Source organism: Sciurus vulgaris (genome assembly GCF_902686455.1).
Source record: "Sciurus vulgaris genome assembly, chromosome: 5".
NCBI lineage: Eukaryota > Metazoa > Chordata > Mammalia > Rodentia > Sciuridae > Sciurus > Sciurus vulgaris.
The window spans coordinates 113,360,947-113,482,140 of record NC_136465.1 but is presented as its reverse complement, the minus strand read 5'-3'; the positions used below and the strand labels follow the sequence as shown (position 1 = coordinate 113,482,140).

Below are 121,194 nucleotides of genomic sequence, written 5' to 3'. Positions count from 1 at the left end.
ATATTAGAAGACACATAAATTCAACTTGTCTCGTGGTAGTCTTTGATTCAGCGTTGTGTTTTAAAACGTTAAACAACTAGCAGACTTTTCAGGGGAGGAGGAAAAGCTCTTATTTGTAGCATTTGCCAAGTCCGTGGTGTGTATGCTCCCGCCCTCGCCCGTTTCAAGTTGTGTCTGTCATCACTGAAGATGAAGTTGAGAAATGTTCCTTTCCTGAGTTGGTATGAATCAGCTCTGGCACCCTCCTTAGATCATGTGGATTAAGGTTGTGGCTCCCAACTTCTCAGTGGTAAAGTTACTAATTTTTCCCTTTATTATTAATAAATACTATGAATAGATAATTTAATGTTATACACGTTTTTATTTATCAGACTTTAACCCATTAATTTTATATCCATTCATAATTGCCTGAATCAGTTAATTTTGTCAGCCAAATGGTGATTTTTCTATATTCATCATTCTTTTTTTAAGTTTTTTTAATTTATTTAATTCTTTTAGATGTTGATAGACTTTTACTTTATTCATTTATTTATATGTGGTGCTGAGAATCGAACCCAGTGCTTTACACATGCTAGGCCAGCGCTCTACCATTAAGCCACAACCCCAGTCCCGATATTCATCATTCTTATTAGTTGACGTTCTAAAAGGACTAGCTTTCCCTTCTCTGTTTATTATTTAATTATATCAATTTGGATTCTTGGATTCCTATTTTATTAATGGTGTATAATCCATTATTTCAGTTACTTAGTTTGTTGGTCTAATTGTCCCAGGTTTGGTTTGTGGGAGCCCTTTGAAGCCAGCTCCTGGGTCTTACTGACATGTCCCCTTTGTTTTTTGAGTACCTCAAGTTGTTTCAAACTGAACTTCTACTTTTTCTGCTCTGTCCTTGAAACCAGCCATTTCTTCAAGGAGTATTGATTCATTTTAGTGGAGGATGGTATTTATAAACCAAATTCTGGGCACTAAAGGTACTCATTGTTACTAGAGTACCATGACTTTTAAGCCTACCAGTAGACAGGATTTATATTTATGTCTACATCTGTTCCTCTACATACCTGTATTAAAAGCATGAGTTCATAGTAATATCTCCAATTTCAATCTGATTCACAGCATTTATTCTAGGCTTCCTCTTTTTCAGAGTGTGATTCCCTTTTCTGAATGCAAGTGACCTGGTTCCTATTCTCAGTATGTTTATTTGCTTAATCCAGCATACACAAAAAGTAGTTTCAGAATTTCTGACCCACACCAATGTGAAAAATCCTATAAGAAGAAGTCACATACTATTTACACATCTTTTTGTCAAAGGGTATAAAATCAAAATACTGTGTTCAAACATTACTTGGAAAGAAAACATAGGTGTACACAAATGTTTATAATAGCATTATTCATAATAGCCAATAAATTGAAACAATCTAAATATCCATCCGTTGGTGAATGGATAACCAAAATATGGCATATAAAGCATTATGTTAAGTGAAAGAAGTGCATCACAAAAGCCCATATGTTTTATGATTCCATTTATATGAAATGTCCTGAACATGCAATGTGTAGAGACTGAAAGCTTAATCACTGCGTAGGGCTGAGAGATAGGGAGAAATAGGGAACAACTGATAACAGGTACCAGTCATTTTAAGGAGTGATGAAAAATGATTTAAAATAGATTGTGATGATGATTGTTCAACTCTGAATATACTGAAACTATTAGTTTCTGGCTTATTTTTCTGGTTTCTTTTGCAAAAATAAAAATGCAAATGTGTTTTTTTATTTACTGGGTTTTTTTTTTTTTTTAAGAAAAAAGGGGTATCTCACAGATTTTTTAAAACTTAACATAGCCTTTTTAAAAACAAAACAAAACAAAAACCCTGATAAAACTGGAAATCACTTCATAGAGATCTTTCTCCTTCTGTTTACAACTGCATAGGCCTCCACTGTATAGTGCATCATAATTTATGTAGGTGAACATCTAGGTTGGAAACATAGTCAACAATGCTAAAGTGAATACACTTGTGCATATATATTTTCATCTAGTTGGAGGCACATCTTCAGTAAATTTAGGTATAGTTTTGTTAGATACTGCCTGATTTTGCCACTAGGGTTGTCAGAGTTGGCATTCCTGCTAACAATATGTAATACCCTGTTACAAAGGCTTAGAGGGAAGTAGGGGCGAGAGATGAGTCATCCAACGACTAGAGCACATTGGAAAGGTGAGCAGGTAGAAGTAGGAGCCTGCAGAAACATAGATAAAGCCCCTTAAAGTCACACTGAGAATTCAGGAAAGATTTTGGAGATTAACATGGGATGTTTTAGGAAATGAGTAAATTGTAGATGAAGAGATAATACAGGTATTCCCGACACAGGGCACAAATGTTGTAGAATGGCAGAGGCAAACATACAAATGGTACAATGTATGGAATCAGGGATGAGTGTCACCTGTGGAGTGGCTTTTAGAGGATAGAACTTGGAGCCATTGGGGCCAGATCATGAGAGCCTTCCATCTATTTTTTTCTTTTTTTTTTTTCTGGTGCTGGGGATTGAACCCAGGAACTTGTGCTTGTGAGGCGAGCACTCTACCAGCTGAGCTATATCCCCAGCCCTGCATCTTATTATTTTAAAATTTTTTATTTTTTTGCTGGGGATTGAACCCAGGGCCTTGAATGTGTTCAGTGCACAGTCTACCACTGAGCTACACCCCCTAGTTTACATTTATTTATTTATTTATTTAATACTGCCAGACATCAAATCTAGAGTCTTAGGAATGCTGAGCACCATCTCTGTCACTGAGGTGTGCACCCGGTCCATAGCTCTGTATTTTAACTAAGAATTAATTTCTTTCTTTCTTTTTTTGATTCATTGTACACAAATGGGGTACAACTTTTCATTTCTCTGGTTGTACTTAAACTAAGAATTTCAAACTTTTAATCTGAAAGCTATGAGAAGCCATCAAAGGATTTTGAGCAGAAAGTGATATATATATATTTTTAATTTAGGTTCTGTTTGCGGCATAGAGGCTAGAGTTGAGGGGTTCAGGCTGGATGCCAATTAATCCAGGTAAGGAGCAGTGGGTGCAGAAGCAGTAGAGGAAGAGAGGAATGAACTGGATCTGGCTGGTTGTAGGAGGTGAGAGAGAGAGAAATAGGATGATCTGGTTTCCAGCTTGAGTGATGGTGACAAAAATGACTTTACCATTTGCTAAGCTAAGATTTAAAAAAATACAAAATAAAGAGGGAATTGAGGCTGGGGTTGTAACTCAGCGGTAGAGTACTTGTCTGGCATGTGCAAAGCCTTGGGTTCAATCCCCAGTATTGAAAGAAAGAGAGAGGGAGAGAAAGAGAGGGAGAGAGAGAGAGAGGGAGAGAGAGAGAGGGAGGAGAGAGAGAGAGAGGGAGAGAGAGAGAGGGGAGAGAGAGAGAGAGGGAGAGAGAGAGAGGGAGAGAGAGAGAGAGGGAGAGAGAGAGAGAGGGAGGGAGGGAGGGAGAGAGAGAGAGGGAGAGAGAAAAGAAAAATGGCAGAAGATTGGGGTAAACCCCAAAGTCAGAAATTGACAGATTTGTATAGTAATAGGACAAGAGGGCATGAATAGGGAGTAATGATGAGTTTGTTTACTCTGCTGTTCAGGGAAAGAAGGGGAACAGTGCAAGTTGGTATCCCAAGATAGACTAAGGCAGGTAGCGGTACTAAATGTCTCTACATTGAGGAGCAGGTTCAGTGGGAATGGTAGACTAGGAGGCTGCATTTAGGGATGGGGACTTCTGAGTTTAAAATTCACACGTGGCACTTTGGATGCTTAGACAAGTGTTTGGCTCCTGAAATATTTGTTTTCCTCCTGAAATGATGTTTATTTGTAAAGACATTTTTTAGAAAGGGCACCTCTCTGTTCCATCAGATTCTCAAGGTTGTCTCTGATGCCCCCATGAAAGTTAAAAATCAGTTCTGACTGGGCGCGGTGGTACATGCCTGTAATCCTGGTGGCTTGGGAGGCTGAAACAGGAGGCTCACTCATTAAAAGCCAGCCTCAGCAATGCTGAGGCCCTAAGCAACTCAGTGAGATCCTGTCTCTAAATAAAATACAAAATAGGGCTAGGGATGTGACTCAGTGGTTGAGTGCCCCTGAGTTCAATCCTCAGTACCAAAATAAAAGAATTGGTTGTGATTGGCACAGTTTTTACCTAATTTCCCTTTTCCAGCATATCTGTCATCCAAGTACTATGTGAACATATGGCAAATACTTGTCTATAAAAATTCACTTGAGTCTAGAATCCTCTAACTACTACTCAGAATGTGAAAGGGAGGAAATGAAGGCACCATAGCAAAAAGTGTGTGCTGATGGTTTAACAGTTTATTAGTAATTCACTTTATTCAGTGTTTTTTCCCATTTAAAAAATTGGAGCAGTTGAGTTTGTATGTATTGGCAAGAAACTTGACATAGAGCATCATTTATATTTATAAACATATATGTTTTTAATACTACAACCTTTGCTTTTTAAATAAGTTTTTAGATGTCTTTATTTCTTTTTCATTGGTGTATTATAACTATACATAGTAGTGTGATTCATTATGCCCCATTCATACATGCACACCACATAATTTAATAAATCCCATTCCCTAGTACCTTCCCTCTCCCTCTCCTCCTTCCTTCCCTGATCCACTTGCACTACTCTGCCAATTCCCCTATTATTGTTATTGTTATTTTAATTAGTGTGTTTCATATATGTGTTTGCATATATCTTATCATAGATGTGATTCCTTGTGGTATATTTGTGTGTGAGCCCCATCCCCCACCCTATTTTGTATTTTATTTAGAGAGAGGGTCTCACTGAGTTCTTAGTGCCTCGCTTTTGCTGAGACTGACTTTGAACTCGCCATCTCCTGTGTCAGCCTCCAAAGCCACCTGGGATAACTACTGGGCTTGTTCCACCATGCCCAACCCTTGTGGTATATTTGTAATATGGATTTAAAATAATTTGGTAAATTTCATTCCCATACTTCTCCATGTCTTCCCTTCCTCCCTCCCTCCCTCTCAATCTCCTTCTACTCTGTTGGTCTGCCTTCTATTTTCGTGAGATTTCCCCTTGTTTTTTTTTTTAAATTCCTTTATCTTCCCTCTCTCTATAGCTTCCACATATGAGATAAAACACTGGATCCCTCTGAGTCTGGCTTATTTCACTTAGCTGATGTTAGATTTCTTTATTTCTAAAGTTTGATGAACAATAAAATTGAAAGCTCTTCCTCTGGGATTGGAGTTGATAATCTCTTCCCATAACCTGAGACGTGAGATCAGATTTGAACTGGGTGCTGCTGCTGTTACAGCCCTAATACGCGTTACTTAGCTTGACAAGTAAAATGAAAATGAAGATCAGAGGGATTTAGAAAACCACATCTACCTCTATAAGCACTCTGTGGAAGTTATTTGTAGCTAAAGAAGCAAACTCATCTCATGAGAGTGCCTACTCTTTTTGTTAAGACAAAACAAGGTATTTTCTGGACTATTTTTTATGGGAGATTCTTTTTTAAAACCTAACAACATTACATATTGTGTACATTTATTGAAATGTCACACTGGACTGCATAAATATGTACAATTACTGTACACTCATATATTGCTGGTAAGGTACACTCATACATTGCTGGTGAGGTTGCAAATTAGTGCAACCACTCTGGAAAGCAGTGTGGAGATTCCTAGAAAACTTGGAATGGAACCACCATTTGACCCAGCTATCCCACTCCTTGGCCTATATCCAAAGGACTTAAAATCAGCATACTACAGAGATACAGCCACATCAATGTTCATTGCTGCTCAATTCACCATAGCCAGACTATGGAACCAACATAGATGTCCTTCAATTGATGAATGGATAAAGAAACTGTGGCATATATACACAATGGAATATTACTCTGCCATAAAGAATGATGAAATTATGGCATTTGCAGGCAAATGGATGAAATTGGAGAATACCATGCTAAGTGAAATAAGCCAATCTCAAAAAACCAAAGGACGAATGATCTCGCTGATAAGTGGATGATGACACATAATAGGGGGTGGGAGGGAGGCAAGAATGGAGGAAGGAGGGACTGTATAGAGGGAAAAGAGGGGTGGGAGGGGTGGGGGGGAGGAAAAAATAACAGAATGAATCAAACATCATTACCCTATGTAAATGTATGATTACGCAAATGGTATGCTGTTACTCGATGTACAAACAGAAACAACATGTATCCCATTTGTTTACAATAAAAATAAATTTAAAAAAAAAGAACGGTAAATTTTGAACGATAATTTTCCTAGTTCATATGCATGTTCCAGGGTAGTTCTCTACAGGCTCACAATTTCTTTAAAAACAAAATAATACCTTACTTGATGATCATGATGTTGTTTTTAAAAACTGAATTAGAAATTAGGAAGACTGGCCACTCTGTGTTATTTCCTTCATACTCAGTCAACATGATCTGACACTGGGACTAATCAGTGGTTTCACAGTCCAACAGGGAATTCTTGTGATTTTTAAAAACATAACCTGAATACTTATGATCTCAAATATTGGGATTAAATGATATTTACTTAATCTTTTTTTTCTTGATATTAGACTACTACAGTTGAGAGGCATTGGAATGTTGATTGCCATAACAAACAAATTAAATTTCAGTTAAGTTCTGTGTTTTTCATAGCAGCATCAAAGGGAAAGGCTTAAGTTAGGGTCAAGAATACAAAAGGAGCTATTAAGCAATGTTTGCTTCTCTTTCAAGTATGAAATATGTAGGAATTCAGAGGAAACAGACTATTAAAACAGGAATGTTTTAAAATAGAAAGAAATTTTAATATTTTTTGTGGTTGAGAGGGTGTTATTCACTAAAATAAGTATTGTACTCATCTTTGCAAGATTTAGGAAGAGGTTGATGGAAGTAGTAGCCATCTCACAACCTGCCCTTTAGGCTCTGTGCCTAGCCTGTTTGTTTTCTTTCAGTTTCTTGAACACAGCATTTCCTCCTTTTATTCAGCCCTGGTACAAGCTGTTCCATTTGGCTGAAACACTCTTTAGCTACCCTTTGAAATTTATCTCAGAAGTCGCTTCCACATGGAAGCCTCGAATCTTCTATCCACCCTGGGTAGCTGGGATGACATTCTCCTGGCACTTTGAGTTTTTTCTTCAGAGATAGCATTTTTTTAAAAATCTTTTTTAGTTGTTGATAGACACAATACCTTTATTTTATTTATTTATGTGGCACTGAGGATCAAACCCAGTGCCCCACACATGCAAGACCAGCGCTCTACCACTGAGCCACAACCCGGCCCCTCAGAGAGTATTTATTTTTGATTGCTTCATGAGTGCAGGCACTGTGTCTAGCTTATTCAGAGCTCTTTTCCAAGTGCCAAGAGCAGAGCACAAGTAGGCACTCAATAAACATTGTGTGTCAGTTAAATTGGAAGTGGGAGGCTGGAGTACAGCTCATTGGTACTGCTTGCCTAACATGCATGAGGCCCTGGGTTCCATTCCAACATCACACTCACACACACACACTCACACACACACACACACACACACACACACACACACACAGAAGAAAAAAATTTATTGAATAAAATCAACATTTATCAAGTGCCAGGTGCATCATTACTTCTTTACTTCTCACCATTTAAGTACATTTTATCCCCTTTTTCGGATGAGGAAACAGAATAGCAAGTAAGTAACTTGCTCAAGGTCAGAGTCAACAGGTGACACTGCAGGGGCTGAAAAATTCCATCCCCATCTTCCTAGGTTGAGAATTAAACTGATATAACATAGATTAGTAAGAGAAAGGTGTAATACAAGTTTTATATGGTAAGGGAGGGAAAGAAATGGAGCCCCAAAGAAGCAGTTAGCATCAGTTACTTTCTACTGAATTGGACAGAGTAAAAACTGTGCAAATGTGGTGATATTGGGCTAGGGTATTTAATTGGGTAGGGAAATAGCTAGAAATATAAGGTTTAGTTTAAGAGTGCTTATTTACACAAGTACAGAATTCCTCTGGCCTCAGCTCTCTGTCTTTGTACTAGAAGGGATGCATCTTTGTACTGACGGGGAGGCATCTTTCAAATGTGAATGTCATCTTCTGCTTTTAAGAAACAGCATGTGGTCCAAGTGATTCTCTTGCACCTGCTGGGTTTTTTTTAATTTTTTTTTTTACTACTTTTAAATAATCAATATGCCAGAATAGTGTATTTTAACCCCTTCAATACAGGGAGGGTTTGGCCTAGATCACTTTGATTCAGAGCCACTGTTCCCTTTAGTCTTTTATCTTCCTTGTGGCATGCGGTTGTGCCACTGAAAACCCACCTTTCTCAGCATTGTATTATGTGATCTCCCATCAGAGGGGTCTTATCAAAATCCAGCAATGGATTTGTTACCACTTACTGAAGGTCGTTTTGCTTAGTTTAGACAGAAATCATGAATCAGCAAAGTGCAGCTCACTGAGAATTAGCAGCAATGAATGTGGCTCTTGGCTCTTAGTGTTACAGTCCCAAGCTTTAAGTGCCAGTGGTTCTCAGCTCTTACAGCTTTGAACTTAGAGTACTGGGGTTCTCCCAGCTGTTGGTGAGCTCACCGCCCTGGGTGCCAGTGATTCCCAGCAGCTGATGTCAGTAGCTCTCCCAACTATTTGGGGGCAGCTCTTTAGCAGCAGGGGCTAGCAGCTATTTTTCCAACAACTGGAGCTAGAGTTCCTGTGTAGTTCTCCACTTTCCGCTGCTCTTGAACTGTTTAGTGTCCTTAGGGCTAGTGGCCCTTAGTATTACCAACTCCTGGTTCAACCAGCTCAGCCCACTCTATCAGAGATAAAGATCATGAGTGGGCAGCAAAACCACGTGAACAAGCCTTTATTGGGGCCTTTGCTGCAGCATAAGAGGGCAGTACATAGGACAGAGGTCCCATTATGAAAATCACATTCAGCAAGAGACCAAGCACCACGCGGAGGGTTGGAGTGAATTCAGGTTTATTTATAAGACCCACATAAGCTAGTGCACTGAAGTTCTGAGCCCCGAACTGAGATTATAAGGGACTTTTATAGGAAAATTGACATCATTTCTTAACCATTACAACATTGGTGGGCTTGAATTCTTGGCCTATGTGGCCAAAGACCATGCACGAGGAATTTATGATAAGTAGTTCACAGGAGTAGAACAAAGACAATAAAACACCTGAGAGTGTTATTGTGAAGTAGCCTTCACCACAAGCAGCAGTAACTCAAGATGACTTGAGTTTATCTCCCTAAGAGCTATATTTCTAAGAACTAAATCTGGGAGGTTAGTTTAGACAGCAGTTAATTGGCATAGTAACCTACAGTTTTTTAAAAAAAAAACATTTTTGTAGTTGTACATGGATACAATACCTTTTATTTATTTATGTGGTGCTGAGGATCAAACCCTATGCCTCACACTTGCTAGGCAAGTACTCTACCACTGAGCTACAACCCCAGCCTCAAGTAACCCCCAATTTATACTAGCAATTAAGTGCTGTAACTACATTCCTACAGGGTTCAGAAAGTCCCAACATATAGAAAAATTAATCCTTTCACCAGGCATTGGTTCTTCATCATCATGTTCATTATAAAATTTCATTGTATAATCAGAACTGATAACTGTCACAGTTCCAGACTAAAAGATTAATGTTCTTTTCTGTCAAAGTTAAATTTGTAGTTCAAGTTTCCTAAGATGTAACAAAAATGTGTTTGCTGTAATCTAAAACCTAAAATGCATAGTGTGTAGTTAGATGAAGCTATTTTTAAGTTATAAAACCATGGGGTTAAAATGTAGCTATTTTGAGCCCCCCACACATCTCCCTTTGTCCTCAGTCTTCTGTTCATAGTGTCCATGGTGTAGTGGGTGATCCAGTCATAATTATAGCCCTTCACCTTGTACGCCCCAATTTTAAGTTAGTTAATCGCATAGATGGTGACCCCAAACGTCCCTTGTCAGAGCAAGGGACACTGCTGCATTAGGGATAAAAACCTGAGCAGGATTCCCACCCAGTTTGCTTGCCTGCCACATTTGTTTGGTAGCACACCCTTTTGCAGAAGTAAAATTTGCCTTGCTGAGTAACTTTTGAGCATGTGTCTGCTTTCTTGAGGCGCCCTGATATTTCTAACTGATCCCATGAGAGCAGGAGGCGGGCTGTTTGTATAGCTAAGGAATTGTGGGGATACGCATGGGACAGCCCCTTGCAGACTTTCTGCTGAGTCATGCCTGTCTGTGTAGACAGCCTGGGCACAGCTGTCCTAGTCATCATGGGCAGGAAAGGTACATCTCCTCCACCAAATTGAGAAGATGGGTGGAGACATCTGCAGCAGCTGCAAGGTGAGTCCTCGCGTGACTATAGGTCACTGAAAGCTGCCACCATTAAGTGAAGCTCCTTGGAAGTGGAGCCATTACTATTGCCCGGAGTGGCCATGGCTGAAGCAGAGTCTTAAGAAACAGCAGTGAGACAGCTGCATGGCTGTCATGATGACAGTAGGGACCAAGCAACTGCCTGAATGACAGCCTTTTCAGTTTCTACAAGAGCGGTTGGGCTGAAATCGCAGATTCCACTGCCTCCAGTGGGACCCCAGGAACAGCATCAATTGTAGTCCAGTTGGGATAGGAACCACGGAAATGACAGCAGCTGGCACCCCAACTCCTCCCTGCCAAGCACAGCCAGGGCAGCTGATGTTGGTTGGGCTGCTGTTCGGCAAGAGCTGTCAGTGAAGCAGATGGGAGTGTGGAAGCCCCTGACTTTCCCTCCTGATTGCCGTGAAGAGGTGGGGTCTGGCACCCCGTGTTGCACATGGTGCGGGCCCAGCCTGATTCCAGCCATATACTTACTGGAATAAGTAAGTTGTGTAGGCCCAGGGTGCTGCCTTGCTGCACTCTAGGGTAGTGGTGGCAACAAAGCAGCTGAGTATGGGGAGTGGGATTGCAGTTGTTACCCATGCAACTGGGCATGGCAACCCTGCTCTCAAAAGCCTTGGGCAGTCTAGGCTGTTGAAAAAAATAGTAAAAATAGAGTATCATTTTGGAAGTCGGGCCTCCTTTTCTATCTCAGGCTTATACTGGACCTTTGTTGTGTGCCTTTCCAGCATGCATTCCAATCTCTTGACCCAGCAGCGTGCCCTATTTTCATTAAGAGGATATACAACTTTCATTGTCTCAGTTCACATGCTTAGGATGTGCTGAGCCCCAAGGAGAAGCTCTATGACATGTACAGGAGCCAGTCAGCATAATCATTCCTGCCATCTTACTATAAGGATAGGTTCAAGAATGGATCTATGATAGTATTGTCAGTGAGAACCAATTTAGACTCATTTCAGGACTTCAGTTGGAGGTTTTAGAGACACGAACTTGCTCTTTCCACCTGGCCTTGGGCTCCAGAAGGATGAAGGTTGGAACTCATCTTTCAGGTGACTACCTAATGTTTCCAGTTGGCTGAGGGTTCTTTTTCTCAATTCAGATAGAAGTCATGCCCAAAGTGCAGCTCCCTTAGTGTTAAACAGCTGTGAATTCTGAGTGCCAGTGGTTCTCAACTCTTAGCAGCTCTCAGCCACTCTCAGCAGCTGGAGCTAGCAACTCTCCTGTAGCTCTTAGCCATTCTCTGGGACTTTTCAGAAGATATCTGACTGCTAGGTGTTCACAGGCCAGCAGCCCTTGGTGTTAACAGCTCTTAGAGGACCAGTTCAACCTGTTCTACTCAAGGTAGAAATCCCAAATGGGCGAAAGTATTAAGTGACTATACAAATTTTCTTAAAAAAAAAAAAAAAGAAAATGAATAAAAATGAAATCATCTGCAAGAGGCTGTATTGGGAACATATGCTGCAGCATAATGGAGAACAGTATGTGAGAAGATGACTTACCCAGACTGACCCAGTGAGGGTAAGAGAATGCTGCTTATATACATGGGCCCATTCGTGTGTACAGAGCATGCTAACCACAGAGTTTTTGCATGGAGATGCCAGTCTGTGCCAGGTGAACTGTGCCCTCCTGTCCTGGCTGTCACAGGTGGGTAAGACTAGAACATCTGAAGCAGCTTCAGGTTGGATGGAGCCATCCAGAGAGGCTGCTAAGTGGAGTCATCTGGAAGTGCTGTGGCCAGAGCAAAGGTCTTTCATGGCAATCTTGATAGCTCCTGTGGTTGCCCCTGTAATTTCAGAAGCAGTGGAGACATGCCAGGGTCTGTCACTATCTTCCTTGACCATCCCAGGGTAGCTGAGGCCAATTCTGACCTTGCAGATGGTGTGGTACCAGCTATAATACCTTCCCTGCCTTCTGCTGGTCCCACAGACCTGGTTCAGCTGTGTGGCTACACCCCAGGGCAGCCATAACTATAGCCAGTTGGCCCGGCTTGGGGGACAGGCACAGTCATGTCTATGGTCAGCTGAGAAACCACAATTTTTTAACACCCACTTCTGCAAGGTGTAGGTGGCTTTGGTTATCCATTAAAAATTTCCAATAATTTACATGTAAATAGTAAGGACACAAAAAGCAGAAAAGACTCTTTTAGGGAAGATCAAGCCCTTTTATTATATCCCAATAGGACAAATAGAAAAAGAGTGTAGACATGACCCTAAAGTCTGTCTGGCTCCCAATAGCATTACCTGAGCCCTGCTCAAGCTGTGCTTGAGGCTTGCTGCTCCTGTACTTTTCACTAATTTGAGGCACTAAAGTCCTTTTTTGAGCTTAACCCTATTTGGGTCATGAATTTTATCATTTGGAATCATTTGAAAATGTTGGGATCCTAACCAACATTTTCAAGGACTTGAAAGACATTTGCCTTTATTTTTTATTTTATTTTTTTTTTCTCTTACACATTCTTAAATCACTTTATGGGACCTTTAGAGATTTTAAGTATGTGTGGTCTGGGTGGGAGAAGGGAAGCCATAGGAAAATAACATTGCAGCAATGATTGTCACAGCAGGTTTTGTGGTTTGGGGAATCAGGGCTTCTAAACTTGCCAAGTAACATGTGTAAGAAATTTAATTATTTCTCTACCCCTTAATTTTTTAATAAAAAGTGAGAATTTATTTGCCACACTCCTTAGACAAGAGGGATTTACTAAGACAGTGAGTAGTACTTAGTACTTGGGTATTTCTCCCAGTGTGACAGCATATCACCAAGTACACCTGGGTGTTTTCATGTCTCCTGGTCACTAGAACAGCCTAACCATTAGTGAGGTGGGTAGATAGAGAAGGTTCCTACTTTGGGGAGACTGCGGAGGAAGGAGACTCACGTTCCAGAGCTTAGGAAGCTTCAGGTCAACATCCCACCTCCCTCGCACCAGAACTCTTCCTGTTCAAGAGGCAGAACAGTGAGCTTCCTTTTTTCTGCTTGGTGCATTTCAGAAATGGGATCTTTTGGCTGAGGATACAGCTCAGTCGGTAGAGTGCTTAGCATGAAAAAGGCCCTGGTTCAATCCCCAGCACCACCAAAAAAAAAAAACGAAGTGGGATCTTTGGACGTGAACCTTTCAGAGCCCACTCTGATCCGAGCAAGATTGCTTTTCCTAAAATCTACTGTCCGTGTTTCCACTTCCCTAGCTGTGGAAAGAAAAATCTCTAAGTTCAAATACTTAGTTTTCCACAATGAAGACAAGACCTCATAGAGACATGAGGAAAAATGAAACCAAGCTGGCAAAGAGATCAACTCTCTTTATTTCTGTTCCTAAAATGAATGTGAATTTATTGGTTGATTTGGTATTTAAAATAGTACTTTTACAAAATCATCTCAGAAAGTACACATTTGTTAAAATATATACAGACTGTTGCTGATCATCCTATGAAATCCTCTGCCTAACCAGCCTAACGCTTATTTTCAAAGCACTTGTGATGGTGTGCATGGTTCCTGTAGGTGCAGAGAACAAAGAAATCATCTTGGACAGGAGTGGATTTTGATCAGAATAATCAAAAAAACACTTGCCTACTTATTCACAGCCTCATGGGTTGCTTGATTTTGAGGGGTTCTTACATAGTCTGCTAATTCTGCAAGCTTTTCCTATTCGCAGTTTCTTTCCTTGCCTGTAATCTTCTATATTGAGCAAAGTATGTGCTGGATTATAAGGAAACTGAGCCCCAGAATCCGAACTGCCTTATCTAGTTTTCTGCTCATACTAATGTATGAAGTGTAATCTTTGTCTTAAGAAATGAGGACTGGAATGCAGGAAAACAAACTTTGGTGGAACAGTGGGATAAGGACAGAGCTGGACAGAACGACCTGTGGCAGCTTGAGAGGCAAACCAGTGATACCAAGAACACACAGGTTCCACTTTCTTTTACAGAAAATCTGTGCTGTTTGTACTTGGATTTTCAGTGAGCTCATATTTCTCTGTTCGGTTTGTGACTTGTTAATGTCTTTTCACTGCTCCCTGTGAAAGCCTTGTTTTGAAGTGATTTGTTTTCAAGCTCTCCTGGGAGGGGTGGAATTAAAATATGTGGGGAACAATTTAGTTTACTTTTTTTTTTTTTTTCTTTTTTTATGGTGGTGCTGGGGATTGAACGCAGGGCCTTGTACAAGTAAGGCAAGCACTCTACCAACTGAGCTGTTCCCAGCCCTGTGGGTAACAATTTAAACAAGACAAATGAAAAGATTTCCAAGTCCCTGAAGAAAGTAAGGGTTGCACATAATGGTGGACTTCAATTATGAAAGCCCCGATTCCTTTGAAGGGAGAGTTCCAAGTTGGGTTTCTTTGGGTGGGTTTGATTCTTTGGGAGATGATCAAAAATGGCTAAGTAGGATATAACAGAGGCTTTATAAGGATGAATTCAACTTTACATAAAATTAAGTGTCCCTTCTCCTAATTAGTATTTTAGATAAAAATCTTAAAAAACAAAAGTTTTAAAACATTCAAGTCATTCAGTTCTACCACCACCCCATGCTATTTCACAGCATAGCCATAGATATGGGGGCGCACCAACACCCAGGACAGTGGGGCCTGTATGTGCTGCAGCTTCAGCTTAGAGAAGCTGGCCCGCTCCAAGGTCTTCCAGCTCTCTCTGGTCAGGTTGCATCCGTCAAACACAAGGTACCAGGCAGGCTCCAGGACCTGTTGCCAGAAGTAATTCCAGGTTGAATGCTCGTCTGCCACATGTTCTATGAAAAAAAAAGCCCCTCCCTGAGAAAGAAAAAATAATAGTTTTACAAATTTTGGTTTGGAGAGAACAAAGTTAAAATATGATTAGTTTCAGATTTCAGTGGCCTCAGAAGGCAACTCCATAAAAACTCATGGCTAAATTAAAACTTAATAAGACACTATTTTTGATAGTAGTTTCATCTTCTGTCAATTTTTGCCCAGAACTGCCAGTATAAAGCATGCATCATGTATTTTCTGGCTGTAAAAGGAATGCATGAGGCTGGGGTTGTAGCTCAGTGGTGGACCACTTGCCTAGCATATGTGAGGCACTGGGTTCCATCCTCAGCACCACATAAAAATAAATAATAGTAGGGCTGAGGAGATAGCTCAGCTGGTAGAGTGCTTGCCTCACAAGCACAAGGCCCTGAGTTCGATCCCCAGTACCGCAAAAAAAAAAAAAAAAAAAAGGTAATAATAAATAAATAAATAATAAAGGTAGTGTGTCTGTCTACAACTAAAAAATATATTTTAAAAAAAGGAATTCAAGATAGCTAATACTTAAACCACAGACTGCATGCCAGGCGCTGCCCTTTGTGCTTGCCACATTAACTCACGTAACAATGTTATTTGGTGAATAATAGTATCCCTATTTTTACCTCTGAAGAAACTGCATCACAAAAAAATAACTTGCCCAAGGTGACACAGCTTGTAATTTTGAGAATCAGACTTTGAGCCTAGGCAGTGTGGCTTTAGAAGCTGGCAGTGTTGCCTCAGCAACATGTTTATTCTAGGGAGTTTAGAATATACAGAAAAGTTACTGGGATAGGTGGCACAAACACATAATCCCAGCTGCTTGGGTGACCAAGGCAGGAGGTTCACAAGTTATAAGGCTAGCCCAAGCCAGTTAGTGAGAAAATAAAATAAAATGGGAAAAGAAAAGAAAAGAAAAAAAAAGATTGTGGCTGGGTAGGGGGTGAGGGTGCTGGAGGGGCCGCAGGTGTCAGTGCCTAGAATGGATGTAGACCTTGGTTCAACCCCCAGCACATTACAAAAAAAGTGTAAGAAGAAAATCAATCTGTCACCATTCCACCATCTAGAGAAAAGCACTGTTAAGATTTTTAAAAAATATTTTTAGGGGCTGGGGAGATAGGTCAGTCGGTAGAGTGCTTGTCTTGTAAGTACAAGGCCCTGAGTTCGATCCCCAGCACCCAAAAAAAAAAAATTTTTAGTTGTTGATGGCCCTTTATTTTATTCATTTATTTATATGTGGTGCTGAGAATCGAACTCAGTGCTTCACACATGCGAGGCAAGCGCTGTATCACTGGGCCACAACCCCAGCCCCCACTGTTAAGATTTTGTGTGTACAATGCACATAGCCTTTATATATAATAATGCACTACTTAAAATAACAATAAAGGGGTCTGGGGATATAGCTTGGTTGGTAGAGTGCTTGCCTTGCAAGCACAAGGCCCTGGGTTCAATCCCCAACACTGCAAAAAAAAAAAAAAAGAAAAGAAAACAATAAAGGGGGAGTCAATGTAGCAGAGCAAACGGATTGGGGTTATGAGGATGGAGGATAAGGGGAGGTGCAGGGCAGTAGGTGGATCACGGTATGCTATGTGCATGCACAAATGTGGCATAATGACCTCAATATTATGTATAATAATACACCAATTTAAAAAACTAAAAAAAAGATGTTATGTTCATGTAAATTTGTACTTTTTCCTAAAAGTAGGCCTGTGCTAAAAATATCACTTTATAGTTTTCTTTACTTTTCTTATTTATTTGAATATTATTGTAAAACATGACTTAAAGATTTTTATCTTTACACACTATTTCACACTACAGAAGGTACCATCACTTATTCAAAGTTCTTTCTGATTTCACTATTGTAGATACTGTTACAATGAACATTCTTATTCACAAATCTTTGTGACATCTCTAATTACTGCCAAATAACTTGTTAAAAGTGGTGAGGCAAGGGTCTGTGTGTTTGTTGTTGTTTTGTATTTTCCTCACTGGAGATTGAACTCAGGGCCTGGCACATGCTACTACTGAGCTTCATCCCAGCTGGAGAGTACCTGTGTTAAACTGCTGGTATAAGTTTTCAGATTGTTCTTTGGAAACCTGTATCACGTTTATACTCCAACCATCAGTGGATGTGTCTATTTCCAATAAATTCTTTTTTTTGGGGGGGGGGGGGCTGGGGATCGAACCCAGGGCCTTGTGCTTACAAGGCAAGAACTCTACCGACTGAGCTATCTCCCCAGCCCCTCCAATAAATTCTTATCAACACTTTATTTTTTTCTCTTTGCCAGTCTAATGGACAAGATGGCATTTGGTTTACAAAGTATGAATATCATTAATATTCTTAATTGGTATAAGACTTTGTACTAAAACTTACTGGTTATTTGGATTTCTTCTTTTCTGATATATGTTAATATTCTGTTATTTTTCTGATAGACGTGTTTGTTTTTCCTTTACTATGTATAAGGGCTTGCTTTTATTAGAGAAGATTTATATAAGCTATAAATCTTTCTTCTAGTTTGTGTTTGCCTTTTAATTACTTTTTTTGTTATTACTTCTTCTATCTTTTTAAACCTTATAATTCACCTGTAAATTGTTCTCCCAAATCTCTGGGCGCACCATTGGGAATATCATGGATTTCCAGCAGGAGAGACAGAATCTACACCAATCAATCACTCCCTGGGCTGAATAGCCATTTTTTAACTTGGGTAATGTTTCATAAACATGTCAGTGATATGATTAAGGAAAATGTCCGTTCATCTGAATGCACTGCTGAATTCATGGCAATATTTTGTCATCAGGTTTCTTATTCAACAGTGGAAGCTAAGTGTCAATTACTGCCCGTGTAGGAATGAGCACGAACTCCTTTCATCTAGGATAGTCCATGGAGGTCCAGTGTGGGCACCATGGACATTATTACATACAATAATGAAGACCAGAGGGCCTTCATCCATTTTCTACCTGTCTACCTTTGTGGGGAGGAAGGAAAAAGGGGAACCATAGTCATCTCTGAAAATTGTGGTGACTCCCACTCCTTTCAGCCTCTTTTAACTACACCAGTCTTGGTCACCTGAGGTAGATCATTGAGAGATTGAATTCAGAGTTTAGAGATGAAGTTTCTTCAAATTATGTGGGTAAGTGTAGGTAAGATCTACGTTCAGGAACAGAAAATTTGAATTTCCCAAGTAAAACAAATCATTTCCTTAGGATAGGACTGGAGACAGAGGAGGAGAGGCACGTTAGGAGTGGTCACTTGCCCTCTGGACACATACGTTAGTCATACATATGTTAAGATGCCTGTGAGACTTCCAGGTGATTGACAGGTTTGGGGTGAGAGGAGGGATCTGGGGTAGATACTTAGATTTGGAAACCATCCATGTGTATGTGGTAATTGACAACACTGGGGGTGCCTGAGATAGACTGGGAGTATATATAAGCAAAAGGAGAGTCAAGAGAGGAGCCCTGGTGTGTAGGGGACAGATAAAGAACAGCCAGCAAAAGTGGTACAAATGTGGAAGTTGGAGAGACAAAAAGCCCCAATGAGGAACACTGTGGTAGAGCAATAAGGAATTTTTTATTCAAGAGTCAGGCCTACCAGCTGTGTAACTTTGGGCTAGTTTCTTAACTTAGTTTCTTTGCCCCAACAGGAAGATTGTAAATGTTTGCCTCCAAGGATTGTTGTGAGGGCTAAATGAGGATGTAACAGCACTCCTGGTCTTATCCAGCAGAGAATGGGTGCTTTGCAGTGCTAAGGCACACTACCGAGATTATGATCCCTAAAGATCATGACTTCTATCAGTGTTAAGACATAAGAATCCAGCATGTGGTTTTAAAAATCAGACTGTGGTTCTTTTCCCCCTAGGAATCGAACCAAGGGGTACCTTACCACGTTACCATGAGCTACAACATACATCTCCATTTTTTTTTTTTTTTTTTTTTTTTTTTTTGGAGACAGGATCTCTGTAAGTTGCCTAGGCTAGCCTGGAACTTGTGATCCTCCTACTACAGCCTCCCAAGTGGCTGAGATTACAGACGTGAACCAAGCCCAGCCAAGAATACGCCCTCCTCATTTACTGCTTTGATATCCATCTACCTTGAGCCAAAGACAGGATCATGTTATGCATCTAAACCCTACCTGTAAGTTTTTTTTTCTTCCTCTATTAGAAAATAAAACCAGGGATCACAGAACATCACTTTCTCCTAGAATACTAAATGAAATTGTTAACATATCCATGTTTTGCATTTAATTTTGTTCAAAACAAAACCATTTTAAACTAGTTTTTTAAAAAAGGTAACAACTGAAATTCACATACAAGTATAAAAGTTCTTAACTTTACAAAAGGGTATAAAGTGAAATGTTGCTGGGTGGGGTGGCTCATACTTGTAATCCCAGATACTTAGGGCCAAGGCAGGGGGATCAAGAGTCGAGGGCAGCCTGGGCTCAGCAGACCCCATATCAGAAAAAAAAGAAAGAAAGAAAGAGGGAAAAGTTTTTCTTTCCTTGCATCCAATCCCATTCCCAGTGGGTGACTACTGTTAATTTTTCTTATCTATCATGCATATTAATACATATACATTTATGGATATCCTTTGATACAGTGGGCTTTTTGCTTTACATTCTGTGTTTTGATTGCTTTTTCTCAATTAATAGTAGTTTCTGGGGATTTTTTTCTTCATATTAGCTTAGACTTCTTGTACTTTTACTTTTCATTTAATTATTATTATTATCAATTTATTTATTTATTTTGGCAGTGCTGGGCATTGAACGCAGGACCTCACGTATGCTAGGCAAGCACTTTACCACTGAGCCATATCCCAGTTCTCTTCTTATACTTTTAAATAACTGCTCAATATTCCTTTACACTGTGTGACGATATACTTAAACAGTTTCCTTTCCGTACACTCAGGTTATTTATAGTTTCTGCTATCATAAATACTACTATAATGGACATCCTTGCGTAGAGATAAGTTTTTGCAAGTTTGTGGTTTAGGATAAATTCCTACTGGATAACTGAGTATGTATACTTTGAGTTTTCATATTATTAAACGAACCTTCAGAGGATCTTCCTGCAGCATAAATAGTGTCTGATTCCCAAACCCACAGCAACACTACACTGAACTGACTATAAAAGTCCTTGATATATAACAGGTAAAAATGACCACTTAGGGCCTGTGTAACTCAGTGGTAGAGCTCTTGCCTAGCATGTGTGAGGCACTGCATTTGATCCTCAGTACCACATAAAATAAGTAAATAAAAATAAAGGTATTATGTCCATATAAAAGTAAAAAAAAATATTTTAAAAAATGATACTTAAGGGCTGGGAATATAGCTCAGTTGGTAGAGTGCTTGCCTCATAAGCATGAGGCCCTGGGTTCAATCCCCAGCACTGCAAAAAATAAAATAAAATAAAATACACTTAAACCGAGCACAGTGGTGCACACCTGTAATCCCAGCGGTTTGGTAGACTGAGACAGTCAGCCTCCACAACAGGGAGATGCTAAACAACTCAGTGAGACGCTGTCTCTAAATAAAATACAAAATAGGGCTAGGGATGTGGCTCAGTGCCCCTAGTTCAATCCCCAATAAGCACCCCTCCCCCAAATGATATCTTACTTTAGTAAGCCCTTTAAATTAATTTGAGCATTTTGGTCATGTAATTGGCTATTTTAATGTATATTTCTGTTGCTGCTCATTGCTCATTTCTCTCTTTTCTACAATTAAATAAGCATACTGATCTTATTGATTTGTAATGTCTTTTAACATAATGGACATTAATTCTTTGTCTATCCTTCTTGGCAAATGCTTTTTTTCAAGTTTGTTTTCATATTTGAAATTTGTATATAGGATCTTTTTTCTCTGCAGCAATTTTAGAAGTATTTTTCGTATTTAGATTTATAAACTCTTCCCTTTATAGTTTCCCTCTACGACTTAAAAAATTCAAACATGTCTTCTCTAGTCGTTTACTTATTACATTAGAATCCACCTGAAATTAATAGGACTGCCCTTGGGGACTATGGCTGCTGCTAACTCCTCTGTCTCTCCCCCACATCACTCACCGGCCTCAGCACTCTGCACACCTCACGCAGGATCTGTTCCTGGTTCTTCACAGAGCACAGCACCAAGGTGCAGACCACCACGTCCACAGAACTGTCAGCCACCTGGTGCATGTTCTCCCCGGCAGCCACAAAGAAGCGCTCGAACTGCAGGTGGCGGTTCTCTGCAAGGCTCTTGAATAAGAACTTCTCAAAGTTGGGGTTGGGATCAACACAGGTCACCCTGCACCCAGGCGGGTAGAACTTGAAGTTGGTCCCAGTGCCACAGCCCACCTCCAGCAGGGAGAGCTTCCCTGAGGGGCCCACGAAGTCCTGCAGGTTGCTGAAGAGCTCCCGCTTCTTGCCTGCCATTTGTTCATTGTATGTCACAGAGAACCTTACCAAGAAGTAGGGAAACCATTTTTTGCATATCCAGTCCCATAAGCCCAGAAATTTCAGCAGATACATGGGAAATGACAGAATGCGGACGGCCAGCTGGAGGATAAAGACAATGAACGCCATCTCTCAGGAGAGAGAGAAAACAGTGCAACAGTTGGAGACCTGACTGCTTTAATTGTAGGACGCGGGCTCTGGCAATGGTCCAGAGCCAATCAGCCGCAGAGGAGGAACTGGGTGTGCTGGAAAAATGCAGCTCAAGTCAAATCACTGGCAAGAGGCCCTTTTTGCTGAAGGTGACAGAAGTTGATGTGTAGCTGCGTTTTCCTGAAGTGAAATGAGAACGTTCCCAGCTTTTCTGTAGAAGGAAAGTTGATCACAATCCTTTATTCCAAATCTGTTCCTGCTTCCTCTTCGCTGGATTTGGAGACTCCTGCTAGTGTGTTGCAAGTGTACTTTCACCCCACTCTGTGCTCCAGTGTCCTTTACAAAGAAAATAGAACCTGTTGGTGGAGCCTGGTTTAAGCACAACAAAAGAACTCTGCCATTCCCCCTTCCTCCTCCTCTCTACCCGCTAAAACTGTTTTTTTGTTTTGTTTTGTTTTGTTTTGCTTAGGTTTGTGTTTTATTTGTTGTTTTTGTTTTTTTTTTTTCAGTGAACCCAACTAAGTATTTTCCTTTTTTTTTGAATACAGGGTCTCACTATTTGCCAATTTGTCTCAAACTTACATCCTCCTGCCTCTGCTTTCAGGTTAGCTAGAACTATAGGCATAAACCACTACACCCGTCTTCAAGCCCTAGATTTGAAAAGGACTTGAGAAGCCATGCTTGCCTGGTCAGTCAACAAGCATTTCCCATTTTATATGCTGGGCTGAGGCTCTACAATGTTAATAAATTAACTCAAGCAGAATTATTGTTACAGTTTTGGGCTGCCCACGTTTTGAAATACAAATATCATTCTTCAAATTGTGCTTGACTATTCTGCATTATCCTACTAATTTAGATAAAAATTGTCTTCAGAATATTCATATTAGGGAGTGTAAGCACAAAAGGACAGGAGGATTCAGAGTAGCCTTTATTCCTTCTTGGACTTGGGGGGCCACTGGGACCCATTTTCCAGATGGAAAAATGGCCCCCAGTTACAGAGGGGATTTTGGTTTTATAAGGTTCAATGATGCAATCATTGGAAGCCGTGTACGTGCAGTTTTGACCATCAGGGGTAGTTGAACAGGTTAAAACTTTAACTTAGGGGGGCGGTTGTAAAAAGGTTTAAACTCATTGCTCATACTCTGGGATCTGTTGTTTCCCAGAGTTTCAGTATTTGCTGTGCCTCCACTTAGGGCTACTTTGCGATGGGGGAAGGTCTAAGTTTAGGGCCCATTGTTATTAGGAAACGGTGTGCTGAGAGGTTTAATGTTAATTTTCCCCTCCCTCCTCCCAAGCCACATTGTCCCTGTGTTTTTCTTGGGGAGCTGTCTTTTAGGAATATTATTTTCCATAACCCTTCAGGGAGCCTATAGGATTTAGAAAATTGTTGAAAGCAACAATATTTATCAAGAAAGCCTGGACAAGGGTGATTATGGAACACAGAAATTTTTTTTAAAAAGTAGTAACATTTACTCTTTTATTTAAAAAAATTTTAATTTTTAAATATTTTAGTTATGGATGGACACAATACTTTTATTTTGTTTATTTAGTTTTTTTTTTTTTTTTTCAATGTGGTGCTGGGGATCAAACCCAGTGCCTCACTCATGCTAGGCAAGCACTCTACCACTGAGCCACAACCCCAGCCCACATTTAATCTTTTAAACTGGGTAATGGGGATGTTTTGTTTCATTGTTATACCCTATTCATACTTTACAAATATTGCATCTATTCGATTTGTGGGGGATACTGGGGATTGAATTCAGGGGCACTCGACCACTAAGCCACATCCCACATTTTTACAAAAGTAGGGTCTCACTGAGTTGCTTATCACCTCACCTTTGCTGAGGCTGGCTTTGAACTCTTTAGTCCTCCTGTGTCAGCCTCCAGTCTCCTGAGCCGCTGGGATTACAGGCCTGCTCGACCATGCTGTGCTCTATTCAATTTTTTTAAAGTATTTTTGGAGATGAAATTGACATGCAATAAACTACCTATTTAACTTGTACATACTGATAAGTTTGGACATAGTGTATATCTGTGAAATCATCATTTCAATCAATATGAAGAAACATGGGCTGGGGTGGTAGCCCAGTGGTAGAACTCTTGCCCCGCATGCAGGAGGTCCTGGAGTCCATTCCCAGCAGGGGCATGGAATGATGGGGGAGAGGTGAAAGAACATGTCTACCCATTACCCCCAAGCTTGCTCCAGTTCCTTAGTGATCCCTCCCTCCTGCCTTCCTCATTCCTAGGCAATCATGTTCTGTCACTAGCAATTAACTTATATTTTCTACAATCTTATGTAAAGTGAATCATATAATATGTGCTTTTTTGTTTTGTTTCACTTCTATCACTGAATATAATTACTTTGGGTATTATACAGGTTGTTGTATATGTCAATAGATTTCCATAAAGCTATAAATGTAGCTGCCACTTTGTAAAACCTTGGAGCACATTTTCAAGATTGCTTGAGTTTCTTTTCCCAGATTACCATACATCTGGCAGGGAGTGAATATCCAGAGTATATAAGGAGCTGCAGAAATTCAATAGCAAAAGTAAGACAAAGCAAAATAAATAAATAAATAAATAAACAAATAAATAAATAAATAAAAATGGGCACTAGATCTATGTAGAATTTGCTCAAAAGAAGACATACAAGGAGCTGGGGATGTGGCTCAGTGGTACAGTGCTCACCGACCACGTGTGAGGTACTGGGTTTGATCCTCAACACCACATAAAAATTAAATAAATAAAATAAAGGCATTGTATCCATCTACTACTAAAAATATATTTTTAAAAAAGACATACAAGTGACCAATAGACATATTAAAAAGTGCTCAACATCAATAATCATCAGAATGCAAATCAAATCCATATAAATAAGATATCACCTCATTTCAGTAAGAAAGATGACTATTAAAAAGACTAAAGATAACAAGTGCTGGCAAGGATTTAGAGAAAAGGTTACTCTTGCCATGATGGGAAATGCTATGGAAGTTTCTTAAAAAATTAAAAATAGAGCTGGGCATGGTGGTGCATGCCTGTAATCCAGTGGCTTAGGAGCCTGAGGCAGGAGGATCAAATGTTCAAAGCCAGCCTCAGCAAAAGTGAGGCATTAAGCAACTCCATGAGACGCTGTTTCTTTAAAAAAAAAAAAAAAAAATACAAAATAGGGATGGGGATGTGGCTCAGTGGTCAAGTCCTCCTGAGTTCATTCCCAGGTACCAAAAAATAAAAATAAAATAAAAATAGAACTATTACTCCCGGCGTACAAAGGAAATGAAATCATTTATGAGATAAATATATGCCTATGTTTATTGCAGCATTATTCACAATAACCGTGAAATGGGAACAACCTAAATGTCCATCTCCATCAATTAATAAATGTATAAAGAAAATGTGTGTGTCTATATATATGTGTGTGTGTGTGTATATATATATATATGTATCCGTACACACACACACAGTGGAATACTATTCAGCCATAAATAGAATGAAATTCTGTCATTTGCAACAATACAGATTAGAGACAATTAGGTTAAGCGAAGTAAGAGGGACACAAAAAGAAGGGCACCATGTGATGTAAAAATGTTAATAGAAAAAATGTTGATAGAAATTGGGGATATAATGGTGGTTACCAGAGGCTGAAGAGAATTGCGGGGGGCACTATGAAATGGAGGAGGTGAATCAATGAGTACTGATTCAGTTAAATAGGAAGAAGTTCTAGTGTGCAATTTGTTGCACCATAGAGTAACTAACTGTAGATAGTAGTTGTGTACTATATATCTCAAAAAGTTAGAATTAAAGATTTTGGATATTTTAAGCATAAAGAAATGATAAATGTTTGAGGAGACATTTTCAACCTGCCTGGTGCAGTGCTGCATGCATGTAATCCCAGCTCACTGGAAGGCTGAGGTAGGAGAATGGCAAGTTTGAGGCCAGCCGTACATCACATGTGATACTGCCGTTTACCAGTGACAAGTTCTGCTCCCTCTAATGTTGAAGATTGAACGCTAGAGAAGCACACCAAGGCAAGCGTATTAAGCAGGTTTTATTTAAAAGTAGTAATAATGTAGACTTCTCCCGGGAGGGAGAAGGGGGCCATGGCTGATGTTTTAGAATCCCAAGAAGTAAGCTTTCTTCTCCCTTTGATAGCCAAATTCTTTTTCTTTCTCTCTCCCAATATTTACTTTGCTTTTTTAATTTCTCTTTTCTGGCTCTGGGGTTGTGGCTCAGTGGTAGAGCTCTTGCCTGGCATGTGTGAGGCACTGGGTTTGATTCTCAGCACCACATATAAACAACTAAAAAATATAGTTTAAAATTTCCTTTTTTTTCCTCTTTCTTTATACCCACCACTTGATATATCTCTTCTGTTTTCTCATCGTTCACATTTTAAACTTTCTTTTACCTTCATATCACGTTTTCTTTTCTCTTAACTGTATTTTTACCATCTTTTAGAACTAACTGGATGATATAATTCCTGCCCTGCCCCACTCATGTTGTTGCAGTCATTAGTGCATGACAGCATAGTTGACAACTGCTATTTAATGCCAAATCCAGTTCACAGCTATTTATTATTTTTGCTTTTAGGAATTGCTGACCCCACCATTCCTGTTTTTGTAATTAGTGTTGTAGATGTCATAGTAGGCACTGGATGTTTATTTTAGTGCTGCATATTTGCTTCTATTGTTGTTATTGTTTGTTTCCCCCTCTTCTGGGAGGTGCTGGGAATCTACTGGAACACTGCAAATTCACAGGGTAGAGATTCTGCAGCAGAGCTAAATCTGGCCAAGAAATAACACAGCTTGTTCCACACGTAAATTGACCATGTTCAAACTTCAGTGATGCTTTAATACAAAGAATAGAAGAGACAAAAACCCCAAGCTAACAAACAGGCCCCAAGTAGGAATGGTTGGGGATGGGACTCAGGTCGCACTAATGGATATCCACTCCTACAACAAAATTAACAGCAGAATTAACTCAAAAGACTGTGGACACCACTCCTACAAGTGGTTTCCATCTAGATCACTCTAGAATACTTTGGCAGGAGAAGTTTATGCCCTAAAAATGCCCACATGTAAGAGTGGAAGAGAAATCCACTCCGTGTTATAAAACCTAACACGGGAATACAAGAAACATGAGAAAACAAAGTCCCACGATGCTTCCTAAAGTTCATAATTCCTCAACAGTAGACCTCAAAGACATTGAAGTGGATGAAATAAGAATGATTATAAAAATGATTGGTGAATTCCAAGACAACAGAGAAAAATGATAGAATGAATTAAAGACATTAGTATAGAATATGAATGAGAAATCTGGTAAGGAGATAGAGATATCATAAAAGAACTAAAAAGAAATCTTGAAAATGAAAAACAATAAAATAAAATGTTCTGTCTGAAGACAGAATCTCAGAGCTGGAAGACAAAGTGGCTGGTCCTGAACACAGTATTAAAGAAAAGAAAATGACCATGAACAGAATATACAAGAACTCTGGGACATTAGGAGACCAATTTTAAGAATCACTGGAATCAAAGAGGGTTATGAGATGCATACAAATGACATGAATAACCTTTTCAGAAAAATTTCCAAAATCTTGAGAATAAGATGGACATGTGGATAGCAGAAAGCACTAATAACTCCAAATAGACAAGATCAGAAAAGAACCTCTCCACCACAGGTTTACAATTAAAATGCCTAACATTCAGAACAAGGGTAGAATTATAAAGTCTCAAGAGAAAACCATCAGGTTACATTTAGAAGCAAACTTATCAGAACTACTTCTGATTTCTCTGCAGCAATTCTAAAATCCAAGAGGGCTTGGAATGATGTATTCCAAGCACTGGGGAAAAACAAGAACAAAAACAAACAAAAAATGCAAAAAAAAAAAAAATTGCTATATCCAGCAAAGATATTCTTCAGAACTGAAGGAGAAATTAAAAACCTTTCAAGATAAGCAGAAATGAAAAGAATTTGACTACTAAGTTGGCAGTACAGAAAATACTTCAGGGAATGCTACAGGGAGAAAAAAAATCAAAAACGAATCCTGGAGCTCACAAATGGACAGATTTCATTTGAAGAGTAGCTAAACAAATGAGAAATAGGAACAAATTAAATGTTAGAAATGAACCAAAATTGCAGGAATTATGAACATTATTTATGATTGTAAATAGTCTCAACTATCCAATTGAAAGATACAGGCCAGCAGATTTTAAAAAAAAGGGGGGCAGGGATAAGAAAGCAAGACCCAACTATATGTTGTTTGTAAGAGACTCAGCAGCAAAAATAGCAAAACCAATAGAAGGAAGTAAAATGAGCAGGTGTAGTTGTTCTTATATCTAACAAAGCAAGACTTCACCCAAAGCTAATCAGAAGAGACAAAGAAGGTCCCTTCATACTGATAAAGGAAACAATACAAGAATATATAACAATAGTAAATATTTATACCCCAAATGTTGGTGATCTGATTACATGAAACAGACACTATTCTAATTAAAGACTCAGCTAAATCCCAGAACAATAATATGGCAATTTCAACACACCTCTCTCAACAATAGATCATCCAGACATAAACTCAGTGACTCTTCAGACCTAAGAAAATATAAATCAAATGGACTTAACAAACATCTACAGAATATTTCACCCAACAATAGCCAGATACACTTTTTTTTTGCAGCTGTTCATGGAATCTTCTCCAAAATAAACCATATTTTATGCCACAAAGCAACTCTTAACAAATATTTTTTTAAAATTGATATAATTCCTTACCTCTCATTTGATCATAACAGAATGAAGTTAGAAATAAACACACAAAAAACCTACAGAAATTATATAAACACATGGAGGTTGAACAACACACTTGGAATGATGAATGTGTGACAGAAGAAATCAACAGAGAAATTAAAAAATTTATTAGAATCAGGACAACATATGAGAACCTCTGGTACACTATGAAGGCAGTTTAAAGGAAAAGTTTATAGCTATGAATGCTTACATAATAAAAGCAAAAAGATCCAAAATAAGCAACCTTCATCTTGAGGCCCTTGAGTAATAAGAACAATCCAATTCCAAATGCAATAGAAGGAAGTAAAAAATTGATATAAGAGCTGAAGTCAATGAAATAGAAAAGTAAAGAACAATACAAAGGATCAATGAACTGAAGAGTTGGTTCTTTGAAAAGATAAACAAGATTGATAAACCTTAGCAAAATTAACCAAAGGAAAAAGAAGATCAAATTAATAAAATTAGAGATGGAAAGAAGAAATCAACACAAACATCACAGAAATCCAGAGAATCATTAGGTACTATTTTGAAAACTTTTCCAATAAATTGGAAAACATAAAAAAAAAAGGATACATTTCTAAACATATGACCTGCCAAAATTGAATCAAAAGGACATAGAAGACTTAAACAGATGAATAACTAGCAATGAGGTAGAAGCAGTAATAAAAAGCTTTCCAGTAAAGAAAAGCCCAGGACTAGATGGATTTCAGCTGATTTCTACCAGAACTTAAAAGAAGAACAAATGCCAATGGTCCTCAAATTATTATTACATGAAATAGAAAGGAATGGAACACTTCAAATTCATTCTGTGAAATCAGTATCATCCTCACCCAGAACAAGTTAAGGACACATCAAGGAAAAAAACTATAGGCCATTATCCCTGATGAACATAGATACAAAAATCCTTAATAACATTAGTAAATCATATTCAACAACATACTAAGAAGATTGTACATCATGACAAGTGGTTTTATCTCAAGTTTTCAAGGATGGTTTAACACATGCAAATTAAATGTAATCCACCACATAAATAGAATTAAGGACAGAAATCACAGTCATCCCAATAAATGCAGAGAAACCTTCAACAAAATTCAGCACCCATTCATGACAAAAACACTAAAGAAAATAGGGATAGAAGAAATTTACTTCAACACCATTAAGGCTATATATGACAAACCCAAAACCAATATCATAGTGAATGTGGAAAAACTGAAAGCATTTCCTTTAAAATCTGGAACAAGACAGAGATGTCCACTCTCACTATTCCTATGCAATATACTTATTGAATATCTAGCCAAAGCAATCAGGAAACAGAAGGAAAGTAAAGGGATGCAAATAGGAAAAGAAGTAGTCACATTATTGCAGGTGGTTCAGCCACAGCCTGATCCCAGTCCTATACTTACCCTGTCCAGTAAGTCCCGGGGGATGGGGTCAGTTATTAGCTGAACAGCCATGGCTCTAATATTTACTTCGTCTAGCCCCACATGTTATTATGGTTTAGATATGAAGTGTCCCCCAAAAGCTCATGTATGAGACAACTCAAAGTTCAGATGTGAAATGAATGGGTTATGAGAATTTTCACCTAATGAGTACATTAATCCCCTGATAGGAATTAATTGAGTGGTAACAGTAGGCACATAAGGTGTGGCTGGAGGAGATAGGTTATGGGGGGAATGCCTTTGGGATATGTATCTTGTCCCTGGTGAGGAAGAGTTCCCTTTGTTTCCTGATTGTCACGTCCTGAGCTGTTTTCCTCCTCTATACCCATAGCTATTGTGCCCATCATGTATACATATATATTTTTTGGTAGATGGACATAATACATTTATTTTATTTATTTATTTATATGTGATGCTGAGAATCGAATCCAGTGCCTAACACATGCTAGGCAAGCGCTCTACCACTGAGCCACAACCCCAGCCCTATTGCCATACCCTTTCACCATGATGTTCTACCTTACCTTGGGCACAGAGCAATGGAATCAGCCATCCTTGGACTAAGAACTCTGAAACCATGAATATCAAATAAACTTTTCCTCCTCTGAAATTGTTTCTGTCAGGTTGTTTTGGTCTCAGCAGCAAAAAACGGTGACTAAAACAACTGGCACCAAGAAATGGGTTCATTGTTGTGACTAACCTGACCATATGGTTCAGAAGTTTTTGGAGCTTTTTGGAGTTTGTGGGAGGAATTTTGAAAAGCTTAGAGATGCAAGCTGGAAAAACATTGGAATGTTTTCAGTGGAGCTTATTGGGTGATTCTGGTGAGAGTTCAGAAGATCAGAATGCCAATAGGACTGTAGGCAATAAAGACTAGGCTTATGAGGTTCCAGAAGAGACAGAGGACTATTGGAAATTGGAATAGAAGTGATTTGTGTTATGTTCTGGCTAAGAAGTTGTCTACATTTTGCCTGTGTCCTGAGACTTTCTATGAGGCTGAACTGAAAGGTTATAAACTAATTAATCTGTCAGAGGAAATTTCAAAACAGCATAGCATTCTGGTGGTGGCATGGATTTTTTTTTTTTTTAATATTTTTTTAGTTGTCAAGGGTCATTTATTTATTTATTTATTTATTTATTTATATGTGGTGCTGAGGATCAAACCCAGGACCTCACACATGCCAGGCAAGTGTGCTACCACTGAGCCACAACCCTAGCCCGGTGGCATGGATATTGCTGGCAGCTTTTAGGCAAGTTTACTCTGATAATCAGGAGCAGAAAACAGAGCAGAAAGATTTGAAAAAACTGGGCCAGAAGAGTGTAAAGAAAACAAGGACTACGAAAATTGTGGTTGTTAGAGATTACAGTCACTAAAGAACTGTTAAATACTTTACCAGGAAACAATAAGGAAAATGACTTGAGTGCATCTGGGGAATTGGCAAGACCACACTCATCTCATCTTACCATCTTAGGGTAGAAAAAAGTAAAAATTCCTTTAAGAAGAAACAAGTCAGGCACACCACTTGCACAGGAGGCCTAGGAAGTTGTTTCACCATGCTCAGTCACCCATGCACTAAGTGGCTGCTGCAGTCGTGGTTTCTGGAGACTTGACTTAAGATGGCAGCAGACTTTGGTAGCAAACACATAGTGCTGGTTCTGCAGGAATGCAGGATGTTGGAGTTAGGGGATCATGGAGGCTTCCCCAAAATGTCAAGTTGACATTTTTGAGGGGTCAGGCAAAGTAGGGTCAGAGTCCCCATGGGCAACCCCCATGAAAGTGATGCGTGGAGATGTAAGAAGGAAGCTGAAGCTGCAGTGAAGATCCCTGACATTAAGAGATGCCAGGAACATGGAATATCTGCAGAGGAAAGCTGCAGGAATTGTAGAGACGAATCCAGAGAGATACCATGTGGGCTGCAACAAGTAGGTCATGGGCTGGAGCTATACAAGGCCTTTGGAGAGACTACCATAATGCCATGTTGTTGGGAGAAATCCCAGTTCTTGGCCGGCAGCAGTGTGTAAAGAAAACTTGCAGGGAGGAACGTTCTGCTTCTCCTACCTAGGAAAGTAGACAACTGCCCCAAGTTGACTCAGTGTTACCAAGGGAACCCGTATAGGAGCCTGGTGGTCTGATCCCCCATGGCACATGTGATTGGGAAAGAAACCTATAAAATGTATAGCTGTTCCCGAAATAAACCAGTTTGCAGGATGCTCACCACAGGCCTGCTTCCACCCAACTCCCAGAGTCTGGGGGTATTGACTCCGTGTCCTTTCCAGCATCTGAGCTAGCCTGGCACAAACTACATACACCATGTGCCCCCGAGGCTCAACCTGGAGCTACTGGACTTCTTTAGCCAGCTGTATTTTGGTCTTGCTTTGGTCCCACCCCCTCTCTCTGTGCCCCTCTTTCTCCATTGTAGAATAGAAATGTTTACTTCGTGCCTTTATGTATTGGATATATGTGATGTGGCTTTTTTGTTTTGTTTTGTTTTTTGGTACTGGAGATTGAACCCACAGGCACTTAACCACTGAACCACATCCCCAGACTATTTTTATATTTTTATTTTGAAATAGGGTCTCACTGAATTGTATAGGGCCTCACTAAATTGCTGAGGCTGGCTTTGAACTCTTGATCCTCCTGCCTCAGCCTCCCAAGCTACTGGAATTACAGGTGTGTGCCAACCGCACCTGGCTGTAACTTGCTTTTGGTTTTTACAAGAGATCACACTGAGTTTGCCTTGATCCTCAGAGGAGACTTTGGATTTGACTTTTGGGTAATGCTAAAATTGTTAAGTCTATGGGGGCTCCTGGAAATGGATAAATGTATTTTGCATTGTGAGATGAGCATAAGCTTTCGGGAACTAGAGTGGAATGTTAAGGTTTAGATATGAGGTGTCTCCCAAAATCTTGTGTGTGAGACAAAGCAAGGAAGTTTGGAAGTCAGATGATTGGGTTATGTGAGTTTTAACCTATTCAGTTCATTAATGCCCTTCTAGGGATTAATTGGAAGGTAACTGTAGGCAGGTGTGATGTGGCTGGAGGAGGTGGATCATTTGGGATGTGCTATTGGGGTATATATTTTGTCCCTGGTGAGGAGAGCTCCCTTTGCTCTGACTGTCTTGTCCTGAGCCGCTTTCCTCTGCTACACCCTTTCACCATGATATTCTGCTTCACCTTGGGTATAGAATAACGGAGTTGACAATCTGTGGACTGACCTCTGAAACCCTGAGCATCAAATTGTTCTTGCCAAATGTTTTGGTCACAGTGGCAAAAAAAAAAAAAAATCGGTAAAAAGCAGATACACAGAAAAATACCTTTTTGAGGGGAGATTAGGCCTTTCTCTCCTGTCTTAATAGGACAAATAGAGAAAGAGTGTAGACATGACCTTAAAGTCTGTCTGGCTCCCAATAGCATTACCTGAACACTGATCAAGCTGTGCTGCCTGCTACTCCTGTGCTTTTCACTAATTTGAGACACTAAAGTTATTTTTTGAGCTTCACACTGTTTGGGTCATGAATCCTATCACTTGGATCAATGCAATCCTAACCAACACTTTCAAGGACTTGAAAGACATTGGATGTATTAAGTATGTGTGGTCTGGGTGGGAGAAGGGAAGCCATAGGAAAATAACATTGCAGCAATGATTGTCACAGCAGGTTTTGTGATTTGGGGAATCAGGGCTTCTAAACTTGCCAAGTAATGTATGGAAAAATATAAGAAATTTAATTATTTCTCTACCCCTTAATTTTTCTAATCAAAAGTGAAGATTTATTTGCCACACTCCTTAGACAAGAGGGATTTACTAAGACAGTGAGTAGTACTTAGTACTTGGGTATTTCTCCCAGTGTGGCAGCATATCACCAAGTACACCTGGGTGTTTTCATGTCTCCTGGTCACTAGAACAGCCTAACCATTAGTGAGGTGGGTAGATAGAGAAGGTTCCTACTTTGGGGAGACTGCGGAGGAAGGAGACTCACGTTCCAGAGCTTAGGAAGCTTCAGGTCAACATCCCACCTCCCTCGCACCAGAACTCTTCCTGTTCAAGAGGCAGAACAGTGAGCTTCCTTTTTTCTGCTTGGTGCATTTCAGAAATGGAATCTTTTGGCTGAGGATACAGCTCAGTCGGTAGAGTGCTTAGCATGAAAAAGGCCCTGGTTCAATCCCCAGCACCACCAAAAAAAAAAAAACGAAGTGGGATCTTTGGACGTGAACCTTTCAGAGCCCACTCTGATCCGAGCAAGATTGCTTTTCCTAAAATCTACTGTCCGTGTTTCCACTTCCCTAGCTGTGGAAAGAAAAATCTCTAAGTTCAAATACTTAGTTTTCCACAATGAAGACAAGACCTCATAGAGACATGAGGAAAAATGAAACCAAGCTGGCAAAGAGATCAACTCTCTTTATTTCTGTTCCTAAAATGAATGTGAATTTATTGGTTGATTTGGTATTTAAAATAGTACTTTTACAAAATCATCTCAGAAAGTACACATTTGTTAAAATATATACAGACTGTTGCTGATCATCCTATGAAATCCTCTGCCTAACCAGCCTAACGCTTATTTTCAAAGCACTTGTGATGGTGTGCATGGTTCCTGTAGGTGCAGAGAACAAAGAAATCATCTTGGACAGGAGTGGATTTTGATCAGAATAATCAAAAAAACACTTGCCTACTTATTCACAGCCTCATGGGTTGCTTGATTTTGAGGGGTTCTTACATAGTCTGCTAATTCTGCAAGCTTTTCCTATTCGCAGTTTCTTTCCTTGCCTGTAATCTTCTATATTGAGCAAAGTATGTGCTGGATTATAAGGAAACTGAGCCCCAGAATCCGAACTGCCTTATCTAGTTTTCTGCTCATACTAATGTATGAAGTGTAATCTTTGTCTTAAGAAATGAGGACTGGAATGCAGGAAAACAAACTTTGGTGGAACAGTGGGATAAGGACAGAGCTGGACAGAACGACCTGTGGCAGCTTGAGAGGCAAACCAGTGATACCAAGAACACACAGGTTCCACTTTCTTTTACAGAAAATCTGTGCTGTTTGTACTTGGATTTTCAGTGAGCTCATATTTCTCTGTTCGGTTTGTGACTTGTTAATGTCTTTTCACTGCTCCCTGTGAAAGCCTTGTTTGAAGTGATTTGTTTTCAAGCTCTCCTGGGAGGGGTGGAATTAAAATATGTGGGGAACAATTTAGTTTACTTTTTTTTTTTTTTTTTTTTTTTTTTATAGTGATGCTGGGGATTGAACGCAGGGCCTTGTACAAGTAAGGCAAGCACTCTACCAACTGAGCTGTTCCCAGCCCTGTGGGTAACAATTTAAACAAGACAAATGAAAAGATTTCCAAGTCCCTGAAGAAAGTAAGGGTTGCACATAATGGTGGACTTCAATTATGAAAGCCCCGATTCCTTTGAAGGGAGAGTTCCAAGTTGGGTTTCTTTGGGTGGGTTTGATTCTTTGGGAGATGATCAAAAATGGCTAAGTAGGATATAACAGAGGCTTTATAAGGATGAATTCAACTTTACATAAAATTAAGTGTCCCTTCTCCTAATTAGTATTTTAGATAAAAATCTTAAAAAACAAAAGTTTTAAAACATTCAAGTCATTCAGTTCTACCACCACCCCATGCTATTTCACAGCATAGCCATAGATATGGGGGCGCACCAACACCCAGGACAGTGGGGCCTGTATGTGCTGCAGCTTCAGCTTAGAGAAGCTGGCCCGCTCCAAGGTCTTCCAGCTCTCTCTGGTCAGGTTGCATCCGTCAAACACAAGGTACCAGGCAGGCTCCAGGACCTGTTGCCAGAAGTAATTCCAGGTTGAATGCTCGTCTGCCACATGTTCTATGAAAAAAAAAGCCCCTCCCTGAGAAAGAAAAAATAATAGTTTTACAAATTTTGGTTTGGAGAGAACAAAGTTAAAATATGATTAGTTTCAGATTTCAGTGGCCTCAGAAGGCAACTCCATAAAAACTCATGGCTAAATTAAAACTTAATAAGACACTATTTTTGATAGTAGTTTCATCTTCTGTCAATTTTTGCCCAGAACTGCCAGTATAAAGCATGCATCATGTATTTTCTGGCTGTAAAAGGAATGCATGAGGCTGGGGTTGTAGCTCAGTGGTGGACCACTTGCCTAGCATATGTGAGGCACTGGGTTCCATCCTCAGCACCACATAAAAATAAATAATAGTAGGGCTGAGGAGATAGCTCAGCTGGTAGAGTGCTTGCCTCACAAGCACAAGGCCCTGAGTTCGATCCCCAGTACCGCAAAAAAAAAAAAAAAAAAAGGTAATAATAAATAAATAAATAATAAAGGTAGTGTGTCTGTCTACAACTAAAAAATATATTTTAAAAAAAGGAATTCAAGATAGCTAATACTTAAACCACAGACTGCATGCCAGGCGCTGCCCTTTGTGCTTGCCACATTAACTCACGTAACAATGTTATTTGGTGAATAATAGTATCCCTATTTTTACCTCTGAAGAAACTGCATCACAAAAAAATAACTTGCCCAAGGTGACACAGCTTGTAATTTTGAGAATCAGACTTTGAGCCTAGGCAGTGTGGCTTTAGAAGCTGGCAGTGTTGCCTCAGCAACATGTTTATTCTAGGGAGTTTAGAATATACAGAAAAGTTACTGGGATAGGTGGCACAAACACATAATCCCAGCTGCTTGGGTGACCAAGGCAGGAGGTTCACAAGTTATAAGGCTAGCCCAAGCCAGTTAGTGAGAAAATAAAATAAAATGGGAAAAGAAAAGAAAAGAAAAAAAAAGATTGTGGCTGGGTAGGGGGTGAGGGTGCTGGAGGGGCCGCAGGTGTCAGTGCCTAGAATGGATGTAGACCTTGGTTCAACCCCCAGCACATTACAAAAAAAGTGTAAGAAGAAAATCAATCTGTCACCATTCCACCATCTAGAGAAAAGCACTGTTAAGATTTTTAAAAAATATTTTTAGGGGCTGGGGAGATAGGTCAGTCGGTAGAGTGCTTGTCTTGTAAGTACAAGGCCCTGAGTTCGATCCCCAGCACCCAAAAAAAAAAAATTTTTAGTTGTTGATGGCCCTTTATTTTATTCATTTATTTATATGTGGTGCTGAGAATCGAACTCAGTGCTTCACACATGCGAGGCAAGCGCTGTATCACTGGGCCACAACCCCAGCCCCCACTGTTAAGATTTTGTGTGTACAATGCACATAGCCTTTATATATAATAATGCACTACTTAAAATAACAATAAAGGGGTCTGGGGATATAGCTTGGTTGGTAGAGTGCTTGCCTTGCAAGCACAAGGCCCTGGGTTCAATCCCCAACACTGCAAAAAAAAAAAAAAAAGAAAAGAAAACAATAAAGGGGGAGTCAATGTAGCAGAGCAAACGGATTGGGGTTATGAGGATGGAGGATAAGGGGAGGTGCAGGGCAGTAGGTGGATCACGGTATGCTATGTGCATGCACAAATGTGGCATAATGACCTCAATATTATGTATAATAATACACCAATTTAAAAAACTAAAAAAAAGATGTTATGTTCATGTAAATTTGTACTTTTTCCTAAAAGTAGGCCTGTGCTAAAAATATCACTTTATAGTTTTCTTTACTTTTCTTATTTATTTGAATATTATTGTAAAACATGACTTAAAGATTTTTATCTTTACACACTATTTCACACTACAGAAGGTACCATCACTTATTCAAAGTTCTTTCTGATTTCACTATTGTAGATACTGTTACAATGAACATTCTTATTCACAAATCTTTGTGACATCTCTAATTACTGCCAAATAACTTGTTAAAAGTGGTGAGGCAAGGGTCTGTGTGTTTGTTGTTGTTTTGTATTTTCCTCACTGGAGATTGAACTCAGGGCCTGGCACATGCTACTACTGAGCTTCATCCCAGCTGGAGAGTACCTGTGTTAAACTGCTGGTATAAGTTTTCAGATTGTTCTTTGGAAACCTGTATCACGTTTATACTCCAACCATCAGTGGATGTGTCTATTTCCAATAAATTCTTTTTTTTGGGGGGGGGGTGCTGGGGATCGAACCCAGGGCCTTGTGCTTACAAGGCAAGAACTCTACCGACTGAGCTATCTCCCCAGCCCCTCCAATAAATTCTTATCAACACTTTATTTTTTTCTCTTTGCCAGTCTAATGGACAAGATGGCATTTGGTTTACAAAGTATGAATATCATTAATATTCTTAATTGGTATAAGACTTTGTACTAAAACTTACTGGTTATTTGGATTTCTTCTTTTCTGATATATGTTAATATTCTGTTATTTTTCTGATAGACGTGTTTGTTTTTCCTTTACTATGTATAAGGGCTTGCTTTTATTAGAGAAGATTTATATAAGCTATAAATCTTTCTTCTAGTTTGTGTTTGCTTTTTAATTACTTTTTTTGTTATTACTTCTTCTATCTTTTTAAACCTTATAATTCACCTGTAAATTGTTCTCCCAAATCTCTGGGCGCACCATTGGGAATATCATGGATTTCCAGCAGGAGAGATAGAATCTACACCAATCAATCACTCCCTGGGCTGAATAGCCATTTTTTAACTTGGGTAATGTTTCATAAACATGTCAGTGATATGATTAAGGAAAATGTCCGTTCATCTGAATGCACTGCTGAATTCATGGCAATATTTTGTCATCAGGTTTCTTATTCAACAGTGGAAGCTAAGTGTCAATTACTGCCCGTGTAGGAATGAGCACGAACTCCTTTCATCTAGGATAGTCCATGGAGGTCCAGTGTGGGCACCATGGACATTATTACATACAATAATGAAGACCAGAGGGCCTTCATCCATTTTCTACCTGTCTACCTTTGTGGGGAGGAAGGAAAAAGGGGAACCATAGTCACCTCTGAAAATTGTGGTGACTCCCACTCCTTTCAGCCTCTTTTTTTTTTCTTTTTTTTATTGTAAACAAATGGGATACATGTTGTTTCTCTGTTTGTACATGGCTTAAAGGCATACCATTTGTGTAATCATAAATTTACATTATGTTATTTGATTCGTTCTGTTATTTTTGCCCTTCCCCCGACCCCTCCCACTCCTCTTTTCCCTCTATACAGTCCTTCCTTCCTCCATTCTTGCCCCCCTCCCTACCCCTAACTCTAACCCTAACACTAACCCCTCCCTCTCCTCATTATGTGTCCTCATCCACTTATTAGCGATATCATTCAACCTTTGGTTTTTTGAGATTGGCTTATCTCACTTAGCATGATATTCTCCAATTTCATCCATTTGCCTGCAAATGCCATAATTTTATCATTCTTTATGGCTGAGTAATATTCCATTGTATATATATGCCACAGTTTCTTTATCCATTCATCAATTGAAGGACATCTAGGTTGGTTCCACAGTCTGGCTATTGTGAATTGAGCAGCTATGAACATTGATGTGGCTGTATCTCTGTAGTATGCTGATTTTAAGTCCTTTGGGTATAGGCCAAGGAGTGGGATAGCTGGGTCAAATGGTGGGTCCATTCCAAGTTTTCTAAGGAATCTCCACACTGCTTTCCAGAGTGGCTGCACTAATTTGCAACCCCACCAACAATGTATGAGTGTACCTTTCTCCCCACATCCTCGCCAACACCTATTGTTGCTTGTATTCTTGATAATCGCCATTCTAATTGGGGTGAGATGGAATCTTAGGGTGGTTTTGATTTGCATTTCTCTTATTACTAAAGTTGGTGAACATTTTTCCATATGTTTGTTGATTGCTTGTAGATCTTCTTCTGTGAAGTTTCTATTCATTTCCTTAGCCCATTTGTCGATTGGATTATTTGCATTCTTGGTGTAGAGTTTTTTGAGTTCTTTAAAGATTCTGGAGATTAGTACTCTATCTGAAGTATGATTGGCAAAGATTTTCTCCCACTCTGTAGCTCTTTCTTCGCATTGCTTATAGTTTCCTTTGCTGAGAGAAAGCTTTTTTAGTTTGAATCTATCCCAGTTATTGATTCTTGCTTTTATTTCTTGTGCTATGGGAGTCCTGTTGAGGAAGTCTGGTCCTAAGCCGACATGTTGAAGATCTGGACCTACTTTTTCTTCTATAATTTGCAGGGTCTCTGGTCTGATTTCGAGGTCCTTAATCCATTTTGAGTTTAGTTTCGTGCATGGTGAGAGATAGGGGTTTAATTTCATTCTGTTGCATATGGTTTTCCAGTTTTCCCAGCACCATTTGTTGAAGAGGCTATCTTTTCTCCATTGCATATTTTTGGCCCCTTTGTCTAATATGAGAAAACTGTATTTATTTGGGTTTGTGTCCATGTCCTCTATTCTGTACCATTGATCTACCTTTCTATTTTGGTACCAATACCATGCCGTTTTTGTTACTATTACTTTGTAGTAGAGTTGAAGATCTGGTATTGCGATACCCCCTGCTTCGCTCTTTCTACTGGGGATTGCTTTAGCTATTCTGGGTTTCTTATTCTTCTAGATGAATTTCATAATTGCTTGCTCTATTTGTGTAAGGTACGTCATTGGGATTTTAATTGGAATTGCATTGAATCTGTATAGCACTTTAGGTAGTATGGCCATTTTGACAATATTAATTCTTCCTATCCAAGAACATGGGAGATCTTTCCATCTTCTAAGGTTTTCCTTAATTTCTTTCTTTAGTGTTGTATAGTTCTCATTGTAGAGGTCTTTCACCTCTTTTGTGAGATTGATTCCCAAGTATTTTATTTTTTTCGAGGCTATTATGAATGGGGTAGTTTTCCTGATTATTCTTTCCAAAGGTTCATCACTTATGTATAAAAATGCATTAGATTTATGTGCATTTATCTTATATCCCACTACTTCACTGAATTCACTTATGAGTTCTAGAAGTTTTCTGGTGGAATTTCCTGGTTCCTCTAAATATATAATCATATTATCAGCACATAGGGATAGTTTGAGTTCTTCTTTTCCTATTCGTATCCCTTTAATTTCCTTGGTCTGTCTAATTGCTCTGGCTAGAGTTTCAAGGACAATATTGAACAGAAGTGGTGAAAGAGGGCATCCCTGCCTTGTTCCAGTTTTTAGGGGAAATGCTTTCAGTTTTTCACCATTTACAATGATATTAGCTGTGGGCTTAGCATAAATGGCCTTTACAATGTTAAGGAATGTTCCCACTCTCCCTATTCTTTCTAGTGTTTTGAGCATGAAGGGGTGCTGTATTTTATCAAATGCTTTTTCTGCATCTATTGAAATAATCATGTGATTCTTGACTTTAAGTCTATTGATATGGTGAATTACATTTATTGATTTCCGGATGTTGAACCAACCTTGCATCCCTGGGATAAAACCCACTTGATCGTAGTGCACTATCTTTTTAATATGTTTTTGTATGCGATTTGCCAAAATTTTGTTGAGAATTTTTGCGTCGATGTTCATTAAGGATATTGGTCTGAAATTTTCTTTCCTTGATGAGTCTCTGTCTGGTTTATGTATCAGTGTGATATTGGCTTCATAGAATGAGTTTGGGAGGGTTCCCTCCTCTTCTATTTCATGGAATACTTTGAGAAGTATTGGAATGAGCTCTTCTTTAAAGGTTTTGTAGAACTCAGCTGAGAACCCATCTGGTCCTGCACTTTTCTTTGTTTGTAGGCTTTTGATGACTTCTTCTATTTCATTACTTGAAATTGGTCTATTTAAATTGTGTATGTCCTCCTCGTTCAGTTTAGGCAATTCATATGTCTCTAGAAACCTGTTGATGTCTTCAAAATTTTCTATTTTGTTGGAGTATAGATTTTCAAAATAGCTTCTAATTATGTTTTGAATTTCAGTCCTTTCTGTTGTGATATTTCCTTGTTCATTCCGAATTTTAGTGATTTGGTTTTTCTCTCGTCTTCTCTTTGTTAGTGTGGCTAAAGGTTTATCAATTTTGTTTATTTTTTCAAAGAACCAGCTATTTATTTTGTCAATTTTTTGTATTGTTTCTTTTGTTTCAATTTTGTTGATTTCAGCTCTGAGTTTAACTATTTCCTGTCTTCTACTACTTTTGGTGCTGGTCTGTTCTTCTTTTTCTAGGGCTTTGAGCTGTAGTGTTAGGTCGTTTATTTGTTGAGTTTTACTTCTTTTATTAAATGTGCTCCATGAAATAAATTTCCCTCTAAGTACTGCTTTCATAGTGTCCCAGAGATTTTGATATGATGTTTCTTTGTTCTCATTTACCTCTAAGAATTTTTTAATTTCCTTCCTAATATCTTCTGTTATCCATTCATCATATAATAGCATATTATTATATTATATGTTTAATCTCCAGGTGTTGGAATAGTTTCTGTTTTTTTACTCTTTCATTTATTTCTAACTTCAATCCATTATGATCTGATAGAATACAAGGTAGTGTCTCTATCTTCTTGTATTTGCTAACATTAGCTTTGTGGCATAATATATGGTCTGTTTTAGAGAAGGATCCATGTGCTGCTGAGAAGAAAGAGTATTCGCTCTTAGTTGGATGGTATATTCTATAAATGTCCATTAAGTCTAAATTATTGATTGTGTTATTGAGATCTATGGTTTCTTTGTTCAATTTTTGTTTGGAAGATCTGTCCAGTGGTGAGAGAGGCGTGTTAAAATCACCTAGCATTATTGTGTTATGGTCTATTTGGTTTCTGAAATTGAGAAGGATTTGTTTGACATACATGGATGAGCCACTGTTTGGGGCATAGCTGTTTATGATTGTTATATCTTGCTGATTTATGCTTCCCTTAAGCAATATGAAATGTCCTTCTTTATCCCTTCTGACTAACTGTGGTTTGAAGTCCACATTATCTGAAATGAGGATGGATACTCCAGCTGTTTTGCTGAGTCCATGTGCATGGTATGTTTTTCCCATCCTTTCACCTTTAGTCTATGAGTATCTTTTTCTATGAGGTGAGTCTCTTGCAGGCATCATATTGTTGGATCTTTCTTTTTAATCCAGTCTGCCAGTCTATGTCTTTTGACTGATGAATTCAGGCCATTAATATTCAGGGTTATTATTGAGATATGATTTGGTTTCCCGGTCATTTGGTTCATTTTTTTAATTTTATTTATTTATTTATTTATTTATTTATTTGACACGACTTGGTTCCTCCTTTATTTGACAATTCCTTTAGGATAATTCCTCCCTTTGCTGATTTGCTTCTTTGTTTTTCATCTCTTCCTTGTGGAATATTTTGCTGAGTATGTTCTGTAATGCTAGCTTTCTTTTTGTAAATTCTTTTAGCTTTTGTTTATCATGGAAGGATTTTATTTCATCGTCAAATTTGAAGGTAAGTTTTGCTGTGTATAAGATTCTTGGTTGGCATCCATTTTCTTTCAGAGCTTGAAAAATGTTGTTCCAGGCCCTTCTAGCTTTTAGGGTCTGGATTGAAAAATCTGCTGATATCCATATTGGTTTCCCCCTGAATGTAATTTGGTTTTTTTCTCTCACAGCCTTTAAAATTCTGTCTTTATTTTGTATGTTAGGTATTTTCATTATATTGTGCCTTGGTGTGGGTCTGTTGTAATTTTGTGTATTTGGAGTCCTATAAGCCTCTTGAACTTGATTTTCCATTTCATTCTTCAGATTTGGGAAATTTTCTGATATTATTTCATTGAATAGATTGTTCATTTCTTTGGTTTGTTTCTCTAAGCCTTCCTCAATCCCAATAATTCTTAAATTTGGCCTTTTCATGATATCCCATAGTTCTTGTAGATTCTGTTCATGATTTCTTACCATCTTCTCTGTTTGTTCAACTTTGTTTTCAAGTTTAAATATTTTGTCTTCAATGTCTGAGGTTCTGTCTTCCAGGTGTTCTATCCTATTGGATATGCTTTCTATGGAGTTCTTTATTTGGTTTATTGTTTTCTTCATTTCAAGGATTTCTGTTTGGTTTTTTTTTCAATATCTCTAACTCTTTATTGAAATGATCTTTTGCTTCCTGTATTTGCTCTTTTAACTGTCGATTGGTGCGATCATTCAGTGCCTGCATTTGCTCTTTCATCTCATCATTTGCTTCCCTGATCGTTTTAATTATGTACATTCTGAACTCCTTTTCTGTCATTTCTTCTGCCATGCTGTCATTGGGTTTTATTGGTGTAACATCTAGATTTATTTGGGGCATTTTCTTCCCTTGTTTTCTCATATTGTTCAGGTATCAGTGGACTGCTGAGATATTGCAGATTTCCTCCATTGACTTATACTGTCCCTGAAGATTTCTAGTATATCCCCTCTTAGCATTCAGTAGGCTGAAGTCTTGGAGGAATGATAGTGAGGTGCTCCACAAGGAAGCTGCCTCTCTAGGGGTGGTGGCCTTCAGGTGGGGTATATTCCCTACTAGTGGGCCTCCACTTGTTGACCAATGGTCATCCAAAGGGGAACTAGGCTGCGGGCTGAGGCAAGGCCTCTTTGGGCCTGTGTCTCTGGTTTTACCGTCCTTTTGGGAAAACCTCACCCAGCAGGGAAGACTTACCTGGTGGGGAGGTCTTGCTGGTCAGTTCCCCTCCTAGAGGTTCCCCTCAATCCACAACTACTGCCTGGGCTGGGCTGCCTTCCTCTGCAACGTTCCCGGGGGCCCGGACCTACCTCCTGGGCCTGGGAGCCTCACCCTTCGCAGACGAGTCTCCTTAGGCTGCCTCTCCTCAGAGAATCTGCCCACAGTCCTGGAACCTTCGCTCCGCCCCTAAGCGTGTCTCTGTGCAGCTCTTCCACCAAGAAGTCTCCTAGGTCCTGGGACCCTGCTCTACACCTAATCGCCTGGCTGTGCGGCCCCTCCTCTGAGCAGCCACCTGGAGCCCCGTACAATTGCTCCAAGTCCCAGTGACCCGCCGCACGCCTCTTCCTCCAAACAGCTGCCCGGTGTTCCGGAGCGGTCACTAGGAGTCCAAGCAACTCATTGCGTGCCTCCTCCTCCCACCAACCGCCCGTAGCCCTGGGCAGTCACTCTGAGTCCAAGTGACCCGCCCCGTTCCACCTCCTCCTCCAGGTAGCCCCCCGGGTGTTCAGGAGCGGTCACTCTGAGTCACTCTGAGTTGCTCTGAATCCACGTGACCCGCTGCACACCTCCTGCAGGCAGCCGCCCGGTGCTCTGGTGTGGCCACTCGAGACCAAGTGACCCACCGCGCTCCTCCTCCAGGCAGCCCCCTGGTGTTCAGGAGCAGTCGCTTTGAGTCGAAACAATTCACCACTCGCCTCCTCCTCTGAGCAGCCACCTGGAGCGCCAACGCAGTCACTGTGAGTCCAAGTGACCCGCCGCGCTCCTCCTGCTCCTCCTCCTCCTCCTCTGGGCAGGCCCCGGTGTTCAGGGGTGGTCGCTCTGAGTCCAAACAGCTCTCCTCGCAACCCCTCCTCTGGGCCGCCGCCCGAAGCCCCAGTGGTTGCTCTGAGTCCAAGCGCTGTGCTGAGCAGCCTCCTCTACGATGCTCCCAGTTGTCCAAGTTCACTGCTCCAGCGGGGGGAGGGGCATCTCGTTGGGCAGCTCTACTTCACAAAGTTCCCTGTGTTCTGGGACTAACGCCCCATCCGGGACGCCTCCCCAATGGGAGAGACTCACCCAGCTGCTTTGAGTTGGTCCCAAGTCTCTCAATATCTCCTTTTTTGAATCCTGAGTCCTGGAGCAACATGAAATGCAGCCACCCTCTAGTCCACCATCTTGGAAAACCCCTTTCAGCCTCTTTTAACTACACCAGTCTTGGTCACCTGAGGTAGAGCACTGAGAGATTGAATTCAGAGTTTAGAGATGAAGTTTCTTCAAATTATGTGGGTAAGTGTAGGTAAGATCTACGTTCAGAAACAGAAAATTTGAATTTCCCAAGTAAAACAAATCATTTCCTTAGGATAGGACTGGAGACAGAGGAGGAGAGGCACGTTAGGAGTGGTCACTTGCCCTCTGGACACATATGTTAGTCATACATATGTTAAGATGCCTGTGAGACTTCCAAGTGATTGACAGGTTTGGGGTGAGAGGAGGGATCTGGGGTAGATACTTAGATTTGGAAACCATCCATGTGTATGTGGTAATTGACAACACTGGGGGTGCCTGAGATAGACTGGGAGTATATATAAGCAAAAGGAGAGTCAAGAGAGGAGCCCTGGTGTGTAGAGGACAGATAAAGAACAGCCAGCAAAAGTGAAAGTTGGAGAGACAAAAAGCCCCAATGAGGAACACTGTGGTAGAGCAATAAGGAAATTTTTATTCAAGAGTCAGGCCTACCAGCTGTGTAACTTTGGGCTAGTTTCTTTGCCCCAACAGGAAGATTGTAAATGTTTGCCTCCAAGGATTGTTGTGAGGGCTAAATGAGGATGTAACAGCACTCCTGGTCTTATCCAGCAGAGAATGGGTGCTTTGCAGTGCTAAGGCACACTACCGAGATTATGATCCCTAAAGATCATGACTTCTATCAGTGTTAAGACATAAGAATCCAGCATGTGGTTTTAAAAATCAGACTGTGGTTCTTTTCCCCCTAGGTATCGAACCAAGGGGTACCTTACCACGTTACCATGAGCTACATACATCTCCATTTTTTTTTTTTTTTTTTTTTTTTTTTTTTTTGGAGACAGGATCTCTGTAAGTTGCCTAGGCTAGCCTGGAACTTGTGATCCTCCTACTACAGCCTCCCAAGTGGCTGAGATTACAGACGTGAACCAAGCCCAGCCAAGAATACGCCCTCCTCATTTACTGCTTTGATATCCATCTACCTTGAGCCAAAGACAGGATCATGTTATGCATCTAAACCCTACCTGTAAGTTTTTTTTTTCTTCCTCTATTAGAAAATAAAACCAGGGATCACAGAACATCCCTTTCCCCTAGAATACTAAATGAAATTGTTAACATATCCATGTTTTGCATTTAATTTTGTTCAAAACAAAACCATTTTAAACTAGTTTTTTAAAAAAGGTAACAACTGAAATTCACATACAAGTATAAAAGTTCTTAGCTTTACAAAAGGGTATAAAGTGAAATGTTGCTGGGTGGGGTGGCTCATACTTGTAATCCCAGATACTTAGGGCCAAGGCAGGGGGATCAAGAGGCAGGGGGATCAAGAGTCGAGGGCAGCCTGGGCTCAGCAGACCCCATATCAGAAAAAAAAAAAAAAAAAGAAAGAAAGAAAGAGGGAAAAGTTTTTCTTTCCTTGCATCCAATCCCATTCCCAGTGGGTGACTACTGTTAATTTTTCTTATCTATCATGCATATTAATACATATACATTTATGAATATCCTTTGATACAGTGGCTTTTTGCTTTACATTCTGTGTTTTGATTGCTTTTTCTCAATTAATAGTAGTTTCTGGGGATTTTTTTCTTCATATTAGCTTAGACTTCTTGTACTTTTACTTTTCATTTAATTATTATTATTATTAATTAATTTATTTATTTTGGCAGTGCTGGGCATTGAACGCAGGACCTCACGTATGCTAGGCAAGCACTTTACCACTGAGCCACATCCCCAGTTCTCTTCTTATACTTTTAAATAACTGCTCAATATTCCTTTACACTGTGTGACGATATACTTAAACAGTTTCTTTTCCGTACACTCAGGTTATTTATAGTTTCTGCTATCATAAATACTACTATAATGGACATCCTTGCATAGAGATAAGTTTTTTTTTTTTAATTGTAAACAAATGGGATACATGTTGTGTCTCTGTTTGTACATGGAGTCAAGGCATACCATTCATGTAATCGTAAGTTTACATAGGGTAATGTTGTTTGATTCATTCTGTTACTTTTTCCCTTCCCCCCTACCCCTCCCACCCCTCTTTTCCCTCTATACAGTCCTTCCTTCCTCCATTCTTGCCACCCTCCTTAATCCTAATCCTAAACCTAACCCCAACACTAATGCTAACCCCTCCCACCCCCGTTATATGTCATCATCCCCTTATCAGCAAGATCATTCGTCCTTTGGTTTTTTTGAGATTGGCTTATCTCACTTAGCATGATATTCTCCAATTTCATCCATTTACCTGCAAATGCCATAATTTTATCATCCTTTATGGCAGAGTAATATTCCATTGTATATATATGCCACAGTTTCTTTATCCATTCATCTATTGAAGGACATCTAGGTTGGTTCCACAATCTGGCTATGGTGAATTGAGCAGCAACGAACATTGATGTGGCTGTATCTCTGTAGTATGCTGATTTTAAGTCCTTTGGGTATAGGCCAAGGAGTGGGATAGCTGGGTCAATTGGTGGTCCATTCCAAGCTTTCTCAGGAATCTCCATACTGCTTTCCAGAGTGGCTGCACTAATTTGCAACCCCACCAACAATGTATGAGTGTACCTTTCTCCCCACATCCTCTCCAACACCTATTGTTGCTTGTGTTCTTGATAATCGCCATTCTAATTGGGGTGAGATGGAATCTTAGGGTACTTTTGATTTGCATTTCTCTTATTACTAGAGATGATGAACGTTTTTTCATATATCTGTTGATTGCTTGTACATCTTCTTCTGTGAAGTGTCTGTTCATTTCCTTAGCCCTTTTGTTGATTGGATTATTTGTATTCTTGGAGTAGAGTTTTTTGAGTTCTTTATATATTCTGGAAATTAGTGCTCTATCTGAAGTATGAGTGGCAAAGATGTTCTCCCACTCTGTAGGCTCTCTCTTCACATTACTGATAGTTTCCTTTGCTGAGAGAAAGCTTTTTAGTTTGAATCTATTCCAGTTGTTGATTCTTGCTTTTATTTCTTGTGCTATGGGAGTCCTGTTGAGGAAGTCTGATCCTAAGCCAACAAGTTGAAGATTTGGACCTAATTTTTCTTCTATAAGATGCAGGGTCTCTGGTCTGATTTCGAGGTCCTTAATCCATTTTGAGTTTAGTTTCGTGCATGGTGAGAGATAGGGGTTTAGTTTCATTCTGTTGCATATGGTTTTCCAGTTTTCCCAGCACCATTTGTTGAAGAGGCTATCTTTTCTCCATTGCATATTTTTGGCCCCTTTGTCTAGTATGAGAAAATTGTATTTATTTGGGTTTGTGTCCATGTCCTCTATTCTGTACCATTGATCTACGTGTCTATTTTGGTACCAATACCATGCCGTTTTTGTTACTATTGCTTTGTAGTAGAGTTGAAGATCTCGTATGGCGATACCCCTGCTTCGCTCTTTCTGCTGAGGATTGCTTTAGCTATTCTGGGTTTCTTATTCTTCCAGATGAATTTCATAATTGCTTGCTCTATTTCTGTAAGGTACATCATTGGGATTTTAATTGGAATTGCATTGAATCTATATAGCACTTTTGGTAGTATGGCCATTTTGACAATATTAATTCTGCCTATCCAAGAACATGGGAGATCTTTCCATCATCTAAGGATTTCCTTAATTCCTTTCTTTAGTGTTCTGTAGTTCTCATTGTAGAGGTCTTTCACCTCTTTTGTGAGATTGATTCCCAAGTATTTAATATTTTCGAGGCTATTGTGAATGGGGTAGTTTTCCTGATTATTCTTTCCAAAGGTTCATCACTTATGTATAAAAAGGCATCGGATTTATGAGCATTGATCTTGTAACCTGCTACTTTACTGAATTCACTTATGAGTTCTAAAAGTTTCCTGGTGGAATTTCCAGGTTCCTCTAAATATATAATCATGTCATCAGCAAACAGGGATAGTTTGAGTTCTTCTTTTCCTATTCATATTCCTTTAATTTCTTTGGTTTGTCTAACTGCTCTGGCTAGAGTTTCAAGGACGATGTTGAATAGAAGTGGTAAAAGAGGACATTCCTGCCTTGTTCCAGTTTTTAGGGGGAATGCTTTCAGTTTTTCACCAGTTAGAATGATATTGGCCATGGGCTTAGCATAAATGGCTTTTACAATGTTAAGGAATGTTCCCGCTATCCCTATTTTTTCTAGTGTTTTGAGCATGAAGGGATGCTGTATTTTATCAAATGATTTTTCTGCATCTATCAAAATCATCATGTGAGCCTTAACTTTAAGTCTGTTGATATGGTGAATTACATTTATTGATTTCCAGATGTTGAACCAAACTTGCATCCCTGGGATAAAACCCACTTGATCGTGGTGCACTATCTTTTTAATATATTTTTGTATGATTTGCTAAAATTTTGTTGAGAATTTTTGTGTCGATGTTCATTAAGGATATTGGTCTGAAATTTTCTTTCCTCGATGTGTCTCTGTCTGGTTTAGGTATCAGTGTGATATTGGCTTCATAGAATGTGTTTGGGAGGGTTCCCTCCTCTTCTATTTCATGGAATACTTGGAGGAGTATTGGAATGAGCTCTTCTTTAAAGGTTTTGTAGAACTCGGCTGAGAACCCATCTGGTCCCAGACTTTTCTTTGTTGGTAGGCTTTTGATGACCTCTTCTATTTCACTGCTTGAAATTGATTTATTTAAGTTCTGTATATCCTCCTCGTTCAGTTTAGGTAATTCATATGTCTCTAGAAACTTGTTGATGTCTTTGAGGTTTTCTGTTTTGTTGGAATATAGATTTTCAAAATAGCTTCTAATTATGTTTTGAATTTCACTCGTGTCTATTGTGATATTTGCTTGTTCATTCCGAATTTTAGTAATTTGAGTTTTCTCCCTCTTTCTCTTTGTTAGTGTGGCTAAGGGTTTATCAATTTTGTTTATTTTTTCAAAGAACCAACTATTTATTTTGTTAATTTTTCCGATTGTTTCTTTTGTTTCAATTTCGTTGATTTTTGGCTCTGATTTTAACTATTTCCTGTCTTCTACTACTTTTGGTGTTGGTCTGCTCTTCTTTTTCTAGGGCTTTGAGCTGTAGTGTTAAGTCGTTTATTTGTTGATTTCTACTTCTTTTGTTGAATGTGCCCCATGAAATAAATCTTCCTCTAAGTACTGCTTTCACAGTGTCTCAGAGATTTTGATATGATGTTTCTTTGTTCTCGTTTACATCTAAGAATTTTTTTATTTTCCTCCTGATGTCTTCTGTTATCCATTCATCATATAATAGTGTATTATTTAATCTCCAGGTATTGGAGAAGTTTCTGTTTTTTATTCTGTCATTTATTTCTAATTTCAATCCATTATGATCTGATAGAATACAAGGTAGTATCTCTATTTGCTAACATTAGCTTTGTGGCATAAAATATGGTCTATTTTAGAGAAGGATCCATGTGCTGCTGAGAAGAAAGTGTATTCGTTCTTTGTTGGATGGTATGTTCTATATATGTCTGTTACGTCTAAATTGTTGATTGTGTTATTGAGATCTGTGGTTTCTTTATTCAATTTTTGTTTGGAAGATCTATCCAGTGGTGAGAAAGGTGTGTTAAAATCGCCTAGTATTATTGTGTTGTGGTCTATTTGATTTCTGGAATTGAGAAGGATTTGTTTGACGTACATGGATGAGCCAATGTTCAGGGCATAGATATTTATGATTGTTATGTCTTGCTGATTTATGCTTCCCTTAAGCAGTATGTAATGTCCTTCTTTATCCCTTCTGACTAGTTTTGGCTTGAAGTCCACATTATCTGAAATGAGGATGGATAATCCAGCTTTTTTGCTGTGTCCATGTACATGGTATGTTTTTTCCCATCCTTTCACCTTTAGTCTATGGGTATCTCTTTCTATGAGATGAGTCTCTTGCAGGCAGCATATTGTTGGATTTTTCTTTTTAATCCAATCTGCCAGTCTATATCTTTTGATTGATGAGTTCAGGCCATTAACATTCACGGTTATTATTGTGATATGATTTGTATTCCCAGTCATTGGACTCATTTTTGTTTTTTGACATGATTTGGTTTCTCCTTTATTTGGCTATTCCCTTAGGCTAGTTCCTCCCATTGCTGATTTGCATCGTTGTTTTTCATCTCTTCCTCATGGAATATTTTGCTGAGAATGTTCTGTAATGCCAGCTTTCTTTTTGTAAATTCCTTTAGCTTTTTTTATCATGGAAGGATCTTATTTCGTCATCAAATCTGAAAGTAAGTTTTGTTGGGTATAAGATTCTTGGTTGGCATCCGTTTTCTTTCAGGGCTTGGTAACTGTTGTTCCAGGCCCTTGTAGCTTTTAGGGTCTGGATTGAAATATCTGCTGATATTCTTATTGGTTTCCCCCTGAATGTAATTTGATTCTTTTCTCTCGTGGCCTTTAAAATTCTGTGTTTATTTTGTATGTTAGGTATTTTCATAATAATGTGCCTTGGTGTGGGTCTGTTGTAATTTTGTATATTTGGAGTCCTGTAAGCCTCTTGTACTTGGTTTTCCATTTCATTCTTCAGATTTGGGAAATTCTCTGACATTATTTCATTGAATAGATTGTTCATTCCTTTGGTTTGTTTCTCTAAGCCTTCCTCAATCCCAATAATTCTTAAATTTGGCCTTTTCGTGATATCCCATAATTCTTGTTCAGAAGTTCATGATTTCTTACCATCTTCTCTGTTTGTTCAACTTTGTTTTCAAGTTTAAATATTTTGTCTTCAATGTCTGAGGTTCTGTCTTCCAGGTGTTCTATCCTATTGGTTATGCTTTCTATGGAGTTTTTAACTTGGTTTATTGTTTCCTTCATTTCAAGGATTTCTGTTTGTTTTTATTTTTCAGTATCTCTAACTCTTCATTGAAATGGTCTCTTGCTTCCTGTATTTGCTCTTTTAACTGTTGATTGGTGCAATCATTTAATGCCTGCCTTTGCTCTTTCATCTCCTCCTTCAATGCCTGCATTTGCTCTTTCATCTCCTATTTGCTTCCCTGATTGTTTTAATTATGAACATTCTGAACTCCCTTTCTGACATTTCTTCTGCTGTGCTGTCATTGGGTTTTATTGATATAGTATCTAGGTTTGTTTGGGACATTTTCTTCCCTTGTTTTCTCATATTGGTCAGATATCAGTGGGACTTTGAGATATTGCAGATTTCCTCTATTGGCTTATAGTGTCCCTGTAGATTTCCAGTATATCACCTTCCAGCCTTCAGTAGTCTGAAGTCTTGGAGGAACTTGATAATGCAGTGCTCCTGAAGAGCGCTGCCCCTAGCCTGCTACTGGTTCCAGGGCTTGGAGCTGGCTCTGTGCGGAAAGGCTCTCACTGCGCAGCCTGCTCCGCGAAGTTGGCCGTGGAAGGAGCCTGCCGCCAGAGGGAGCAGGGCTGCTTGGGGAAGTCCCTGGCTGCCCTGCCCTGGTCCCTGAAGCCACCTGCAGGCCTGGGCCCACCACTGGGTCTGGGACTTGGAGCTGGCTCTGTGCGGAAATGCTCCGAGAAGCTGGCCATGGAAGGAGCCTGCTGCTGGAGGGAGCAGGGCTGCTTGGAGAAGACTCTGGCTGCCCTGCCTTGGTCCCAGAAGCTGCCTGTGGGCCTGGGCTTGCTGCTGGGTCCCGGACTTGGAGCTGGCTCTGTGCAGAAAGGCTCTCACTTGGCGGCCTGCTCCGAGAAGCTGGCCATGGAAGGAGCCCACTGCCGGAGTGAGCAGGGCTGCCTGGGGAAGACTCTAGCTGCCCTGCCCTGCTCTGAGAAGCTGCCCCTGTCCAGGCCTGCTGCCCAGGCTGAGCTTCACCCGGTGGGGAGACTCACCCTGCGGCTCTATGTTAGTCTGAGTCTCTCAATGCCTCCCCTTCTTGAATCCTGGGTTCTGGAGCAACAGGAGATGCAGTCACCCTCTAGTCCACCATCTTGGATCCCCCCAAGATAAGTTATTGCAAGTTTGTGGTTTAGGATAAATTCCTACTGGATAACTGAGTATGTATACTTTGAGTTTTCATATTATTAAATGAACCTTCAGAGGATCTTTCTGCAGCATAAATAGAGTGTCTGATTCCCAAACCCACAGCAACACTACACTGAACTGACTATAAAAGTCCTTGATATACAATAGGTAAAAATGACCACTTAGGGCCTGTGTAACTCAGTGGTAGAGCTCTTGCCTAGCATGTGTGAGGCACTGCATTTGATCCTCAGTACCACATAAAATAAGTAAATAAAAATAAAGGTATTGTGTCTATATACAAGTAAAAAAAATGTTTTAAAAAATGATACTTAAGGGCTGGGAATGTAGCTCAGTTGGTAGAGTGCTTGCCTCACAAGCATGAGGCCCTGGGTTCAATCCCCAGCACTGCAAAAAATAAAATAAAGTAAAATAAAAGACACTTAAACCGAGCACAGTGGTGCACACCTGTAATCCCAGCGGTTTGGTAGACTGAGACAGTCAGCCTCCACAACAGGGAGATGCTAAGCAACTCAGTGAGACGCTGTCTCTAAATAAAATACAAAATAGGGCTAGGGATGTGGCTCAGTGCCCCTAGTTCAATCCCCAATAAGCACCCCTCCCCCAAATGATATCTTACTTTAGTAAGCCCTTTAAATTAATTTGAGCATTTTGGTCATGTAATTGGCTATTTTAATGTATATTTCTGTTGCTGCTCATTGCTCATTTCTCTCTTTTCTACAACTAAATAAGCATACTGATCTTATTGATTTGTAATGTCTTTTAACATAATGGACATTAATTCTTTGTCTATCCTTCTTGGCAAATGCTTTTTTTCAAGTTTGTTTTCATATTTGAAATTTGTATATAGGATCTTTTTTCTCTGCAGCAGTTTTAGAAGTATTTTTCGTATTTAGATTTATAAACTCTTCCCTTTATAGTTTCCCTCTACTACTTAAAAAATTCAAACTTGTCTTCTCTAGTCGTTTACTTATTACATTAGAATCCACCTGAAATTAATAGGACTGCCCTTGGGGACTATGGCTGCTGCTAACTCCTCCGTCTCTCCCCATCACTCACCGGCCTCAGCACTCTGCACACCTCACGCAGGATCTGTTCCTGGTTCTTCACCGAGCACAGTACTGTGGTGCAGACCACCACGTCCACAGAACTGTCAGCCACCTGGTGCATGTTCTCCCCCCGCAGCCACAAAGAAGCGCTCGAACTGCAGGTGGCGGTTCTCTGCAAGGCTCTTGAATAAGAACTTCTCAAAGTTGGGGTTGGGATCAACACAGGTCACCCTGCACCCAGGCGGGTAGAACTTGAAGTTGGTCCCAGTGCCACAGCCCACCTCCAGCAGGGAGAGCTTCCCTGAGGGGCCCACGAAGTCCTGCAGGTTGCTGAAGAGCTCCTGCTTCTTGCCTGCTATCTCTTCATTGTATGTCACAGAAAATTTCATCATGTAGTAGGGAAACCATTTTTTGGAAATCTGGTTCCACAAACCCAGAAATTTCAGCAGGTACAGGGGAAATGACAGGATTCGGACGACCAGCTGGAGGACAAAGACAGTGGATGCCATCTCAGAAGAGAAAAAAAACCAGCAGCTGTTGAAGACCTGGCTCCTTTAAAATCACAGAACATGGCTTTCTGGCCGTGGTCCAGAGCCAATCAGCTGCAGAGGAGGAACTGGGTGTGCTGGAAAAACGCAGCTCCAGTCAAATCAGGGGCAAGAGGCTGCTTTTTGCTGAATTTTTGGCAGAAGTTGATGTGTAGCTGCGTTTTCCTAAGTGAAATGAGAACATTCCCAGCTTTTCTGTAGAAGGAAAATTGATTACGATCCTTTATTCCAAATCTAATCTGCTTCCCCTTCTCTGCGTTTGGAGACTCCTGCTGGCTTCCTGCTGGCTTCCTGCTGGAGCGTTTTATGTGCAGTGTACTTTGCCCCCACACTGGTGCTCCCCTGCCCTTTACAAAGAAAACAGTCTGTCAGCATAAGCGAAACAGAAGAACACTGCCATTCCTTCCTCTTCCTCCTTTCCATCTCTACAGCCCTGGTTTTGTTTGTTTGTTGTTTTGATTTTATTTTACTTGCTTTGTTTTTATATTGCTGAGCCTGGCCTCAAACTTACATCCTCCTGCCTGAGTTTTCAGAGTAGCTGCAAATACAGGTGTGGACAACCATGCCCAGCTCCAAACCCTTTAAAAACAAAACAAAACAGAACAAAACAAAAAACCTGAGAGGGGCTGGGGTTGTGGCTCAGTGGCAGCACTTGCCTAGCATGTATGAGGTACTGGGTTTGATCCTCAGCACCACATAAAAAATAAAAATAAATAAATAAACAAACAAACAAAGGCATTGTGTCCATCTACAGCTAAAAATAAATAAATAAATAAACAAATAAAATAAAAAGAACCTGAGAAGGCATGCTTGCCTGACCGCAATCAGCAAGAATTCCCTCATTTTACTTGCTGGGCTGAGGATCTCAGATGTTAATAATTAACTCAGTAGCAGGATTATTATTAAGTTGCAGTTTGGGACTACCCAAGTTTTGAAGGGCAAATCTCAGTCTTCAAATTTTGCATAATTCTACTAATTTAGATAAAAGGAGTCCTCACAATATTCACATTTGGGAGCTTATAGAATTCAAAAGTTGCAAGCAGCTATTTTTAGCAAGAAAACCTGGACTTTAGGGTGGTTAGAGAATACAAATTTAAAAATATATAATGGTACCTTTTTTTTTTAACTGGGTGATGGAGGAGGGACTCTTGATTCATTCCTACACAATACATGTAATTTACAAATATTGTTTCTATTTAATGTTATAGTTTTGGAGATGAAAGTGACATACAATGAACTATCTATTTAATGTGTACAGTTTTAGAAGTTTTAATATATGTATGTACCTATGAAACCATCGGTAGAGAAACTTCAATCAAGATAAAGAAACATGGGCTAGGGTAGAGCTCAGCGGCAGAGCTCTTCTTGCCCAGCTGCACGAGGCCCTGAAGTCTATGCCTACTAGTAGCATGGTAGGATATTAGGGGAGAGGAAAAGGAATAGATCTACCCATCACCTGCAGGCTTCGTCCTGTACCTCTGTGATCCCTCCTTTCTGCCTTCCTCATCACAAGGCAATCATGTCAGTAGAGAATAATTTGCTTTTTCAGAATGTTATGTAAATTGAATCATATAATGTGTAGTTTTGGGGGGTTGATTTTTATCACTCATTATAATTTGAGCATTATCCTGTTTGATGTGTGTACCAATAGATTGCCATTTAAAAGTATAAATATAGCTGCCATTTTGTAAAACCTCGGAGCACATTTTCAAGATTGCTTGAATCTGCTTTCTCATATTCCAGTACATCCGACAGGGATATGGAATATGTAAGGAGCTTCAAAAACTCAGTAGCAAAAACGAAACAAAAAACAATTTAAAATAGGCAATGGATCTAAATAGACATGTCTCTAAAGAAGACATACAAATGACTAACAGGTATAATATGAAAAAAATGTTCAATATCAATAATCAGAGAATGCAAGTCAAATCCCTATAAATGAGATATCACCTCACTTCAATAAGAATGACTACTATCAAAAAGACTAAAAATACCAAGTGCTGGCAAGGACTTGGAGAAAAGGAACCCTTGCATGCTGTTGGTAGAATTTAAATAATTACTACTGCCATAATGGGAAATGGTATGGAAGTTTCTTTAAAAAAAAGGAATTAGCACTCCTAGGTATACAACCAAAGGAAAGTAAATCACTATTTTGATGAGGTACATGCACACCTCTGTTTATTGCAGCATTATTCACAATGGCTATGAATGTAAACAAAGGTTCCATCAACCAATGAATGGATAAAGAAAACTGTGACATATATATACAGTGGAATACTGTTCAACCATAAAAGAATGAAACTCTTGTCATTTACAACAATACAGATGCAGATAATTAGGTCAAGTGAGGTAAAGATACAGAAAGATGAGCAGCACATGATCTCACTTATATGGATAGAAATTGGGGGTAGAATGGTGGTTACTAGAGAATGAAGAGAGCTGAGGGGCAGGGTGGAGGGGGAGGTTGATCAATGAGTACTGTTTCAGGTAGATAGGAGGAAGAAGTTGTAGTGTGCTGTTTATTGCACCATAGTGTAACTATGGATAGCAGTTGTGTACTATATATTTCAAAAAGCTAGAATTAAGGATTTTGGATATTTTCAGCACAAAGATGTGATAAATGTTTGAGGAGACAGATCTGTTCAACCCACCTGGGTGTGGTGGTGCATGCACATGATCTCCTTAGGAGGAAGAGGCAAGAGATGGCAAGTTTGAGGTCAGGCTAGACAACTTAGTGAGACCCTGTCTCAAAATAAAAAAAAAATTTTTAAAGAACTGGGGATGTAGCTCAGTGGTAAAACTTCCCTGGATTTAATTTACACTACCAGGAAAGAAAAAAAAAAAAAAAAAAACAAAACAAAGATGTTTAACCTGATTATACCATGTATACAGACATCAACGCATCACATGGTATGCTATTAATATATACAATATACAATTGTGTTTTATTTATGACTTCCTCAAAAGAAAAGGAAAGGTATGTGATAAAATTCAACACACTCATGGTAAGTTCTACATGCCGTCCTGTCTGCTCACTGAGTACTAGCCCCATAGCTTTATTATCTTCCAAACATTTCCTTTTAGGTAACTCACCTTAGATTCAAACTGTTTTAAGTCAAATCCATCTTCTTCATTTTCCCCTGATTTTCTTATATTAACTAATAGCACTATCATTCTCCCATTCACTGAGGCCTAAACATTTTTTTTTATTTAGTTTTTACAAGATACAAATAACATAAAATAGGCTACCATAACATTTTCATGTTTACAGCTTAGTCATGTTAAATATGTTCAAATTGTTGTGCAACCAATCTCTGGAACTCTTCTTACCTTGCACCAGTGAAACTCCCTACTCATTAGCTCCTCATTTTTCCCTTTCCCTCACACCTTACAACCATTACCCTACTCTTGGATTCAAATAATTTGACTATTTTAGGTACCTCTATAAGTGGACTCATGAAATATTTTTTTTCTGTGACTAGCTCATTTCACTTAGTCTGAATAATGTTTTATTCAAGTATGTAACACATTTTATTTACCTGCTCATCTGTAGGTGGACCTTAGGTTATTTTCTACATCTTGGCTATCTGAATAGTGCTATAGTGAACACAGGAGAGCAAATATCTGTTTGAGGTCCTGATTTCAATTCTTTTGGATAAGTATCAAGACTCAAATTGCTGGCTCATTATGGTAGTTGTATGTGCAATTTTTTGAGGGAAGTCCATACTGTTTTCCATAGCTATTGTACCATTTTGAATCCCCACCAATAGTGTACAAGGTTCCAATTTCTGCACATTTTAATTTCTGCACCACACTTAATATCTTTTGGTTTTTTGGTATTAGTCATCTTAGCAGGTGTCAATCTTGTGATGCTATAACAGAATATCACAACCTTGGTAAGATCTGAAGAAAAAAAATGATTTTCTCACAGTTCTGGAGGCTGGGAAGACCAATATCAAGATGCTGGCTTCTGGTGAGAGCCTTCATGCTGTGTCATTCCACAGTGGAAGGTGAAAGAGGGTCATAGGGAGGGAGCTGGGAGACAGCAAGTAAGCAAAAGAGCATGTGCAAGAGAGGTAAGAGAGGGGTGAACCCACCTATAATAAACACTTTCTTGCAATAACAAACCCACTTCTATGGCAATGACAATCCACTCTTAATCACCTGGTGTGAGGTTGTTATCTCATTGTGGTTTTGATTTGCATTTCCCTGATAATTAGTGATATTGAGCACCTTTATATGTTCTTATTGGCCATTTATATGTCTTCTTTGGAAAAATATTTGCTTAAATCCTTGCCTGATTCTTAATTGAGTTAGTTTTTTAGTTTTTAGGTATTTTTTATATTATTGAGTTATAGGAATTCCTTATTTTGCATAAACCCCTTGTTAGATGATTTGCAAATATTTTCTCCCAGGTTACCTTTTCAATCTGTTGATGGTTTTAGTTTCTTTTTTAGTTTGATATAATCTTGTTTGTGTATTTTTGCTTTGGTTGCCTGTGCTTTTGGAGTAATATTCAAAAAGTCCTCACCCAGACCAGTATCATGGAGATTTTCCTTTATGTTTTCTTCTGGGTGTTTGATATTTCTATTCTCTCAGCCAAATCTTTAATTCATACTGAGGTGATTTTTGAGTCTGGTATAGGGTTGAATTTAATTGTTTTGCATGTGGATGTCCAGTTTTTTCAGCAACATTGTTGAAGGAACCGATATTTCCCCCATTATACATTCCTGGCCCCTTGGTTGAAGGTAAATTTGACTGGTGTGTAGATTTATTTCTGGGCTGTCTTTTTAGTTCCATTTATCTATATGCTTGTATTTTATGGCAGTTCCATATATATATATATATATATATATATATATATATATATATTTATTTATTCTAAGCAGAAATATTTTTTAGCATGCCTTTATTTTATTTTTTAATGCAGTGCTAAAGATCAAACCCAGTGCTTCACTCTAGGCAAGCACTCTGCGACTGAGCTACAGCCCCAGCCCTTCATGTTGTTTGAATTACTGTAGTTTTATCATATATATTGAAATCAGGAAGAGCAAAGCCTCTAGCTTAGCTCTTTCTCAAGACTGTTTTTGCCATTTGTGTTGTTTTGTAGTGTTTGTTATTGTTATTATTTTTTGTTTTGTTTTGTTTTTTTGCATTGCTGGGGATTGAACACATGACTTTGTGTGTGTTAGGCAAGCAGTCAACCACTGAACTGCATCCCAAGTTCATTCTGTTTTTAGAATGTGAATTTTAGAACTTTTTTCCTAATTCTGTGAACAACTGGTGGGATGTTGTGTGTGTGTGTGGGGGGGTGTGTGTGTGTGTGCATGATCATGTTAGTGGGGATTGAATCCAGGGCTTATGTATGCTAGTTATGTTAGTCAGACTTTTGTTGCTGTGACCAAATATCTGACAAGAAAAATGTAGAGGAGGAAAAGTTTATTATGGCTCATGGTTTCAGAGGTTCAGTCTATGGTCAGCTGACTCCATTGCTCTGGGTCCAAGATGGGCTGAAGGGCATGGCATAGAAGTACTACTGCATTCATCACAGTCAGGAAGCAGAGAGATGGGAAGGGGTGGCAGGAAAAATGAAACTTTCCAGGGCATGCCCCCAGTAACCCACCTCCTACAGCCACGTCCACCTACCTACAGTTACCACTTAGTCTGTTCAAACTAGGTTAGATTGATTAGGTAACAGCTCTCATAATCTAATCATTTTACCTCTGAGTATTCCTGCTTTAACATAGGAACATTTGGAAGACATCTCACATACAAACCGTAACAGGCTCTCTTCCTCTCTTCCTCTTTTCTTCCTTTCCCCATTCCCTCCCATCCTCCTTTTCTTCCCTTCCCAGGGAATTTTGAAAGAGACTGCATGAAATGTATAAATGGCTTTGGATAGTATGGACATTTTTTTTTTTTTTTCAGTGCTGGGGATTGAACCCAGGGCCTTGTGCTTGAAAGGCAAGCACTCTACCAACTGAGCTACATCCCCAACCTAGTATGGACATTTTAACAATATTAAATCTTCAAATCCATGAACCTGGGATGTTTTTCCATTTGTTTGTGTCTTTATTAATTTCTTTATTTGATATTTTACAGTTTTCAGCAGGTCTTGGTTTTAGTGCGGTTGTAAATGGGATTTCCTGATTTCATTTTCAGATGGTTTGTTGTTACTATAGAAATGCAACAGATTTTTGTATGTTGATTTCATCTTTTGCACCTTTACTATATTTGCTTATTAGTCCTTCACTATATTAGTTTATTAAATGCAGTCTTCAGGGTTTTCTCTATATAATATCATGTTGCTGCCTACAGTGATAATTTGTTCCTTTCTGATTTAGAAGTCTTGTGGCTGGGGATATAACTCAGCTGGTAGAGTGCTTGCCTTGAATGAATAAGGCCTTGGGTTCAATCCCCAGCATCACAAAAACAAACAAACAAACAAACAAAAAACTGATTTAGATGCCTTTTCTTTCTTTATCTTGCCTAATTGTCCTATTACTTCTGGAACTGTGTTGAGCAAGAGTGGGGAGAATGCGCATCATTGCCTTGTTCTTCATCATAGAGGAAAACCTTTCAGTTTTTCACCTTTATATATGATGTTACTTGTAGGACTCTCCCCCTGCCTCCCATCACTTGTACTGGGACTTGAACATAGGGGCACTTTACCGCTAAGCTACCTCCCTAACCCAATTAATTAATTAATTAATTAATTAATATATCTATTTATTTTTGAGACAGAGTCTTTCTAAGTTGCTGAGGCCAGTCTTGAACTTACAGGCCTCCTGCCTCAGTCTCCAGAGTTAACTACTATTACAGGCATGTACCACTGCAACCAGCCATCTATACAATTTTTATATATAGCCTTATGTTGAGATAGTTCCAATCATGAAAATATGTTGAATTTTGTCAAAAATTTTTGACATAAGATGGTCATGTGATTTTTATTCTTCATTCTGTTGATATTAGTGCAGATTTTCATGAGTTGAATCATCCTTACATCCCAGGAATAAATACCACTTGGTTATGGTTTGTGATGCATTTAGTGTGATGTTGGATTTGTTTTGCTGGGGTTTGTGGTGAGAATTTTTGCATTAACTTTCATTGGTCTGTAGTTTTCTTTTATTGTTGTTTGCTTATCTGCCTGTGGGATTGGGATTACCTCATAAAATGTGTTTTTTGGAGTAGTATCTGTTAGGTCAGAATTTGGGCGACTGTAGGGGGCAGAGCTGAGCAACTCAGACAAAGGGCAACACCAAACAGTGACCAATCAAACGAGCAGGAAAACTCCACTGACCCTTAACATCCACCTGTCACTCAGCAGGATCCCTGCCCATTCCAGCCTATAAAGACCCTGGGCAGTGGGGGCGATTTTCTCCGGGTCCCTACCCGACCTGTACCCCCCGGGGTCTGGGAATTTCGATGGAGAGCCAAATTCCAATAAAGCTTGCTTGGGCCGCTAACAGTGACCCCCCACTCCCCGCGCGCCGAACTTACAGTATCAAAAGGATTTGAACTTACGCTTCAATGTTAAGGTAGATTTCCCCAGTGAAATCATCTGATCCTGGTCTTTTCTTGTTGGAAGGTTTTTGATTAGTGATTTAATCGCCTTACTTATTATTATTCAAATTTTCTATTTCTTCATGATTCAGCCTTAATAGGTTTTATTTGTCTAGGAATTTATTTATTTCTTCTAGATTATTCAGTTTTTGGCATATGATTTTTCATAGTAGTCACCTGTAATCCTTTGAATTTCTGTGATATTAGTATAATGTCTCCTCTTTGGTTTCTGTTTTAATTTAATCGAGCCCTTACTCTTTTTGTGGGGTGGGGAGTATCCTAGGTCAAGTTTCACTGATTTTGCTTACCTTTTTTAACCCCTTTCCTCTGCAGGTCTAGGGATTGAGCCGAGGGCCTCACACATGCTAGGAGAGTGCTACCACCAAGCTACCAGATCTTGTTTATCTTTTCAAAAACACTGTTAGTTTCTCTTCTTTTTTTCTGTTTATCTTTTCTCTAATTCCTTTATTTATGCTCCTATCTTTCTTTCTTTCTTTTTCTCTTTCTTTCTTTCTTTCTTTCTTTCTTTCTTTCTTTCTTTCTTTCTTTCTTTCTTTCTTTCTTTCTTTCTTTTCTTCCTTTCTTTTCTTTCTTTCTGCTATCTTTGAATTTGGTTCATCTCCTTTTTCTTGTTCCTTGATGTGTAAAGTTAAGTGTTTTGGTTTTTTTAAGAGCTTCTTCTTTAACATGGACATCTATCTTTATAAACTTTCTTTTTAGAACTAATTTTGCTACATCCCATAAGTTTTAGTATGTTATGTTTCCATTTTCATTTGTCTCAAGATATATTTTGATTTCCCTTTTGGTTTCTTCTTTGATGCAATGGTTGCCAATTAATATATTGTTTAATTTTTGTGAATCTATTATTTTTCCTCTTATTTTTAATTTCTACTTTCATGCCATTGTGACTAGGAAAGATACTTGAAATGATTTAAGTTGTAATGAATTTGTTAAGACTTGTGTTGTGGCCTATCCTATATCAGGAAGAAAAATCCATATGAAATTGAGAAGAATGTGTTTTCTGCTTCTGTGGAAAGAATGTTCTGCATATGTTTTATACACACACAAAAATACACACATAAATTCTGTTATTATTTGTCTTATATATTAATCTGTTCCGATGTTAAGTATATTAATATTTATAACTGTTATATCATCTTGATAATTTGGCCCCTTTGTCATCAATTAATGACTTCTTTGTCTCTTTGGACACTTTTTGACTTAAGGTTTATTTTGTCTAGTATCAGTGTAGCCCCTCTTGCTCTCTTTGGTTACAATTTTTATAGTATCTTAAAGGAAAAGTGTATCTCTCATAGGCAGCATACAGTGGATCTTGCTTTTTTTATCCATTCAATTACTGTATGTTTTTTGATGGAGATTTTAATGCATTTATATTTAAGATAATTATTGATAGGTAAGGGCTTACTGTTGCCATGTTGTTGGTTTTTGACTGTTTTATATTTTGTTTCTTCCTCTTTCTGTCTTCCTTTGTGATTCGATGACATTTTGTGGTAGTATGCTTTGATTCCTTTCTCTTAATCTTTTTTTTTTTTTTTTTTTTTTTTTTTTTGGTACCAGGGAAAATGGCTGAGGCTGGCTTTGAACTGGGATTCTGCCTCAGCCTCTCAAGCCTCTGGGATTACAGGCTTGTGCCACTGCACATGGCTTCCTTTCTCTTAAATCTTTTGTGTTATGCTCTAGTTTTTTTGTTTGTGTTTATTATGATGCTTACATGAAATACTTTACTATTATAACATCCTAATTTAAGCTGATAGCAGCTTCAGTTGTGTGCAAAAACTATACTTTTATTCCTCACTTCCACTTTTTAGGAAATTAATGTTACTATTTACATTTTTAAAAAACATTGTGTATCCATTAACAGAGTATTTTTGGTTATAGTTTTCCTTCTTTCTTATTTTGAAACAAGGTCTTGCTAAGTTGCTGAAGCTAGCCTTGGACTTGCAACCTCCCGCTCCAGCCCCCCAGTTAGCTAGGATTTTGGGTGTGTGTCACCATGCTGGGCTAGTTGTTTTACCCATTTCGTTTTATTTTTTTGGTACTGGAGGTTGAACCCATAGGCAATTTACCACTGAGTTTATGTATGTATGTAGGTATGTATGTATGCATGCACACATGTATGTAGAGTCTTGCTAAGTTGCACTAGCTGGCCTCTGGCTTGAGATCCTCTTGCCTCTATTTCCCAAGTTGTTGGTATTATAGGCATGTGCTGCTGTGTCCAGTTTGGTATTTATTTTTATTTTTTATATTTCTTTGGCAGCACTGTAGACTGGTCACTTTTTAAAATACATTTGTCTTTTCACTTTTATACTAGAGTTGAAGTTGATTTATGTACTAACATTGCAGTATCACAGCATTCAGAATTTGCCTATGTATGTACCAATGCCAGTGAGTATAATTATACATTCATATATTTCATGTTGTTAATTAATGAATTTCCAGCTTGAAGAATTGATTCTATCATTTCTCATACAGCAGGTCTGCTGGGGATGAACTCTCAGCTTTTACTTGGGAAAGTCTGAAAGTATTTATATCTTCATTTCTTTAAAAAATTTTTTTCTTTCTTTTGTGTGTGTGTGTGTGTGTTGAAGATTGAATCCAGGGCCTTGTACATGTCGGGCAAACACACTACCACTGAGCTATACCCCAGCCCCTCATTTCTGAAGTATATCTTTATTGGGTATACTATTCTTGCTTTGCAGGACTTCTTTTTCTTTCAATGTTTTAAATAAATCATTTGGCTCTCTCCTGACCTGCTAATTTCTGCCAATAAATATGCTGATACTCCTGTGAGAACTCCATTATGTGTAAAGAAACACTTTTTTCCTTGTGGTTTTCAAAATTCCTTTTGTCATTGATTTTTGTGTGTGTAGAGGGATAGGGATCAAACAGGGCCTTATTCTTGATAGGCAAGCACTCTGCCAGTAAGCTAAATCTCCAACCCCTGGGTTCAACTTTTTAGAGGTCCTTTGGCTCTTGAATCTGTTTTTTCATTTATCTCCCCAAATTTGCCAAGTTTTTCTTACCCATCTTATCTTTTTTTTTTTAGTTGTAGATGGACACAATATCTTTATTTTACTTATTCATTTTATGTGGTGAATCTGTTGAATCTGTTTTTTCATTTATCTCCCCAAATTTGCCAAGTTTTTCTTACCCATCTTATCTTCTTTTTTAGTTGTAGATGGACACAATATCTTTATTTTACTTATTCATTTTATGTGGTGCTCATTTTGTATAGTGCTGAGGATCAAACCCAGTGCCTCACATATGTGAGGCAAGCACTGTACCACTGAGCCACAATCCCAGCCCCCATTTTATCTTTTTTTTTTTTTATTGTAAACAAATGGGATACATGTTGTTTCTCTGTTGGTACATGGCGTAAAGGCATACCATTTGTGTAATCATAATTTTACATAGAGTAATGTTGTTTGATTCATTCTGTTATTTTTTCCCTTACCCCCACCCCTCCCACCCCTCTTTTCCCTCTATACAGTCCTTCCTTCCTCCATACTTGCCCCCCTCCCTAACCCTAACTCTAACCCTAACACTGACCCCTCCCTCCCCCCATTATGTGTCATCATCCACTTATTAGCGATATCATTCTTCCTTTGGCTTTTTGAGATTGGCTTATCTCACTTAGCATGATATTCTCCAATTTCATCCATTTGCCTGCAAAAGCCATAATTTTATCATTCTTTATGGCTGATTAATATTCCATTGTATATATATACCACAGCTTCTTTATCCACTCATCAATTGAAGGGCATCTAGGTTGGTTCCACAGTCTGGCTATTGTGAATTCAGCAGCTATGAACATTGATGTGGCTGTATCTCTGTAGTATGCTGATTTTAAGTCCTTTGAGTATAGGCCAAGGAGTGGGATAGCTGGGTCAAATGGAGGGTCCATTCTAAGTTTTCTAAGGAATCTCCACACTGCTTTCCAGAGTGGCTGCACTAATTTGCAGTCCCACCAGCAATGTATGAGTGTACCTTTCTCCCCACATCCTCGCCAACACCTGTTGTTGCTCGTATTCTTGATAATTGCCATTCTAATTGGGGTGAGATGGAATCTTAGGGTGGTTTTGATTTGCATTTCTCTTATTACTAGAGATGTTGAACATTTTTCCATATGTTTGTTGATTGCTTGTAGATCTTCTTCTGTGAAGTGTCTATTCATTTCCTTAGCCCATTTGTCGACTGAATTATTTGAATTCTTGGTGTAGAGTTTTTTGAGTTCTTTATAGATTCTGGAGATTAGTACTCTATCTGAAGTATGATTGGCAAAGATATTCTCCCACTCTGTAGGCTCTTTCTTCGCATTGCTGATAGTTTCCTTTGCTGAGAGAAAGCTTTTTAGTTTGAATTTATCCCAGTTATTGATTCTTGCTTTTATTTCTTGTGCTATGGGAGTCCTGTTAAGGAAGTCTGGTCCTAAGCCGACATGTTGAAGATCTGGACCTACTTTTTCTTCTATAATTTGCAGGGTCTCTGGTCTGATTTCGAGGTCCTTAATCCATTTTGAGTTTAGTTTCGTGCATGGTGAGAGATAGGGGTTTAGTTTCATTCTGTTGCATGTGGATTTCCAATTCTCCCAGCACCATTTGTTGAAGAGGCTATCTTTTCTCCATTGCATATTTTTGGCCCCTTTGTCTAGTATGAGAAAATTGTATTTATTTGGGTTTGTGTCCGTGTCCTCTATTCTGTACCATTGATCTACCTTTCTATTTTGGTATCAATACCATGCCGTTTTTGTTACTATTGCTTTGTAGTAGAGTTGAAGATCTGGTATTGCGATACCCCCTGTTTCGCTTTTCCTGCTAAGGATTGCTTTAGCTATTCTGGGTTTCTCATTCTTCCAGATGAATTTCATAATTGCTTGCTCTATTTCTGTAAAGTACGTCATTGGGATTTTAATTGGAATTGCATTGAATTTGTATATGAACTATTTCATTATTTTTCTCTTCCTTTTGAAAACTCCATAAAGCATAGAAGGGCTCACTTGTGTTTTATAAGTCCCGTACATTTTTCACTCTTATTATTTCTTATTTATTGATTTTTGTTTCTCTGACCAGATTTTTTTCTTGGGGGGGCCACTGAGAATGGAACCCAGGGACACTCTACCACAGAACTGCACCTCCTTTATTGCCCAGGCTGGTGTCAAACTTGCACTCTTTTTGCCTTAGCCTCCAGAGTTGCTGGGATTGTAGGTGTGTGCCACCATGCCCTGCTAACCAGATAATTTCAAATTACCTGCTTTAGAATTTACACATTCTTTCTTTTGCTTAATAAGAGTCTGCTTATTCTATTGAAATTTTTGTTCAATCATTACATTCTTCAGTGCTGTTTTTTGTTGCTTCTATTTGTCAAACAAATTTTTTGGTGTATTTTTTTTCCTAATTTCATTTAGTTGTCTATCTTTGTTTTCTTATATTTCATTAAACTTCTTTTAGAAGAATATTCTGAATTTTTTGTCATTTTGTAGAGCTCCTTTCCTTTAGTGTCAGTTATTGGAGCTTTATTAGTTTCTTTTGAATTGTTGTCACGTTTCCCTGATTTATTGTGATCCTTGTATCCTTACATTGTTGTCTGTGTATTTGAGGAAGTAATCACCTCTTCCAGCATTTGTAGGTTTCTTTGACAGGAAAGCACTAGCTTTTAGTCCAGCAGAGGGTTCTGGGTGGGCCAGTCGGTAGCATGTCTGGGTAGGTAGGTAGGGCTTGCTTCTGGGGTCACCCATCAGGTGTGAATGTTACCCTTTCTCTGAGGTCATATGAGACTGCTGAGTGAGCTCTACAATTGTTTGTGGTCTGGTGGCTTTACCAGCAGTGCTCCCTGGCCAGGGTGGTTCTGCTTGCTGTCCTCTGTAATTGGGCAGGGCTTCTGGCTTTGCTCTACCAAGAGGTGAGTTCATTGACTGGGCTCCCCCGCCACCCAGGTCAGGTCGGGTCTCAGGATACATCTCACAGTGAATCTGATTTCAAACTAGACTCTGTAATTGGACCAAATCACTGGCTGTGATATATGATGGAGCAAGGTCAAGCCCCCTTGTTCGGAGGAGGGCAGCTGCTTAATGTGCCCTGGTTAGGTGAGGCTGTAGAGTGAGCTACACAATCAGGTAGGGCCATTGGCTCTAGCCATGGATGTGCTCTGTGATCTGGTCTGTCACACATTGGGCTCCTCAGTTGAGCAGGACCTCTGCTTAGGGACCCGGGCTTGGCAGAACTGCTGACTGCTCTGTAGACAGATGAGGCTGCCAGAACACTACAGGCTCATTAGTCAGGCAAGGCCTCCAGCAGGGATACGATGCCACCACCAAGATCTGCATGCTGATTGCTATGAGCTCCAAGCCCCTTCTTTGTTCCTAGCTGATGCCAGGTATTTTGGCCTCTCCAGTTAACCCCAGTATTCCCTATGAGGTGATTCTTAGGCATCTGTGACGTCCCCCAGAACATTTTGACTAGTAGATGTTTGCCTCAGATTCTCTCTTTCTTTAGAAACATATTTTTAGATGTTGATAGACCTTTATTCTATTCATTTATTTACATGTGGTGCTGAAGAATCAAACCCAGTGCCTCACACATGCTAGGCAAGCGCTCTACCACTGAGCCCCAGCCCCTCAGATTCTCTTTTACCCCCTGGAGAAAGTGTAGGCTCAGCAGATTCCTCTTGTGTGGTATTGTGCTGGCTTGGTGGAGAGGTGCTGCTCCTATTCTGTTGTGACCTTTGTCAGGTTTTGTGCTCCAAGAGGGTGACTCAGCCTCACTCTCAGGTTCTGAAATTTGCACAAGGCTTTTCATGTCTGGATTTTTGCAAGTGAGTATTTCTGTAAGGGGAACTAGAGCTGGGACCCTCCTATTCTGCTGCTTTTCCATGTCAGCACTGTAACTTTTTTTAAAATTTACTTTGAATCTAATATTCAGTAATAAAAGATGACAAAAATTTCCTTGAATGTATAAGCCAGGTGATAATTACTTCTGCTAATAGATTGAAATCACTGTGTTTCAGATATATTTATCAAACTTCTCCTATCTATATTCTTAGAAGAGTTAAGATTTATTTGAAGAGCTAAATCTTTGCTGACCTCCATAGATCTCTAGATTATTTTCTCTTTTTACTTTACCAAGGGGGAAAGCATTTCTGTCACAATTGTTATGTTCTCAATAGATCCTTTTTTTTTTTTTTTTTTTTTAATATGTGGTGCTGAGGATCAGGGCCTCACAAATGCCAGGCAAGTGCTCTGCCACTGAGCCACAACCCCAGCCCCTACGATGGTTATGTTTTCCAGTAAGTCAGAGTATATTAGTATTTGACATTCATTTTATACTTATAATCTGACTTTCATCTCTTAAATGTAAATTTCACATATTAATTCAAGTGTGAATGCTGATGGGCATCTTGTGATTTTTGTTGTTTATATGTCTACTTTTTTTTTTTAAGTACAGAATCTGCTTTAGCATTTTGTGCATGTAGATTTTTTTTAATTCATCATTTTATTTGTTTGTTTTGTTTTTTGGATCCAGGATCTCACTATATTACCCAGGCTAGCTTTTTTTTTTTTCCTTTTATTAATGCAGTATAGTTATACATAGTTGTTGGGTTCATTTTTTATAAAATCATACATGCGTGGAATTTGATTTATTCCATTCCAATCCCCATGTTGCCCCCTTTCCCTCTTTTCTCCCCCCACCATTCTCCTGTCTTTAATGGTCTTCCTTTTACTTGTTAATTTATGTATTTTTGTCTGGTACAATTTTTGCAGGGATGGTCATACTAGGGATAGAATCCAGGGGCACTTTACCACTGAGCTATATCCCCAGCCCTTCTATTTTAAGACAGGGTCTCACTAAGTTGCTGAGGCTGGCCTCAAACTTGTGATCCTCTTGCCTCAGCCTCCCGAGTTGCTGAGATTACAGGCCTTTGCCTGTAACAACATCTGTTTTGTTTGGTACAGTTTATACATGTGATTTTGTTAAATTCGTTCCACAATTTCTCCCCTTTCCCATCTTCCCTACCCCACTCTTGATCTCCTTTTACTCCTCTGATCTTCCCTTTTATAATATCCAACTTTTATAATATCCAACTCTCCCCCTTTCCTTTTTTCTTTCATTTTGCTCTAACTTCTGTATATGAGAGAAAACATTTGACCCTTGTTTTTCTTAGTCTGTCTTATTTTACTTAGTATGATGTTCTCCAGTTCTATAGGTTTATTGTCAACTACCATAATTTCATTCTTATTTACAGTGGAGTAGGACTCCAATGTGTACGTATGCCACACTTTCTTTATCTATTCATCTTTTGATGGACATCTGGACTGGTTCCATAATTTGGTTATTGTGAATTGTGCTGCTATACACCTTGATGTGACTGTATCACTGTAGTAAGCTGATTTTAGTTTTTTTGGAGTGGGATAGCTGGGTCACGTGATAGTTCTGTTCCCAGTTTATTGATAAATTTCCACACTGCTTATACAGTCCCACTGACAATGTATGGGTGTATTTTTTCCTCCATTATCTTTGCCAGCATTTATTGTTATTGGTATTCTTGACAATTGCCATTCTGAGTGGATTGAGATGAAACCTTATTGGAGTTTTGACCTGCATTTACCTGATTGCTAGAGATTTTGAACATTTTATCATGTATTTCTTGGTCATTGTGTTTCTTCTTTTGAGAAATGTCTGTATAGTTCTTTTGCCCATTTATTAATTGGACTATTTTGGGGTTTTTATTTGTTTGTTTTCTTTTTCTGATGGTAAGCTTTTTGAATCTTTCATATATTCTGGATATTAATTCCCTGTTGGAGGGGTAGCTGGCAAAGATTTTCTCGCATTTTGTAGGCTCTCTCTCCATGGTCTTAATCAGTTCCTTTGCCGTGCAGAAGCTTTTTAATTTGTTACCATCCTACTTGTTCATTCTTGGTTGTATTTCTTGAGCTTTAGGGATCTTGTTCAGGAAGTCAGTGCCTGGACCAGTATGACAGAATGTTGATCCTGTGTTTTTTGCTAGCAGTTGCAAAGTTTCTGGTCTAATTCCTACAAATTTTTAATCCACTTTGATTTTTGTGCAGGATGAGAAAGAGGGATCTAGTTTCGTTCTCCTCATATGGATATCCAGTTTTCCCAGCACCATTCATTTTAAGGCTGTCTTTTCGCCAACATCTATTTTGGGTACAAAATAGATGACTGTATCTGTGGGTTTGTCAGTTCCTTTGGTCTGTGTGTCTATTTTTATGTTAGTACCATTGCAGTTTTTGTTGCTATCACTGTAGTACAATTTGAGATCAGGTATTGTGATGCCTCCAGCTTTGTTGGATTTCTTGGATTGCTTTGGCTATTCTGTGTCTCTTATTCTTCCAAATGAATTTTAGGATTGTTTTATCTAGTTCTGTGAAGATATCTGGTATTTTGAGGGGGACTGCATTGAATCTGTATAGTGCTTTTGATAATATGACCATTGGGACAATATTAATTCTGCCTAAGAACATGAGAAGTCTTTCCATCTTGTGAAGTCTTCTTCAGTTTGTTCAGTTTTTTATAATTTTCCTGTGAAAAAATTTTATAGCCTTGATTATATTAATTCCCAAGGTTTTTGGGGGGTAATTGTGAATGGGATGGTTTTTCTGACTTCTTTCTCAGCAGAATCACTGTTGGAGTATAGGAAAGCTATTGATTTGTGAATGTTGATCTTGTATCCTTCTACTTTGCTGAATTCATTTATCAGCCCTAGAAGTCTTCTGGTGGAGATTTTTGGGTCTTCTAGATATAGGATCATATCATTAACAAATAGAGATAATTTGACTTCTTCTTTTCCTGTTCGTATCCCTTTAATTCCCTTCTATGGCCTGATTGCTTTGGCTGGAATTCAAGAATTATATTGAATAGGGGTGGTGAGAGTAGACATTCTTGTCTTGTTTCTGATTTTAGAGGAAATGCTTTCAATTTTTCTCCATTCAGTATGATATCAGCTATATATTTATCATATACAGGCTTCACAATGTTAAGGTAGTTCCTTTTGTCCCTAGTTTCTCCATCTTTTTAAACATGAATGGGTGCTAGATTTTATCAAAGGCCTTTTCTTCATCTATTGAAATGATTATATTCTTGTCCTTAATTCCGTTTATATGGTGAATTACACTTATTGATTTGCATATGTTGAACCAACCTTGCATCCTGGGATAAAACCTACTTGATCATGTGTTGTTTAATGCAGTTTGTTAATATTAAGGATTTTGGATGTGTTCATCAGGGATATTGGTTTGTAATTTTCTTTCCTTGATGTGTCTTTGTTTAGGTTTAGTATCAGGGTAATACTAACTTTATAGATATGTATTTGGGTGTGTTATCTCCCTTTGAGTTTCATGGAATAATTTGTAAGACTGGTGTTAGTTCTTCTTTAAAGGTCTGGTAGAGGGGGGCTGGGAATATAGCTCAGTTGGTAAAGTGTTTGCCTTACAAGCACAGGGCCCTGGGTTTGATCCCCAGCACCAAAAAAAAAAAAAAAAAAAAAAAAAGTTCTGGTAGAACTCAGCCGAGAATCTATCTGGTCCTGGGCTTTTCTTTGCTGCAAGGCTTTTAATTGCTATTATAGTTTTATTCCTTGACATTGGTCTGTTTAGCTTTTCTTCCTGATTCAATTTGCTAGGTCATATGTGTCTAAAAATTCGTCAATATCTTCCATATTTTCCAGTTTATTAGAGTGTAAATTTTCAAAATAGTTTCTAAAGATCCTCTGGGTTTCAAAAGTATCTGTGGTGATACTTCCTTTTCATCTCTAATATTGTTTGTTTGACTCTTCTCTCTCTATTATTTTGGTTCAGGGTTGATCAATCTTATTTATCTTCAAAGAATCAACTCTGTTGCATATGTACTGTATATTTTATTTTATTCTCAATTTCATTAATTTTGGCTCTGATTTTTATTATTTCCTGCCTTCTAGTGATTTTGGAATTAGTTTATTCCTTCTTTTCTAAGACCTTGAGGTCAAACATTAGATTATTTATTTGGAATCTATTTTTTAATGTAGGCATTCAGTGCCATAAATTAGAACTGCCTTCATATTATCCCAGAGATTTTGATATGTTATATCTCTGTTCTCATTTGTTTCTAAGAATTTCTTGATTTCTTTGATCATTTCTTCTATGATCCATTCTTTTTTCTTTTTTCAGGAGTACATTCTTTTTTTTTTTTTTTTTTAGGAGTACATTCTTTAAAAAACTTTTTTTTTTTTTTTTTTTGGTTGTAGATGAACATAATACCTTTATTATTTTATTTATTTATTTTTATATGGTGCTGAGGAGGATTGAACCCAGTGCCTCACACATGCTAGGCAAGCACTCTAACACTGAGTTACAATCCCAGCCCCTGATCCATTTTTTTAAAAGAGTATTGTTTGATCTCCATGTGTATATGTAGTTTCTATTATCTTTCTTGCTATTGATTTCTAGTTTCATTCCATTATGCTCTGATAAATGGACAAAATTATGTACATTTTTTTTTATTTGCCAAGACTTACATCATGACCTAGAATATGGTCTATTTTGGAAAAGGTTCCAAGAACTGCTGACAAGAAAGTGAATTCAGCTGTTTTGGGGTGAAATATTCTGTAGATGTCTATTAGGTCCATTTGATTTATAGAATTATTTAGGTTAGAAATATCTTTATTGATTTTATGTTTGGATGACCAACTGGTAACGGGGGTGTGTGAAATCACCCAGTATTATTGCATTGGGATTTAATGTCAAGAAGTATTTTAATGTAATTAGGTACACTGACATTTGGGGCATACACATTTATTATCATTATATCTTCTTGTTGGATTATTTCCTTTACCAGTATGTAGTGGTCTTCCTTGTCTTTTCTGAATAATGTTTGCTTGAAATTTGCCTTGTCAGATATGAAAATCGCTACTCCTGCTTAGTTTTAGACTCTATTTACATGGATTATTTGTTCTACCCTTTTACCTTCAGTCTGTGGATATCTTTGCCTATGGGATAAGTCTCCTGCAAACAGCCTATAGTTGGATTTTGTTTCTTAATCCATTCTACCAATCTATATCTTTTAGTTGGTGAGTTGGGACCATTTACATTCAATTTTACTATGAATAGACATTTGTTGTTTCCTGCCATTTTGATTTGTTTGCCATATTTAATTCTGTCTTGGTTTTCATTTGATTGATTGCTCTTCTAGTGATCTTTATGTTTATGGGAACTGTGGGGTTTGTTTTTGTGTTCCTCTGTGTGCAATATGTCTTTGAGGTTTTTTTTTTTTTTTTTTTTTCATTATCGTGGAAAGTTTTTGTTTCATCAATTTTGAAAGATGGCATTGCTAGATACAGCAATCGTGGTAGGAAATTGCCTTCTTTTAGAGCTTGGAATATCTCATTGTAGGCCCTCTTTGATTTTAGGGTCTGAGTTGAGAAGTCAGAAGTGAGTCTTACTGGTTTGCCACTGAATGTGACCTGTTGTTTTCTCTTACATTTTAAAATATCATTTCCTTATTGTCTATGGTAAGCATTTTGATTATGATGTGTCTTAGGTTTGGTTTTGATCTTATCTATTTGGGGTCCTATATGCATTCTGTATGTGGATGTCTATCTCATTTCTAATATCGGCAAATTTTTCTGCTACTATCGTACTAAAAATATTCTTAATGCCATTAACCTGTATCTCCAGGTTCTGTTCTATCCCAGTGACTCTCAGATTTGTTCTCTTGATAATGTCCCAGAGTTCTTGAATATCCCGATGGTGATCTTTTATTTTTTCTTTCATTGCATACTGAGTATTCAAGTTCACACATCCTGTCTTCAATGCCTCAAGTTCTGTCTTCAAGGCCTAAAGTTCTATTTTGTATGCAATATAATCTGTTGGCAGTGTGATCAAGTGAATTTTTAATTTGATTCATTTGTCTTTCATTTCCAGGACTTCTGGTTTCTTTCCACTATCTCTATATCTTTACTGAAAAGGTCTTTCATGTCCTGTATTTGTTCTCTTAATTCATTCCTTAGATCTTCTTTTAGTTCACTGAACATTTTAACAATTTTTTTCCAGTCTTTCTCTGGAATTTTATCACCTTCCATATCTGTGGATTCCTTTGTTGGGGGATTGTGAATTTTTTTGTGGGGGTACCCAGGATTGAACTATGGGCACTTGACCACTGAGCCACATCACCAGCCATATTTTTTATTTAATTTAGAGACAGGGTCTCATGAGTTGCTGAGTGTCTTGCTTTTTGCTGAGGCTGGCTTTAAACTCATGATCCTTCTGCCTCAGCCTCCCAAGTTGCTGGGATTATAGGCATTCACCACTATGCCCTGCAGATTGTGAGTTTTTGTGGGAGATTTTGTTTGCCTATTTCCTCATGTCTTCAGAGTGCTTGTATTTCATATCAGTTGAGATGGATTCCCCTTCCTTTTTTATATGCATGTCCTTTTGTATTTAGTTATATTTTTTGTTCTGGGACTTCTGTTGTTTTTTTGTTTTGTTTTGTTTTGTTGTTGTTGTTGTTGATGGGCTATTTATTTATTTATATGTGGTGCTGAGAATTGAACCCAGTGCCTCACACATGCAAGGCAAGTGCTTTACCACTGAGCCACAACCCCAGCCTGAACTTTTGTTTTTGATACAGGAGTGGGACAGAGATCCTCCTCTGATTTTTCTTACTTAGGGCCTGGTTGTTGATTTGGTTTTTTTTCCTCCCCTATTCTATGTGTTAAAGTATTGTTAAGGCTCTAGTGGGGCTAGATCACATGTGGAGTGAAATTCGCTATTATTTGGGTGAGTTGTGACTATTGCTTGGCAGTAGAATCTTTACTCTGAACTGAAAGGGTCCCAATAACTTCCCAGCCCCTTGAAGAAGGGGGAGTGGGGAGCCAGGACTAGCAATAATGCTAACAACAAATGTATAACCTCAAGATAAATGTCCGGCATCTACTTTGACATCTGTAACACTAATTACCACCTGTATAGGAATGGTAGGGTCAGCATATAACATCAGTACCAACAATGAACAACCATCAACTATATCAGACATTAAACAGTAGGTATCTACCACACCATCCACTGAATTAATAATAATAACAATAAGAATGGGGTAGGAATTACATAAACCATATAATTATATCAGATGGTGGAATTGCAGTTTCTTGAGTAGAGAGAAAATAGGGTAGGAAGGCAAGGGAAAGTTTGAAATATTTAAAGAGTGAACATAGGAGAGGCAGGAGATAGGTAGCAGATGACAGCTATGTAGAAGGAAGATTAAAAATAACTAAAAGTAATAAAATAAAAAAAGAGGAAGAGTTAATAGGAAAATTTGGCTAGTAGTGGGGAAGAAAGTAAAGAAGACTTAATAAGAGGAACAAAAACCAAGGTCCAGGGGCTGGGGTTGTGGTTCAGTGGTAGAGCGCTTGCCTAGTGTGTGGGAGGCACTGGGTGGGAGGCACTGGGTTCGATCCTCAACACCACATAAAAATAAATAAATAAAGGAATAAAAAAATACAATTACATTCTTTAAAGAAGAACGAGGTATAAACATACAAATAAATGTAAGACCAAAACAACTCAAACTCAGGTATAATTTTACCCCACCTACGTCAAACCAAGACTAAATAAATAATAAATAGGTGAAGAAGAAAGCAACTAAGATGAAAGTAAATGTATAAGGATATCTATATATGTTTAACCTATCCATTCAGTGAGAAAACATACACAATCACACAGAGTGGAAAAAGGTAAAAAAATAAATGGAATGAAATTTTAAATTTTTTTTAATTTAAAAATTTAAAAGATTTTTTTAAAATGGGGTGGGGGAGAATAGGAAAAAAATAAAAATCTGAAATCTTGTTTCTACCAAGATGGTCAAAAACATTGGCAGGGATGGATTTTATTTTTTGTATTTACTTTTGGGGTGTGTAACCCTTGGGTTAAGGGGTTAAGTCCAACACCTTGTGGCTAGGAGCCAAATCTGGTTGAAGTAGCTCTCAGCTTCCCGACTCCCAGTATAGGATGGAATAGACTGGGGAGTACCGACAAGCAGTGCACTCCATAGTGAGCTAGTGCATGCTTCTAAATTGGAAGTGCCAGTAGATGGGATTTAATCTTAACTGACCTCTGGAACTCTGTTGGTGGATATGCACTATTCGATCAATACCCTCTCTTACTGGGGAGATGCCAATGACTGCTGGATGTCTGGTTTTGGCCTCCCATAAATTCCACTTTTAGGGTGTGGAGTCTAAACCTCCATAGGTTTCACATTCACCACTATGGAACTGAATTACCCAGGATCAGACCTGGAGTGCAGATGCTCCTTTCGTGCCATGATTGGTGTTTTCCCAATCAATAACTTTTATGGAACACCAGCAACAAAGTGAGCTCTCTCTCCTTGGTATGCCAAGCTTGGATGCCCTCTGCACCTATTTTAGTTACACTGGTCTTGACATATTCTGGGTCCCACAATAGGTGACTATTGGGTAAGGGTGGCAATTTCTTTTATGAGTTCCCAATCCCCTGCCTCTGCTTGCTGCTGCTGTGCTTATAAATGGTTCCCGTGCTGGTGACACTGCCCACTGAACTATCCACTAGTGGGCCAAGCAATTTTGGTTGCTTTTCACTCAACAACTTCCCCCCCACTGACTCTGAGTCTATTAAGGTCCCACCCCCTCCCCACAGCAGCTAGGGTCACCATTGATGCCTGCCAAGCTGGCTCATCTCTAAGGTATTATTTATTATATTACATTCAAAGTCTCCAATTTTCTGTCTCTCTAGGGTTTCTTTTGCTATCCAGTATGGAATTTTAGTGAGTTGCCTTAGTTACCCACCTCACTGAGGAACAGTCTTCCTGTTTCTTAAATCTTGGGCTAAGGAACCGCAGGGAAATGTGTCCTTCCTCTAATCCACCATCCTCTCTCTCACCCAAGCTATCTTTGAATGTCCAGGCTCAAGCAGTCCTCTTGCCTCAGCCTCCCAAGTAGCTAGGACTACAGGGACATGCCACCATGCCAAGCTTTTTGTGCATTTTGTAGTTGTGTTTAAGTTGAAGGTGTTCTTTAGGTACTCTGTAAATCCTTTGTCAGATACATATTCATATGTATATGTGTATACACGTTTGTATGTTTGAATGGCATTTGCTTCTTTTTTATAACATCTTTTCCTTTGATGATGTCTAAATTATAATTGTTTTCCTTAGTTCCATGGATTTTTTTCCTAAGAAATCCATATCTATTTCTAGGTTGCAAAGAATTTATCCTAGCTGGCTGGTGGCATGGGCCCATAGTTGCTGGTACATCCTAATTTTATTTCTCTTTTGTATTGTCTGGTCTCTAATTTATTTATTTCTGCTGTGATCTTTATTATTTCCTTCCTTTTGCTAACTTTTGGTTTAGGTTGTTCTTTTTCTAGTTCTTTGGGGTATAGCATTAAGTTGTTTTTTGAGATCTTTCTACTTTAATTTCTTCATTGATCCATTGGTTGTTTAATTTCCATATATTTGTGAATTTTCTGAAATTCCTGCTGTTATTGATTTCTAGTTTCATACCATTGTGATCAGAAAATATACTTGTTGTAATTTCAGTCTTCTTCAATTTGCCGAGCCTTGTTTTATGCCCTAACGTGATCTATCCTGAAGAGTATTCCGTGTGCTCTTGAGAAGAATGTATATTTTGTTGCTGTTGGATTAAATGTTCCATATATGTCTGTTAGGTCTCTTTGATATAAAGTATTGTTTAAGACCAATGTTATTATTAATTTTCTATCTGGATGATCTGCTTATTGTTAATAATGAGATACTGAAGACCTTAGTGGTATTATATTATAATCTATCTCTCACTTTAGATTCTCAAGTACTTATTTGATATATTTAGGTGTTCTCATGTTAGGTACATGTATAACTGTTATATCTTCTTGATGAATTAATCCCTTTATAATTAGAATGCACTTTGTCTCTTTACAGTTTTTGAAATAAAGCACTTTTTTTTTTCTGATATAAGTATAGTTACACAAGTATAGTTACACCTGCTCTCTTTTGGTTTCCATTCATGTCTTCTAGCTTCCAGCTTTCATTGTGAGAAGTATGATCATTAATATTATCATTTCCTAGTATGTAATCTCCCCTCACCCCTCTAGTAAAGTGGGCTTTTTTTGTGTGTATGTGATTCACTATTGAAGCTTTGATAACCTCATGATTTCTGGTACAATAAAATAACCAAATTCATCCTATATATTACCTTCTCCAGATCTGAAATCAGTGTCTAAGGGACCTTAACTCATTTTACAGGAAATGGCATTGAGAAACTAAAATACAGTACAAGGGTACTTGTTGCTATTGGTCATTTATTATATCTGGGCCTTTCCAGTGGAGAGGCAGGAAATACTGCTACATATTTTAAGATGAATATAATTATTCTTTTTTTATGAAGGTGAGATAGGAGGTCAGCTGAAACATGAGACTGGCTACATCATGTGATCAAGCTGTCATTCTGACTTCATCTCTCAAATTTTACTGAAAACATGCTGTAGTCTGGATGTTTCCACCCAAAATTCATTGTTGAAAACCTAATTATCAACGTGATGGTATTAGGAAGTGGAAATTTGGGAAATGATTATATCTTGAGGTAGGAGGCACTTATGAATGAGATCAATGCCCTTTTAAAACAGGCCCTAGAAAGGAAACTTTTCCTTTCTCACATGTGAAGATTCAGGGAGAAGATGCCTTCCATGAATGAGGAAGCAGGCCCTCATAAAACACCCATAATCTGCTAATGCCTTGATCTTGGACTTCCCAGCTTCCAGAACTGTAAGATATGGATTTCTGTTGTTTGTAAGCATTAGTTTATGGCATTTTGTTGTAACAACCTAAGAGAAAAATATATATACACCTTTGAAATGTTTGTGTGTTTTTCTTATTTCTTCCTTCTTTTCTTCCTTTGTTTTTTTATTTATTTTGGTACTGGGGTTTGAAACCAGGAGAGCACTGAATTACATCCCCAGCCCTTTTTATTTTTATCTTGAGACAAGGTCTACCTAAGTTTCCCAGGCTGGCCCCAAATTTATAATCTTCCTGCCTCAGCCTCCTGATTAGCTGGGGTTATAGATGTGTATCATTATGCCTGTCTGTGTATAAATATATACTATATTTTTATATTAAGAATGAAAGAATACAAAGTTATGGCACCCTAAACAGTAGATTAGTGAACCAAAGAAATGAGTATACAAATTATAAAAGAACTAACAAATCAGTGTTAAATTTCTTGGGTGTGATTATGGTATTGTGATTATGTTCTTGTTTTTAGGAGATCCATGCTGATATGTTAGAGATGAAGTAATATGGTATCAGCAATTTACTTTTAAATTGTTCCACCAAAAAAGAAATAAGTATGTGTGGGGAGAGGGAGAAACCAAGACCACAAGTGCAAACAAGACAAGAACATTGCTATTTGGGGAATAGAGGTGAAATACGTATGGATAATCATAGTAGTATTTCTCAACTTTTCTGCAGTTTGAAAGTTTTCAGAATAGCTGGGGTACAATAATGTTTGGAAGAATTTGTAAGAATAATTATAGTAAATGGAAAAGGCAGGACTTTTATAGTAGCTGTCTTTGCATAGTTAGGTTATGAATTTTTTTCTATTTTTCTGTACATTTCCAATTTTTAATAATGAGGATATAATATTTTGGGAATTACAAAAGTAAGGTAAATGCATTTTTAAAAATAGTATATTTTAAAATTTGAGTTTATTAATAGAAAAGGATGCTTTGTTCCAGTAATTTTTTTAGATGAAAGGTCTTTGAGATGTTTTTCTGATGGGATAATGATTTACATAATGAAAAGGAGTGTGTGATGCATGGATGTGATATTAATAAGAGAAACCAGTTATTGAACACCTTCAAATATCAGGAACTTCATATCCTCAACTTACTTAATAATCACAGCAATGCCATATATAGGCATTAATAATTGTCCAAATTCTTACAACTACTAAGAAACAGATTAATACCTGTAATGATGTCCATCTTGGATTCCCAAAGCCTGTGCTTGAATAGTCCCTTGTGATGAAAAGAAATGTTTCTAACTCCAGTCAGCTGGACAAAGCTGGGCAAAAAGGGAGGTTGGCTGGTAGGGGCTCCTGCCTGATTAGAAACACAGACTTAAAGAGCAATTAGAAGATGTCTTTGAAGTGAAAAGCAAAGGCTTCCTCTCCAGTGCTATCAATGCATTTAGACAGATTTCTTTTTATTAACATATAGGGCTACCACATGAATCTGGTGATATCCAGCATAAATAGGAAAAGACTAACGCATTATGCTAACTTATAATAAGCATTAGCAACTATTTCCTTATAAGACCTTGTCAGTGGATAAACTAGGATCTCTTTGAAGAAAAAAAAAAAACCACCAACATCCCCTCAGAGTCACTCAGTCTGTAAAAATCATAGTCATTTTCCTTTGAGACTGTCAAACAAGTTATGACCTCTAAGGATATTATTAGGTGGGAAACTCGTGTTTTCTTTCAGTTAAATTCTGACATCAAGATAATGCAAAATAACAATACAGGTTTTTGCTAGTTGAATGTAAAAAGCATGAGAAGATAATTATTTCTCATTTGCTAAATGTATTCTTTAAAGATCAAAGGAGATGTGAATTGGCTAATAGTACATATTAATTCAACCTTTTATTTCAGTAATTCATTTTTTTTTTTGGTGGGTACTGGGGATTGAACTCAGGGGCACTCAACCACTGAGCCACATCCCCAGCTCTATTTTGTATTTTATTTAAAGACAGGGTCTCACTGAGTTGCTTAGTGCCACTGCTCCTGACTTTAATGATTCATGTTTGATTAATCATAAGGTTATCACAGGTTGGCTTCCTGTGTTTACACAGCATGCCTCTCGGTCACTCAGTTAATTCAGAATGCTGACAGGATACAGATTTTAACATGGGCTTCAAGAAGATAAACATTGGAAGACAGGTAAATAATAACAGAAAAACGTCACATTGTGAATTTCTAAATTAAAAGTAAATGATTTGGGGATGTTTGCACCATAGTTCTTTCTTACCATGGGAAGTAAGTAATGATATTTAATAAAATGATTTAATTATAATTTAAATGGTAAGTAGGGCTTCATGGTAGAGCTTTGCCTGGGATGCATTACTTCCTGGGTTTGACCTCCAGCACTGCAGAAAAGTTTTAAAAAGCTAGAATTTAAATAAGTGTTTCAGTCAGTTTTTTCACTGCTGTGACTAAATAATCTGACCAGCAAATTATAGAGGAGGAAAGGTTTATTTGATGGCTCACAGTCTCAGAGGTCTTAGTCCATAGAAGGCTCATTCCTCGGGGCTCAAGGTGAGAACCAACATCATAGAGGAACAGCGTGGCAGAGGAAGTAGCTTGCATCATGAGGAAGGAGAGAGAGAGAGAGAGAGAGAGAGAGAGAGAGAGAGAGAGAGAGAGAGAGAGAGAGAGAAGACTCTATTCTCCAGATATGAAATATGTACCACAAAGCCACGCTTCAATTCCAATCTCCTCCAGTCACACCCTACCACTTCAATTAGTTCCATCAGGGAGTAATTCACTGATTGGGTTAAGACTCTTACAACCCAATCATTTCTCCTCTGAACCTTCCTGCATTGTCTCACATGTGAGCTTTTGGGGGATGCCTCACATCCAAACCATAACAATAAGCAAACACTTGTTTGCTTATTGTTTAAGAACAGAAACAAGATTATAATTTAAAATATCATAGATCATAAATTATGGTAAATAAATTAAAATCTAACTTAAAGGGAGTTTTGATTAATTTAACCAAAGAACAGTTTTATTTTAATTATAAACTCTTTATTACTTAGCATTCACACACATAAAATACATACTTAACTGAATATTTTATATAAACTCTAGGAAAGTATTCGAAATACAAAATTATGATTATAAAAGAAAACAATTTCTATCAAGGAGGTTGTGATTTGGTGCCAGATTTACAATTGTATATCTAATGTGTCACAGTCCTTTTTTTCCAAAAAAGTTCACATGAGAACTCCAAAGTGAGAAATAAATTGCTAAAAAAAAAAAAAATTGTTTTCATTATGGAGAAAATAGAAGGGGACACAATGCAAAATAAAGATAGTAAAGTCTTCAGAATTTCTTTATATTGTTGCTAGTAAAATGATAGAACCTAAAGCTATGAGGATCTCTCCAATTAAAATATATACATTAAATATGCTTTTAGTGCTTGCCTGGGAGAAATGATCTGTTAGCCACTTTTGGTAAAAGGATGGCCCACTGTAGACACCAGGAAAATGTTTTCGACCACAGCCATGTCCATAACTGGTAATTCCCATCACAAAATATCTTTTATATTCCGGTAAGTAGCACATTAATGGTCCACCACTGTCACCCTATTAAAAAAGTCCCCAAGTAGTGTTAGCTACTTCTAATGTTCTTTAAGCAACAGTAGAGTTGAGATAAATTAATTACATTAAACATATTTATATAAATATTCATTTTCATATACCTCCCAGTGATAACATAGTTTTCAGACAATAGCTAACTAGACTCTAAGAACAGAATGAAGTGCAGGGAAGGAATTACAAGGAGATAGTGTCATGGTAGAGAGGCACCCAGACCACATAAATTATAATATGCCCCCATAGAAAATTATCATCGTGCTTTGGAAATCAATAGATTTTTAGTTTAGTATTCCAACTTAAGCAGGAAGCATTTAGTCTAACCAGATATTTGGAGGAGCCATATAGCTGGTGGATAAATTCATCTACCTAATTTTGAACCAGATAGTATAAATAAATGGATTTTTTAAAATAGTTGCTCAGAAAAAGTATAATTTGGGAAGTGTGCAAAATATTATAAAAACTGCTCATTAGATTATTTTTCTAATACTGAATATAAAAGGCATAATTTTAAGATGTATGAAGGATTCTTTTAGAGCTTCAGGGGTGGTTTGCTAGCTAGAGACCAGTAAATTGGCATCTTGCAAGAAATTGTGTTTTTGATTGTTGACATTTGCTAGTGCAAGAAAATGGAAAGAAATGATGAAGACTCAGTAGTATTATAAATAACAAGTCTTAAAGGTGCCAAAAATATGCAATGGAGAAAAGATAGCCTCTTCAACAAATGGTGCTGGGAAAACTGGAAATCCATATACAACAGAATGAAACTAAACCCCTATCTCTCACCCTGCACAAAAATCAACTCACAATGGATCAAGGACCTTGAAATCAGACCATAGACCCTGCATCTTATAGAAGAAAAAGTAGGTCCAAATCTTCAACTGGTTGGCTTAGGATCAGACTTCCTTAACAGGACTCCCATAGCACAAGAAATAAAAGCAAGAATCAATAACTGGGATAGATTCAAACTAAGTAGCTTTCTCTCAGCAAAGGAAACTATCAGCAATGCAAAGAGAGAGCCTACAGAGTGGGAGAATATCTTTTCCACTCATACTTCAGATAGAGCACTAATTTCCAGAATATATAAAGAACTCAAAAAACTCTACACCAAGAATACAAATAACCCAATCAACAAATGGGCTAAGGATATGAACAGACGCTTCACAGAAGAAGCTCTACAAGCAATCAACAAACATATGGAAAAATGTTCACCATCTTTAGTAATAAGAGAAATGCAAATCAAAACTACACTAAGATTCCATCTCACCCCAATTAGAATGGCGATTATCAAGAATACAAGCAACAATAGGTGTTGGAGAGGATGTGGGGAAAAAGGTACACTCATACATTGCTGGTGGGGCTGCAAATTAATGCAGCCACTCTGGAAAGCAGTGTGGAGATTCCTTAGAAAACTTGGAATGGACCTACCATTTGACCCAGCTATCCCACTCCTTGGCCTACACCCAAAGGACTTAAAATCAGCATACTACAGAGATACAGCCACATCAATGTTTATAGCTGCTCAATTCACAATAGCCAGACTGTGGAACCAACCTAGATGTCCTTCAATTGATGAATGGATAAAGAAACTGTGGTATATATATACAATGGAATGTTACTCAGCTATAAAGAATGATAAAATTATGGCATTTGCAGGCAAATGGATGAAATTGGAGAATATCATGCTAAGTGAGATAAGCCAATCTCAAAAATCCAAAGGGCGAATGATCTCACTGATAAGCGGATGATGACACATAATGGGGGGTGGGAGGGAGGCAAGAATGGAGGAAGGAGGGACTGTATAGAGGGAAAAGAGGGGTGGGACGGGTGGGAAGGAAGGAAAAAGTAACAGAATGAATCAAACATCATTACCCTATGTAAATGTATGATTATGCAAATATGCTGTTACTCCATGTACAAACAGAAACAACATGTATCCCATTTGTTTACAATAAAAATAAATTAAAATGAAAAAAAAAAAAAAAAAAAAAACAAGCCTTGCTGGGCACGGTGGCAAAGGCCTGTAATGCCAGCAACTTGGGAAGCTGAAACAGAAGGATCACAAGTTGGAGGCCAGCCTCAGCAATTTAGCAGGCCCTATGCAATTTAATGAGACTCTGTCTCAAAATAAAAAGAGCCAGGGATGTGGCTCAGTGGTACAAAGCCCCTGTAAATTGCCAGTAAAATAAATAAAGAAGTAAATAAATAAATAAATATCTCTTTTACAGTTTAGATTTGATTGTTACTGAATCCAGAACTGTTACTAAGGATTGTTAATAATGCTCTCAAAACAACAGGGAGAGACATTGAGATAACTATTTCAATGCCTAAAGGTTTCATTTCTGAGTATTTACAATGCACTATCCAATTCTCTATTGAATTTTTTAAAATTAATTAATCCCCCCCCCCTTTTTTTTCGTGTCAAGGATTTAACTCGGGTACTTTGCCACTGAGCTATATCTGCAGCCCATTTTATTTTTTAGTTTAAGACAGGGTCTCACTAAATTGCTGAGGCTGGCTGGGAACTTGGGATCTTCCCATTTCAGCCTCCCCAGTGGCTGAGATTACAGGCATGTGCCACTGTGCCTGACTTGAATAATTATTTTTTTAATTAATGGAGATGTTTTGCCTAGAAATTCAGATCAACTAGATTGGATTCTTTACTGCTTTACTCATCAAAATTTTTAAGGAAGGACTGGGGCTATAGCTCAGTGGCAAAGTGCTTGCCTAGCATGTGTGAGGCACTAGGTTCAATCCTTAGCACTGCCTAAAAATAAAAATAAATAAAATAAAGGCATACTGTTCATCTATAACTACAAAAACTTTTTTTTAATTTTTAAGTAAACGATACAGGACAGATAAAACTTTGATTGCAATATTAGGAAGAGTAGAAAAGTATGCACATAGAGAACTCTTGAAAGTGAAGACAAATAGATTTGGAAGCAGTATTTGAAAGAGGGTAGAGTCAAAAAGCACAAAGGGGAGGCTGGGGATCTAGTACAGCAGTAGAGTGCTTGCCTGGCATCTATGAGGCCCTTAGTTTGATCACCAGTATCATAAAAGAAAAAAAAAAGTAAAGAAAAGAAAAACAGATTCAAGGCATATTTTGCCTACATAAAGAAATAAGGAGGGGGATTATTGAAGTAGTTAAAAAAGAAGAAAAAAATTTGATTTTTTAGGCCTGATAATTAAAATCACAAGAAAATAATCAAAGGCCTTATTCAAGTTCTCCCTGGCTTTAGAAAATATCTTAAAGGAAAATTATTTGATCTTACCCTGCATGTATCAAAGCCTCCATTTTCATCACCTGCACAAAATGAGGTGTCAGGAATTACTCCCCCATAACTCCGCTCAGAATTACAGATTGCTCGAGAAATATAATGTACTTCTGCTTCCTGTAAAGTATTTGTACCGTTACCTATTAATGAAAAAAAAAGACAGTAAATTATTTTGGAGGGCAGGTACTTTTATACTGATTTAAATGTTGTTGTTTAATAGATGTTCTTTCCAAAGTGACTTTAAAAAAATTATGGAAAATTTTACTCTATCATATCATCATTGTCCATTTCCATAATCCTCCCAGCTACTGAACTACAAACCTATTTTCTGTCTCTATTATTTGCACATTTGGGACATTTCATATATGAAATTGAATACATGAAATTGAATTCATCGACTACTTGGCCTTTTGTGTCTGCCTTATTTTACTTAGCATAATGTTACAGTATGTATCAATAGTTTATTCCTTCTTTTTTTTAATTTTAGTTGTGGATGGATACAATACCTTTATTTTATTTATTTTTATGTGGTACTGAGGATGGAACCCAGTGCTTCACGTGTGCTAGGCAAGCGCTCTACCACTGAGCCACAACTCCAGCCCTTTCTTATGGTTTATTTCATACTTTGTTATCTGAATATACCTTATTTTGTTTATGCATTCATCAGCTGATGAACCTTTAAGTTTTTTTCCATTTTTGACTGTTATGGATAATGCTGCTGTGAACATTTAAACAACAGGGAGAGACACTGAGATAACTATTTCAATGCCTAAAGGCTTTGTTTCTGAATATTTACAATGCACTATCCAATTCTCTATTGAATTTTTTAAAATTAATTATTTTTTTCCCCTTTTTTTTCGGTACTGAGGATTTAACTTGGGTACTTTACCACTGAGCTATATCTGCAGCCCATTTTATGGTTTTTGTGTGGATATAGATAGTTGTTGGATATTTGTCTAGAAGTTGAATTACTTTTTTGGGGGAAGAGAGGAGATCTTCCAAACAGTATTCCAAAGCAGCTGTATCAGTTTATATTCCAACTAAGCAATATATGAGGATTGTAGTTTCTTCACATCCCTCATGGTGCTTGTTATTATCCAGTTTTTTTTTTTTTTATTATAGTTATCCTATAGCTGTCACATCTGTTAACTTTTCAAATTTTTGCTAACATATAGAAATGAAATAGATTTTCATGTTTGGACCTGGCTACTTTACTACACTGTTAATTCCAATGGATTTTAGGTTCTGTTTTAGTGTAATCATGTTGTCTGTGACTAGTGAATATTTTATTTCCTCTCTAAGTTATATGTCTTTTCTATCTTTATTGCAGTGTTACTGTACTTGCTAGAAATTCTCCTACAACAGTGTATAAAATTGGTTATGGCAAGGAAAATTGTTCCTGATTTTAAAAGATTGTTTTTCTATAATAATGATGGCTGTGATAAGGATTTTTGTTGTAATTTGCAGTTAGATAACCTTAGATTAAGGAAGTTCCCTTTTGTCTAGACTGGTAAGAATTTTTAGCAGTACTTCTGTATTTATTTTTTTTTTTCAGTCAGGCAATTTGTGAACTACATTAAGAAACTTCTAATATTAAATTACCCTTGAATTCCTTAGGTAAATCTCATTTGGTCATAATTAATTCTATTTCTAATTTACTCAATAGATTTAGTGTGTTAATAATTTATAATGTCTACATATATAAATCAACCTTTATCATCCTATAGTTACTTGATTTGGACAATGAGATTATTATTATCATATACTGCATTGAGGTATGTTCCCTCTTTTTTGTTTTTGGGAGCAGTATTTATAAGATCTAAATAATATGTCTTTTTTTTTTTTTTTTTTTAGGTACCTGGAATTGAATTCAGGGTCACTCAACCACTGAGCCACATCCCTAGCGCTATTTTGTATTTTATTTAGAGACAGGTCTCACTGAGTTGCTTTAGCACCTCTATTTTGCTGAGGCTGGCTTTAAACTCATCATTCTCCTGCCTCAGCCTCCCAAGCAACTGGGATTAAAAATATATCTTTAATAATTAGGGTAGACCTCATGTTTTTAGTTCTGGTGTTTCATTTTTTAAAAAGAAATTTAATTACTGATTCAGTTCCTTTATACCCTTATAGAAATATAGAGGATTTCCCTTTCTTATTTAATTAGTTTTTGCTAATTGTAGTTTTGGTTAGTTAAAAAAGAATCTGTCCATTATACTTAGGTGTAATTCATGTGCCCCACAACATCACTTTGGTCGTCTATGGACTGCATATACAATGGTGGTCCAATTCATTTATATTATCTATTATCATTGTAGTCATCTTTGTGTAAGTATACTCTATGATGTTTACATAGCACAGAAATTGCTTAATAATGCATTTCTCAAAACATATCCCTCATTAAGTGATGCATGACTGTATTAAAATTTAGAGCATAAAACTGTGAAAAGTTCTGTGAGCTGGAGATTTAATTCAGTGATAGAGCACTTGCCTGGCATATAGGAGGCCCTGAGTTTGATCCCCAGCACCATTAAAAAAATAAATTAAAAAACTATTATGTTATCATTTAATTCATAATTTTATTTATATTTGTGACTTCTCTCCATATTTTCATCAGTCTTACTAGTGATTTCTTTTTTCAAAGAACTAGAATTTGGGTTGGGAATGTGGCTTAGAGGTAGAATGCTTACCTAGCATGCACGAACCCTGGGTTTGAGCCCTAGCACAACAACAAATCATCATCAAAGGAGTAGAATTTGGCCTTGTTCAGTTTCTCTTTTCTATCGTTATTTTCTGTTTATTAGTTGCTGTGCTTATCTTTATTTCTTTTGTGTTCTGTGGGATTGTTGTAATGTTCTTTTAAACTGCTTTAAAGTTAGACATTTAAATTAATAATTTTCAGACTTTATTCTATCCTGTTAGGTCAAATATTTGCTCTTCCATACAGTTCAACCTACCTATTACCTTGGTTGCAGTCCCCAAGTTGTGCTATGCAGTATATACATAACTGTTCCAGTATATATATAACTGATTCATTCTAAGTATTTAAAGCAATTTCCTATTGATATATGAGTTTAGTAAAGTGCTTTAAATTCTCCAAGTGTATGGTTTTTTAAAAACTTACATTTTGTCATTTTTTTACAACTTTATTAGTGTTTATTTAACACAAGAACCACACATTGTAAGTATGCCGTTCATTAATTTCTGGTAAATTTATACTAGCACTATAACCTAGTTTTAGACTATTTCCTTCCTCTCAAAGAGAGTCTTCCTGTGCCCACTTCCAGTTATTTCTCAACTCCATCCCCACACTTAATTTTTGTTGTTGTTGTTGTTGTTGTTGTTTTTTGACACTGCTGGGTATCAAACTCAGGGCCTCACACATGCTAGGCAAATGCTCTGCTACTGAACTACATTCCCAACCACAGCTCCATACTTAGGAAAAAACTGATTTCTGTCTCTGTTCCATTGCCTTTTCTATAAATTTTATACAAATGAAATCACACAATTTGTAATTTTTCATATATATGGCCTCCATTTAGGATGTTTTAGAAGTTCATTTTATTATAGTATGTATCCATCATTTTTTCCTTTTTATTGTTGAATAGTGTTTTGTCAAATGGATATATCATATTTTATGTATCTATTTGATGGACTCATCTATTTGATGGACATTTGGATTGTTTCCAGTGTTTGGTGTTATGAATAATACTGTTGTGAGAATCATATAAAGGTTTTTTTATAGACATGTTTTCATTGTCCTTTGAGAGATACCTAGGAATGGAATTTCTGGGTTATGTGGCAGCTATGCTTAATATGGTAGAGGCATGTTAAACTTTTTAAGAACTACCAAACTGTTTTGCTAGCTGTTTTACCATTTTAACCCCCACTTTCCCAGAAATGTAGAAGGTTTCCAGTTTCTCCACATCCTTTGCAACACTGGTATGGTTCATCTTTTGGATTACAACCATCCTGCTACATGTGTAGTAGTATCTTATTGTGGCTTCAATGATGTTAACATCTTTTCATGTACTGTTAGTTATTTGTATACCTACTTTGGTGAAATGTCTTTTTAAATCATTAGCCTGTTTCAAAAATTATTCATTACCTCAGTACTGAGTTGTAAAAGTTCTTTATATTTCTGATATAATTCCTTTATCAGAGTTATGAGTTTTTTCTTAGGCTTATTTTTTAATTACTTAAATAGTTTTCTTTGGAATAGCATGCATTTTAAAATTTTAATGAGGTTCAGTTTATCATATTTATTATGGATGAATTGTGTTTTTGATGTCCTAAGAGATCATGGCCTACTGAAGGTCTCAAAGATTTTTTCTTATGCTTTCTTCTAGGAATCTTATAGTTTTAGCCCTTATATTTGGGGCTATTGTCCATTTTGAGTTTATCATTAGTCAATTTGAGCTGCTATAGTAAAAAGATTACGCAGCTTGTAAACAACATAAATTTATTTCTTGCAGCTCAAGATGCCAGGATATTGAAAATCAAGGCACTGGCAGATTTGTTGTCCAGTGAGGACTGCTTTTTGGTTTATACATGGTGCCTTCTAACTATGTCCTCATGGTGGGAGAGCACCATAAATAGGTCTTTGGGATCTATTTTATAAGGGTGATAATCCCATTCTTGAGGACTCTGCCCTCCAAAAAGTCTCCATCTTCTAATGCCCTCACCTGGGGGTTAGGATTTCAACATCGGGATTTGGAGTGGACACAGACATTCAGACTATTGTATTATTGAATATAGTATAAGGCAGGGATCTGAGTTTTTGTGTGTTTTGTTTCTGCATGTGAATATTCATTTGTCCAGGTATTATTTATTGAAGAGACTATTTATCTTTAGCTTGGTACAGTGGTGCATACTGCTAATACTGTCTACTCTGCAGATTGAGGAAGGATTATAAATTCTAGGCCATGGGAGGGGTTAGTGTTAGGGTTAGAGTTAGGGTTAGGGAGGGGGGCAAGAATGGAGGAAGGAAGGTCTATATAGAGGGAAAAGAGGGGTGGGAGGGATGGGAGGGGTGCGGGGGAAGGGAAAAATAACAGAATGAATCAAACAACATTACCCTATGTAAATTTATGATTACATAAATGGTATGCCTTTACTCCATGTACAGAGAAACAATATGTATCCCATTTGTTTACAATAAAAAAAATAGCAAATAAATAAATAAATTGTAGGCTAGTCTGAGCAACTTAGTGAGGGCCTGTTTGCATTAGTCTGACTGTTGTCACTCTGACCAAATTACCTGATACAAACAACTTAGAAAAAGTTTATTTGGGCTCATGGTTTCAAAGGTTCAGTCCATGGTTGACCAAGTTCATTGCTCTGGGCCCAGGTGAGGCAGAATATCATGATGGAAGGGCATGGTAAAGAGAAGCTGCTCTTGTCAAGTGGCAAGGAAGATGAGAGGGGGATTAGAGGAAGGGGCCACAGAGAAGATGAACCTGAATCAGGGTACATCCCCAGTGACCCACCTCTTCCAATCATACCTCTCCTGATTACAATTACCACCCAGTCCATTCAAACTAGGACAGACTGATTAGGTTATGGTTCTCACTATCTAGTCATTTCATTTCCAAACATTACTGCTTTAACACTGAAGCTTTTGGGGAACACCTTATATCCAAACCATAACATTTCACCCTGGTCCTCAAAAGCTCTTGCCCATCTCACAAGGCAAAAATGTATTTAGTTATCTCTAAGATTCCCATATTTTTTAACCATTCCAGCATTACTCAAAAGTCCAAGTCCAAAGTGTCATTTAAGACTTAAGGCAAAGTCAAGGCTGTGAGTCGCTGTAAAAATGAAAAGGAAGTTGCATATATCTAATATATAATGGCAGAGTAAACATTCTCATTCAAAAAATGAGAAGTAAGGGCATAGAAAGAATGAGACCAAAACAAAACTAAAACACAACTGGGCAAACAGGTGCCACAATTCCATGTACAGCATCTAGAATACATGATGGGATGGTGAGATGTTCTCTCCAAAGGATTTGGGTAGCCTACCCCCTTTGGCCTTTCCAGTTATAGAACAGATGGCTTCTCTTTTAACCTTCCTCTCTCCACAGCCTCAGCAGACAGTCCACTTCAATGGGATCTCTTAATTCCTGGAATCTCCATTCCATCTTTGGTTCCACCATCACACCTTCACACATCACCCACTCAGGGCCGGCCTGCAGGGACTGTTGTACATTGCTTGGCCTCCCAGTAATTCTTTTGAAGTTTTGGTAGAAACCTCCATGACCTCCTAACTCCAGCATCTTGCATTCCTGTAGAACCAGCACCATGTGAATAACACCAAGGTCTGATGACAGTTTGTGCAGTAGCTGGTTCCCTGGGATCATGGCTACAGTGACTTCTGGTGCCAGGGCACCAGAGCACAGTGAAACTGCTTTCTAGGCTCCTCTTTACAAGCAGGCTGCCCCCAGGATCCCTTCTTAAAGGAACTTTCTCTATCCCTTGAGCCTGAAATTGGTGTGCTTTGCAAATTCCTGAGATGCACTCAAGCCATCTTTCCTATTGTCTGTGCAAAGTAATTAGCACCTCTGTAATGGCTATAATCTCTATCACACCTTGCTTGGCCCCGGTTTTACATGCACTTTTCTGGCCAAAGTGCATATTTTTTACAATCATTTAGCTCTGTTTTCTGCTCCCAATTCTCACAGTAAGCCTAGCTAAAAACTGACAGCAAGATCCATGCCACTGACTGAATGTTGTACTAACTTGAAATTTTCTCCATCAGATTGATTAGTCCATCACCTTCAATTTGAGCCTCACACAAAGTCACAGGACATGGGGAAAATGTAGCCAATTTCTTGGTCAGAATGTAAGACCAATGGCCCCTGGTCCAATTTCCAGTAAAGCCCTTGTTTCCCTCTGATACCTCATGAGCATAGTCTACTGTGCATATTCCTTCCTATCAGCATTTTGGTCTTCTCAGCTTCTAGCAGAATTGCACATTATGCTCCATTTACAACATTGTAAGACTTCTCCAGCCTGTATCTCCAAACTTTTCTAAACTCCTCCCATAAACCAATTCCAAAAGTTTCTAAATCACGTGGCAAAGTTAGTCATAGCAACAACCCCACTTCCTGGTACTGATTTTATGCACAATATTCTGGGTTTAATCCCTAGTACAGCCAAAAAAAAAAAAAAAAAAAAGTCTAGCTATTCCACATTATATAACCTTGACACCTTTGTAAAAATCAACTGGTCCTAAATACAAGGATTTCCTCCCTCTGTTTTATGTTCCATTAATCTGTAGGTCTGGCTTTATACTGATATCATACTGTCTTGATTGCTATAGTTTTATAGTGTATTTTGAAATGAGGTAGCTAAACTCCTTCTGCTTTGTTCTTTCCAAAATAATTTTGACTAGGGTATGGGTGTAGCTCAGTGCTATAGAGCACTTGCCTCGCATGTGGGAGGCCCTTTCAATCCCCAGCACTGTAAAACAAAAACACAACAAAAATTATAACTTTATCTGTTCTAGGTCTTTTACCATTCCATGCACATTTTACTTGGATTGGTTTGAATATGTGAACTGCATTGAATGTATGGGCAAATATGTGGATAATGGTCATATTAACAATGTTGAGTCTTCTAATTCATGAATGTGGTATGACTCTCCATTTATATAGATCTTCTCTGTTTTGTTGTTTTCAATGTATAAGTCTTGCACATCTTTCATTAAGTCTGTTCTAATCATTCATTCTCTTTCATGTTATTATGAATGAGATTGTGTTTTTGTTTTCAGATCGCTTAGTAGCACATACAAAAACGACTGATTTTTGTTGTATATTCTACAACCTTAATGAACTCGTTAGTTTTATTAGATTCTTTGTAGATTTCTGAAACTTTTCTACATTTGTAGAATGATGTCATCTGTATATGAGGGCAGTTTCATTTCTTCCTTTCCAATCTTTGTGCCTTTGATTTCTTTTTCTTGCCCCTGTGTGAAGGCTAGAATCCTTGCTTTGCTCCTGATTTTAAAGGAGAAGCATTCAGTCTTTCACCATAAGTATGTTAGTTTCTGTCAGTGCTCTTTTATCCATTTAAGTTTCCTTTTCGTAAGGAAAATTTTTGTTAAGAATCAGCACTGGGCCTGTAGTCTCCAGGTACTAGGAAGGCTGAAGCAAGGAGGATCACCTGATTCAAGGCCAGTCTGAGAAATATAGTGAAGCCCTGTCTTAAAAAAAAAAAAAAAAAAGTATGCACTCTGTCAAATGTATTTTTCACATTATCACATTAATTACAGAAATCTTGTCATTTTTATTTTTCATTCTATAAATATGGATTTTTCCTTTCTTTCCTTCCCTCCTCTCCTTCCCCCCGTCCCCCGCCCCAAGACAGGATCTCATTATGTTACCTAAACTGGTCTCTGACTTGTGAATTCAGGGGACCCTCCTGCCTCAGCCTCCCACCTAGCTGGAACAGGCAGGGCCACTACATCTGACTTCATTTTTATGTTTTTTATTGCATTGCAGGTGTTAAACCAACCTTGCATTCTTGGAACAAATCCCACTATGTCATATGTATAATTCTTTTTTTTTTAATGGTACTGTCTTCAGTTTGCTAACATTTTTAAAAAGGATTTTTGTTTCTTTTTATGATGGACCTTTCTCTGTAGTTTCCCTGCAATGTCTTACTCTCTTTTGGTGTTGGGATACTGACCTCACAGAATAAGTTGGAAAATATTCCTTCCTAAGTTTTTGTAAGGTTAAAACTATCTCTTCCTTAATATTCAATTGAATCTACCTGTGAAGTCATCTGGATTTGTGTTTTGTTTTCAGGGGGCACAAAGATTTTAAATTACTAATTTTATTTTTGTACTTGCTATAGACCTGTTCAGATGTTCTCTTTTTTATTCAGTTTTTATAGTTTGTTTCTATTCAGGAATCCATTTCTATTACTGAAATTTGAGCATTCATGCTTATCAAAGATAATATTAATCAGTGTCTAAACTCTTCTGAATAATATAGGACCTGAGAGTGCTTTAACTGATCACCCTTCTAAAATGCATTCTTTCCCCCATATATTAGACATCATTTTTTTTAATCAATAGCCTAGGCATTAATGACATTTTAGACCAAATAATTCTTTGTGGTAGAAGGTGGGAGGACTGTCCTGTGAATTGGAGGATGGTGAGCAACATATCCCTTTGTTTCATGACCAGATTTCAGTAGCAAGTTTACCACATGCCCAGTTGTAATAACCAAAATTGTCTCCAGATGTATTAGCAAATATCCTCTGAGGGCAAAACAGTCCTTAGTTGAGAACCAGTGTTTTATACAGACAATGTTTATTTGCATTCACCTACATATTTGCCCATTTATTTGCTCCTCCTTCCTTCTTGCATCTAATGTAGTTGTCTTTTCCTATGTGTGGTTTTACTTTAGAGTTTCAGTTATCTATAGTGAATAGTGGTCCAAAAAATATTCATGGAAAATTCTAGAATAGACAACTCAAAAGTTTTAAATACCTTTTATTATAGCGTAGTGCTATAATTATTCTACTGTAATCATTATTTTACATCTCACTGTACCTTATTCATTAACTATCCTATATTATAAGTCTACATTTAGAAGAAAAAAACAGTATCGATAGGGTTTAGTACTATCTGTGGTTTCAAGAAGTAGAGAAACAACTTGTAACATATTCCCCATGGAAAGGGGGCACTTTTGTACCTCCCTTTTGCCATAATTTGCTTTGTCTCTGATATGTCTTTTCTTTCCCTTGATGAAAGATTACTGATAGTAAACTCAGTTTTTCTCACAATTGCTTTTTTGTACCCTGGATTGAACCTGGGGGTACTTAACCACTGAGCCATATCCTCAGCCCTTTTTATTTTTCATTTGGAGACAGGCTGTCACTAAGTTGCTTAGGGCCTCACTAAATTGCTGAAGCTGGTCTTGAACTTGTGACCCTCCTGCCTCAACCTACTGAATTGCTGAGATTATAGGCCTACACCACCATGCCCAGCTTCATACTCATTCTTGAATGATAGTTTTGCTGTATACATGATATGATACTGTTGCTGGATAATTTAGGATTATAGTTATTTTCTTTCAACATTTTGAAGATAATATTTAATTTTCTTTTGGTTTTCATTATCATTATTGGTAAGTTTATTGAATGCCAATCAGTTATTTGATTATAAGGATTTTTTTTTCCTGGTTGTGTATCAAATCTTCTCTTTGTTTTTGGCTCTCCAGCTTCAAGACTGTATGAAAAGGAACCTCAATTTGTTTTACCTGGTATTGTCCTTCCTATATGTGAATTCATGCCTTTCATCAGTTTTGGAAAAATTTCAACCCAAATCCATTGGATACTGACTCTACTCTATTCTACTTATTCTTCTCTCGAGGATTTTCATTAGGTATATACTACCTGTTTTATTCTATCCTTCTTATACTTTAATTTCTTTCATATTTTCTTTTTTCCCCTCTGTGCCATAGTCTAAGTTTCTTCCACTTCAAAGATTTTCTCTTCATCTGTGTTGATTATGCTTCATTTATACAATCTGTTTTAAATGTTAGCAGTTACATTTTTCATTTTTAAAGATTCTATTTGGTTCTTTTTTGAATTGTCCTAATCATTCTAGATAGTCTGTTGCTTATTTTTAAGTCTACTGTTTTTAACTTTAAACAATTAACATGTACTTATTTTTTATTCTATACTTAAAATATTAATATGTGAGATTCTCAGGAGGCTTTATCTAGTTTTGTTGACTTTTTTTTATGGTCTAGGGATTGAGTCTCAGGGCACTCTGCCACTGAGCTGCAGGTCCATCCCCTTTTATTTTTTTGAGACAGGGTTTTACTAAGTTGCCAAGGCTGATCTCAAACTTGTGATCCTCCTGCCTCAGCTTCCCAAGTAGGAATTATAGGTATACATAACCATGCCTGGCTGACCTTCATTATTAATAGTTTCCTTACATGTTCAATGATCTTGATTGTAGACTTCTATTTGGCTGATTTTTATCTATAGGATCATAAGTGCCTTATAACTTAATACCACTTTAGTCCATTGAATTAACTTCAGCTATTATATTTTTAAATCTTTACACTTGTTTGATTCTTTTTCATAAAACCTTTTACTAATATTTTAAAACACATACTTACTTTCTCAATGCCTATCAAGTATTTTTATATTACATGATAATTCCAATACCTGAAATCTTTGTAGGTCTTATTCTGATGTCTCACATTTCTACTGACTCTCATTTATGGTGCCTTGTTTCCTTGAGTGTTTAGTGATTTTTAAAAATTACAATCCATTCATTTTCACTTCAACTTTATCTGGTAAAATTCTTTGAGGCCTTAGATGAAATAAAGTACAGAGATCTAGTGTACTCTTTATGCAGTTTCCTGCAATGATTATATCTATATAACTAAAGTATGATATCAAAACCAGGAAATTGATATTGATATAATGTGTATGTCATTTTATGGCATGTACAGATTCATGAAACCTCCACAACAATGCAGGCACAGAACTAATCCATAATCACAAAGATTTCCTTCATGCATCTAACCGTATCCCCAGTGATATTCCATTTCTATAATTTTGTCATTGTCAGAATGTTACATAATGAAATTATATAATGTATGACTTTTTTTTTTTTTTGAATTGGGGATTGATCCTTAGACACTGTACCACTGAGCTACATCCCAAACCCTTTTTAGGTTTTTTTTTTTTTTTTTTTTTGAGTTGCTGAGGCTGGCCTCTAACTTGCAATCCTCCTGTCTCAGCCTCCTGAGTTGCTGGGATTATAGGCATGTGCTGCTGTGTCCAGATAATATATGACTTTTTAAAATTATATTTTTTCACTCAATCTAATTCCCTGTGGTTCATCTAACTTGTTGCAAGTATCCATAGTTCATTCCTTTTAACTTCTTATCAGTATTCCATGGTAAGGCTATACCACAGCTTGTTTAATCATGCACATGTTGAAGGACACTTTTTTCCCAAGTTTTTTGCTACAACAAATGACACTTCTGTGAACAAATGTGAATATATTTTTTGTTGTGGACATTTATTTATATTTCTCTTGAATAAATGCCTGGGAATGTAACTGCAAGATCATATGGTAAATATGTTTACATGTATGTTTTTTAAAAGTATGTTTTTCTGTTTTTTGGTGCATATGCATTAAGGGTTGCTATTTTCTTGGTGGACTGACCTTTTATTATCATGTAATATTCCTTACCATTCTGGTAATTTTCTTTGCTCTGAAGTCTATTTTATCTGATATTAACATAGCCATTTATGATTTCTTTGCTTTTTTTCCCATTCTAACTTCTTTTGGATTAATGTTATCATGTATATCTTTCCCTGCTGTCTTTCTAGTGCCATACAGTTTCATGCTTTATGTGAGCAATAATACTCATCACAACAGCTGAAGAAATAATACTCATCACAGAGTTGTATTGAGGATTAAACTGTCTCTCCAGCAACATAGTAGGCTAATGTACACATCAGCCTTCCCATGGAAAAATATTAAAGAGGGAGCACTGGGGCTGTAGCTCAGTAGCAGAGCACTTACCTAGCACATGTGAGGCACTGAGTTCAATACTTAGCACCACATAAAAATAAACAAAATGAAGTCATTCTGTCCATGTACAACTACCAAATTTTTTTTTAATTAAAGAGGAAGAATGCATAGGTCAAGCACTGAGTATGAGGATACTTTCAAGATCCTTTCACCCTACTGATATCATATTTGAAGTATACTATAGGTATATGAACTACAGCTGAGTATGAGCCAAGGGCTCTAGCTTTATGGGAGTCTCTCTGTACCCAGTTTGGGCAAGCTTTTTTCTCCTCACCAAAGCCAATGAAATCACCAAAATCAGTACTCACTGTTACCAATTTGGCAAGCACCCTCAGGATGAATGTTACTTTGGTGTTCCATTCTCTCTCTAAGTTCCTAGCTTTATACTCAGTCCTTGACTTATCTATTCCTTCTGTTTAACAGTTTTCAGTGGGAAGGCTGGTGTGTACGTATAATCTACCACATTGCTGGAGAGCAATTTTAATCCTCAAAACAACTGTCTAATGGGTATTATTGTTCTCAACGAACGTGGAACTGTATGACATTGTGAAAGATGATAATACAGTGGAAACACATGAGCTGTGAGGCAGGCCAACTGGGGCGTCAATTCTCATTCCCGCTAGCTGTATAACTTTAGGTAAGTAATTTAACCTCCTTAGGCTTCATTTTACTTATTCATGGTAAACTATTTCTCATAGTGTTGTTAGGGGTATTAAATGAGATAATGCATTAAAATGTTTAGCATTTTATTAAATACCTACTCCTGAATAAATGATAGTTGCTTCTTTCATTGTTCTACTTGTCAAAATTTCAATAATGTTATTGAATGCACACCAAAATGCCCAGGTCATTTTACCTAGAATGTGGCAGGGATGAATTCTAAAGCCCATGCTCTTTTTCCTACACCATGATGTTTTTCCTTTTCTTCCTTAGAAAGTATTCATAGATGGAAAAAAGAAAAACAATAATTTGCAGGTCTTCATATATTTATCTCTATCCTGTTAAATAACCCATAAATATTTAAATGGATAGGGCTTCTGCAGAATAGGAAAAAAATAGTTTCAGTACTTGATTTCATATATTCCTAACTGGACTATGGTTCCCTCAAAAACATTTTAACGTAGTAGTTAAATATTCAGGTTTCAGAATCACAAAGACCTAGATTTGAGTCCCAGCTTCTTAAGATCTAAGATCTTCAATTCCTGGTCTGTTAAATGGGAAAAAATGATAACAACAACATCAGCTCTCTAATAGGATTATTGGGAGGATAAAATATAATAAAGTCACATTTAAAACAGGGACTGAAACATGGAAATGCTCCCAAAAGGTAGTTGTTGCTATTCCGAAGACACAGACTATGTTTTCTGTTTTAAATAAAGAGGAAACTAAGTTAGAGTCCTTATAGCTAAAAGCTTATTGGTAGGCAATTCTGCCACAAAGCTGGCTCATTAATCTGTGAGTCTTAGGCTACAGAAACGTTTGTAACTACCATTCTATCAATATCTTGGCATGTATAACCAAAGAAAGTCTCTTCTGCTTTGGAAGAGAATTTTCTCTCTTCATCCCATGTGGAAGAAATTATGAACAAAAAGTAGTTCCTTTCCACTGGTTTATAAAGGTCTGTTATTTAGTTTCATAATAAAGAGGTAATTCAAAGAAATTTTTTAAAATACATAGAATGTAGTTGGGAATGTAGCTAAGTGGTAGAGTGCTTGCCAAGCATGCACAAAGTCCTGAATTCAATCTTCAATACTGCAAAAAACTGAAAAGTTTTTAAAATAAATTTACAAAAGGATATTTACATATAAAAGTACTGACCCTCCTGTACCAGTAATCAGAAAGATTTATATCAGTAAAATTCAGAATATAATTACCTTCTTCTTGTGTTCTTCCCCAGCCAGTTATAAAACACTTTGTATTTTCGTCCAGGTTTTGGAAAACATCAAAAGGTAGACAGATAGGCTGAATATAGTCATTAAACCTCACGGCTTTTTTTAAACGAAAAAGTGCAATATCATTTACGTAAGTTTCCATGATGAAGTCTGGATGAATAATGATTGCTTTAACTTTGATCCTCTTGCTGTGTGCTTGACTCCCATTTACTTTATTGGTTCCAATCACAGCTCTCCACTGTAAAGGATCTCTGGAAGAAAGTAAGTATTCTTATTATAAACATGTTTATTTAACTTAGTAAATAGTATTATTCTTTCACTAGCTTTTGTTTTTCTTATGTTAAATTAGTAACAAAAAACTTTAATTCTACTTTCACGTGACATAAAGTATAAATTAAAAGCCTGCTGGGTGCCATGGCACATGCCTGTAATTCCAGTGACTCTGGAGGTTGAAACAGGAGGACTGCAAATTCGAGGCTAGCCTCAGCAGCTAAGAGAGACCCTGTCTCAAATTTCTTTTAAAAAGGTTAGGGGCGGGCTGGAATTGTGGCTCAGTGGTACAGCACTTGTCTGGCACCTGTGAGGCACTGCGTTTGATCCTCAGCATCACATAATAAATAAAATAAAAGGTATTATGTCCATCTACAGCTAAAAAATATTAAAAAAAAAAAAAGGTGCTAGGGGCTGGGTGTGGTGGCACATGCCTATAATCTCAGCTGCTCAAGAGGCTGAGACAGGAGGATTGCAAGTTCAAAGCTAACCTCAGTAAATTAGAGAAGGCCTAAGCAACTCAGCAAGACCCTGTCTCTAATCTCTAAAAAAAATATAAAAAGGGGTTGGTGATGTGGCTCAGTGGTTGAATACCTGGGTTCAATCCTTGGCATAAAAAAGGAGGGAGGGGGCTAAGGATGTGGCTTGGTGATAGAGTGCCCCTGGATTCAATTCCCAGTACTGCCAAAAAACAAAATAAATATCATGGTGTAGGAAACAGGGAAAAAACCAATAGGACAGATGATTCAGAAACAGATTTACATATATGAGAATTTAATATATAATTAAGATAGGATTTCTAACCAATGGACAAAAGGATGAATTATTCAGTATATGGTACTGGAATAACTAGCTAGTTGTTTGAAAAGAGAATAAAATTAGATATCTGGACTAACACTAAGCACCAAAATAAGCTGCAAATGGATTAAATATTTATGTGAGTAAATATTTTCAATAAACAGTTCCTATCTTTTGGATGTATCCAAAGTGATAGGTCTGAGATTTGCTTCAAAATAATTGGAAGGGGTGGACTAAGGGTGTAGCTTAGTAGTAGACCCCTCACTTAGCATGCATGAGACCCTGGGTTTGATCCCCAGCATAACACACACATACACACACACTGGAGCAGGAAGTTGATAAGGGTATAGATAAAATAAGATCAAGTATAAATTGATAATTTGAAGCTATGTGATGGGTATAAACAAAATTCACCAAAATATTTCTTCTACTTTTATGATCTTTTAAAAATGTACTAGAAAAAAAAATTTGAATATTAGCATAAGAATTCTTTTAAATTAAATGAGAATTTTGTAAAACATTTCACTGAAAGTAAAAACAAGAAGTAAATAATTTTCTTGACAGTCTTAAAAAAAGTAAAAAAAAAAAAAAAAGCCAAATAGGTCAAAAAGATAAACAATTAAATCTGTTAATCCCATTGAGTTTAACAGTTCTTACATCTGGAATTGAATTAGGAAGGAAGAATTTTCACTTTATATGCTAATGTCTACACATACTGAGGTATCTTTTCACCCTTCATGTTAGCAAAGTTTATATATAAGCATTTGTGTGTTTGATAATAGCAGTATAGGTGAGAGAGGAACTGGGTTCCTCTTATTCCTGCAGAAAGTGTAAATATGTGGACACTTTGGCAACGTGTGTCAGTGGTCTGTAAAATTTGGACTGTCTTTGACTTTGAAGTTCTACTTCTTAGAATTTATCCCAAAGAAACAGAAGATGAACACAAAGATTTATCTATAAGAATATTTACCACAGAAAAGGCCTTCATGCCCAACATATGACTCAGGTAAAATTTGGGCACATCCACAGAGTGGAATGTAGAAGTAACACAGATGTGTACTGACATATCATAAAGATTCTCATGTTATACAGTTTAATAAAAAGGCTACTTCACAGTATAACTATATTAACATATAAAATAATTTATGTACACACATAGAAAAATTTAGAATAATATAATATGTAACCAAACACCTGTTATTTCTGGGAAATATAACAACTGATTTTTATTTTCTTTTTGTCTTTACTATTTTGTCATTTTCTTACATTAATTATGTTTTACCTTTTTTATGGTTTTGGGGATCAAACATGCTAGGCAAGCACTTCACTACTGAGCTACATCCCTAGACTTTTTATTTTTTATTTTGAGACACCATCACTCTGTTTTGCCCAGACGGGCCTCAAACTTGTGGTGCTCTTGCCTCAGCCTGAGTAGCTAGGATTATCAGCAGGTGCCACTGTGCCCAGGTACTTGCATATTTTTTACTATAAAGTTCCATTTGACCTGGTAATCCCACTCTTGGGTATTCAAGTGAAATGAAAACCTACATTCACAAAACCAATATGAAAATATTTATAGTAGCTTAACTATTAATTGCCCAAATCAGAAATGTCCTTCAAGTGGTATATTGAAAAAAAAATGCTACCTCCATAAAATGGATTACTACCCCAAAATAAAAGGGAACGGTAATGGGACTGGGATCATAGCTCAGTGGTAGAGCACTAGCCTTGCAAGGGTAGAGCCCTGGGTTCAGTCCTCAACACCATACACACAAGACAGAAAGAGGGAGGGAGGGATGGAGGGAAGGAGGAAGGGAGGGAGGGAGGGAGGAAGGACGGAAGGAAGGAAGGAAGGAAGGAAGGAAGGAAGGAAGGAGGGAGAGAGGGAGGGAAGGAAGGGTGGAGGGAGGGAAGTAGGGAGGGAAGGAAGGAAGGAAGGGGGAAAGGGGGAAGGAAGGAAGGAGAAAGAAAGAAAGAAAACAAAAAAGAACAGTAATGATACACACAATAACAGATGATGATTCTCAAATTGATATGCTAAGTAAAAGAAACCAAATTCAAAAGGCTACATAGGCTATGTGTGATTCTGATTATACAATACTCTGGAAAAAACAAAACTATAAAGACAGAGAGGGGAGGAACATGGGAGATTTTTTGGAAATAAAAAGATCTATGTCTTGTGTTGGTAATTACATGAACATGCATTTGTTAAATTCACAGAACTGTACACTAAAAAGAATTTATTTTACTGCATGTTGAGTTATATCTTAATAAAATCATTTTTGTGGCTGGGCATGGTGGTACATGCCTGTAATTCCAGCTATTCAGGAGGCTGAGACAGGAGGATTTCAAGTTTGAGGACAGCCTGAGCAATTTAGCAAGACTTTGTCTTAAAATAAAGTGAAAAGGACTGGGGATGTAGCTCCGTGGTAGAACACTTGCCCAGCCTGCAGAAAGTTCCTTAGTTTGATCACCAGCACCACAAACAAAACAAAACAACAAAAAAACTTCTTTTTCCTAGAAACATCCCTTGGTACTTATATGCCCATATCCCTGTACAAGGAAAAATGTCTTGCCCACTGTGTTGCCAGCATGCCCTTATTTAATACATGACCCAGATCCTCTGTCCACAGTTTGATGGGCAGGGTTGGGCCCCTGATTAAAGAACGGTTCATTCATAATTGAGCAATGATGTTGTTGCCTAGAATGAAAACCTGGGCTGGAAAATTAATCACAAAAATTGATGAAAAGGCCAGCTAGCAGGGGACCTAAAACTGAGAGATTATTATGTGGAATGAAGGGCCATAAAAGATCACGTGCAAGCTCATGTGATGAGGAAGTCATGTAGCAGCAACGGTTTTGAAAAAGGGCAGAGGAAAAGCATCACTGCCCTCAGCATCACTGCTCTTGTTCATCCCACGCACCCCACCCCTGGAAATTAACACTGTTGTCCAACAATTTACTTTATTATTATTATTATTTTTAGTACTGAGGATCGAAACCAGGGGTTCTTAATCACTGAGCCACATCCCAGTCCTTTGTCATATTTTATTTAGAGACAGGGTGTCTCTGAGTTGCTAAGTGCCTTGATAAGTTGCCGAGGCTGGCTTTGAACTCATGATCCTCCTGCCTCAGCCTCCTGAATAGCTGGGATTACAGGCATGCACCACTGAGCCTGGCATCAACAATTTACTGTAGAAATCAAGAAAAGAGCTGAGTGCACTGGTGCACACCTATAATCCTAATGACTAGGGAGGCTGAGGCAGGAGGATCTCAAGTTCAAGGCCAGCCTCAGAAACTTTGCAAGAACCTGTCTCAAGAATAAATAAATAAGATTTTCTAAAATTTCACCCTTGACTTCTTCTGGCTATCCATTCATCATTTAAAAGTATATTATTTAATCTCCAGGTGTTAGAGTGGTTTCTATTTTTTATTGTATTGTTGATTTCTAATTTCATTGCATTATGATCTGGTAGAACACAAGGTATTATCTCTCCTTTTTGTGTATTTGCTTTGTAACTTAAAATGCAGCTTATTTTTAAAAATGTTCCACAAACTGCTGAGAAGAAAGTGAATTCAGTTGTTTTTGCGGTACTAGGGATCGAACTCAGGGCCTTGTGCTTGTGAGGCAAGCACTCTACCAGCTGAGCTATCTCTCCAGCCCGAATTCAGTTGTTGATGGAGGAAATATTCTATAGATGTCTGTTAGGTTCTTATTATTAATTATATTTTTTAGTTCTATAAAATCAATGAAATTTAGATTTAAAAAAATACAAAAGGCCACCAAAGAAAGAGTTGGGTTTAAAAAAATACATTTAGTTGTAGATGGACACAATACCTTTATTTCGTTTGTTTATTTTATGTGATGCTGAGGACCAAACCCAGTGCTTCTCACAAGCGCTTCACCACTGACTCACAACCCCAGCCCCAAGAGTTGGTTTTTTTTGAAAAGATAAACAAAATTGATAAACGCTTAGCCAAACTAACAAAAAGAAAGAGGGGAAAAAATCTCAAATTATCAAAATCCAAGATGCAAAAGGAAATGTCACCACAGACACTACTGAAATCTAGAAGATCATCAGAAGTTATTTTGAAAATTAATACTTCAATAAACTAGAAAATTTTAAAGATATTCACAGATCCCTAGAGATGTATGACCTACTCACATTGAATCAGGAGGATACAGAAAACTTAAACAGATTGGTTTCAAGTAATGAAATTGAAGCAGCTCTCAAAAACCTTCCAACAACCAAAAAAGTCCAGCTGGATTCTCAGCTGATTTCTATGGGACCTTTAAAGAAGAACTAATACCAATCCTCCTCAAATTAGTCCATGAAATAGAAAAGGAGGGAACACTGCCAAACTCATTCTATGAAGCCAGTATCACCCTGATTCCAAAACCAGACAAAGACACATCAAGGAAAGAAAACTTCAGACCAATATCCCTCATGAACATTAATGCAAAAATTCTTAATAAAATATTGGCAGACCTCATATAAAAACACATTAAAAAGATAGTGCACCCTGATGAAGTGGGTTTCACCCCTGGGATGCAAGTTTGGTTCAACATACAGGAATCAATGAATGTAATTCACCATAAAAACAGATTGATGGACAAGAATCGCATGATTATCTCAATAGATGAAGAAAAAGCAACTGACAAAGTACAGCACCCATTCATGTTTAAAATACTAAAAAAAACTATGATGGAAGGAACCTACCTCAACATTCTAAGGGCTATATATGACAAATCCAAGGCCAACATTATTCTGAATGGAGAAAAACTGAAAGCATTTCCTCTAAAAACAGGAACAAGACAAGGATACCCACTTTCACCAATGCTATTCAACATAGTCCTTGAAACTAGCCAGAGCAATCAGGCAAGAGAAAAGAATTAGAGGGATACAAATAGGAAAAGAAACATTCAAATTATCTTTTTGCTGATGACATGATCTTATATTTAGAAGACCCAGAAGATTTCTAAAGCTGACAGATGAATTCAGAAAGTAGCAGAATACAAGATGAACACACATAAATCAATCATTGTCCTATACTCCAGTGAGTATAGGAAAACTCCAATTAGGAAAACTACTCACAATAAAAAAAAAAAAAATTGGGGAATCAATCTAACAAGAGTGGCAAAGGCCCTCTACAACAAAAACTATAGAACACTAAAGAAAAAAACTGAAGACTACCTTAGAAGATGGAAAGTCCTATGTTCTTGGATAAGCAGAATTAATATTGTCAAAGTGACCATACTACCAAAAGTGCTATACAGATTCAATGGATTTCCATCAGAATTCAAGTGATGTTCTTCACACACCTAGAAAAAGCAATTATAAAATTTGTTAGGAAAAATAAGAGACCCAGGAGCTAGGTCTCTTAGTGGTGGCTTAGTGGTGTAGTGCTTGTCTAGCATGTGTGAGGCACTGGGTTTGATCCTCAGCACCACATACAAAAAAATAAAAAAAAATAAAAATAAACCAGCCCTAATAAAATAAAGTTATATAAAAAAAGGAAGAGACCCAGAATAGCTTAACAGTCCTTAGGAAGAAAAGCAAAGCCTGAGGCATCGCAATACTGGATCTCGAATTATACTACAGAACTATAGTAACAAGAACAGCATGGTACAGGCACAAAAACAGACATGAAGACCAATGGAATAGAAGACACAAACACAAACCCACATAAATACAGTTATCTGATACTAGACAAAGGTGCCAAAACATATGTTGGAGAAAAGATTGCCTTTTAAACAAATGATGCTGGGAAAACTGGAAATCCACGTAGTAGAATGAACTCCTATCTCTCACCCTGCACAAAACTCAACTCGAAGTGGATCAAAGACCTAGGAATTAAAACAGAAACCTTGCAACTGCTAAAAGAAAATGAAGACCCAACACTCCAATATGGCAGTACATGAACAGACTTCTTTAACAAGACTCCTAAAGCACAAGAAGTAAAATAAAAAATCAATAAATGGGAAGGCATCAAATTACAAAGCTCCAAGAGTAAAGGAAACAAGAGTGTGAAGAGAGAGCCTACAGAATAGGAAAAAATCTTTGCCACCAGCTCCTCAGATAGGACATTAATATCCAAGATATAAAGAACTCAAAAAACTTAATGCCAAACCCTCCCCAAACAAAAACAAATAACCTAATCCATAATTGGGCACAGAAACTAAACAGACACTTCTCAAATGAAGAAATGCAAATGGTCATCAAATATATGAAAAAAGTGTTCAACTCTAGTAATTAAAGAAATGCAAATTAAAACTACATCGAGATTTCATCTCACTCCAGTCAAAATGGCAGTTATCAAAACTATAATTAACAATAAAGTTGGTGAGGATGTGACGAAAAAGGTACACTCATACATTGTTGGTGGAACTGTAAATTAGTTCAATCACTCTGGAAAGCAGTATGGAGGTTCCTCAAAAAACAGGAATAGAATCACCATATAACCCAGATATCCCACTCCACAGTATGTATCCAAAGGATTTAAAATCAGCATACCTCAGTGACTCAGACTTTATAGCAGCACAATTCACAGTAGCCAAGCTATGGAGCCAACCTAGGTGCCCTTCAACAGATGAATGGATTAAAAAAAAAATGTGGTATATATACACAATGAAGTATCAGTCAGCCATAAAGAATGACTTTATGGGGCTGGGGTTGTAGCTCAGTGGTAGAGCGCTTGTCTTGCACATGTGAGGCACTGGGTTTGAATCTCAGCACCACATAAAAATAAATAAAGGTATTGTGTCCATCTACAACTAAAAAAATAAAAAATAAAAAAAGAATGACTTTATGGCATTTGCCAGTAAATAGATGGAACTGGAGACTATCATGCTAAGTGAAATTAGCCAGTACCAAAAAGTAAAAGGTGGAATGTTTTCTCTGATATGTGGAAGCTAATTCAAAATAAGGGGGGGGGGGGAGCATTTAAAAAAAGAAGAAGAAGAAGAAGAAAGAGCAGTGGAGTAGACAAAGGGAATGAAGGAAAGGAAGGAGGAATGGGAAGGGAAAGACAGTGGGATGAATCTAACTTTCCTGTGTACATATATGATATACCACAGTGAACCTCACCATCGTGTACATCCACAAGACACTAAAACAACAACAACAACAATAAGTAAATAGCAGAATGATCAGTAGAGCAGAGGGAAGGGAACCGGGTGGCGGGAGTACTGGGGGCTGAATTAGAAAAAATTATGCTTTTATAATTAGATCAAAATGAATCCTATGTCATGTATAACTAAAAGAACCAATAAAAAATAGAAGATGGGAATTTGACAGAAATGGAATTAGGAAGAAATGGTTATCAATGAAGACAGTAAATGAGTGCATAAAATAAAGTAACAGATTTCCCTCTTGGTCAACCCTAACATTTTCCTGGAAATTTGAAGTCACATAACTATTTTTATGTTTGTTGATGGGCCTTGTAAAAATCTTTCTTTTTTTTATACAAAAGGCATATTGTACAGATGAGCAAAATTAAGGATGGCAGCAGATTTCTCATCAGAAATAATGTGAGCTAGAAAGCAATGGAGAAAAAAAATTATCAGTCTAGAATATCTTAATATTAAAAAAAAAAAAACAGAAAAAAAAAGGTTGGGGGATATGGCTCAAGAGGGTCTCTTGGCACAAGGAATATCAGGAAAAAAGAGTTTAAGAAGAGGACGCTATCAGCATTGCCCAAAGCTATCAAGATCAAGAAGGATGGAAACAGAAAAAGTCATTGAATTTGGCAGGGTTGTCTTTAAGTTTTCTGGTCATTGTAGCTGAGATTTTATGGGCCAATGCAAATGAAGCAAAAGAAAGTCTCTTTTTCAAAGAATCTAACAGTGAAAGCCAAATTTGGCCTTGTTTTCTTTTCTTTTTCTTTTTTCCTGTGGTACTGGAGATTGAACCCAGGGCCTTGTGTTTGCGAGGTAAGCACTCTACCAACTGAGCTACATCCCCAGCCCTTGGCTTTGTTTGTATACAGACCAAGAACAAAGCATGTTTTTCACATTTAAACAATTAAACAAATTTATGACTGATGAAATTGTATGAACTTTAAACTTTAGTGTTCATATATAAAATTTTATTGGATCACAGTTGCATTCATTCAGTTATGTATTTTCTTTTTTAAAAAATTCTTTTTGTAAATTATGGCATTTGCAGGCAAATGGATGAAACTGGAGAATATCATGCTAAGTGAGATAAGTCAATCTCAAAAAACCAAAGGACGAATGATATCGCTAATAAGTGGATGATGACACATAATGGGGGGAGGGAGGGGTTAGTGTTAGGGTTAGAGTTAGGGTTAGGGAGGGGGGCAAGGATGGAGAAAGGAAGGACTGTATAGAGGGAAAAGAGGGGTGGGGGGAAGGGAAACAATAACAGAATGAATCAAACAACATTACCCTATGTAAATTTATGATTACACAAATGGTATGCCTTTATGCCATGTACAGAGAAACAACATGTATCCCATTTGTTTACAATTAAAAAAAATTCTTTTTGTAGTTGTAGATGGACAGCTTCAAATAAATAAAGATGACTTATTTTATTTTTATGCAGTGCTGAGGATGGAACCCAGTGCCTCCTAGGCGCTAGGCACTGAGCTAGAGCCCCAGCCCCCTAGTTATGTATTTTCTATGGCTACTTTCATGCTAAGTAATTGTGAGAGGGAAAATAACCTGCAAACTAAAATATTTACTATCTTTACGGAGAAAGTTTGCCAACCTCTGACGTGTAAATGATTCATTTCAACAAATACAGTTTTATGTATAAGGTATATAGCTACTTGCAAACATGTGGCTTAACTGAAAACAGCTGAAATCAAATGACCCTCTGGCACTTGAAAATATATCCAGTAAGAGAATAAAATAAGAATTATGTTCTGAATACATACCTAGCGTCTCTAGTGCAGTGGGCAGCTGTGAGGACCCACCTGTCTTTTACTAGGCTTCCTGCACATATATGAGCAAGAAAACGGCCATATCGAATCTGTAGACTAACTATCCATGGCCATGCGCCTTCTTGAGCATTTGCACCCCCTATAATCCGAGACCCTTTCAACATATCCCCAAGCGGTGCCGTTCCACAATCTAAAAATAAAAATGATATATTATTTGGACTGGGCATCTATATTTGTGTGTTACTTCCTAATCTGACCATGTTAATGTAATCCTTTAAATTCCTATTTTAAAAACTGACAAAACAAGCTGGATACCTAAGGTATGCCCAAATTTTGAGTCTTAGAGAGTTAAGATAAACATGCCATAGTTGATTATTTTCACATAAACATGAAATCAGTACAATTCATTAATTTTCAAGCTCTTTTCCCAAAATGTACAAAAACAAGAATTTTCTCTGGCCAGGCGTCCCATTACTCCCTGTGTGAGATATGGATGAAGAGCCTGAGGATTAGCCAGAACCTGTGGCGGAGGCCCGGAGTCCCAGTGACTCCAGAGGCCAAGACAGACTGAAGTTCCAGGCCAGCCTGGGCAATTTAGTGAGAGAACTGGGGAGGAAACTCGGGGATAAAGTGCCCTTTATCCACATTATCCCCGAGTATATAAAAACAAACACTCCGTGGTAAAAGAGCCTGAAACTTGGAGGCTGGGGTGGAGCTCAGGGTGCTGTGTAGTTAGCATGTCCCAGGCCCCGAGTTCAATCCCCAGCACCAAAAAGGAAAACAATGCACACACGAAACCTGGGACTGGCGAGTTAAGAGGTCCACGTTCGCGTCAAGTTCTAATTCTTGTCACTTAACATGTTAAGCTAATTGTTCGCCACCGTATTATGAAAAGATTCCCTCAACGCTGGACACTAGGGGATCACCGATCTGCAAAATCAGAACGATAAACCCCAGAATGTTTTGAGGAGCAAATACAGACGCTCTGTACAAACGTATGTCACTTTTACTCCTACCGACATCATTATGCGCCTAGAAGCAGCTTAGGTCTGTCAAGTTTTGGTTAAAGGCGGCTGGGTCAACAGACAGGGGGCCACATTCACAGACTGGCCGCGAGGAAAGGCAGGGGCGGCCCGGAATGAACGGATACTGCCCTTTGCGGCCGCGTCCAACTTCGGCTGCCCGCGCGCCGCCCTGGCCCACCCGGGACCAGCGGCCTGTCCCTGTGAGGGGCCCAGCCGGTTCCTCCCGGGGAGCGAGGCGTGCTCGGAGGAGAGGAAAGCACCCCCCACAAACAGCAGCGCGGCGCCCAGCAGCGCCCGTCCCATCTTGGCACTCGCGGGCAAGATGGCGGCGGCGAGGCCCGCGCTCCGCAGCCTCCGGGGAGGCCGCGGGTGCCGAGTTGCCCGGATGCGTATTCCGGTTGGCATCCCCTGCTCGGACGAAGGTAGGGTAGTGCCAGCCCTCCGCAGGGCTCTGGGGGCTCGTTTTAATTGGCAAGCCCCTAGCAACACTGGTACCTGTGGTAGGACTGCTGCGGTGGCGGGAAGGTGCTGGAACCCCCGGCGCTACCCGCTCGCACCTGGAGACTGGGGAAGGAAAGGTTCAACGGAGGCGGCGCAGAAACAGGATGGAATTGGAGACATCATAGCCCTGAGGGAAGCCCAGCATCTGTGAAGGAGGTTGATCTCTTACAGCTTTAAAGTAGTTTACCATGAACACACAACTCAGGGTGAGCTAATAAAATTAGATTTAAAGATTGCGAAATTGAGGGCAAAACCTGACTGATGGTAATTGCACCACCCCTAACAAACACGGGCGTGCGCGCACACACAAGCACACATGCACCACTCGGTCCCTAGCCTGAGAGAGCCATTATCCTTGCCTCTCTGTGGAGCCCCGAGATGCCCCCTGACATTCCAAACACTGTATAGGAACAGGGGACACAGATAAGTGGCCCTGGTTAATCCGTTCATTGGACAAGTAGGCATTACCCTCATGCTGTGTCCCACACACGGGAACCTAGTTTATAGTGGGGGGTGAGCCACTGATGGCTCAGCGTAATGAACAGAGATTTGTTGGTGTTTAAAGAACCTGGGAAAGAGGCAGGCACTCCAAATGTGGCGGAAGCGCACCCCAGAACCAAAAAGCTCCTCTGAGAGAGTTTCACAGTGGTGCATGACAAAGATTCCTTGCTTAGCCATACTTTAGTCAGATTCCTGAACCTCCTAGGCCAATTTTGCACTTCTTTGTAAAATCTGGTTTTAGCAAGAATCCTGCTAAGTCTGTTTAGAAACACCTCCCACCCTTGGCATCTGTGTTCCTCACCCCCCACCACCCCCATCTTGGCCTGTCTTCACCAAGCACCCTGTTAAGTGGGTTTAGCCAGAATCCCATTACTCTTGGTGTTATCGCTTAGTGGATTCTCCATCCACTGACCCCCACCCTGATTCTTGGTTATAAATTCCCACTTACCCATGTTGTATTTGGCCCAGTGTCTCCCTATTTCAAAATCCCGTTGCCCTAGTTCTTTATACCTTCACTGGGAATGGTGGGGCTTGAAAGCAGGGCCTCACTGCATCCTAGGCAAGCATCCTACCACTTGCAGTTACATCTCCAGCACTTGCTGTCCCTATCTTTATGGACCCAAGTAAAGGCACCCTCACCATGCTTTAATAAGTATTATTGAATATTTTTTTCTTTAAGATGATCCTGAGTTTTTAAGAATGATGTCTAATGTTTGGTTTTTAATTGTTTCATCAATTCCCATTTGAGTTATGTTCAACTTTGCCTTCATTAGCCCCATACCTTCAGGAACGAGGGAATAGTGTGGGCAGTGGTAGTCTGGAAAGTTGGTCATGTGGGGAATTAAAGTGGGGTCAATAAAAGGTCAGTTGCCTTGCTCATTTTATCCCTCTGAGGCTGACATGGTTGGCAGCATTGAATAAAAGGAGCATATTAGGATGGCACAGGAGGTGACACAGGAAAGTAAGCAGAGGCCTGGGGCCAAACCACAGTCAGTGGGTAGAAAGTAGGTACTCTTGGAGAAGCAAGCTGCAGGTGGCACCAAGGGGCTGATAAAAAACATTCTCTAGTCCTCAAGTATTTTAGTGGACAGGAACACTGAAAAGGGGCCGGCAGAGTTGGGGTATGTGCATGTTTGTGTGTGGGATGTAATCAGATTGTAGATGGCTTTGTAAGCAAGGGGAAATGATGAGTTTTGCTATGACAGGTGTCAAAAGATGCGTGCAGGTGTGTGTAGCCAAATCATGAAATGGCATGAAAAAGACAGTGGACCAGTCATTGCAAAAGTCCTCTGCCTGGATATCCTCTGCCCTTTCTGGGTCTTCGCTGACTCTCCTGCATTGTCATTTCCTCTCTGTGTGGAATAATTTCCATCAGCAGACAGATCTCTTCTGGTGTGATAGACAGCCTCCATCATTGGGTGGGGGGCCTCCTCTGTCTCATGTCACACCCATGTTTGGTCCCTTTCCCTTTAGTGTTGGCTGGATTTAGTGATTTATATCTAGCAAGTAGAAGGTGGCCAAAGTTATAGGTGCAGTGGTTGGGATATGGCTGGAATGTGTCACTCAGAGGTTCATGTGCTGCAGGCTTCATGTGTCCTCAGCATCACAATGTAGAGGTAGGACCTAAGACAGGAGTGGTGGCACAAGCCTACAGTCCCAGCTTCAGGACGTTGAGGCAGGAGGATCACTTGAACCCATAGCAAAGAGTTTAAGATGTAGGACCCAATGGAAGGTGATTAGATCATGGGATACCACCCTTAGGAGGAATTACTGATAGGTCTTTCAGAGTGAGTTCTTACAAAAGATGGGTTGTTACAGAGCAAGTCCACTCAATATACTTGGTTCTTCTGCATGCAGTTGTTTTCCCTTCCACTTCTCTGCCATCCTGTGTATCAGCTGAGGAGACCCTAGTCAGAGGTGCAATGACAGGGGACCCCCAGTATTGGACTTCTAGCCTCCAAAATCGTGAGCTAAATAAATCTCTTTTCTTTGTTAAGTATCCAGTGTCAGGTATTCTGTTACAGCAACACAAAATGGATTAATACAATAGGCTACCATTTCTTTTTTGGGGGGTTTGCTTTAGTATATTGGACATCTTTCTAATATAAACTATGAGAAAGCAATTCTAATTTAATGGAAGAGATGCTGAGAGATTCAAGATTAATGTTATCCACTATTAGCATGTAAAACTGAGGGACAGATCAGTGAATCGTGCTCATAGAATTCTGTCCCCATGGGAGATGGAAGGGTCAATCCAAAGCCACTGATGGAAAGATGAAGAAAGATGGACCCTCAGAGCATGGGTTTCTGACTAGTATTTGTTCCTTGCTCACTATGTCAATTTCTTCTCCTGGTCCCCTCAGGCTGATTCTCTAGGTTAACATGGTGATCATGTTTGCTGGAGTAGAGGAAGGAAGTGATGGGCTGAACCCAGTGGCAGTGTTAAAAAGCTTCCCGAATACCACTTGGCACAGGCTTCTCCAGGGAAGATGAACAGAGGGAAAGGAGGGGCTAGCACCAAGGCAGGGCTTAGCATAGGGCTCTGGAAAGTTCAGAGTAGCTGGGGGCCCAGGTGGCAGGACACACCTGGATAGCAAAGAACTCCTATGGCCATGAAAGTCTGCAGTGCCCATACAAGGGACAGCAGTCCAAACCCCATCATGCATAAGCAGATGGAGCCATATGGGGAATGACAAAGGGACTTGCCCTAATCTGTCTCTCATACGGGACTGAACCAGCCCCATTAAGCCCATGGTGGGCAGCCTGGGAGAGTGGTGGTCAGGGTAGCCCAGTGTTGGACAGGACACCATGGCAGACAGACCCCACCTGGTTTCTGATGTGAGCTGGTATCTCCATTCCTCAAAGCTTTTGGACATGCACAGAGCTGAAGGAGGTCTTTCTGGCTGAGAACTTTGGAAAGCTCCCTCTAGTGAGACTGGGCAGGGGTGGCAGGGTGGGGACTGCCTTGAGAAAGCAGCTGAGGAATGGATGGATTGGGATTTCCAGAGACTTCAGAGACGATGCCTGGTCTAATAGGAGCCATGATTCAATGCTCCGACTTGGGGCTAATTTGCCAAATGAGGTAGTTCCATCCTGACCTCTCTAGGCAGGGTTGGTCTGGGAAGACAGAAAACAGGCCTTCCCAAGACTCATGGGGGTGAAAAGTGGCCAAGAAAAGCTGGATTTGGGCTCCCAGAATACAATGAGAAAAATAGAGGGCTATAAAGGATTCTAGGTGCAGACAGAGCTGATGGCACCTTCTATTCATGAGTCTGATCCTGACATTGGCTTGGAGGCAGAGGCAGCCCTCCCCTGATCTTCCAAAGCCCCTAAGAAGATAAAGGGACCTGTTGGAGGATGGGCCTTCGGGTACCCAAGGGCACAAGCGTGTGACGGCCACCTCTATGGAACTCAGCAGGGACCACAAAGTTCCAGCCTCAGTTTGTTCTCAGAACAACAAGCATGGCATGGGGTTTGAGGGCTTCAGTCTTGGAGACAAGGGCAGTGTTGCAAGTCTGTCTTCTTGGCCTGGGAATATTTGGGATCCCCCAGCTGGGCCATCCAGATCACTCTTCTGGAATCGCCAGCTCTCTCCTCTCTCCTCAGTGGACAGGAGAGTGGGTGGGAGGGCAGCTTCACCCAGCAGGAGACACCAACTCCTCTCCGTGGGACACCCAGCTCCTCTCCTGGGCAGGACCCCTGGGGCCACACAGGTGTGTCTAGATCTCCATGTCCACAGGGCGAATGTTGCCCGTTTTGTGCTCTTTGTCTTTGGCCGGGTCCACTTTTCGAAGCAGTTGGTCGACAGGCTCAACTGTGCTTTGGTTGAACATGTCCATCTTGTGCCGCAGCTGTGTGTACTGGCACAAATGTTGCTGGATCATCTCCATCCTCTCCACTTCCAGCCGCTCCAGCTCCAAAGTGGTAGTCACCATCTCTTCAAACCACTTGGACTGGGCCTGGTTGTAGAGGTCCACACAGCGCATGAGGTCATCACCAGCCTGTGTGGACTTCCTCCAGGCCTTCTTGATGTCCTCCTCCTTCTTATTGCTCAGCTTGATCTCCAGCTGCTGGGTCTTCATCTCCAGGTCTCTCTGCCGCTCTGTGAGGGCTTTCCGGGCCTTCTCCACCAATGCATAGCGGCTGGCGAGTTGCTTGCGGAGGTCAGCAATATGGTGGTCACACTTTTTCATGTCTTTCTTGAAGTTCTCACGTCAGTTCATTAGGGGCTTCTCTACCTTGCTGTGAAGCTTGGCGGGAACTTGAGATGAACTTCTGCTTCATCTGCCAGGCTTCTCTTCACCTGAGCCCACGCTTCTCCCAGGGAGCCTTCCTCCTGTGCAGCCAATGAGTTCTGAGAGAGCTTAGCCAAGTTCTTTGCATATTCTTCTTCAATCTTTATCCTCTCTCGGACTAACTCAGACATTTCTTTCTGCATTTGTTTGCCCTTCAGTTGCTTTTGGAGCAGCAGTTTGAACCCCGCCATGGTGCCATTGCCTTGGGGGTCTTTCTTATCAGCCCAGAAGTAGTACAGTAGCTCCACTCAGTTGGCTTCAGCAGCTGCTGTTCAGGCATTGTGTCTGGGTGAGGGAACGTCACACAATTTATCATGTTCTCTGTGTTGTCACCTTTATTTTCAAAATTATGTATTTTGTCTTCATTGCCTGAAGTTCTGTATTCCAAGTGGTCTCCTCTGTTGGTGCTACTTTCCATTGAATTTTTATTTTGGTTTATTGATTCCTTCATTTCATAGATTTCTTCTCAGGATCTTTATCTCTTTCTTTAAGATATCTTCCCTCTCCTGAAACATAGCTCTGATTTCATTCTTTATATCCTCCTTAAAGTCGTGAAGCAGTTTTACTAAGTATATTCTGAACTCCTTCTCTGACATTTCTTCTACTGATTTGTCAGTGGAGTCTATAATTGGAATATCCTGGTTTGTTTGGAGTGCTTTATTCCCTTTTTTCTTAAATTTTGTTTGTGTGTCTTCCCATTTAGCTGTGGGGACCTGAGGTAGTACAGTTTCTACCCTATAGATTTATAGTGTCCCTGAAGGTTTCCAGTACCTCACAAATCTGGGTTTCAGTTTCCGAAGGTTCCGCCACACTGCAGTCCCAAGATGGCTCCTGGATGGCAGACGACCGAAGAGCTCCAGTGGAGAGCGAAGGATATCTCTTTTTTTTAATTTTTTTTTTTTTTTTTTTTAGTTGTAGATTTATTCTATTTATTTATTTTTATGTGGTGCTGAGGATTGAACCCAGTGCCTCACATGTGCTAGGCAAGTGCTCTGCCACTGAGCTACAACCCCAGCCCCTGGGCTACCATTTCTAAGATGAAGTTTTAAGAAGATGTGTCTTGAATACCGCACCAGTTCTTTTGCTCTGAGGTAAGTTGGCTGCCATGTAGTAAGCTGGCCAGTGGCCTTGTAGAGAGGACTCCAGCCTTAGCCATGAGGCACTAAAGTTCTCAAACAGCCAAGTAGAACCAAACCAGGTATCGCTAGACAGCTGAGAAGCCTTTCTTCCTCTTCTCAAACCTTCACATGAGACCACAGTTCTGGCTGACACCCTAACTGCAGCCATAGGAGAGACCTTAAGACTGAGGTGCCCAGCTAAGCTACAGTAAGATTCCTGAACCACAGAAACAGATAACACATTTTTGTTGTTTTAAGCCCTTAAGTTTTTGGGTGATTTATTATGCAGCAATAGATAATACCTGTGGTTTCTCCCACCTTTGAAAAATCTTCCACTGCCTCTATGTCTCCTGCTTTCTCTCTCTAGCAAAATTTCACCTAAAACATTATTTTTAGAAGATTCCACTTTCTATTTCCTTACCTTTAATTCCTGTGTTTTTAAGATTTTCTTTTCTGTTATGTCTTTTATTTTTAAGAATAGGAGCAGGATTTTTATTTCTCTTAGAAGAAGAGACCTCCTTGTTGTACACAGAATCTTTTTGTGGCGGGAGGGTGGTGCAATGCTGGGGATGGAAACCAGGGTTTTTCCTGTGCTGATAAGCATGCAGCTCTATGGCTGAGATTTACCCACAGCTTTTGTTCTTGTTTCTGTTTTGTTGGGGTGCAGGGGTAGGAGGGCGGGACTGGAGATAGAACCCAAGGACACTCTATCATTGAGCTGTATGCCCATCCCTTTCAATTTTTTGGTTTTGAAACTGGGTCTCACTAAGTTACTTAGGGTCTCACTAAGTTGCTGAGGCTGACCTCAAGCTTAGTGATCCTCCTGCCTCAACCTCCTGAGTTATTGGGATTATAGATATGCGCCACCACATCCAGTTCTCGTCTTTGAACCTACTCCATCTATTAAAATTTTCCAAACAAAATTAGGTGAGCATTCAAACAAACTGTCTTCTTACTTCTCTTCCAAGGGAAAGCCTAGGATCCAATGTTATGGAGAATAAGGGTATTGGTACCAGGCCTGGGGCCTGGACTTAGCTGGAGGTCCATAAGTGGCAGGATTGTCTGAGTCTGGAGTGAAGGTTTTTTGTTTTTTGTTTTCCTTCCTAGTTGTCTACTACTCCGCTTGGGGTATATCTGAATCAATGGTAGGAAAAAAGTTTAATAAAAATATTTTATTATGTAGAATTTAAGTAATAGCAATACAACATCCATGTGTCCATCACTTCAAATTCACTATTTTTATTTTGTTAAATATTTAGTATATACGAAAGGGCATTTATAGAATCCACATTTTAAAGAATAACAATATATAAATACTCATTTTATGAATACCCATTTAAAAAAAAAGACCATTTTTACTTTTGAAATCCCCTATGTATCATACCCTCACTCATTTGATTCCCTTTTCTCTTAGAAGTAATCAATATTCTGGATTTTGTATTTATTCCCCATTAATTCTGCTATATAATGTGTCAGTTTAAGTTTAAATTAAACTTAAAATTCAGTTCCTCTGTTACATTAGTCATATTTTTAGTGCTCAGTGGCCACATACTATTAGTTGTTACCATACTGGACAACATAGTTATCACTGCAAAGAGTTCTGTTGGACAGCACTTTTCTAAACAACGTAGTATTTAGTTTTGCATGTTTCTGAACTGTCTTACGGTTCTTCAGCAAAACAGAACCAATGAAAGCGGGGGATGGAGATTGATTACAGGAATTGGCTCATGCAGTTATGGAGGCACAGAAGTCCTGTGGCCTGCATCTGCAAGCTGGGGTAGTAGGAAAGCCGGTGGTATAATTCAGTGTGAACCAGAGTCCTAAGAAGTGTCTGAGGGCAGGAGAAAATGGATTCCCAGCTCTAGAAGAGATTTGTCCTTCTTCCATCCTTTTTTTAATCTGTTTGGGCCCTCAAAAGATTGGATGATATCTCTCACCCTGCACAAAAATCAACTCATAATGGATCAAGGACCTCAGAATCAGACCAGAGACCCTGCATCTTATAGAAGAAAAAGTAGTTCCACATCTTCAACTTGT

The 121,194-nt window shown here is 38.5% G+C and overlaps 3 protein-coding genes and 1 pseudogene across 14 annotated transcripts; all 4 read right to left on the bottom strand.

Annotated features, from left to right (window-relative positions):
- Positions 1-12,768: 12,768 nt before the first annotated feature.
- LOC306661003 (thiol S-methyltransferase TMT1A) lies at positions 12,769-21,779 on the bottom strand. Its single transcript, XM_079139830.1, has 2 exons — positions 21,144-21,779; positions 12,769-15,101 (listed from the first exon to the last, which is right to left on the bottom strand). The coding sequence occupies exons 1-2, from the start codon at positions 21,639-21,641 to the stop codon at positions 14,865-14,867; spliced, it is 735 nt and encodes a 244-aa protein (XP_078995956.1). The 5' UTR covers positions 21,642-21,779; the 3' UTR covers positions 12,769-14,864.
- On the bottom strand, positions 21,745-113,431 carry TMPRSS12 (transmembrane serine protease 12; the record flags this gene model as incomplete). 11 transcript variants are annotated; one of them, XM_079139819.1, is made up of 5 exons in its annotated part: positions 113,238-113,431; positions 111,712-111,907; positions 101,725-101,993; positions 87,278-87,420; positions 55,084-55,380 (listed from the first exon to the last, which is right to left on the bottom strand). In XM_079139819.1, exons 2-5 carry the CDS (start codon positions 111,879-111,881, stop codon positions 55,084-55,086), a joined length of 879 nt encoding a protein of 292 aa, XP_078995945.1. In that variant the 5' UTR covers positions 111,882-111,907; positions 113,238-113,431. The 11 variants fall into 11 exon arrangements, with proteins under 11 accessions (XP_078995942.1, XP_078995943.1, XP_078995945.1 ...); XM_079139820.1 differs by lacking the exon at positions 113,238-113,431 and adding an exon at positions 112,516-113,197; XM_079139821.1 differs by lacking the exon at positions 113,238-113,431 and adding an exon at positions 112,734-113,197.
- Positions 34,249-55,118, bottom strand: LOC306661004 (thiol S-methyltransferase TMT1A-like). The gene is given in 3 exon segments (XM_079139831.1): positions 34,249-35,730; positions 54,496-54,615; positions 54,617-55,118. Coding segments are annotated over 3 exon segments (735 nt in total). The 5' UTR covers positions 54,995-55,118; the 3' UTR covers positions 34,249-35,493.
- A 3,827-nt stretch (positions 113,432-117,258) lies between the features above and the next one.
- On the bottom strand, positions 117,259-118,940 carry LOC306661264 (growth arrest-specific protein 7-like; annotated as a pseudogene). Its single transcript, XR_013766659.1, has 2 exons — positions 117,384-118,940; positions 117,259-117,340 (listed from the first exon to the last, which is right to left on the bottom strand). The product of XR_013766659.1 is annotated as a growth arrest-specific protein 7-like (transcript).
- Between the last annotated feature and the right edge of the window lie 2,254 nt (positions 118,941-121,194).

What these genes read in the sequence shown, in the direction of transcription:
- LOC306661003 (XM_079139830.1), bottom strand. Translation starts at nt 21,641, where the DNA reads ATGGCGTTCATTGTCTTTATCCTCCAGCTGGCCGTCCGCATTCTGTCA. An exon ending in TGTGCAGAGTGCTGAGGCCG is followed by an intron (nt 15,102 to 21,143) that starts GTGAGTGATGTG and finishes TTTCTTTCTCAG; the next exon opens with GGAGGGGCTTTTTTTTTCAT.